At 42.5% G+C, this 144,179-nt stretch overlaps 2 protein-coding genes across 6 annotated transcripts; one reads left to right on the plus strand and one right to left on the minus strand.

Moving 5' to 3' along the window:
- Window positions 1–12,595: 12,595 nt before the first annotated feature.
- Window positions 12,596–84,236, minus strand: SPAG9 (sperm associated antigen 9). 4 transcript variants are annotated; one of them, XM_040081976.2, is made up of 30 exons: window positions 83,852–84,236; window positions 78,200–78,320; window positions 67,376–67,446; window positions 57,696–57,790; window positions 52,430–52,583; window positions 47,690–47,900; window positions 47,106–47,205; window positions 46,427–46,548; window positions 43,292–43,349; window positions 42,597–42,749; window positions 42,447–42,498; window positions 41,892–42,022; window positions 40,687–40,743; window positions 39,648–39,821; window positions 38,860–38,989; window positions 38,522–38,614; window positions 38,071–38,238; window positions 37,239–37,410; window positions 35,918–36,145; window positions 35,029–35,224; window positions 34,478–34,600; window positions 33,853–33,933; window positions 33,318–33,385; window positions 31,983–32,131; window positions 30,768–30,939; window positions 29,683–29,796; window positions 27,976–28,014; window positions 26,935–27,111; window positions 26,413–26,550; window positions 12,596–16,263 (listed from the first exon to the last, which is right to left on the minus strand). In XM_040081976.2, exons 1-30 carry the CDS (start codon window positions 84,155–84,157, stop codon window positions 16,148–16,150), a joined length of 3,969 nt encoding a protein of 1,322 aa, XP_039937910.1. In that variant the 5' UTR covers window positions 84,158–84,236; the 3' UTR covers window positions 12,596–16,147. The 4 variants fall into 4 exon arrangements, with proteins under 4 accessions (XP_039937910.1, XP_039937912.1, XP_039937915.1 ...); XM_040081978.2 differs by lacking the exon at window positions 27,976–28,014; XM_040081981.2 differs by lacking the exons at window positions 57,696–57,790; window positions 67,376–67,446; window positions 78,200–78,320; window positions 83,852–84,236 and adding an exon at window positions 56,863–57,320.
- A 29,022-nt stretch (window positions 84,237–113,258) lies between these two features.
- On the plus strand, window positions 113,259–118,385 carry LOC120760903 (nucleoside diphosphate kinase A-like). Of its 2 annotated transcripts, none has more exons than XM_040081663.2 (5): window positions 113,259–113,674; window positions 114,155–114,287; window positions 114,809–114,910; window positions 115,568–115,680; window positions 116,014–118,385. In XM_040081663.2, the coding sequence occupies exons 2-5, from the start codon at window positions 114,159–114,161 to the stop codon at window positions 116,129–116,131; spliced, it is 462 nt and encodes a 153-aa protein (XP_039937597.1). In that variant the 5' UTR covers window positions 113,259–113,674; window positions 114,155–114,158; the 3' UTR covers window positions 116,132–118,385. The 2 variants fall into 2 exon arrangements, with proteins under 2 accessions (XP_039937597.1, XP_039937598.1); XM_040081664.2 differs by having other exon boundaries at window positions 113,364–113,645.
- The last annotated feature ends 25,794 nt before the right edge of the window (window positions 118,386–144,179 follow it).

The raw sequence follows: 144,179 nt of genomic DNA on the forward strand, positions 1-144,179 counted from the left end.
CTCAAAGCCTCCACTATCCACAGGCAGGGGGGGGGGTGTGTGTGTGTGTGTGTGTGTGTGTGAATGCTACACACCACCAGCCCACTGGTTCCAGCTAATTAGCAGAAGTACCCTGGTATTTCATTTGGTCAGCCTGTCAGTCAAGGAGAATCCCATGGTCCTGCCTCATGGTGATCGCAGGAGTGCAGCCATCCACTGTCTGCTATTAAAATCTACATCCATAAAGGCCCACGGAAGCATCCAGCTGGTAACAACTCACACCAAAACCCTGGGCAGTAGGGGGGATACAGCAGAAAAACAGCACTAAATAAACCTGATCTTAGCACCAAGGTTGATACAAAAAGCCATAAAAACCTACAACAATAAAAAAGAAAAAATGCATTGCAGAAACAAATACTGATACTGACATGAAGGTGGTTGGTTTGGAAAAGGCTGCCTAAAATTCTCTCCTGTGAAGCTTCTCACATGTCCTGTCCTAGCAGGATTGTGGCTTGCACACACCAGCACGTCATCTTGTATTCATAGCCCTAAAATGTTCCTGTCAGTTGTACACTCCACAAATGCCAAGCAAGATCTGAGATACTGATTCCCCCTGCCCACCCCTGTTGCTGTTTCATCTGCCTGTTCCATCCATCTTATCCCCAGCTCCACCTCAGCATATGTTGCAGGAGGAAAAATATGATTCAGTTCAGAAGATTCACCTTGAGGTAACCAGATGTCTTGCACCACCTTGGACATATTTCCCATGTCTCGATTAGCAGAGGGAAAGTGGCAGCACTGATGGTGGAGGGCTGGAAGCCCCTGCTTCATTGCAGAGCAGAATGGATTCACATTGACATAGAGAAGCATTCTCTCTAGGATTATATCCTTCAAAGGCTCTTGAAAAGCTGCTATGGTTTTGAAGAGGACTAGGTTCCTGGTGTTCTTCACCTGCTCACATCCTGATTGCCTGTACATAGGATTAAGCTATGACTTTGTTTTGCTTCAGGACTGCAGGCTTGTTTTATTATGGTCAGATGAGTGTGGTTACATGTTCCTACCCCAAATCCAGGTTGTGAGTCAGTGCTCTCATTTCTGGATGCTGGCTGCGGGATGTGGTGGTGGCAGTGACACCCCTACTGGGGCAATGCAGGCACAGGAGCTGCACACACAAGTCAGGATTCGCTGAGTGCCTACAGCACAGACGTCCACCAAGACCCTGTGACAACAGCATTTCCAGATTTCTGCTTTACAGGAAATGCTTTCTTATTCCATAAAATAACAGGACAGAACACCCCAGCCTGTCAGTCAGGACCCAGACTCACAGCCCAGAAGTTCACACAGGGCAGCAGGTCTGGTTTCATTCTCTCCAAAACTCCTTCACTCCTCTGCTAAAACCTTAAATCCCTCTGATGGCCTTTAGGTGAACTCTTGGCCTGCAGAGAGGGAAGGGATTATGCAGAGGGGATATGTTGGAGTCCAGGGCATTCCTTTGGCTGCCCTGGAGGGTCAGAGACCTGGACAGGGGGGTCTGGGACCCCGGCCCAGAGCTCAGAGGGACACTGGCTTTGATCTCAGTCCATGGGAGAGTCTTCCTGCACTGCGGGAGGGGTTGCAGGCCACAAGAGTGTGAAGGATAGTAGTTTAGCTTATCACAGGGTGAAAAAACAGTAAATTTTGGCTTCTAGCATTGAAGTGAATGGGGGCAAGATGGAGGATTTGGGGCATTGTCTCCTGCTTCTTCCTTCTTCTTCCCTCACTCCATTTCAGCTGTGACGGTGGCACAAAGTAGTTCACAGAGATTGGGTCAAGGTAGGGATGACCTGTTTAGTATAAGTGATAGACATTGGCAAGTAATGATAAATAAAGAATACGTAGCAATTAGTATAAAAGATAACGACAGCCCTGCGCGGGAGGAGTCAGAGTCGGAGTCGAGGAGTCGGCAGATGCCCGAGCAGCTGCAAACATCTTTTGTGGGGCACTGAGAAAATTGTAAGATAAGAACAATAAACAAAGCATGCAACCTTGAAAAATCCGAACCTGAAGACTCCATCTCTTACTTCCAGTTGGCACAGAGCTTTGCAGAGGGCAAAAGACTCTAAAACCACCTGAATGTCGGGGAAAGCCCACAACAGGGATAGAGTGATGCTGTTAAACCAGTGGGCAGCATCTTGGAGAAGCAGCACTGATGGAAGGAAGCCAGACACTTGCTGGGTCACTGCTCCAGAGGTGGGTTTCCCTATGGATCCCCATGCTGTGTCCACTCTCCAGGGAACTGTGCTTGGCTATTTCTGTCCCCTTGTCAGCAGCAAGGAACCCCAGCATATTCCTTTCCCAGCCCTGCTGTTGCCCCCAGGGCCAGGTTTCCTCCCCTTGTCCCATCCAGCTCACTGGGTCCCTGCCAAAGGCCCTGGTGCCAAAGGAGGGGTGACACAACTCCTGTCTCCCTGAATGGAGCTGAGAGGGACAGGGGAGGGACTCGGAGTTATCTGACTGTGCACCTGTCACCCTGCTGCTCCCTCGCCTCTGGATGATCCCACTGTTCTGGGAGGACCACCTTGGTGTGGGATGCAGCAGGGATGTGTCTTACCTTGCTGAGACTTCACCAAACTCACACCTCAGTGCTGCAAACCACGAAACAAGACCCCTAAACCAACACAACACCCCATTTCTGTATCCTCAGCTGTGTTTGGAAACAGCTGAGACAGACCCACCATGGGCTGGGTTTCCAGCAGGAGTGGCCATGCCTGGAGAGCAGGTGCTGTCCTGGGATGGGGCTTTGATTAGGGGTTCAGCTGCCAAACACCGGCTGCAGCCCTGGCAAGGCGTCAGCTGCTGGACAACCAAAGCTGTGCCTGTCCCCCCACACCAGTAGGTTCCGTCTCCTTGAGGCATCTCTTTATGCTGCCTGCAGACAAAAATATTTCCCGAGCTGCTGCCCACCTGGTGCTGGAGACAAGTTTAGGAAACAGCAATAAGAAACTGAAAATAAAAGGCTAAAAAGAGAGATATACATGGCTCATACCAGAAGTGAGAGTGCTAAAAATAGTGGTGATACGATCCATCAGTCCTATTGGTCATAATTAAGCACTTGAGTGTCTTTGGGCATCAAGCAAGTGCCTCTCCAGCAATAGGAAACTCACAGGGGTTTCACAGGAGAGACAGCATGTCCTGGGCTCCCAGCATACCCTGGAATCCCAGCTGGACACTGCCAAAAATAGAAAATGTATGGACATTCTCAGTGCTCTGAGGGTTTGGTGCCAGGCACTGGTGGGGCATTCCCCCTCTGCTCTGCATTAGGCTCTACCACACTCCTTTAACCCCCAGCCAGGGAGTTGTGGGGTTTTCCAGGGGATGAAACAATTGCTCTTGCCAGGAGAGTAAAGGGCAGGGAGGAGCAGAAAGGCGTAGTCACCCCTTGGGGCACAAGCCCACTGCTGTATCCCCAGTAGTTCTCAGGAGCTGCTGGGACATGGATACACCACCAAGACGCAGGAGCAACTTGCATGAGGCTCAGGCACATCAACATTTTCTTCATGGTGGTTTTGGAAGGAGAAGCCACAGCTTTGAGCCATATTCCAGTCTGGAGATGATCAGCGCTTGCTGGGCTGCCCCATCCTAGGCAGCTGCATTTTCCATGGGGTGTTCCCAGCCCCTGAGTGATTGGTTTGATTGCAATCCAAGCTTTTATCCAAACCCTAGTTGGTGCTCAATTGATTTGAAATGATCAAGGCAATACACCTGGATGTGCCCTTTCCTCATTGATGAAGCCTCAGCTCCACCCCTCCCAACACACCCATGTTGCGCAGAGCATGGCAGTGTCCCCCTGGGCAGCAGGGACTGCCTGCTCCTGGGTTGCCCCATTTCCCAGGAAAAAGGTGTTTTTATGCCAGTAAACTTCACCAGGGTGTCGCTGTGTCCCTCACGCCTGGCAGGCGTGCAGGCTAGCTCAGTTCTGCACTGCCACAGCGTGGATTAGTTGGGGTTACAGGCAGGGCAAGTAACCTCCTCCCGGTGGGTTTTTGGTTCCCCACACCAGCGAGTGGACCTGATAGCACAACGACTGCGGCAACGGAAAAAGGGTTGACTCTCTTGAGCAGGATAGAAGGTAGTTTATTAAGGGGAGTCCGGCAAGGAGCTCCGCCTCAGACCACTGCTGCCCAGAGAGAGCCCAGATCAAAGCCTGACGGCCACTTATAAATGGGGGAGGATCCAGGGGTGGTGACAATGGGTCAGCCAATCAGGGAACACGGGGGTGTAACAGGGGGTGTCAACTTCAAAACCATTAACAAATCACAAGAGGGGAGGAGGGGATTCCCCAGGCACCAGCCTATCACTCGACGCCTCTCCTGGATCTTTCCAGAATCCAGGGAAGGGTCTTAAAGTGACAGACAGGGCGACCAAGAGGAGAGAGGGGGGATTGACAGGGACAGGTGCAGGGGAGAAATGACTGGCATATAACGACTGGTTATATAACCAACTCATAAGGGGGAAAACTATTAGAGAACACAGGGGGGTACAGTGGACTGAACCATTACAAAAATAACTTATAAATCTTACAAAAATAACTTAATAACTTAATAAAAGAACTCTCACACCACTACACCAGGGGATGAGCAAGAATGGCCTGTCAGGTTTGGTTCCCTGCTGCTGTGCCCACCCCAACACCTGTGGGTCTAGCGTCTATCTGAGTGCCCATGCCAGTGATGCCATGGTCAGCTAAAAGGTTCCTCTCAAGTTAATTTATGCTGCTCTTTAGATTCTGTATAGAATATCATGCATGAGATTGTTAACTCCTCCAGAAGCAGGATTATTTAACTGAGCTGCTGTTCCCTGGAAACTTTTGACTCCAGCATTATGACAGTGCAATACAGGAGAAATTCAATACCACTATGGCCCTTGGCTAATCTGTTTTCTCTTCTGGGACCAGGAAAGCTTAGACTGGAATAAGGAAATTTAAAACCAGTTCAGCTCTAAGAATGAGGGGTAGTTAAACCCAGCATGAAATAGGCAAGGATTTTGAAAACAAACATATGGCTCAATCAAACATGATCCTAAAAGAAGTTAAAGCATCTACAACCCCAGTGCTGCTCCTGCTCACTGGGTACAGTGTGTGAACAGGCTGAAGGACACAGCAGCCAGCACGGGCTGAGACTTAAGAGAACTTCATGGCACAGACTTGACCAGCAGGAGCACAGCACTGGGACTGGGAAGAGGAGACTGGTGTCCACTGTGTGGCCATGGCCTCCCCCAAGGGTGCCCCAAGCACCTGCAGCTGCACAGCTAGACTAGGTTTGAGTCAGAAGAGCTTGAAAGACATAATTTTATTTTCTCTCATTCTCCCTGTTTTTGGCTTCAGATTCTTGGATGGCTCCTGCCTACTCCCCAGATATGTGACAAGGAGTAGGTCTGAGATAGTAACAATATTAAAATGAGTCAAAGCACAGATTAGCTGAAAGTTCACACAAATGTAGGATGAAAACCTCTCAGCAAAAAATAAGAGTCAGGTAGGCAGAAGATCCTCAGGAATAAAACAGGGAAGCAAAGGAGTACTGCAGGCTCAGTGGAGTCCCCAGTGTCACATGGTTTAGGACACCTCACATGGACAGTCACACTTCAGACACACCCTGCTCAGCACTCCCCAGGCTGAACCAAGGAGGCAAAATCTAGAATGGAATGGGAATGATCCCAAAATACAGGCTATAAGGAGATAGAGGAGATAGCCAGCAAATAAAAAAACCTCCAATGTATTATTAAAGGCCAATAAGATCTTGCACCCTCCACAACCATAAAACTTGCAGAAACAAAGATGCCGGATACTGACACCGTTTAAAGGGAGGGCACAGTATTGTCTCACCATATGGTGATGTGGCACTGGCCAAGACCCTTGATTACACTACACACACACACCTAGCAATGTGTCATTTTTTGTTTATGCCTATCTTTCCTCTGGGGACATCCGCTGGCTTCCTGTAGGGTACAACTTCATGGGATGAGGGGCTTTCCCCAGAACAGAATTTATATCAAGAGATGATCAACTGGCTTGTTCCAATCACAAAGTATTTTTATGTTTTTAACCAGAAGCTATACAAATCAAGGAAATGTGGATTTATGGCCTATAAAAGGTTTAGCTTAAGCTATGACCTATAGTCTTACATAATTTACTACTGGCCTTAGAGAGGACTCCAATTCCAGCACCCAAGTGAATTCTTTTTGGAGCATTTCTTGCTTTGGGCTCTTTCAAATCACAGTTGGGCAGTCAGTCAGATATTGGAGCTTGGAGGGTGGCTAGGCACTTGCCCCAAGGCACAGGAGAGACAGTGCCAACCTTCAGTTTCTCATGAGGACTGTGGCTGTGCCAAGTTGGAAAATCCCACCCCAATCTTGGCCCTTGGTGTTTGCCCTAGAAACAAGTTGTTTGCTGGTGAGACTACTCCTTTCTCAGCCCTCTCCATCTCTTTAGGTGCCAGCAAGTCAACACCTTTGAAGAGATGAATTGAACAGAGGGTCATACCCACGTTTTGGCTTGCAGATGATCTGTCCCAGGGCTTGGCAATGTTTCTGCTGTGATGCCAGAGCTTGTAGGAGTGACTCTGGAGCTTCTCTCCACCACAACCCACTCTGATACCATTACTGCCTTGGAGGCTTCCCTGAAGGTTCGGCCTTGCCATTCTTTCATGAAGGAGCAATGTAGAATCATGCAATATGCTGAGTTGGAAGGAACCCACAAGGATCATCAAAGACCAGCTCCTGGTCCTGCACAGAACACCCCAACAATCCCATTCTTGTGCCTGAGAGTATTGTCCAAATGCTTCTGGAGCTCTGGCAGCTTTGGGGCTGTGACCGCTGCCCTGAAGTAAGTTCATAGCCTGGAGAACATCTCTGGGCGATCCATGTCTGGAGAGGAAGGAAGGTTCTGCAGCATCAGTGATTTATTTAGTTTGTGATGAGAAGTGGCGAGTGCTGCACAAGCAGGGTGTGAGATATACCTAAAAAATGGAATCTCTATAAACAAGAAAAGAAATTGCAGCAGCTGTGGAGCAAAGCTCCTGTGTCTCTTGTCCAAACACCAAAGCTTTGCTGGAGGAAGGTGTGCTGCACACTGTGCCTTGTGGCCAGTATTTGGGTGTAGAACAGCTAGAGGAACAAACATCACCAGCCCGGAAGAACCTCCAGACTCGTGCCAGTCTGATCGGCAGCTCCCCTGAACCATGACTTTCTCAGCTGGCTTTTTTGCTCTGATTTTTTCTTTTGGGGATCAGTCTGAGAACAGACCTACATTTTAGCATGGCTGGACACCAGCCCAAAGCACCACCGAGCAGTAAGAAGCACAGTCTAGCTTGGCATCATGTAACCCAGCTGCTCAAGGCAGAGAAAGCCCAGCAAACTCTGCTTGAACCATAAGAGGAACATGGAAACTGCCGCTTCATCGGCAGATAAAGCCCTGCCAGTGCTGTCTCCTTCTGAAAATTCTCCTTGGAACCTACTCTCATTTCCTTCACCTTCTTATGTCTGATTTCAGATCACACCTCACACTGCTTGCAAAACCCAGGTCACAAAACAAGAACAGTTAAACACCCAAGTGATGCTGCTGTCAGCCCAGAACACCACTGGTGGATCAGCAGAGTTTTGTTAAAGTCTCTTCATCCCTCCAAAATGTCTCCTCCATGTTTCCTTTTAGAGGTTTCTGACCTATTTGTGTGATTTCCAGGCCAAGTGAAGTGATAAAACCCCTCTCTTGCCCCTTTATCTGCTGTCAGCTGAGAGGGGCTCCTGTGCCTCTAGCCCTTCTGATGGATCAGGCCATTTTGAGAACAGGCCATTTGCAGACATTTCAGAGATTCTGACCAACAGAGCCCTGAGCTTCCTGCAAACCAGGATGGCAGCAGACCTTGGACTGGAAGGGTGTGAAGAGCTGCAACTTCCCAGGATGAGCAGCGCCACAGGGATCATGGTGTAAACTCTACTTCACCCTGTGCCCAGAGTTGCACACCCACCTCTCTGGTTACAGTTTGCTGCAGTTCAGCCACAGCTTTGGCCCAGAGATGACATTTAGGGCTTTATTGCAGATGCAGGTTGCTAAGGTGAAATGACCTTCTGAGCACGCTGGAAAGTTTAGAGAATGATTAAAAATGCTTGCAAAAGCCAGTCATTGACTTACTGCGCCCAGCTGATGGCAAGTCATTATCTAAAAAAGCAGCAAAGCTGTTTCCTCACCCCCTTTGCATGAAACCTTTATTCTGTCCTGGTGTTCTCTAGTGCTGGCACTGCCAATCAGATGATACTGGGATGTTCCTGGTGCCTTCCTGCCCTCTGGAAATGTCCTTCCTCATCTTCTCATCCCACATGTGGAAATCTGCACAGCCCGGAGTAGGGCAAGGATGGCTATCTTGTATCTGGTGCTGAGTTTGCAATGCCAACGTGGGGGGGCCAGTCCTGCACTCCCCCAACCTCTGAGCATGGCCTGGCTGAGCATCCATCCTTCCTCCCTCCCTTCCTTCTCGGGGAAGGAAACACAAGCACATCTGCAAAGGGCAGAAGAGCTTTTTTAGCTCCCAAGCACCCACACAGTGTTTGTTTGCAAGTGAGTAAACCAGACTCTAATGGGTTTGTGGATGCTGCACAATTCAACGTCTCACTTATCTCAGGGATTTTCATTACCTTTTGGGCAATTTTGACAAGGATTCAATTTTTCCCTACTCACACACACCCCCTGCTGTTCTCTCTTTGAACACATCAATTAGCAGCCAAAAGTCCTCAGCACCTTTTCTCCCCTGGATTCAGCCTTTAACAAAATTTCCATGTGTAGCTACCCACCCCAAACCAGATCTGGCCTGAAAAGAAATGCTTCACACCTCATCTATGTGCTACTCGTCCCACAGATATCTCTGTGCCATCCCAGGATCAGAATCCAAGTACCCCAAGCAGAAGACAGACCCATGTGTGGCACCTGTATCTCTGCAACAGCATCTGCCAGGAGCACTTGTGCAGTGGCAGAAGTGTAAAATTTTCTATCATTCTCATCCAGAGTATTCCAGAGGTATTCCAGCTGCCTTTGCAAACCAGTGAGCTCTCTGATTTCCTGATTTTTAGTCCTGTTGGGACACAGACAGCTGGACCATTTTTCATCAGTCCAGTTGTTTCCACAAGGTAGAAGCTGATTCATCCAGCCTGGAGACACAGCAGGTCCCAGGGTGACCTGCGGGACTCATCCCCACACTCCCAGTCCCTCCTCCAGGTGCTTCTTTCAGCCAGGACAGCAGGACGTGTGCTCTGACCCAGGGCAGCATCAGCATCAGCTCTCCTTTTTCCTTGAACTCAAAGCAAACATCAGCCAAATTTTATTTTAAAGGGAGACCCCGAGATCTGTGTCTGCAGACCAGGCTTTGGGAAAGTCCAAGGATGACACTGGGAAGAAGCTCTGCTATCAACACTGTGAAAAGTGCATATTATATGGCTCTACACAAGATATTTACTATATGTATTATGATGTATTGATTGTTAATGTTCCATTAATATTTTGATAGTACAGTAAATGTAGTTTTGTAGTTAAAATGTAGTTTTTATATACCAGCCACAGGAAAACGTAAATCTTTCAGAGAAAAAGAATTTATTACTTCCTTATCAGAAGAGACCAACTTCTCCTGCCTTGCTCAGCCCTGAAGTTGCCATAGAAATTAAGGGAAAAAAGTGACACTAACCAGACAGAATTCCTTGTGTGAATGGAATTTATGCATCATGTATGAAATGTGTCAATATTCAACAGGCTATTGCTTTTAAAGAGATAATCCTTTGTTAACGGGGGTCCTCCTTCAGAGCTTTTTGCCTGGGAAGGCACCCAGACATCTGTTACTTTGTTTTTATTGTCTCATATTGTCCTAACCCTGATTGTTCAATTTTTTATTACACTAATTTCTATTTTTATAACCATTTTATTACTATTAAACTTTTAAAGTTTTAAAACAAGTGATTGGCGTTTTTCACAACTACTACAAAGTGCCTAGCTTGGTGGCAGCTCCATCCCTGCCAGCTCTGAGACAGGGCAGGGCCTCAGGGACATCAAGATATTGATCCCATCTCAGCCCCATGTGCCGAAAGGTGGAAATGAAAAACAGATGTAAAGTCTGGGAAGGTTTCCAACATGACTTTTTGGGTTTTTTCCCTTTTTCTCTTCATTCAAGCTCCAAATCTGAGACAGCCTACAGCCCTGGACACAGCAACATTCAGGAGCAGGAGAGGACAGCACCCCCCAACATGCCCCAAATCCCTGGGCACTGGTGTTGGGCAAGGGAAGATCTGGGGTAGATGCACGGAGCATCAGCCCCCTCAGCCCTGCAGCCATACCTGCTGCTGGCTCATGGATTTAAAACTGCTGTTCTCAGACAGAGAAGGAGTGAAGGGGGCCTTTAACATCCCACCTGCAAACTGGAACAGAACTTCCTTGAAGGCTGGAGAAGCAGCAGGAAGCAGAGTGCTGGGGAGCAGCTGCTCAGCCCTTGCCATGCCAAGAAACCTCATCTCCCCAACTCTGCCTGGCTCCATCCCAGTGCCCAGCAGGACCTTTGTCTAATAAAGGAAAATCTTTCCCTTTCCCAAGTGTTAGGTGAATTGTACTAGAGGTCCCAGCTCCAGAGCAGAGACAAATCCCAACTGGAGCACTCACAGAGGTGAGGGCAGGGGAGCATCTCCTGAACCCCAGTGACCAAGTGCTTGTGTTCCTCTGTCGTTCCGTAGACACAACAGCTTCACCTGGGAGAGCTGCTTCAGGAAGGCCAGGAAAAAGGAATGCTCCAGCAGAATGTGTTTTCTCTTGGGCTCCATGTTGTTTGAATTGTAAGAGCATCATCTTCTGTCAAAACTTGGACTGCTCCTGCTCCTGGCAAGAAGCTCAAGCAGAGGGTAATAAGCACCAACCCACATCTCTTCCCATCAGCTCCCTTCCTACCATCATCCTTAAGTGTTTTAAAAAGCAGGAAACTATTAGCACCCAAAATAGTTTTTTTTTTTTAAAGAAGTATAACCACACAATCACACCAAGTCCCGCAGGCCCTGCCAGGAGCTGCACTGGTCCCTGGCCACAGACCCCTCACAGCTTGTTCAACAGAGAATTAAGGGGAACTTGTAAATCAGAGATCACCAGGATGTTCAATACCAGCTCCAGACTGTAATGCTCAGACAGGACACTGAAAATGGGAAGTGAAGGCAAAAAAAAAAGCCAGAATTTTGGTTTACTATTTTATTCCATTGTAGAAAAAGGGACTCTCCCTCAGTAAGTCTGAGGTTTAATTTCCAGCAAAAAAAGTATTTGTCAATAAAAGCATTCACATTGAAAAAGTTTAACAGCGTGTGTACTCTGCCCTGAACACCTCTTTGTGTAGGAGACTGATTAAAACGGAGAGAACTTTTTAGAAATCTGCCTCAGATTTCTGAAGTACAGTGAGTACTTTTCCCATGAGCCCATGCCCAGTGCGGACAGGTTTGTTGTTTCCAATGGCTTCAAACTTCAGTCTCCAAACACCACTTGTAACACCTTAGCTCAGTTCACAACTCTATTCTCACATCTCTCTCAACACCAGATCTGAAAAGTTCAATTAATTACAACACAGATCTGAGGGGCTCCAGGGCTGTTGGAAGAGCTGAAACAATTCCCGGAGTAAAGGTTTATGATGTTTCTTCCCTTTAAATACAGACACACTCTCCTTTAGCACAGTGTAGTCTGTGATCTGCCTGAGAATGGACATGGCCCCAGAACCATCACTGTGTGGAGAGGGAAATGCATCAGGACATCTGGAGAAGAAAAAATCTTTCAGGAAAACTCCACTAACTGAGCAAAAATTATGGTGGGTTTGTTAAGCACCAGGTTTATAAAGCTTCAAGGTGGTACAACAGGTGTAACAGGACATTTGGTGGTTCTCAGCCATAGATGATTCCAGTGTTTGCACAGGCATTTGTGCAAACAAATCTGAAGCATTTTTGTTCTGTAAGTTTAAAACAATTTAATGTGGGCCCTTCACCAGTGCCCAAGGGCAGCAGTAACACCTGCAGTGACACTGCAGGTGGGCAGGGGAGCTTTGTGTCCCAGCACAGCTTTCTGCACCCTCTTTCTGCACCAAGAGGGGCTCCCCCAGGCCCTGGGAATAGCCATGGGTTCTTAGGCACATACTGATTAGGACACACACCTGGGACAAATGTGCTTAGAAAGGGGCAGGTGAGCTGGGAAACATGAAACCCTGGCTCTGGCCAAGTGTTCTGTTTCTGCAGTCACCATGTCCTCATTCTTCTGCCTTAAATACACGTAATTTCCTTTGCTGTGCAGGAAGTAACCAGCGAGCATTTGAGCTGTGATGAAGCTGTGTTAAAACAATTTCAAAAATAAATCTCAGTGTCAGCATCTACTTCACCCAAGCTGCATTAAGCAGACCTCCTTCAGATCTGTATCTTCAGAGAGGCACAGATGATCACAGCTTTTATTCACAGCTTTTGTCTGGGCCCACTATGAGAGAGCAGGATAACACCAGTCTTGGACTGCCTCAAACACATAATTGTGTCCCCTGATAGCACCGAAACTCTGCAAAATTAACATGAGATTACAAATAACACACTCACCCAATGTATGTTTCATATACATATTTATATATATTTCATATACAAAGTTACATTCTGAACCTCATGGATTCAATAATAGAAATAAATACTGAAATAACTACACTGCTATATGAGCTCTTCTGCTCACAAAAAAGAAGCCTCAAGTTTTAACAGACAGCAAGTTTAATGCTGTAGAATCCATCTCAGATTACAGAGGCAAGTAAAATTCACCGTAAGTGTCCAACAGACAAAACTTTCAAAAATTACAGACCATAAAATGTTTAAAATATGTTTAAAAGACTGAGAAATGTGCATGAACAAAATTAATAAAGGAAACTTAATCTTGTTAGAGGGTGGGAGAGACATTGAGTGTATAGAAAAATGCTTTGAGGTGCAATATAGGTTGTTACAATATGGCATAACCCTTTTAGAAAAGAACACTTAATTTCCCTAAAGAAGAACTGTATTTGAGTTTACCGTGTCTTGTTTTACAGAGCAGGCCTTCACAAGGCCCACCTCAACAGGGCCATTTATAGAGTGCCAAGTCAGGTTTAATCCTTTGGTAACTTTTATAATACTCACATGGAAATAAATATTCAGTTACACAGCATTTTTTAAAGACACACATTCTTTAGAACAGTTAGTATAATAAAACAGATTTAACATTTGTTTGTTACTAAGGCAGCCTATGATAAAGTGTCTACGCTCTGTCACCTCGATCCTATCCAGCACAGGAAAACTTTCCCAAGGAATGGACTATGCAGCCTCACCCTCATCATGCAAACACCCCAACCCAGGAAAGTCATGTGCTGCATATTTTGTGCTCGAAATGTTTCCAAACTATTAACAAGCTGTACTATCATGAGATTAGCTCCTATTTATATGACGCTTTAATCGTGAGTGTAATGCATAAACATATTCTTGAGACAGAGTTGAGCATGTATTGTCATCCCAGTGCCTGGGGTTTGCATGCTTTTTTCACCTTTCAAAGTGACCTTAAAGGGAGTTTATACAGCCCAGCACACTGTGATGTCGACAGGGATGCAGTTAATCTACTGTACCTTAGGACAGGGGATAAAGTTTTAAAATGAGAAATACAGAGAAGTGCACATGCCTTTATCTACACCCATAGTGCTAAACAGTTCAACTACTGTCTGCTTTAAAACCCATCCACGTTTGGACAGAAGCAATCAATCATTCTCTGAAATATTTGGAAGGACTGGCCCTCTGAAGTGACTAAAATGGCATGGTGGGCCAGCTCCATTTGGCAAAATACCCGGTACACACTTGCCAGGTTGCATGGCTCCAGCTGGAGCAGTAATGCCAGTCAGAGAAAACAGCTCATCTCTAATAACAAATTAAATCCTACAGAGAATCAAGGAACAGAATTGTGCGCTTTTTTCTTCTGAGAATATGAGAATGTGACAATTACCAGTGAGTAAAAAACTTTGGAGACTGTTTTCCAAAGGAAAAAAAAAAAAATCAAGAAAGTGGCCAGAAAAGCAATGAAACTGCACCACTCCCAGTGAAGATTCTGCACGACAGTAAAAGTTTAGACAGCATTTTTCTTAAGACATCCAATCCCATTAGTTAATTCAGATGTGCTTCATGTTCAGCATACATGCCTATAATTTTAAAATAGGCCTAAGAGTGGTGACTCAGGTTATTTTTGTACAATTGGTATTTGTATAATGTTTAGAAAGCTTCCAGATTTTATATTTAAGCCAAAGTACTTTAAAAGTGACATTCAAGATGAATATGGAAAGCAAATTATGAATGACATGCTCTCATTGCTTTTGGCATTCTGAAGAGAAAAATACTCCCAATGTATTAAACATCTTTAATAAGGATTTTTACTACATAGTTCATAGGTACTACATATTTACGAGTGAAACAGCTGCATATAAAATATGTTGCTTAAAAAGTATTTATACATATAAATCTAACCAATAGACCTGAATGGAGATTTTCTGGTTTATCAGCTATGATATGCATTTGAAAAAGCTGCCTAAATATTTATTTACACAATAGACCTCAACTAAATGTGTTCATTTAAAAAATTAAGAAAATATATAAACACATGTTTGCCTGATAGACCAGAACTACTCCTATTACATAAAAATGTTTAGGCCGTTTTAAAAAAGTGTTTCTATATTTACTCCGCTGAAACTGTTCAGTTCTCTCACATAATCAAAGTTACTAAATTTCTCTGCTAATCTGAACAGCTCCAGCCATTTGAGGGTAAATGTTGGATGTTTATTAAAACCCCTCAAAACTTTTACTTTCCAGAGACTAAATTAAAGAGCAAATCTGGGGTTTTAAATCTTCTGAAGTACAGAAATTGTGAAGTGTTTAAGTTAGGTCTGATACTAATGCAGAAATTTCAATGTAAAAGGAAGACAGTCTTAAACTCACATTTATGGTTAAAAAATAGATGGTGAGTAGACAGAATGTCAGCCTAATATTAGTCTCCCGACTTTCAGTAATTTTCTCTGTCTTTGTGTTACCTAATAATATTGTTGCTAATTTTTTTTTTTTTTTTAATAATTTGGGGTGTGGAGCTACAAAAAAATTACATTTTGTACCTAATTATCTGGAACTACAGATAATGATCTTTTATGATCTCACTTAAGCAGAATTTTTTTTCCTGTACACTCTCAGTCTTCTCTCATGCTCTAATTGAGGTCTCCAACCTTCACAAACATAGTGCCTTATGAGTTTGACCAGCTAGGCAGAGAGGATCATTCTAAATGCTTAGGACATAAGGAATTCAGACAAGAAAAGAACAAAACATATCCCCCTGTCTGAGAATTTTACAGTTATTTTCCAATTTATATCAACCTAAGAATACCCTTTGAAAACAGAGTTGTTCCATATCAGGGAGATGGAAAAACATGATGCCAAAATTGCTCATTACTGAGAACAGCAGTTCTCAAACTTTAAGGTTCAAAGTTTATTTAAATATCTTAATTTTGATTCCTATACAGCCTCCTCTTTCCCCCCACAAATTCTGAAGAATGTAACAAATTAAACCGTGGACACTGTATGAGCAAAATTTTCCAAGTTTGAAAACAAAAGCTGAAATAACAGTTTGCTTTAGCCCTCACTGAGTATTTGGATGAGTCCTAATAATTCATCTTCTAATCTGTCCATTTTTTTCATACTCTAGGAATAACTTTGCTGTTTTACCCAATGCATTATACAGGGAAAAGAAGCTCAGTTGGAACAAAGATGAACTCAAGTGAGACTACCGAAGAACTGAACACATGAGATTGTGGTACAGTAAAACTGTCTCAGCTGCTCACTGTGGTGTGCACACCAGCTGGAGAAACATCTGATTTCCTCACACTGTTCCAATTAACATGGGTGCAGTAAAACAGCACAAGCTAATTCTGTACAGCTAAAGGTATGACAGATTTGCAATATAAAGTTAAACAGCAAAGAAATGCTTCAACATCATGTAGTGAAACAGGTTCACAAAAAAAAAAAAAAAACATGCATAAGCTTTTTTTTTTTTCTCTTTTTCAGTCCCCCCCCCCCCCCCACCCCCACCCCTTAAGGTCTCCAGCTGCATCTTACAGGCTCACTCACTGCCACACATGACTTGCCACACTATCAAGTGACTCCTCTCAGCTTTGGCTATAGAAGGTTCAAGTGGTAGAGCTTCTCCCACAAGTTCAGATTCTCCTCCTTCATCACCTGGAAAAAAACAGCATTGTTTGAGGCAGCCAATAATCAGAACAGCATCAACACCACATGCAGCAAGACTAGAAAAACACTAAAAAGACAGTGTTGCCATATGCTGATATAAAAACATTAAAATCTGTGAATGTAAACAGAGTGTGTTGCATAGTCATTTCAGAGCTCGGCGTTCTGCTGGCCATATTCTTTACTTCTAACCCAAAAAATAAGGGCAGTTTTGTAAGCATCCATATTCTACGTGTTTCATTACTTATAACTCTTTAATGTAGAGAGGCCTAATCTACAAACTACCAGGCAGACACAGAAAGTTTTGCCACTAGAAAGTGCTCTGGGACAAACCCAAACATATAAATGCCCTCGGACAAGTGCGGTAATTGAGCACATGCAAGACAACACAACATTCATGTCTATGGTCAAACTTCTCCTTCCTCCTGTTCCAGTTATTCCAGCTTGTCATAACTCTGCCCACAATGGCAAAGACAGCCTTGAGCATATTCTCCACTACTGCTCTTGTAATATATGATATGAAATAATTTGTGCTTGTCAAATAAAGATTCCAAAAATTGTAAAAGCAACCGCAGAGAAAAAGACTGATTTGCAATTGTGAAATGGCGGCAAAGAAGGACCTGATTTGCAGTAGAAAAGAGTGACTTCGAATGGAGATGCAGATGCCCCCAGTGATGAGTACCCGATATGCATCTATGATAAGGACAATCTGCATCATCAAGGGCTTGTGCCCCAACACCAGGTTCCCATAAACTGAGATAAGCATACATATCTCTTCCTAGAATCTGTTTTGTCAAGCTAACAGCAAAGTAAAGAAACTACATGAATATGCAAAGCAAGCAAGAGCGACAGAAAGAATGAAAAAAAACTCTGCCTTAATGGAAAAACTGTATAAAACTGCTCTGGCAGATGCAGAATTTGTGAACAGAGGGGATTTCGGAGCGATAGAGTCCGAATCCGTGTTCACCCAGCGCCAATCCCAGGCTCAATGCTGTTTCTTTTGATTGTGGCTTTCCAAGACCGATTTTGGTCATGCAACAAAATCTATTTTAATTATTAATTTGGCTACATCATTTATAACACTCTTCAAAAAGAGCAGTTTTGTAGCTGCACCTGAACTCTGGGTGACAGTAGCTGACTGGGACCAAAGGTGACACTGAACTGCACATGGACAGCCAGGACCATCAATCCAGGAGGCCACTTTAATCAGAGGAAACAGGAACTGACCTACACCTTCAGAAAGGTTCCAAATCAAATTTTGGTCAGTATTCTGGTTAGACTCCTTTGGAGGGCTGAAGGAGCTAAACACAGTAGCCCCAAATTGCTCTTGACCAGTTTTCTGGGCTGATGTGGCACTGGCTGGGCTTAGGCAGCACTGGCACTAAGCTCATGGCTTTGCCATTGTGCCACAGAGACAGCAAAATGAGCATTTGGGATGTGGCTGTTCCAGATGCCCTAGAGTGACACTTCAGCCCTTACTGCACTGTGGCACAGAACTGCTTCCAGCCCTGCCTCTGACAGAAATCCAACATGTCACCCCCGGGAACCTGTTTGGCACTGATTAGTGGGATGACAGGATTTGAGATGGCCTTCCTGGGTTTTCCTTTGTAATGGTTTATGGGGGTTGTTTTGCTGTTTGGTTGGTTTTGAAAGACTACAGACAGATTTAGGCAAAAGGTCAAAAGCAGGTCTAAGAGTTGTGACATCTTTTTATGCACTTTTTGTTAAGGTTTCAAGCTGCAGATTATAAGTACAGAATCACAACAGTTCTCACTTTATTTCCTCAAAGAGTTAAATTAAAAAAGAAGATACATGTTTACACAAGAACTCTTTTATGGGCTAGATCATGCAAAAGTGCTATCCAAGAAAAGCAGTGATCAAATACAATGGGCATGCAGGGATAAGTGATCTACTGTATTCGTTCCTACTCAAAAATGAGTAAACTATACACTGAGCATTCTTCATGTAACACAACTTGTTTTCAGTCAGTCTGTATATTTAAGTAACTAAGGACATGTTTTTCAGCAGTTTGACACAGAAGATTAACCTGCCAAAGAAAGACTGAAAGCATAAACAGGCAGGTGGTACAAGACTCCAAAGCAGAGTTTCAAATACACCCTCTTATACAGTCATCCCAAAGATCACGGTTTATTGGGAGGAGGAGAAGCCGAAGGTGTGTGTCAGAATAAAAATGTTGTGTTCCTCTGAGGAATGGTTTTTCCCCTCAGAGTCCCCCTGAAACCTGTGCTATGTAGTTCAACCCTTTTTCCCTATCATACCTACTCCTGACCCTATTGGCTCAGGGCCAATATCTTTCCTTGGCCAAAAACTAGATATACCCCTGTTTCTTCCTGGTTCTCTCTCTCTCTCCTCGGCCTCCTGGAACATCACATCGAGAATAAAGCTTGGACGGAAGCTGGGGGTGAGAGCCACTCTTTTGAAATCTCTATTCTGTCTCTCTGAAATATATTTCCCTAAAACCCCTGAATAACTGAGCTAGCGAGAGCCGGGGGGTGGCTAGAGGGAAGTATAATTTCAGTTGGCCCCCAACGTCGGTTTGTTATGAAATATTAATAAGCCCACGCATGAAGAGGGACTCCCTATTTAAGGGGTTAATAATCTCTTTGGGAGGCACAACTACCTGGCCCCTATCGGCTGTTTTCGAGCAGCTCGGGGTGGCAGGACAAGGTCGGGAGTTCGCTTTTACTACAAAAGTGAATCGACCTTAGACAGAAAACCCTGACGTTGCAACACGTGCTGCGGGGTTCGCTAGAAGATCCCTATAGCTTAATAGTGAGAGGGCTTTAGGACCCTGCGCCGGAGTGTGTTGCGTAACGCGGTTTGAAATTTTTTCTCTGCGGAACGGCTGAGTTCTGTGTACTGGGGAGAACCGCGCGTTTTTGGGGTGGGCTAGCTACGGGAGGGTCCCGGGACAGAAGCCGGCACCGGGACACCCCCCTGCCCGTGTCCCCGCAGTCGGGAGAAGCGGCCAGAGAGAGCCGCCCCGAGCCGCGGGCAGCCCGCCTTGCCCCTGATACCTCGGGAGCGAGCGGGACGCAGCGGCGTCTTTGGTTTTTCACGTCAGGGGTTAAGATTTTTCGAACAGTTTGCTTTTAAAACATCAGAAACATGGGCATACATTTATCGAGAAATCAAAAGAGTGCTTTTAAACAACTTAAAAACATTACAACAGATCTAAAATTTCCAAATAAGCTCTTAATCAAATTTATTTCCTGGCTGTCAGCTGAGATTCCAGACAGTACTCTACAAGATATAAATTCTGTTTCATTTTGGGATGATGTGGGAAAATTAATAACTTTAAAAGTTGAAAATGGGGAAAACAAAATTTCTTCATTTATTCCAATATTCTTACAAGTACGCAAGAAACTGTTAGAAGCAGAAAACAGCAGACAGCCATGCAAAACCTCTCAGCAATACCCTGTTTCCGAGAAGCAGGGATTCCCTGATTCCATACTGGATTCTGCTCCTCAAACCCACCCATCGTCCTTATACCCTCCTCTCCCACCTGTTTTCCCTCAGCAAGATGCAATTTTTTCCTCTCGGAGCTCTAGCCACGTGGATGAGACCCTCGGGGGTTCGCACCATGCGGTCAGCCCTGATGGCAGACGGCGTTGCATTCCTCCTTCCCACTATCCCTTCTTCCCCCCACTTCCCGCCCCGACCCCATATCTCTCACCCAATCCCCCACCCCACCCTTCTCCCCAGTGCCTCCCCCTCCCTCCCAGCGGCCGCGCGAAGGGGGAGAGGGGAGGGTCCCTTGCAATCACTACTCCCAGCGCGGATGGGGAGATGGATAATGCAGCCCGCAGCAGCGGAGTCGGGGGGGGTGGCCCCCCTGTTACAAGGGCTAAGGGGCAGCCTAGCCTGGGGCCCCAGGGGAGGAGGGAGGAACTGCCTGTTGCTGGACCCCAGGGGAGGAGGGAGGAACTGCCTGTTGCTGGACCCCAGGGGAGGAGGGAGGAACTGCCTGTTGCTGGATCCCAGGGAGGGGGTGGGACAACACCCTCGAGTTGCCTCGGCAATACAGAAGCGGCAGGATTTTTAGCAACTCATAATAACGATCAGCAGGGCATTCCATCTGTGGCCCCTGTAGTATATGTAGGTAAAAGACACGTGCGTAGAGAGTATTTGCCTTTTTCGTACCAAGATAAAAAAGAGCTGTGTAAAATGCAGAAACAATTTGGGAGATCCAGTGAAATATTTAAGGGCATGATGAAAGCTACCTTCAATTCAAATGAGATGGTACCCAGTGACATTAAAGATTTATTCAGATGCCTATTAACTCCCTCAGAGTATGACCTATGGGAAGGATTATGGAAAAAAAGCTTTGAAAACAGTATTGCAGGAAATTCAGCAAACTCCTGATGCTCAGGACAGCGATCACAATGACATCACACATGATCATTTGTGTGGTGAAGGTGATTTATCTAGTGCGAATGAGCAAATTCGGTTGTTATCCAAGTCAGTTTTAGATAAGATCTGTAATGCTGCAGAAAAGACTTTTTATCAGATTCCATCACCTGAGATAAAGACCAGTTATGTTAACATTAAACAGTTTCCTTCAGAGAATTTCTTGCAGTTTGTGGACCGTCTGAGAAGTCAAGTGGAAAGACAAGTGCAAGACCCAGTGGTACAGGCAGAATTGATTAAGGAGATGGCTCAGAGGAATGCTAATGAGACCTGTCGTAGAATCATTCTTAGCCTTCCCCTTGACCCATCACCTAGTCTCGCACAGATGATAGAAGCCTGTACCACGAGAGCAGAACTTTTCAGTGCACCTGAAAGGAATCCGGGACTGACACACCCAAAGCCTGTGGCAGCTGCAGCACCAGGAGCAAGGAGGCAACCGATGTCATCAGACCAGCTGCAGCACATCATCTGCCACCACTGCAAAAGGCCAGGACACTTCGCCAAGGCCTGCCCAGAAAACCAGAAACGCAAGTCAAAAAATCAAAAAAACTGAATTCACAGCGCGGCCCAGATTTTATCTCCTTGACGCGCCAAGAAAGAAATTTACAAGGCCATACCGTGACAAATGTCTCTCTCTTAACAAAAAAGGGGGAGGGCAGGTCGCAGGGTGTGGGGGTACAGAAAAATAAAAATGTCAAATGTTCAACTAACAAGGTATGGCAGCCTCGAGGCCGATATAGGCTCGTGACTACCAAAGGTTTTCATTTCAGATCTACTGATTGGACAGTAATTACAGTGGACCTGCAAAACATTTCACAGGACATGAAGGTTAACCACATGGAACCGAACAGTGAGTATTTTGTTATTGGGGACACAGCACACACACCCTTTGAGGTTGAGGTAGCTCCCATGACCATTAAGGGAAAGATAACAGGCCTCATGCTGTTGGCACGCTGCATGCACCCACCGTTCTACCTGGTAGAGGGGCAAGTCCTTGCCCAGGCCATTCCTGTTCCGGCTGAGGTCCTAGCGGATGGAAGATCACCGGAAGTCTACTGGGCAGAGGTGGTGGGGGAGAACAAACCTTCTCTGGCATGTAACTTAGCCCATGGGTCAGACCGCCTCCATGTGGAGGGGGTGCTCGACTCCGGCGCAGACATTACCGTTATACCTGAGAGCATGTGGCCATCACATTGGGAGTTGCAACCTGTGGCAGGCAAACTTCAGGGCATAGGAGGAATCACAATGGCAAAAATCTCAAAAAACATAGTGCAAATTGAGGGACCTGATGGGAAATTGGCAAATGTCCATCCATTCGTTGCTGATTATAAGGCTCCCTTATGGGGGAGAGACACCATGTCACAGTGGGGAGTCCAACTGGTCATTCCTAAGACACCCCAGGATTTTTAGAAATAGCCACTGTGGAGCGCCCTACCCACAAACTAAAGTGGTTGGACAATAAGCCAAGATGGGTAGCACAGTGGCCATTGAGTAAAGAGAAGCTCAAGGCGCTTGAGGAGCTTGTGGAGGAGCAGGTGGCTCAAGGTCACCTAGAAGAGACAACAAGCCCCTGGAATTTCCCAGTCTTTGTAATAAAGAAACCGGGAAAGGACAGGTGGAGGTTGCTTCATGACCTCCGAGAAATAAACAAAATTATAGAGGACATGGGACCACTCCAACCAGGGATGCCCTCTCCAACAATGCTCCCTCGAGATTGGCAATTGGCTGTTTTAGATATCAAAGATTGTTTCTTCCAAATTCCTCTACACCCAGAAGATGCCCCACGGTTTGCATTCTCGGTTCCTACCATTAATCGAGAAGCCCCAATGAAGAGATATCACTGGAAAGTACTTCCCCAAGGTCTGAAATCTAGTCCTTTCATATGCCAACAGTACGTAGCCTCACTACTGTCACCAGTACGTGCCAAGAGAAAGGATGCCATCATCCTTCACTACATGGATGATCTCCTCGTGTGTGCCCCCAATGACTCTATACTCCAACACACGCTTGACCTAGTGGTTAAGGTTTTAACCTCTGCTGGATTTCAATTGCAGGAAGATAAAGTTCAAAGGATGCCACCTTGGAAGTACCTGGGTCTACAAATAGCTGCAAAGACCATTGTTCCACAGAAATTGGAAATTGAGTGTAATCCCAAAACCTTAGCAGATCTCCACTCCTTGTGTGGGTCTTTGAATTGGGTAAGACCTTGGCTAGGCCTCACAAATGAAGATTTAGACCCTCTCTTCAATTTATTGAAGGGGGAGAGGGAGCTGGTTTCTCCCAGGGTACTGACCCCAGAGGCAAAGACAGCAATCGAAAAAGTACAGAAGGCCTTATCAGAGAGGCAGGCTCATCGATGTGAGCCAAACATACCTTTCCAATTCATTGTTCTAGGAAAACTGCCACATTTGCATGGTTTGATTTTTCAATGGATCGAAGGGCAGAGAGATTCACTCTTGATCATAGAGTGGGTCTTCCTCTCTCACCAAAGATCCAAGACCATCACTGAGCCACAAGAATTGATAGCTCAACTGATTCGGAAGGCAAGGGTGAGATTGTGTGAGCTGGCTGGTTGTGACTTTACATGTATTCACCTTCCGGTCAAACTTTCTAAGGAGGGAAGGAACTCTCCCAAGAGATTGACCAAAGAGATGTTTGAGCATTTGCTCCAGAGCAATGCCAGTCTCCAATTGTCTCTGGACAGCTACAGGGGACAAATATCAGTCCATGCCCCATCTCACAAGTTGCTCAATGAGGAATTCCACCTCATTCCTCGTGAGAAGAGGAGTCGGAGACCACTCAAGGCTCTCACAGTGTTCACGGACGCATCTGGGGCTTCCCACAAGTCGGTGATGACTTGGAGAAATCCTCAGACTCAGCGTTGGGAAGCTGATGTGGAGTTTGTGGAGGGATCCCCCCAAGTGGCTGAACTAGCTGCAGTGGTAAGAGCCTTTGAGAAGTTCTCGGAACCAATTAATTTGGTAACAGACTCTGCTTACGTGGCGGGGGTAGTGTCCAGAGCGGAGCAGGCTGTGCTCAAAGAAATTGACAATGAGCATCTCTTCAGATTGCTTTCAAAGCTAATTTATTTAATTTCTCATCGAGAACATCCGTTCTATGTGATGCATGTAAGATCACACACGGATTTGCCAGGTGAAATTGCAGAGGGGAATCGTCAGGCAGATTCCCTTGCTGCACCTGTTGAAAAAGCACGTCTCCCTGATATCTTCCAACAGGCAAAGCTGAGTCACCAACAATACCATCAGAATGTGCCAGGCCTGATCCGTCAGTTCCAGCTAACACGGAGCCAGGCTCGAGCCATTGTGGCCACCTGTCCCAACTGCCAGGTCCAAGCGATGCCATCGATGGGTATGGGAGTTAACCCCCGGGGCCTTGGCAGTTGTGAGGTATGGCAGACAGACATCACACACATTCCTAGTTTTGGACACCTCAAATATGTTCATGTAAGCATTGACACACATTCAGGTGCAGTGTATGCCTCTGCCCATGCAGGGGAAAAGACTGAACATGCCAAGAAACACCTAGTGCAAGCTTTTTCAGTGTTGGGGATTCCAAAAGAAATCAAAACTGATAACGGCCCAGTGTACACATCCAAGGGGTTCCTAGAGTTTCTCCAGCAGTGGGGAGTGGAACATAAGACTGGCATCCCTCACTCCCCCACAGGTCAAGCTGTGGTTGAGAGAGCACATCAGACACTCAAACAGGTCCTGGCTAGACAGAGTAGTACAACTGTGTGGATGTCTCCACATGAGAAACTCTGCAAAGCCATGTTTACCATCAATTTTCTGAACTGTTCATTTGAAAACATGAGTCCACCAGTGGTACGCCATTTTAACAGTGGCAATCAGTTCAAATTGTCTCAGCGTCCACCAGTCATGATTAGGGATCCAGAAACTTGGGAAACCAAAGGTCCCTATGAGCTCGTGACCTGGGGTCGTGGCTATGCGTGCGTGGCCACTCCCTCAGGCCCGCGGTGGATTCCCCAGAAGTGGGTGAAACCTTTTGTCCCTAAAAATCCAGCTCCAGCAGAAGGGGATAAGAGGCAAGTAGCCGTTGCATCCAAAAGAAGACGCCGCCGGATGGAAGAAAAAGAATCTTCCTAGATGTGGACTCCTTCCAGCAGAAACAGAAACTTTTAACATGTTTTAAAAATGTTTGTTTTTCTTTTTAGAGAAAGCCTACCTCACACTCAACCCTGTGATGAACCCCATACAAGTTGTCATCTTGTTGTTGCTGAACAGTCTGGCAACTGCATGGATCATCCCTCAGCCATGTCAAAATGTCTGGGTGACCCTGGCACAGACACTTCCGCAGGAAAACATATGTTTGTCCACTGCATCAACAGAGAATCCTATGTCCACCTGTCTGGTAGGAATTCCATTATGGGCAGGAATTCTGTCTCGGCTTTTAGGAGGGCCATGTACCATAGGGCGGTTGTCCGTATTGACACCCAACCAAACTTTAATTGGTGAATGGACTCATAAAAACAAATCGGCAAACAAAATTCAAAAGAGAAGTGCTGACCAATTGGATCCAAATTGTAATTCAGAAATTTTTCATTGGGCCAAGTCAAAAAGAGTCGCTGTGTCCCTGTTCCTTCCATGGGTCGCAGCAGCTAAAGCTCTAGGTGAATTGGGCCATCTAGAGTGCTGGGTAGTCAAACAGGCAAATTTAACGTCCACCGCCATCAGCTCTCTCCTAGAAGATGAGGAAATTACCAGACAGGCCACTCTCCAGAACCGTGCTGCTATAGATTATCTCTTGTTACTTCATGGACATGAATGCCAGGAATTTGAAGGACTGTGTTGCCTAAACCTGACCTCGAAGGCTCCAAACATCCATGCTGCCATTCGAAGCATGAACAGCTTGATCGGACAAGTGAAGCAAGAATCTGAGGACTGGATCAAAGAACTGTGCAAAGGCTGGGGACTTACAGGGTGGTGGACTTCTATAGTTAAAACAATTTTGTTATTTCTTGTTATTCTTTTCCTTGTAACAATAGCGTTCGGGATACTACGCTGTTTGATTTTCAAGGCTATCAATAGTCTCATACCTTCTACCTCAGAAGTCAACCACATAGAGTTGGCAAACCTAAAGCAGGATGGCTCCCCCACCAATTGTAATTGGTGGGAAAACCCACATTCCGTGTAACCTAATGTTCTTCTTCTAATGATCTTAAACAAAAAAGGGGGAGATGTTGTGTTCCTCTGAGGAATGGTTTTTCCCCTCAGAGTCCCCCTGAAACCTGTGCTATGTAGTTCAACCCTTTTTCCCTATCATACCTACTCCTGACCCTATTGGCTCAGGGCCAATATCTTTCCTTGGCCAAAAACTAGATATACCCCTGTTTCTTCCTGGTTCTCTCTCTCTCTCCTCGGCCTCCTGGAACATCACATCGAGAATAAAGCTTGGACGGAAGCTGGGGGTGAGAGCCACTCTTTTGAAATCTCTATTCTGTCTCTCTGAAATATATTTCCCTAAAACCCCTGAATAACTGAGCTAGCGAGAGCCGGGGGGTGGCTAGAGGGAAGTATAATTTCATAAAAATACATCTATCCCTGCAGTGTATCGTAAAGAACTGTATATTCTGACCACAGAAATGCACGCATTGCAATTACAGCAGCAATTATTATGTGGCTGATACCTTTCAGTTTGAAGTATGACTCATTTAAAGCTCAGATTTCTTACCCATTCTGAAGTCAATGTATCCTTCTCCACCGCTTATCACCAACATTGATTTTAAGGGACACTGGTTGAAGTACTCTTGGGCTTGTTTATCAGCTGCTAGATCTGTTCCACCACTACTCTGAGGGCAAACAACCTGACCTGGGTGAAAAATAGAACACTTTTTGATGTCTTATCTCAGAGTAAAACCTTCTATGCTTGGTCATTAGGTGACAATGCCTAAAGCAATTGAGTGCCTTCTTAAGTGCTCACTTAGAACAGCACTTTTTTCACAGAAAAAAGCAAAGTCCTTGCTGTGATCAAGCCCATTTCCTCCCATTATATAGGGCTGCACTCAGCAATCACACAAGTCTTATAATTAAAATCCAATGCATTGTTTCTGAAAGTATGAATTAATACTCTTGCTATCTTCGCCTAAACAATGTGTTAAAAACAAAAACCAAAACAAACAAAAAAACCACAAAACCCCCCCCCCAAACAAAACAAAAAAACCCAACCCTTTTGAAGATGGTAACAAAACCTCACCTGGTACTGCAACAAAGAATTTCACAGCATCCCGGTGGCCGTGGAAGCAGAGCTGTGCATGTGCCATGGAACAGTAGGGGATGAATGTCCCTGGAGTCACTTTGTCACTGTGCTCATCTCCATACACACGGATCACACTCCCTGGACGGTTTCCAGAGCCTGCTGCTGATTTATTGGCTGTAAAAGAAGAGGAATTGTTTTCTACTTCAAAACACAAATTGCTGAAGTGGTTATTTGTTAAGAAACCTTATGGATACCGTCTAAAAGCTAAAGCAAACTTATATAAAAATGAAACAGGAGGGCAGCAATGCCAATTCAAGACAGAGCTGGAAAGAAAAAGATTGCATGCTTCGTTATTTTAAGTACATCAGAAAATGGATCAGGATTCTTATTAGTCTAGCATAAACACCAGATTTCAATATCCTACTTTTGTGAAAAAATAATTTGTGGCAGGACTGTATCTTTCATAGAAAATAAGTACCTCTAATGTGTTACAGTATGAGCAAATTCCACATACTTAAGCATGTAATTAAAGACAGTTTCATTCCACCTAATCATAATGTATGCGCTTGCCAGCAAAAATTCTCTAGAAACAGCCACCTGTGGGCATGAAAGAGCTACCCTATTATCATTCTACATCTAGATTTTACTAGAAGTTTTAAAATACATTAAACCAGAGAAGTACTCATGCTAGACATACAAGCCATCTCCATTCCAAAGACTATCAAAGTAGTGAAAGAAACAGTGATTTGTAACAAGATAGCAAATTATGTGGATTAATGACAAAGTTATAAGATGTGGTATCACACTGGCTGGAAGAAAAACAGTCTATATGAGAGGTCAGCTGCAACACAGATGATATGCTAAACTGCTGAGCAGATTGGTGGCCATTTAGCAAACATAAAACTGCTGCAATGCAGTAACTGAAAGTGGAAAAACATTTAGGAACATACAAAGGGTAAATCTATGAGGAGTGGGAAACGGCCTCAAAGTGGCTATTAGAAGCCTGAAAATAGGTTTTGGTTCAGGATCTGCACTTACCCCGCAGCCCCAGTAAACGTCCCTGGTGGAGGATTACAGCTAGTGAGAAAGGAGGAAAGGGGAAATGGATAGGTATGACAGTAGAGGAGAAGGATTAATGAGAACCCACCATTCATATTTTGGTTTTTGATAAGGTAGAGCTTAAAATTTTAGCTCCTAAAAAACCCAATAGTTATTTAATTACAGAAGATTCAATCAAAAGTCACAAAGAACAGCATCTTATTATAGAAGTTCCAGTACAAAATAGTCTGCAAAAGCACTGTCACATATTTTTAAGTTTATTATTGATTAGCAACGTTTCCCCTTTCTCTCTTTTCTTGGCAAGAGGCTCCAGAATAATACAGAATTACTCATGTTTTCAAGTACCCTTTTGGAACATCATCTGCTGCCCTGCTACTGAGACCCAGGGGATTGAGAGATGCCACTGCTCATCCAAGGATGTGGCTGCTTTTAAAAACCATTAATATTTCTCACCAGGGTTCTCAGCCCCACTGTCAAGCTACCTTCAAAAGGCTGTTCTGACCCACAACCAACCAACAGAACTGAAATTAAACTGAACAGCTTTAACAGGGATTTCTTCACGTTTGCTCCTGGTTTAAAACAAACTCCTCTGGAAACGTTAAATTAAGCTTGTCCAAATGAAGAGCTGTAGTTTTTGAAAGTGATTTAAAGTGTCTCAAAATCCATGACAGGAAGTCTGTCCTTCCTTAGTACACTCATGCAAGGCAAAAAAAACCAAAACAGTCACTGAATGGATGGACAATGCAATGGAAGAATATGAGAAACAATGCATGTGTTTGCTATTCAACAAAGAAGATACAAAATGAAGAGTTTTCACTATTAAATCACCCTAAAACTTCACCCGTCAGACTGTACTATTTTCTAGGTAACAACAGTACAATTAGGACTATCAAAGGTCTGCATTTTATTTTCTGAAACTTCTGTACACCTGTTACATTAGTCTCAGACACAAGTGTTGAGACTTTTTTTTATTGTTTAAATGCAATCAATTTACACAGAGATTTTTCCCAAGCTTTATCTGTTTAAGGTCTGGTTTGCCTTTGAGCTGTACTTTTCTCCTCAGATTCAACTGCCCTCAGTTAGTTTCAGCCTATGACAAGAGTTTGGGGTCTGCTTTAAGCAAAACCCAAGATTTACATGATTGGAATTTGACCAGGATGTTAGTGCCCTGTTTGAAGAACATGTCTTTTAAAGCAGTCTGTGTTACTTCTGTTCCAGTCCTTTATACCCACTTTGTGATGAATTCTCAAGAACTAAAGCCAATCAAATTCTATTAGCAACAACACCAACGTGCTCAAATCAAAAATCTACTTTGTGATCATATGGCAATCAAAAATAACATTAATTAGAAACCTAATGATGTTCCATACAACCAATAAACCACTATGAATGCTGCTAGTGCTCAGAACACCTCTAAGGCTTTGAAGAGTCCCTTTGATTCAAGCCAGCTCTGCTCAAATGGCAGTACAGGAGATTCTGGAGATGTGTTATTTTCCTAGAGTAACTGTAACCACATATACAGATTTAGGTGCTAAACATCACAAGGCCTGATCTGTTACAAACCTTAAAGAGTCAGACCTGGCAGTGAAGCTTTCTATTCATTAGCAAGCATATGAATTGTGTTCCATACTCTTTTTTAATGCCTATAGCATATTGCACAGTGCTATTTGTTGATATTTTACTTACTTTCTGTTAATGGAATGGAGATGATGACACCATTTCCTGTTCCTACCCATAAACGATTACAAGACACCATAAGTGCTGTGATTCTCACAAATGAGAATCCCAGTTTACCAGTACCTAAAAATAAAAGATGCTTTTCATCAAAAATTATGAGCAAGAATAACTTTAGTTCTACAACACAGAATCTTAAATCCAATTCCCAAATTACAAAGACAAGTAATTCCCTCCCACTTCTGAGAGAAAAAAAGTAGAGGAGCACATTTAAGTTGTAAAGATACCTAGAAGGCTACAACACTGTAAGTAAATTGAGAACTTATACTGCAATAGTCTAACATTAGCTATGAGAAAGCAAAAAAGAACAACAGCTCCTTAATGCTGCACAGTAAAATCTTTTGGGGCTTACCAGCTTTTAAAACAAACAAAAAGTGAGTTTACAGAGATAAGATAGTGGTTTGTCATCCATTAAAATTAATTTCTCATTCATTAGCATGATGAGGGGAACAGAAGGCTGACCAGCCATGTGCAATGCACAGCAGTGACTTGTGAAGGATTTCCCAGAGCCTAATTACCTGTATTTGTTGTGTAATGTAGGTGGTGAAACTGCTCTTGCATAGATATTAATGAAAAAAATCAGAAAGCTTACTAGGTTCAACTACAATAAAAATTTGCTATTTTGAGGGGGGGTTTTTTTGAAAAAAAAAAGGCAAATTTTCCAGGCAGGTAATGGATTCTTCCCATTTTTAGCTATAAAAAACGTATCAGCATAGAAAAAGAGAAAGATTGTCGCTATTGGTGCCTGCCAAACTCAACCACCATTTTCCTCACTAGTTTTGACTTTGTAAGAATGCTTTACACACCAGGTAATGTCAACAGACTATAACAGATGACTGCAACAAATGACCCATCACCCCCATCATGCTTCACAGACTGACTTAGCTCCTACTTCCAGATTCAAGTTTGTACAAACTGATTTTAACCAGCCTTTCCACCCACCCTTATCCCAAATCTGCAGTGAGAACTGCCTGATCCCTAGCAGGAAAAGGAAGCTGCAGACAGCAAGAACACACCAGTTCTTCCTGGGAACTTACCAAGCATTTTGCTTACATAGGGCTCAATGTCCACGTCCTGCAGGTGCTGGTAGGTATGTGCATGGTAAAGGCGCAGGGTGGAGTCCAGGCGGATGGACACCCACACCCCGTCCCCCACCCACGCCAGCTGCCTCACTTGGCTCTCTCTCCTTGGGTGGGCATCAAAGGACTTCTATGAAACATTTGGGTTCAAATCCAAAGGTAAAAGAAAGGGAAGAGTAAGAAAGGTTTCTCTTGTTATTCTCACACAGTCAGAATTGGCAATCTTAAATCAAGCACAACCCTCTGATTTGCAAGATCACAGACAGTGTTTAGCTCAGTCACAAACAGCATGTGATGCTCTAAAATTGCTGATTCCTTTCCCTCACTGTGATCTCAAAGCTGTAATTTCCTACTCTGTCCTGATTTACACATCTCATCCCAGCCTGCTCCAGCTTCTGTCTCCTTTGAACCTTGAGCCTTTTTGGTCCGAAATCCTGCTGCTACAGCACAACGTACATGTGCCCAAAAAGTGTCTTTCTTCCTCATTCCATCATGACTGACTTTCATAAACAAGCCTGTGCAAAATATACACTATCCACCAGCAAAATAATCCATTTCACTTTTATACGAACTTCATTTCAGTTTTCCCATATATATTTAATCTTCTTCACAAAAACAATTTATTATTGCTTGATTGATATTTTCAGAAGAGCTGAGCAGTCACCCTCAAAGGCCTGGCCCATGTCTCAGGCCAATTAGCAGGAGCTGAAGCATTTATACTGCTCAAGGCTTGCAGAAACCTTGGCCACTTTCTGCTCTTGAGATGACAGACTAAACATTGCAGATAAAACACCAGCTCACACACCTTGCATAAACTACTCTCTAACTGGAAGGAAAGTTCATTCCAAATTAACACAAACCTCTGCATCTGGGTGGAGATTAAAATAAAGCACATAGTGTAAGCTGGGAGCTGGCCATATAAACTCTGCACAAGGACACTTCCCAGTTTCTGGCCAGCTAAAAGTGGAAAACTAAATCTCCCAAAAACTGGTTTCAATAAGTGAAAACTGTCTCATCATAACTCTAAGTCTTCCAAAACAATTATTCTGTAAAACAAACTTGCTAGGTAGTCTGTTTCCATACTGATGAAAACAGATGTTTCTGGAGTTACTCTGGAGTCTGAACTGCAGCATTAAAACACATTTAATTATTTTAATCACCATTGGAACTTACCTCTATTTTCATGGCCTTTGGTTGAACAACATAGATTTTGTTCCTGTATCCACACCAGACCTTGTCATGTACCACTGTCATGCACCGGATTGAGTGGTGCGGCCGGCCAAGGTCCAAGAGGTGATAGTTTGTCAAATCCCACTGACCATCTGCAAAAACAGGAGGAAAACAAAAAGGAAAACTCATAGGCATCTGTGTTCAGTTTAAGGAAAAATTAGATGTATAAGCAACTATCTTAAAAGTCTCATTATTATAAAGCACTGTAATATTCTGGGTAAGTCAGTACAAGTTTATGGCTAGGCTCTTTGTTAAAAACCAGCAACTAACATCCCAAATGTTACCTTTTTTTAAAAAACAGAGTTGTACAATGATTCAGGTTAAAAATCCAGCACAACATTTTTAAAGCAGCAGATTACCTAGTGCTACAGGCTCTGCTTGACTAGGACTAGTACCTGCAAAAACAAACAGCTTTTCACACAGCACTAGGCACCTGCTGCTTGTCTGAACATAGAAGTGTTGGCCAGTGCAGATTTTTTTAAAATACGCTGCAAGATCTTAAAAAAGGCACCTGAAATCTACTAAAAGCATACTAAATTTAGTCGTTCTTCACCAAGAAAAATTCTTCTGTAGACTAACTACTAAGAACTAAGTCCACAGATCATCAATGACATTCACTAGAGAGGTTTGGCTATTGTAAGCCACTGCAATGAGCTTTAAAAAAATAAACAAAACAAAACCACTAAAAACAACTTAATCCCAGATGCATCTTTTCAACTTTTTGCATTAGTGTTGTGCAACTTTTTAAATTCTTTTAAATGCTGAGCATCACAAGGGAAAGTAGAAATTAACAGGGTGGAAACACAAGCAATAGATAAGTTACAGTTGCTCATAGTAAGATCTTCCCCTCTAGGTACTATTTGCGGAGGATGAACAATGGAGCTGGTTCAGGAGCAGTTTGGGCAGAAAGAAGGGATGCTTACAAAAATGGTCTCTTTGCCCAGAGACCATTTTTAGCACTAATAAAACAGAAGGCATGACTATAATGAAAAAGCAAGAGCGATAATGATCAAAGTGGACTTTCAGATGGCTCTTCCCTATTTAGTTCAGAACTATCCCATTCTCCATTTCACAGTAAGAAAATACTCCATTAATGCACCACAATAGTGCAAAAACAGTACTTGAATCTTCAACTGAAATAACAAGAAATATTTCTCATAACTACCCAAAAAAAAGTAATTGGGGAATACATTATCAAAGCATTACTTGTAAATGGCATATTTCTTTCCTGACTACTGTTAAAAATTCCCGAGTTTCCAGATGCAATAGAATCCTTACCAACTCCTCGGTGAAAGATTGCGAGTGTCCCATCTGCCAGTGCAACCAAGACTATTCCTTTGACATGTCTGGGGAAAAAGGAGGCACAACAACACACTGTTAGACTGCTCTACTCAGAAGGCAGGTTAAAAGCTAGGTATAAACATTTAACATTTCAGGATATTTTTTACAGTCACATTAGCCCCAGTGTTTTGATTTCTACAATATACCTCAAGAGAAGGGATATAACAAGGGGTCAAAATCCAGTTCAGAGTGCTTGAAATGTATCTGGCTACCATGTCTGAAGAAAACAACAAAAACAGCAACCTATAACTGTTTTGTGTAGCTACAGCTCATCTTTTGGACTACGTATTTCAACAGGTACAAGATTCCTTTTATTTTCTTTATTCCCCAGTTTTCCACTCTCCCTCAAAGAGCATGCAGGCAGTTATGGCAACTGGGATTCCCAATATCTGAGGAGGAAATATAAAACTACTTTGGAAAGTACTTTAAGAGAAATTCATTATTATTTACATCACATTCTTTTAGGACTTACACAATACTGAGAATAGAATCTTTAAGTTTAATGGCATGAACACATTTCCTCCACTGGGCCACTGATGAATGAACATACAGGCTGCAAAGACAAATCAGGAGGGATTAAAAGCACTACCACACAAAAACAGCACAAGCAAAGCTCTTATAAATGGAAATCCACAATCAAAGGAAAAATAAGTTTTCATCTTCCACTGGAAACTATGTATTCACTGAAAGGAAGAACTACATGAGCAGCAGAATGGCTTTTTCAGAGGCGTAAAGCATTACAAACTCCCTTGCACATCCATCTGCAGTAAAAATTACAATATATTTTTCTAGCACACTAAAATATTGAAAAATTATAGAATTAACAGACCATAACAATTTCTTTGACTACACAGAAACCACAGAACTTCTCTGCAGATGAAGAGTTATCTAACAAAAAAGGACTTACTAATCACCTACAATACTTCCTTTGAATTCTATAATGCCTAAAAATGCAGCAAAGCATTCAAGGTTTTGGCTCTCTTGAGACCATCCTGTGCTTAATCTTGACTTGAGATGGTTATCAGGGCTGTAAGGCAGAAGAAGCAAGCTTAAAGCAATTATTATAAACAAATGTAACAAGACTAGCACTTCCTTACCATCCATTCTGTGCTCCAAGCCACATGGTCGGCAAAAGGCTACTCATTTTCTGTGCTTCTTCCCTCACTAGATCTTGCTCATTTGGCAGAACTACAACATCCTTATATAACTCAGACTCAGTACTAGAAAAAAACACCAGTTAAAATGCATTTAATGGAGTGCACAGACTACTCAAGCTATAACCCAGGTATTTACTTCACTACTGAGAGTTCCTACACTGGCTTCTGAAGTATGTGAGGTGTTTAAAAACACAGTAACCACTCATGAAAGTATACAATACAGATGGAAACCTCAATAACAATGGAATTTCTTCAAGTGGACATTTATTTTTACAAGGAAAACTCGGTTCCATTCAAGCCTATCAGTATTATCATCTCTGGGGAATGGCAGAAGAGAGTCACAAAGCACAGTCCTGTACCAAGACTACTTATATAAACCTCAACACACTTGAAAAAAAAGTAGTCATTTTGTCTCCATGGTATGTTTCTACAAACATTATATTTCTTTTTTTAAATATGTTTTCAAAGGTATGAGGACTGAGACTAGATACTTAGGCTGATACACTGGAGATGCCTCTGCTGTATGCTGCACTCCCAAGGGATCTGTAAAGACATGCTCTGTGTAGATTCCTGTTTGTGCAATATCAGCTGTGTCTTCTCCTGTCCCTGCATTGACTTCCGTAGCTTCTGTTGCCTCCTCTGCTGTTGGAATGTTCTCATCTACTGAATTATTTTCAGTAGATATATCTATGAAACAAACAAATTTGAAAAACTTTTTAACAACTGCAATAGAATTTGCTATTGTTTAAAACAGCCAGAACTTGATACTTAAAACTGTAGTGAATAGCTGTTACAGCCAGACAGTTACAATTTCCACATGAGAATCAAAAACATCACATCAGAAATGCCCAAGTTTTAGCAGGTTGCACTGTATAAACAAATGTCAAATGCATGTTTGTATCAACCCAGTGACTGATGGTTCAGACTGGCCATTAAATAATTAACTAGGACAGCAGTGAACAAGGTAAACCATCACATAACCATTAACAATTGTATCAATACAGCTCTGCAGGGCATATGACAAAAAACAGTACGAATGTTTATGAAATAATGTTTCACTTAAATCTCTATTAAGACTTGATAAAATACAAGGCATTTATTTTAGTCACTCTTTGGCAATATCTGTATTTCAAATATTGCATTAAAATTGCTCTCTAGAGCAGGCACAGGAATTCTCTCAAAAGTACTTGCAAGAAGCACTTGCCTATTACCATTTCAAGTCACCTCCACCACATTTTCAGCTACAATTTACACATTTACAGAGAGTTCATGTTATCACAGCGTACATGCTTGTTAACCTCAGTAGTTGCACCGTTTATTTCCAGCTGCATCTCAAGGTGTTTGGCCAGCCCTGAAACACCTGTAGTATTTATCACATACCCAACTGTTCCTCTGCCACACGTGAGGTCCCATTGGTGTCATGGGCACCAGGAGCCCCCATGAGACCCTCAGCAGTGCAGCCCACCACAGTGATGCCCCCCAGCAGGCTGTCGGTCTCGGCAGAGCTGTTGCTGGTCATACTGCCACACAGGGAAGATTTGTCCACTTGGCTGGAATCTGCTTCCTGGGACCCTTCTTCCCCTGCAGGGTAGTCTGTTTCTCTTGCCCCTGAAAGAGATTAAACTCAGAATAATATAATGTCCTGAGCTGGAAGGGACCCACAAAGATCTACTCCAACTCTGGGCCCCGCACAGACACCAAACAACGCCACCCTTTGTCTCAGAGCATTGACAAAACATTCCTAGAGCTCTAGCAGCCTTGGTGCCATGACCACTGCCCTGAGGAGCCCTTTCCATGCCCCACCACTCCCTGGAGAAAAATCGTTTCCTGATATCCAGCCAAAACCATCCCTGATACAACTTTAGGCCATTCCCTTGGGCCTTGTCACTGGGTGTTTTTCACAGGGATAAACCTGAATCATTTCTCTATCTAATAACTAAGCTTCAAACTGAATGAGCTTGCCGGCAACTGAGATTTAACATGCAGACAGCTCCTTCCCACAAGATAATTTTAACATGACCAGCAAATGTGGAAGATACTGTCACAAAGCTCACAAAACAAAAGCAAGATCGACTTAGCGGCACTACAATATCATTCACTGTATTTCAATCTGCAGTTTTCCAAATAGCTTATTTCTATTTTCATTTTATCTTCCTCTAAAATTAAATTTCGTAACAGTGCATGTACGCAAGGGCCTATATCTCTATGAAGAATTAGGGTGCAACAGATCCTTTCTTTTGGAAGAAAAACCATTTTTATCATGTTCAATCCTCTTATACTTTCAAGACTTAAAATACACTCAAATGTAACAAGGATTCCCTCTGCAGGGAGCTCCAAGACTTGCTGCTTATCTCGAAGAGGCTGAGGAGTTCAAAAAAGCAATTAACATATTATTCTTTTTGTGATCGCAATTCCATGAAATATTGAAACTGCTGCACAGTTTATAGTACATCAAACAAAATAGTTCCCCTTGGCTCCTGACATCTGTCTGAATTTCAGTTAATTTTGGTCAACAGCCAACTAAAGAGCGAAACAGTAGGGCAGAAAGCAATAGTTTAATGTACAATCAAACATTTTCTTATTGCCGTGTTACAGTATCTTTTTATCACTAAGTAACAAATCTTTGAGTGTTCATTGTATAAGAGAAGCTGAACAAGAAACAGTTAAAAAAGCAGGAGCTGAACCAGCCCAAGTGTTTTACCTGGTACACTGGCAATACAAAGCACATGAGAATTGCAAACAATGAAACTGTCCAGAATATTCCCTGGTTGATTTGCATCAATAATGATAACTTTTGTAGCAGAATGTGTGCTAGTACAGATCCAAACTAGACTGGATAATTCTTCCTGATGCTTCAGTTCCTTCTGCTGATCCTGAGGGAGAACAAAGGCAGAAATGAACAACAGAAAGGGGGACAAGAAAAGACCTTTGATCTTTTATGGTCTTACATCTTCACATATAGAAATATACATTAATATGTGGGAAGTTAAATATCTTCAATGCCATTGCAAAACTACACAGTTACTTGTTCTCTATGAATCTGAAGTATAAAGCTCCCTCATATTTCATAGTTCTATTTAAAATATATAAAATATTATAATTACCCTGCATAATTATACAGTTAGACCAGTATAAAATAAAAACATTATTGACATGACAACTGCCATACTCAGTATCACCACAAGTTAATGGGATATCCCAAAGCACTTCAAAATTAAGACTGTTTTTATGCCCTTAATATGAATTCCATTCATGGCAGTTAAAACATAAATGGTTCTGTCACAAATAGTTTTTAAACAAGGCAGCACTGATAAGCAGTACATCATTTTGATATAAAATTAATTTCAGCAAGGGACAAAACAAAGTATTTAATAGTTGGAGTCAATAACTCAAACATCCTGGGCTAATGACTAACCAAGAAAAACCTATTTGTTACCAATGAACAGATTAGAAAGTTCTTTATTACTCTACAGTTACACAGTAAAGTACAGTTTACACAGTAAAAAATTAAATGTGCCTTGCAGTGACCTTACCTTGAGCTCCTGGTCTAGTTTATCTAAGCTACTCTGGGATCCTGTTTGCTGCTTGTTGCTATCTGCATCCACACCAGTCACATCATTGTAGAATACACTGGCACCAACCACAGACCCTCCATCTCGTGTCTTCCCTCCTGACAGGTTCACCCCTACAGCACACCACAGCTTGGGAGAAAAAGAAATGTTTTACTTGAATCTCAAACTAAAAAAAGAGACACAAGCATTGTTAAATATGCTAAGTGATAGCAACATTATTATATATCTGAAGTCCAATTTAAGTTATTAATTACAATTAAAGTAATGCATATTTTACTGAGACTTAAATTCCTCTTCACCATGTTTTAAAAAGAAACAACTTAATTTGAAAAAGAATGTAACTGAGTCCAAAACAAAAACATTCAAGCTATAGTCTGCCCAAGTCTCTCTATCATCACTGGAGATATTCTACCTTCATAGATGTATCCTTCTCATCCAAAGGCCTCAGGTAAACAGGTACAGGCAAGTTCTTCATCTTATTTTCACCCTGTCCACCATTTGCCACCTAGGAAAAAACAAACAAACAGGAAAATTTTACCTTTAAAAGAGGTTTACAATCTTTGGAATAAGTTGCTCAGAATTCATTAAGAGTTAAACAATTAAGAGTTTTGCATTATTGTTTTCTTTAGAAAGATTCTTTACTGCTAAATTCAACAACAAAAAAAAAGCTGGAATCACTCAAACGCAAGCTGTGAAATCATACCCTATTCAAATATGAGGCTGTTGTTATTACACCTGAAAACATCATACCTGTTTGTACTTCTGAGGTAGACTCCAGCCAAAAGCCTGCACTCTGCCATCCTCTTTCTGGACATGAGCTTTCACCTGGCGGTACTGCTCCCTCTTCTGCTCCCGGCGTGAGGCTAAACTGGCTTCAGTTCTGGGCAAGAATCAGGATTGAAGAACTTCTTACTTATGCTCTTTAGAATCTCTTGTGTAATGGGAATTGCTGTTAAACTCAATAACCAAGATCAATGTGGAAGCACTGGGTTACCAAGGATATCCCTAGTTTCTTTCACCTATCAGAATGCCAGGTTTCCTGTGGGCTATTTTTAAGGGATTGGTGAAAAACAGGCAAAACCAGAAAGTCTATTGCCAGCATCCTTAAAAGAAATGAACTTGGGTTGGGAATCTCTAGTAGGAGCTTTACAAGTTATAACTCACAAGGATATATTGCCAAAACAAAGCACAGGAGAAAAAAAGTAATTACAGATTCTTGTTAGCCTGACTCTTAAGTGAACCTTAAGTACCTGTACAGTTATTGCTCAGCTACAACATTTGCATATAAAAGCGTACCAAATGTTGCCTCCTGTGCTTAAACACACTTTTTTGAAAGACAGTGGTATTCAACAAGTAGAATATTTCAGCCAGGTGCTCTAAGTATTTACTCACTGCTGCACATTTCACTCTGTACTATCTTGAGTCCTTATGAACACTCACTTCAGGAGAACATTACTAGCATGCTAGTAATCTCAGAGAACTAAAAGAGTAAACACTTGCCAGAGCATATCTACTAGTGTAAAACCAAAATGCCTTACTCTTCACTGAGGAATTCAAAGGCTTTAGATTTGTCACTGGGTAATTGAGATAAGGTGCTGCTTCTTTTCTTGACTGATGGAGTAATGTGCGAGGTTGGAGCATTATATTTAACATTGACAGGAGGTTCTGGTTTCTTTGCTGTATTGCTGGATGAACTGAAGAGCCTACTAAAACTAGAAGAAGAGAAAAAGAAAAGTGTCAAGATTTGTCAGATGCATCTAAATTTGACTGTGCGGGCAAAACACAGCATATGCCAGCCTGCTCAAAACAGGTAAAGTAAAAAATTGGAGCCCAACATAGCAGCAGCCACCACACACTCAGCAACACTCTCAAAGCACAAAGACTCATGTCTGTAAGAAAAATTCTTAAAGGATTATTATCCCATTTATCAAATTCAATGAGAACTTCACCTTGAATTAACATCTACAGGGAACCAACAAAATTAGGATGTGAACAACACACCTGGAAGACAGTTCCATGAAGGACCTTAGTTCATGCAGAGAGAATTTTAAAAACCCCACTATTTTCTATGCAACAAGATAAAACAGTTATCAGCAAATCACAACATCAAAAGGATTATTTAACAAATATCTTGTGAAAAATACTGGCTTAGATTTAAAGAGTTTGAAGTCAGCAAGGAGAATATAACAACCAATAAGCTGTACTTCACAGAGGGAAAAGAAGCTGAAATAAATTCAATCCACACATGCTATTCAGGTTTGTACTTTTCATCATAAAGATGAATCCAGAAAAAACGTTCATAACAAGAATCCTGCTGCATATGCAGCTAAGAAAAAATTCCAGCACTTTGGCATTTAACTTCACAAAGTGCACAGCCACTCACTACATGCTGCAGCTTACAATACATTTTGTCTTCCAGACCAGTCTTACCCAGTTGGTATGCTGGACAACAAGAGGAGAAGGTTAAGATATCTTAATCAGACAAAAAATAATTAGCTAACATACGCAAATGTGCCCGCAAATTGTTTGTTTTTTTTTTCCTTTATTTCTGCCAGTGAATTGTGTTTCTATACTTACAACTGCCAAATGCTTGATCTTTTCTTCTCTTGCATGGCTGGATTTTCTCTGGATGCTCTACAAGAAATGAATTCCAAGTTTACAAAGTCAGTAGTAACTACAAAAGGAAAAGGAATGGAGCAGTGTGTAACTCTTATTTTTTATAGAAGGATAATATCTTGAAAATAACAAAGCATGCTTTTTTCAGACTGCTACTTCTTTACTTATCAGAGGAGAATATTGAAATTCCCATTAGAGGAAATAAAGTTATGTAATAAACCTCATCCATATTTCTTTGCATCCCAAACAAACTGGTAACTTTCCAGACAGAAGAGATAATTCTGCATAATACCTTGTAACAAAAAAAACTTTAAGAAAGCAGCAAACCATTTTAAATTATTCTGCCCCTATCTAATATTTTAACCATTGCTTTTTGTTTTAAAGCTTAATAATCTTCAATACATCAGTAAATAATTGATAAAGTGAGTGTTCCCATAGCCATAGATAAGAGATAGGAGAGGACTTCTACAGCTACAGAAGAAAATAGCTACAGAATAAATCCATGGCTGTTGGGAATGTGCGTTTTCCTCCCAAAAGGTCACAGGCATGAGGACAATGGGAACAATTACATATCACTGCTGCCTATGGCCAGCAGGCAGCACCACAGCCTCTGATACCTGTGGTCAGGGACCAGGATGAGCTGGGCTGAGGTCTGAGGCAGAAGACTTAGGTTTTTAAACCATACCTTCCAAACAACTGAATATTCAGGATGCAAAGGAGACCAAATCACCATCTTTATTGCTCATATTTAACACACCTTGCACAACTTTCAACTGTTTCATCCTGAACAACCCAAGACCTTCCAAAGGAATTATGCTCAGTCTGAAGACTACATTATACCTATACTGACATCACAAAGTATGTGTACATATAGAGTAAATTTACTGCCCACCTGATTAATGTTATTTACAATTACCAACTTCTGTAATTGTTCCAAAATAAGCATCCTTGAAAGAATGTGTGTATTTCACATCATATGAAGTAACACATCGTCACTGAGGTCTCACCAAGAACCATTCTGACAAACTATACACCCACAACTTAAAAACAGTGTTCCTCATGGGCATGAGGAAAACAAACAGAAGGCAGTGAACCTGCTGACCAGATCACTCAGCAGCTAAAAATCACACGGAGGTCTGTCAAGTATTCTGTAAGAGCCCTTTCACCTTATCATCTCAGTCCATCGGACAGCCTCCTGCAGCTCCATCAGCCTCTCCTTGTACTGGTTCCTCTCCATCAGCACCCGGGCCATTTCCACACGTGTGAAGCGTTTCCGCTGCGCCGTAGGGACATCGCTCTGGCCACACAACGAAACAAACGTGGCAGGGACAAAGGAGCACCACAGGGCCCTGCAGAGCCACCCTATGCCTCCTGGTAACAGCCAAGCTAGGGCACAATTCCAGATTTCAAACAGTTTGGGGCTTTGGAAATCTGAGTTTTACCTTCCTCTCCTCCCATCCTTTGTATCCAATATATTATGAATGAAAACAGCTCTTCAAAAAAAAAGAGTATGATAATAGAGGGCAGAGAGGAAAGCAAGCAAACCAATCACTGTCAATTTAAGTTCACTTGTGCTCTTTAGATCTTCTGTCATTTCTATACAGGGAAGAACTTTACCACTACTTATTAAGCAGTAAGTTTTAGTAGTACTCACTGAACATATAGACTTCTAATGTCTCATTGAATTATACACACATAACCACACACACATATACACCTACATCATCATCCTCTTTAGCTTTTTGTCTTGCTTCCTCTGCTTCTGCACGAGCTCTAAATATAAAATAAAAACCGTTATTATATAATTGTATAAAATACCACAGTAGAGTTGTTCTTCTTTTTCTTTTTTACAACCACAGAATTAAACTTACTTTCTCAGCTCTTCTTCCAGTTCTTTATTCTTCTCTTCAAGCTTTTGTTTTGCTTGTTTTACAGCCTCTAATTCACCTTGTAGTACATCCTTTTCACAGGTCAATTCATCAACCTTTGCTATTAAATCATTCTTCACTACATTAAGTGCATTTCTACACAAACATTGAAAACACATGGTTATAAGGATGACCATGGTCTCGCAGTTCAGCTTCAGCCTGGTTTTATTTTTGAAGACCTACACATTTGTTACACAGAGCTGCTGTAACGCAACACAGCTTTCTTAGAGATCAAACCATGTGTCCCCAAATTCCCCCAAATCTCCAACATTCAAGCACATTCACATTCTCTCTATTAGAAGAAAGTACTGATAAATCAGTTTGCTTAGAATAAATTCCTCAACAGTGCCCCAGTGGATTTGCCTCTGCATTTAAAGCTGTGTTTCTGACAGGGAGATGATCTCATCAGGACGCAGCACTGCATTTCTTGGAGCCTCACAAGGATAAAAGCATATTTTGCTCCTTAATTTCTAGAAGAAGACCAACTCAGACAAATACCCCTACAAATTCAAAATACTCACATCCCCACTACTCTTAGAACTGAAATCACATTTGTATAGTCTCAATTCTGTATCAGGATATTGAAGATATAATGAAATAACTGGAAGCAGTATTTTTACATAAACATTCTCACTTACTTTGTCTCCAGCAGCTGAGTGTTTTCCAAAATAAGGTTTTCAACCTCACGTCCCATCCCTTTCCAAAGGAAACAAACACATGAAATTAGAATATAAAATGGTTGTTTTCACAAAACTTATGCTTTGCCATTGCCTAAAGTCAACTGAATTTTAAGTATGACAAACTTGTCAGAAGAACTGTGAGCTATCTTAAGTTTCAGGTCCAACCTACCTTCTACAATCAACTTTCCCCCACCACCCCCCCGACTGACATCAATTAAAGCCCAAAGACAACCCTGACTAAGTACAAGCCAGTGCTGCTACTCTGTATATTTAGAGATGTTAAGGTACTAAGTCCAAAACCAAACACAGCATATGTTGCAGAAGTATTAGACCACAAAAAGTTAAGTTTAAAATGCTCAACTGTCTTTTACGTCATGTTAGATACCAAAGTGTATCAATTACAGACACAAGACATGCTGAATAAAATTCAGATTGTGAAAGCCCTGCAGATTTGCCCAGAGCAAATGATACCTTACCAAAGAAATTATGGTCTTTAAAGCCCATGCATTCCATGTAGAGCAAAAACAAGAACAAGAAACATTTCATGTGAGGTGTAGTATGAACGAGGAGCAATAAAAGATTTAGACTTAGGAAGTAAGAGCAAATTAAAACAAAGCCATCACCAAAAATCTGAAGTGGGATGTGATGTGATTAGAAGCAGGATTTATACAGAAGACTGATGTTGAAGAATTTAAGTTTGTCACAACCATTTCCGTCTGTTAAACCTCTTATAAAAATCAGTAACTTAATAAAAGTCTCCCATTTTCTGTGAAATAATTTAAAAGCAGAGCCCTTGGAAGAAATTCTAAGCCATTCAGTATTTTCCAATGAAAACATGGGAAAACGTGAACATAATTTTTCAAGTAACTCCTTCAGTGTTACTTAAATTTCTGGGAATTAATTTCTCACCCTTTTTGAAAATTACCTTATGTAATTTTTTAAAATATAAAAAAGGTAATTTCAGGAGAGAATAATTATTTTGCATCTTGCACAGCAAAATAATTACCACACAGGTAACAGCAGAAATTATGTTAATTCAAGATTAACATAATGAATGAAAAAGGTATCTTAATGGTGGAGGCCTTTTAAAATACTTTAGGATCACAATCCTCCAAGCAACTTTGGCAGCAGAAGACTTTAAAGATATCTGGATAACAAAGAAAAAGGTATCTATAAATAAACATGCAAGTCAAAGTTCCCTCTTTTGACATTTCCCTTTCTGGGTTTTGGATTAAAAGTAAATGACATTTACTGAAGTAGCTTAGATCAGCCATGGTTAATTTATCAGTATCTGGAGAAATCCCCTATACTACAAACATTAAGCGATTTTATTCAAGTTGCTATTGCTTTTAAAACATTTTTAGTATTCACAGATGAAAGTATGTAGGAAAACGCCCCAACAGGTTTCAGGATCTATTATATTGCAAGAACAAAAACTAGAAAGCCAGAGTGCAACAGCAAAAACAAAAAAAGTTACCAAGCAGTGAAAAAATACAGAGAACATATTTCATGAGAGCAGCAGCCAAGAACATCTAACTGGTGAAGTAACAGATTTCAAGGAGTTTTTGAAAAAGAAGCATACACACCAGAATATTCCCCTGGGTATGCAGCCCAAGAGAAAACAGATTGGAGAATCCCAATTAACTATTTTTACACAAGTTTAATGCTCACTTCGATCAGGTCCAAATGCTTCAAACACACAGGCTATCCTGGATGCAGGTGTGGCTTTTCAGGTTTTGGGCTCATCCTGGTTTTAGGGACAAATCTGGGAGAAAATCCCTGAATAGGATCTCTCCAGGAAGCAAACTCAAATGGCCCCCTCAAAGTTAAATGACAATTCTAAAATAAAATTGTCAGACCAACACATTCTGCATAACAAACGCAGGTATAACCCTAGGCTTAGTTTGCACACACTGGTGTTTCCAGCAATAGATTTACAAAAATTTAGTAATGAACTCGCTGACAAACCTTTAATAAGTTATACTAAAAAGTATATTATTTTTTTGCCCATGAAAAACAAAGCATTATAATCAAGACATTGTGAGAACAGTTTGACTTCTTTTATCAATTTATCACAGTTAAGGGATGGATGTTGCTCCATGTTAATACTTCTCCAGTATCTGTATTTTTGCATGCAGAATGTGTGATTAGTTTTTCCTGTGGATGGAGTATGTTGCAGTAAGGGTGTGGAGAGCCTCTCTGCTCAGAGCAACAGCAAAGAAAAAACCATCTCGGACTGGAGATAGACCCGTTACTCCTAGAGAGTAACACCTGCAGAATGTCCCCTGTTCGATGTAAAATAAGTTTCTACACTGAACAACCAGAATCCAGATTGCATACAGGAGTTTTTAACAGTAAATCCTAACAATCTGCATTTTTGCAGGGTCAGAGGACAGAAGCAAATGAGCTTCTGTCCTTGATTGCTTGTACACAACCCATTTTGAAAGCATCTGAAATTGACATCTGCATTTTACACATTCCACAGTACCAGCTTTCATTATTTTAAAATGAGGCTTGAACAATTATATAGCAAAAATTATCTTGCAATATTGTTTTCTAGAAAGATTATTCTTCTGATGAACTTTTTAATCTTGGTCAACTCAAAACTCATGTTTTTTCAGTCAGTATAGAATTTACAGTAAGCTGCTTAGGGGAAGAAACGTGGGTTTCCCCTCCCCTATCAATTAACAGTTTGATTCTCAAATTACCACCATTTCATTTGCTGCAATTCTCTTTCAAGTTAAAATCCCTAAGGAGGTGATAAAGCTGAGCTACTACAGATCAGGCACGACCTGAATAAAACTACCTAAAACTAGTTCAAGACAATAATACTTCCCTGAGATAAAAATCCTTATACACGAGAACATACTGGGAGAAATGGAGAATAGTGTAGGAAGTACCCCAAAAGATTAAGATCATTATACAGAGAGGAAGAACAAACACTTTCTTCTGATTTTACATTCCAATGACTACCTTAGGATGATACTCAATTTTAATGCAAATGAAGCCTAACAATAGGTCCAGCAAGAATAATTAAGCATTTCCTAAAAAGGAAAACTGCTGTACACAGCATCTTTAAATAACCTTTCTTACCCAGTAAATCTGCACCTTCATCCACATCTCCAATTAGGCCAGAACCAGCAGATGACAGCTCTTCAAAGAGTGACTCTGTGTTACGGTCAAATGCTTTGTTCTTGATGCCTTTAGTGGGAGTGCTGGGCAGAGAATTAGACAAGACATGAAAAAGCAGGGAGATAACACCTCCATAACAAAGCTTTCTCTGTATTTTTTACCAGTAGTTCATTTGTTCCCTCAAACAAATCCCACAAGCTTTCAGCTGACCTACAAATTCTAGATTATATTTTCAAATGCTTCTTTGCCATCAAGATCCCAATCTTGAAGCAGTTACTGATACTGAGTTGGACAGGATTTTAATAAATTAAAGCATATCAAGTTTTGGCCTATAGAAATTCAGTTGTGTCAGGACTTAGCCCAAATGCCTGAAAAACAGACAGTTCAGCTAAACTGGAAGTCATTTAATACAACAAGAATGCAAAAGAACTAAATAGTAGGAGGTCAAAATATTCCTCTGGTCAGAGAAGGGGCTCCTTTCACACAAAGCTCTTACACCCTTAAGATTCACCATGCAGGGTGATTTTATCCTTCTCATCACAAAAATGAAACAAAGACAAGAAAAGAAAAATTCCCATACATAGCATCTTTAAATAACCTAAATTTTGTCTTCTTCCTCAAATCGCAACACACAACTTACCTGGAACCCTTATATCCACTAAGATTTTTATCCATATCCAATTCTGGAGTTGACTCAATGATTGCCTGAACTTCAGATTTTTCTTCATTTTCATTTCCCCCTGGGGCAAAGCAAGTGGTACAAGCCCATAAACAAAATCATCATGACATATTAACTACATGTAGTAGTTCTTAATCAGTCACCAACTTAGGATTCTTCTGTTCAGAGACTTATCAAGGTAATTAAAGGAAAAGACCCACAGATTTTGATATTCTTGTGCAGGCACTGGAATTTCTAGGTCCCTCCTGAATTTAACATAAGTCATCCGACAGCAATTATTTCCTACTATTTCTGCAACTGAAACCAGGATGTCCAACACTTCATGACTTTTTGTGCCTTTTCTACTGCCTAAGAAATATCATAAACAATTGATGAAAAAACTGAAGAAAAAATAAACAATAGACTTATCTCTGACCAATACTCTGTACCCCTTAAAATATTCAACAAAAACCTCATTCTCATTTGTGGCACAACAAAAGACAATTAGTAAGCGATCAAATATGATGTCCATAGTAACCCTACATTAAGAAATTAAAGCAGCTCACCAGTGCACACATTTCTTGTCTCTTGAGCTACCTGTACTTCAGTATTCTTGCTTACATCCAGCTTCACATTTGACATCTCTGCGTCCTTTGCAAGCCCTTCAACATTTTCCTTTTGAGGGGTTTCAGCAGGCAGCACAGGAACATCTGAAGCAGCTGTGGATGCTGGAGTAGTACATTTGGAGCCTGCTTGGCTAACATCAGAGAGCTCATCCTAGAATTGCCACCATTACCAGTAAAAATTAACAAAGTGTTATTAGAACAGTTGGGCATATAAACTAAGGAACAGACAACAAAATCACTGTATTTTACTGAAATTATGCAAATGCAAAGACAGATGAATAAAAATATTTTAAGCCAATACAGTCATCTTTAGCCTATGGCTGTTTCACCCTTGTTAAGGCAGAAGTGAAATACATAAAAAATGTCTTTATTTTTAATAGTAATGTTTGATCTCAGCAGATAATTTTAGCCACTACTTCTCCGTGAAGTCTTCCAGAAAACAAGAGCATTCTCATTCTAAGAGTCCTTCTAGCTGCACAATGAACTGCTTAATCTTCCCAAAGCTGTTATAAAACTAATGGTTCAGAATATTCATGGTACCTTAAAAAGCAGCCACTGAAGCACTGATGGAAACATGGATTAACTGATATAAAACTGTAGCAATTCATAGAATCAATCACAGAATGGTTTGGGAGGAACATTAAAATTTGCTCCAACCCCCTGCTGTGAGCAGGGACACTTTCCACTAGACCAGGTTGCTCCAAGCCCTGTCCAACCTGGCCTTGAACATTTCCATATTTGCAAGCACTTCACCCAGGTTTTATGTGCTTTCCAATCTGAACTGTGAGTGCTGGCTGACACTGGGAAAGAGACATGGAACTGCGGTGGTAATACTTGTCCAGTTAGATTTCAGATCAACCAAGGAATATCAGTAAACAGCTGCTCCTCAGAAGCTGATTCCTGTCAATAATTTACAGTGATACTGCGTCAAGACCCACAGTTATGGCATTAATTATGGACTTAATCCAGCTGCTAGACCCCAGATTGGGACCATCACTCAGAGCTGCATCAGGCACTGGGTGGGAGAGCAGAGTGGATTGTGTATGACACAACCAGAGGCCACTACCTGAATATACCAACAGCCCTTTTTCAGCTATTCTCTTACCTTCTTCATTCACATTTTACCTCCCAGTCATGCCCAGACCCGCATCAGATGTCTATCTATGACTCAAGCAGCACATGACAGTGAACAACAGCTCACTGCAGAAAGGAAAACAAGTCTGCCTGTTTAGGCCAATAGTTTCTAGAACACACCATTACAGGAAACTTGTTGGGGAAAATAAAGATGAAACTTGAGGCTGCTGTGTGCAAAATGAAGGCAGGATGGTAACTTCTTATCTAAAGTTCTTGTAGGGTTTGTTTGGGAATCAGAGGTGAAAGCAAGGCTCCTGGACAAGTCTGTGACATTTTTTTTAAAGAGAATATGACTGAACTAGTCAGGAACAAAACAGGTATAGGTTTTGCAAAGCACAAATTCACTGCATACATTTTTGAGGAGGAAATGAAACTGAATTTTAAGGTCATTAAAAAAAAACACGGAAGAGACCTGCATGTAGATATACACTGTCTCACTTGTACTTAGCATAAGATTACTATGGATTGTAATTTAAGAGACTTCTCCTTTTGGAGCCTACTAAGACAGAATTTTTATTTGTGTGGGTACAGGGAGCAAACCACACATTTATGTGTAACGGCATAAATGTAAACCTTGCCTGATAGTAACATCTCCACATTGAATCTGCAAGCCCTAGAAACAAAAATACAGCACTGATTGCCTACAATTACTGACAGTTCTCATTGTTTTATAGTAAATTGCAGAATAACCAATTATTAATATTTGATTTTTCTGTCAAAAGTATTCAGAAATACAAACATCTCTAAAGGAATAAAAGAAAAGAAAAAAACACACTGCAATTTACTCAATTGCCTTTGAATGGGTGAAGTTGAGGCACTGGATAATGGTTCATATTTGAGCATGCAGATACAGAAGGCAGGGAAGTGGTGCTCCTTACCAAGGACATCCAGAACTCACACAAATGAGGAATAAACCTCAGCAGAGCTGCTGGCTCTGTTTAAACATTTCTACATCTTTGTATTCCAAAAGCATCCACTAACTGATGCAGCACAAACTGATCACTGACTTTCACACACAACGCTCAAGGAAAATAGCTTGATAGCATAGGAAAAAACAGGGAATAAAATGGTCCTTTCCCTAAGGGAATTTCAAATCACTCCATCTATTTTATATTTCTGACGTTATTATCTATGGTATTTTTTTAGCTTACTCTTGGAAACCATACAGGTTTAAACTATTACAAATATTTGTTCTAGAACAAGAAAAGCAAAAACAATTTCACTAAGGGACACTAAATTAATCAGAATATCTCAAAGCCTAAACATCTGAAAGTCAGTGCTGTGTTGACCTAGCAAAATTGACTTTTTTGATCATGTTGCCAAAAGACTTTACCAGGAAAAAAGAAAAAATATTTTAAAAAATCCATAATCAAATCTGAAGAAGTAACTCATCTGCAGTGCTGTGCATGAATGAGTAGAAAGAATGACTTGTACATTAATTGTGCATCATCTTACAATGATATCCAGCAATGTCACTATTGCACAAGCTACAGAATACCCAGATTTCTTCACTTCTGCCATCTCTGCTTTGTGATACTTTTGGAGGGGAAACACATTAATGAAAGGTTCAGGCATGAAATGGAAAATAGATGCTAGAAAGCAGCAGAATCTTGTTTGTGCCTTGTACTGGATGTTAAAAAATATTCAGAAGGAAAGTATTAGAGAAAAAAGTTTCAAATGCTGGTTTTTGACTTCAATGTATCACATTATTCAACAGCTTCACTTCAGAAGTACTTTACATTCACAGCTACAAAGTAAAGATGTTCCTTTGGACTCAAGGAACTTATTCTGAATAAACAGATTTGACTAACTACAGTTTGTGCTATTTTGTGAATTCTCATTTAGCAGGGTATTATTTTTAGAAGAATTATACCAAGAAGCCTATTTTGACAATATGGATTATCCAATTTTCTGAGGTGAAAGATGGAATCAGAAGCTTCCCTTTCCACCTGATCTCCATCTACTCTTAGTCATACTTGTATTTATTGAACGTAAGTTATATTTCAGTCAGCCTTCCTAAAATCTACCAATTTCCTGATGTTAATAGCATAAGACAAAGGAATTGGACATATTCAAGATTCAACCTCCTGACCAGCACCCTTTTTAAGTGACAAATTTTTAGAAGCAAACTCACATTGTCATTTTGATATCTTAACTACTACTTACTCTTCCCATTATCTCCTTATGACCTCCATGATAAATAAATGGATTCCTATTACCTCCAAATAGTTTTTGTAGTTCTGATCAGTTAATATTCCCCTGCTAGGCAGGTAATAAGTTCACTTAAGAGGAAACTCCTCTCAGTTGTATGCCTTTCCAGAAATAACAATACATCCACAGGCTTCCAAAAAAAACCTCATCAAGAAATATATATTGGGAAGATTTACACATTCTGGAGTTCTTCACCCTGCAGAGCCTCCTCCTGCTGTGCTGTGAGTGCACCCTAGACTGCCAGACTCATCACACCCCAACACCACTCCCCCATTCCTCCACTCCTGTTTTATTCTACCCTCTCAGATGGAAACATAGAACAATTGCAGGAATCGTAGCCAAGCTACAAGTTAAGGGAAATCATTATCACAGGACTAATTAAGGAAAGTTAAGCATTCTCAGCTCTGTGGTCTACCTGCACCATACACCTGGTAGCATGCAGAGGCTGCACGAAGAGCACTGCCCATGTTGTAGCCAAAGCTTTCCTTGTAAAGTAGGATTAATAAAGCTAATTAGACTGTTCCCACTACCTAGTAACACATCTAGTGTGGAAAAACAAGATGAAACCTTTGGAAAGGGTCCGCAGTCAGAAAGAAAGACCTACTGATGAGAATAAGAGGAGAACGAAACCTATATTATCACTCATTTGGAAAATGCCCCTGTAGAGAGCAGTTACCCTGGGGAAGAAGAGAACCCTGGAAAAATGCCATAGAAAACCCCATTTTCAGTGTCATAAACAAATGGTTTATTCATATGCTCTCTATACAAATTGTTACTAGAAAGTTCTTGGTTTCTCTGTGTTCATAGGTTGATTTTTGGTGCAAGGATTTTAATATTCTTAATCGTTGTCCCCCAATGGACATTTTCCTCAGACCCCACCTTAGCTCCCTACCCACAGTAGGGTATGTAAGTACCTCTGTGTGACCCTAGACCCCCACCTTCAGCATTTTGCTTTTTGGCCCCTTGTTTACTGCCTTGATTTGGTTTGGACCAATACAGTGGGACACCTATTGTCTGTTATTTTGGTATTATTAAATTTACTTTTTGCACAACGGGATCAAAGCTGTCTCTCTCACCATTGGGCTGAGTCCCAAGGAACTCAAAGGGGTATCTTAGTCTGGGCTCAGACTCCAGGGAGTTTCATGCCTCCAAAGCTTTTGCTCCTTGTACTAAGAAAGTTCCCTCAGAACTCACTGGAGTAAGCAACCCACTTGGCTTATACCTACTCTCTTTCAATTTAGTGGGGTTTTTTTGCCTTTTTTTCCATCGTCCCAAAGATCTACCATCTGTTATGGGAGTTTTTCCTGCCAAACAAGGCTGCCAGGCTGTGCTCACCTTGAGGCTGGTGTGGGACCGTGGCTGGCTCAGCTCATGGAACTTCCAGTGCTCTGCCGCAGGTGTGTCTGCCACTTCCCTCTGAGCCTCGGGCGTGAGGAGAGCATCTCCTGCAGGTAATGGGAAGATGCCCAGGGATATTGGACGATCCTTCCTGTTGGAAAGACAGGCAGGGCTCATCAACCATCTCAGATGTCCCATGGTTTATTTTCCTGCAGGCTGCTGAAATCAGCAGGGAAGCAGTGAAATTCCAGGTTCAAACACCCAGACACTCCATTAAATGCGCAGTGCAGCACACCCAGACTGTGCCACAGCACCCAACAATCCCTCATTTCAAAATTGCCAAGTCAATTTCAGGGTTTTAAATAGCAGTCACTGATTTACATTACAGCTAACCTGTAGCAAACAAAAGTTTTACAGAAATGAAACACCAACAGAAGTATAAGACAGAAGTATTTCCTTACTTCAGATCAAAATAGTTTTCAGCAGCCACTATTAAAAATACCACTTTGCACCTTTTTTCTCCAAGATATAACCACATAATTTCTACAACAGCAAATAGCTAAATCATCAACTGAAGCATTTGCAAAATTGTAAATAGTAAGCCTCAAGCAACTCTTCTCAAATCATTGGGGATTTTATTCCTGAAGATCACAGAAACTACATGGATTTATGTAAGAGAAAGAACTGGGTCAGGGAATTACCAATGTTACAAACTGGCTCAGCTAAAAATTGTGTAGTTTTACCCAAGATCAGTTCAACACGCTACTTCGTAACCTAAGTTCACGCTGCACAAAAGCTTGTGCCACCAAAGCAAATTGTTTCACCCCCAAATTTTCACTACTTCACTCTTTCTACTTTCCTATGGCAAATAGCATCTGGAAATTCCAAAGGTTTATGCAGTAGTAACACTCAAAAGAAACGAAAAAAACCCCAGGTCTGTAGTGTGCTCAGTGCACAAAAAGATTCATTCTTCCTGCTAGCCAGAGACAAAACCATTGTGTGCAATGGCATTCACAGGATGCTGTGGCCAGCACTGAAAAGGAAAAATATCAGCCAGGCCTAGAACTGAGATAAGCAAAGTGTTTGTTCAGGCAGAACAATGTAATGCATAAAAAAATGACTGTAGTCAACTAGCACAGCTTTAAGTACAGTAGATGCAGAAGATAAAGGTGTGCACAAGTGATGGCATAGTTTTAGCATTATAAAAAGTCAAGTCACAACCACATGTGCTTGCTTTCACAAGGCCCTTCATAAACTAAACATAACCCAGGCAGAATTAGTATCTGCATACAAAACACATGCAAATATATGGTAGGCAATGCTGAAAAGCAAAAGCTAAGCATTTCTGGACATATTTTTGATTTTGTTTGTTTACTTTGAAGAAAAGTTAATGAAGAAGGGATTTTATTTGCCCAATTAATCAGTAAACTCTCTTTGGTATATTTTACATTTCCAAATCACAATGTTCTAATAGTAAACAATTCTAATTGACATGAACCTTCCCAGTCCAGGTGTAGAAGAGGGTTCTTGTCACAAAAACCTTTGCACCTAATTTTCACATTGGAGCTATCTTGGCATTTCAGAAATTTTATTCCAAATTAAGTCATTAATTGTGAAGTAGTTTAGCACAACAAAGTAGGCAGCAAAGTGAGTAAAACAAAATCAGTCTGGGTTACAAAATTCAAACATCAGATAATGTTCCAGCATCTGCAACTGCTGGAATGAGAAACCCCGCAGTGGATTCCAAGGAGTCCACTATTGTAACAGGTTCTGCTTTGCTTTAGATTTCCCACTACTCTCAGGCGTGTGGGGAACAAAAGACAGGCACAGAAGCTGAGATCATGTCAAAAGAGGGTCTGAGACCATTTCATTAGATAAGAAGTGAAGGAACAAAAGGAGGAAGAAAAGCTGCCCTTCAGTGGCTGACAGTGATGCCTTGGGAAGGCTAACCTGAAACAGACTGGACAGAGCTAGAAAATAAGGTTATATTCAATATAGTATATATTGAATAAATAATATTTATATTCAATAAAGTATATATTCATTAAAGATATTTTATTGAAGGGCCTTTAAGGGTATTACCTTGGGCAGGACAAGAGCCTGACCAGGGCTACACCCAAGGTGGAATTAGAATGGTCACAGAATGCTCTCAAAATGGATGACCGGTCACAAGGTCTTACACTTTTATAAGTTTTGGTTCATTTGCATATTGGGGTTTAATTGTCCAATTACAGCTTCAGGTTGTGATGTCTCATTCTGCTTGTTTCTCTCTTCAGTCCACCATCGTTTATGCTTTTGGGTCTGAAAGTTGTACTCACCCTTGGTATTCAGCAGGAAAAGGATTTGTTTTGTCTACCTATGCTCTGAAGGGAGCTTACTAGCTCCACTAAATACAACGCTCAGAGCTACACCCCTGGGCAGCACAGAATCTGAAAAACATGAAAGCTAACACTCAAGGCATCAATAGAGCTGCATTGTGAAGGGCCTGGCCTTAGGCAGAAGGTCCAGCACAATTCCTTATTGTAGGACATGCCACAAAGCTGATCTGCTTTGCAATCCTCAAAAGAGAGAATATTAAATGGGTACCAAAATAGTTCACACCTGGCACAGGTTTTTTTTTCCAGATTAGTTTGAAAGGAATTTTCTAATAAACGTATTTTGATGTGGTAGAACAGAGCTTGGGTGCTTTGCAAATCTGTACAGTAAATGAAGTTTGCAAAAGAGGCTGATTTTGGAGATTAAGCTTATTATATGAGTGTCTGCACTAAAGAAATGATCCAATTAGACTGAAGCAATTTCAATTTATTTCACTGGTTGTTGAGCAGAAGCAAAGAACATCTTCTGCTTCCCCAGTGCCCAAAAGAATATTTGAAAATGCCATAGTGAGCAGAATGGAAACACACTTTAAAAGCCTAAACTAAAAAACATCATCTGGAGTGATGCACTGAGGCATTTACAGGAACTTAGGAAACTTTTAGATGGTCAGTTCTAAAATCTAACTAGTGTTAAAAAATAGAAACAATTCTTCTACAATTAGATTCCTTCATCCTGTTTTTTATCTCTTTTTTTAAATGAATAAAGACTAAGAAGTGAATTCTAATTAATGTAATTCCTAAATTAAAAGGGCAGGAAAAAGCATAGCTTCCCAAAACCCCTCAAATCCATTAAATACTCTAGGGGAGCAAAAGCACATTACAAAAAAACCAAAACAAGACAAGACAAAACAAAACAAATCTATTTCTTAAACCATCTGACTATTTAAAACTTTAAAATACCTTAAAAGTTACTGAAGATGAAGTTCTGGTTTGGTTCGGTTTTAGAGTTGGAAAATATTTGTTCTGGGTGTGGGTTTCCTCCCCTTTTAAACAAATATAGCCTTACTAACTAGATCAATCTATAGTTTCACTTGAAATTTATTTTATTTCTTCATATTTAATATTCATTCAAGTTTTTTATCAGATACTGATATAAATTGGTATTTCTTTCATCTACTGATTGCCTTTAACCTATGGAATAACATTTCTGTCCTCACAGACCCAAGTTAAAAATATACTGCCACAGGAATTCTACATGCACCCAGTATTAAGGAAGGAGTCACATAGCAGTTCAGAAAACACCCATTTCCAGAATTTTTCCCATTTAAAATAAAATTTACTATTACATTTATAACCACAGGTAAAACATGTCAAGTTTTCAGGCCAGAAAGCTGCATTTTAAAACTTCTCCAGCTGTTTTCAATCTATAATTATAGTATTAAAACATGTCAAGACTACTTTTGGCCACAATATTCTAATGCATTTCTGTCTGCTACTGCTTCAGGCACGTAGGACAAACAGAACATAACCTGAGGTGGGGGGTGGGGGTGACACACAGCTGGCAACTTGCCATGTAAGTACAGAAACAGAGGAGAGGGTAACATTTGTCTGAACAATAGTGAAAAGGCTTTAAGAGCGCTAATGCCTAAATCATGATAGATTTTTCCCCCACCAACCAATAATCAGATTTTCTGAAAATAACATGATCAACTAATTACTGTGGTTTTAACATCAATTAATTGACCTTACATAAGCCTTTTGATTAAAACAGGTGCAGTTTAATAGTACAAAGCTACAGACAGCATATTTATGCTACACAAGATCAGCCAAGTACCTGACAATACACTGAATGTGAGCTTTATCCCTGACATTAACATTGCAGCTTTTGCAGCAGAGTACAATAAATGGATGTTAAGACCTTTGCACAGAAAAGAGATACATAAACTGATCTTAAATAAAAGGCAATGAAAAAAAATTGATTGTAGCTCTGTATGTAGACACATTTTCAACAAAACATGACATTTATACATCATTTACTTCTCTAATTTGTCCCTGTTTGAAAAAGCAGGAGAGCAGAGAGAACACATGAAAATGGGGTTCAGTGGGTCAGAGTACCTGAGGATCCTTGGGAGGTTCTGCGTCAGAGCTGGCACCCCAGTGGAAATGGAAAAGTGCACGAGCAGCAGAACAGAGAGCGACACCAGGACAGCTGAGTTAATGACCACCGCCCCGCCAACGAAGCCAAACACAAACAGCAGCATGCAGCCCGGATTCATGGCGCTGCGCTGGCATGGTGGAATGCCGGCTCCAAGAAGGCTACGCAGGGGCCAAGAGGGGATCTTTGTAGGCAAAGTCTGTCATTCAGCCGCCACCACAAAACAATGCCATCAGCAGCAGCAGCGTTCCACTCTCCTGCAGCAGCTCCGAAGCAATGACATCACCAGCCTCCTCCCCCTCGCCGCTCCTCACAGCATCGATGCAGTAGCGCAGAGGCACAGCCAGCCCAAGAGTGCTTCTCCCTCCTTCCACGCAGGGTTCATAGGCTCCAAAGCTCCCAAATCTGCATAATCTATTCCCAGCAAGCCCTGAGGACAAGTGGGTACCATGCACACACCTCCACTGCCACACACACAAAGACGCAGCCAGACGGTGGCCATGCGGGGACAGCCACTGACATTTTCCCTGCCTGTCCCAGCAAAAACACTCCAAAAAGCTGAAATTGTTTAAGGCTAATTAATGTACAAAATATATCTCAATGCTTAGCAGCACAACAGCAAAAGCTTCTTTCTCTGGATTTCTACGCTGTTCTCTTACCACATTCCAATCATACAACAAATCTTTCCGATTCAGCCAAACTGTTGTTGTAGGATTAAAGAACAAAGTCTTGCAAACACAAATGAATGGAATTTTTTTCTCATTTCAGGATGAGAGACCAATAAATAGCTTACCTAATTCTACTGTGTGTTGTGGATTCTAGCTGCTCGCTCCCCGTTAGCTGATGAAGTTTGGTTCTTTCCAAGTGCTCCATATAATTGTGTATCATCTGTTTAAAAGGACAGAAACAGCAAGAAATATTTAGTAATGTTTACTTGTATTACATACAGCTGCATAGTTCTTGACCAATATATTCTCCCCGTGTAATGCTAAATAGTAAAAGCATTTAGAGACATTAAAGAAATAAAGAAAGAAGCAAAATTATACAGTGTGTAAAACCACAAACCAGAAGAGAAGTCCATAATAAGTGAAAAATATTGTAGAACATGCTTGTACATTCATACACAGGAAACACCCTAAGGGTAAAGAAAGTGCATGCAATATTTCAAATATGAGTTTGGAAAAGAAGTACCATGCTCAAATCCATTTTGGAGTCTGAGACCTCTATGTCCAGCAGATATTAGCATTTTTTACATGATACATAATAGGCACTATAGGCCTAATTGCAAAGTACTGTGAAGGTCTGGCAATATGCTCCTCAAATATTAAACACTCTGAATCCACAGGCTAATAATCAGATTATTTCTGTAGGCAGAAATATGAAATCCTGATTTCTTCTCCTTTTGTCTACTAAAATACAAATAAATTTCAGCTTTCTGTATTTTCTACAAGGGAAGTTTGGTTTTAAATTATCTAGGCTGACATCTCATTAAAAGGACAGAATGACTGTGGATTTTTAGCACTCAAGATGAGCTCTGCTTGCTCTCTCTTTCTCACAAGAGACAAGCATAGGCCAACATGGTACTCCTGCAGTCATAACTTATTTAATGAGCCCTGACTCCCATGGCCAAAAGATGCTGCTCTCAGCACGTAACTGATCCAGGACATGCATGGGGAGAAGGACTAGGTATTACTGCATCATTCCAAGGGCTTCATTTGGACATACATCTCTGAACTTAAAATGGGGAAAGCCTGAGGAGAAGCCTATGTGCAATCTCATATTTTTAGCACTTCCAACATTCACGTTGGAATAGCGTTCTAGGAACAATAAAGGAAGAAAAATCACAGGTGTACTGCAGAGGAATTTAATGTACTTTGTTTTCCTGAGACATATTCAGGTCACATCTTAACAGCCTCCTCTAGAAGGAAAAAAAAACACCAAAAAAAGCCCCACACCTCACAACTATTCTTTAAAACTGTAATTTCTTCTGCTATTCTACAAATGGTACATAAACACTTCAGAATGGTGATATTACCAGGCATTTGTACAACCAGTTTATATAATCTTTTCTTTTGGGAGCAGCTGCACACATGAGTACTGAACTCAGCTGGACCTGGAAACCTACATTTATGTGTTACTCTCAAGACAGACAGGTTTGACGTATCTGAGTTTGACCTTCAGATGCCACCAACTTCAGCTAGTGCCAGCTTCTCCCCAAATGCTTCTTGCCAGCACTAGCTACCTAGGAATAAATATTCTTAGCTTCAGATTTTTCTGATCAAACAAACTGGCTTAAGATATCCCGACTGATGAATATTCTACAAATCAGTAACTTATGTGCTGGTTACATACAGATGTTGGTTTTCCCAGCATTCACCTGAACTAAGAAAAATAATTCAGACAAGAACAAAATATCATGCTGTTGGGAATGGGGTTTTCTTTCCTTGTTACTTGTGGAATTTTTTCCCATTGAGCTGCTAAGAAGCACTGATGGCTGGGTGCTTGAGACGGGTCAGTCGGCGGGGGGGGGGTCTCATCGGCCTTCGGAAGAGGACGGCGGAGCTGCTGCTTGGGGAAGGGAAGTCACTGCTGCTGCAGGAGCCCAGCTTGGTCACCGTTTTCTCGGGTGTCCGGGGATCCTGAGCCTGCCCTTCTTTGCCCTGCTGGGAGACGGGTCGCTGTCCCGGGCCCCGGCTGCTTCCTCGGCACTGCTCCGAGTTTCTTCGCTACTCTGCAGCCCGCACCCCCTGCCTGCCGAGACCTCCCACCACTGCAGCCACAGCTCCGGAGTTTCTGGTACATCTCTTCCATCCATAATCACGTGCTCCCCAAGCCTGCCCACAGCACCCCTTGCAGCCGCGTGGGGAATCATCACACCTGCCCTGCCTGCTGGGAACCTGGTGGCTGTGACCGTAACTACACCACAGGGGAAAGTGCCTGCGGTCAGGGAAGCTGTTGCTGGGTTCCTGGTTCTCTTTATTATTAATGCTATAGTTATTGTTTGTTTGCCTTGTTATACATAGTAGTAAGAAACTGTTATTCCTATCCTCATATCTTTGCCTGAGAGCCCTTTAATTTCAAAATTATAATAATTTGGAGGGAGAGGAGTTGCATTCTCCATTCCAAGGGAGGCTCCTGCCCTCCCTAGCTGACACCGGTCTTTCAAACAGAGACACATGCTATTTTTAGAGAAACATTATACAATGTATTTGGACTGCTGTCAAAAGCTTACAGCATTTATCCTCCAAGAAAACGCAGTGTTTCACCAGACCATCCCATTTGTTTTCTGATTTTTAATGCTTGCTCACACACAGAGGCAAACAAAAGGACTGAAAGCTCCACCTTCAGCTATCCACGTTTCTATCCCTTTTAACCAAATAGCCAGAACTAGATGTTCCAATTGTTCCTTTGGATAGTTTTACACAAATTTATTATAATGTAGATAGTTTAGAAATTCTGGAGGGGTGGGGAGAACCCCAAGAGTGCATAACTTTGAAATGCACGTTACATCATTCTGTATCCTGCTCATGTATTCCCTCATCACGGGAGGAAGATATTGCTGACCTGCCTACAAACACTCCCATTTGCAGCACACCTATCGGTTTCTCAAAGTAAAATTTTAAATAGAACAGCTGTTGTGTTTTCAGCCAGTGAACAGAAGATGAGTGTCTAGTACCTCTCCAGGGAACTGCTAACATGGAAAAAAATAATAGGGTCAGTAAAACCCACACAACTTTAAATGTTTTGCACAGAACATGGTTTTAACCTACTCTCTTCCCTCCTCTCAGTCTGTCTTGTTTACTGAAATGTCTCATCACACTTATCACCCACAATGGCTGGAGGGCAGGTCAATTTAAAGGACTGTTCAGCCTATACTGTTCGGCAGCTGAAAATGGTGCTGTAATAAAATAAGCAAATCTGTAGATCACATACTTCAGCACAATGCCTATAAGCTATAGGAACCCAAAAATAAAATGTAAAACAATGTGCAGTGCTGCACGGCAACATAAGATTCATAGAATCATAAGGTTCTATGTGCATGTGCAGCATTGCACAGCAATTTCTCCACAGATCCAGGCTATACGTGCCTGTGGGGTCCAAAAAATCAGAACAGTGGTACCACCATGTGAAGTCCACTCTCTGCTTCAATCCAGGGTCCCAAGGATAAAAGTTGACAATACTGGAATAGTGTCCACAACAAAAAGAGTTCCTCACCCTCTCTCCCTACAGCTGGTGCTGTAGAGTCATAAGAAATGGTGTGTGAATATCCCAATTCTCATGAACTTAATTTGAAGGTTAAAGTAATAAATACTGAAGCTTCTTGGGAAGTAAGCCCACTCTTAACTGCTCATGTGCAATAAAACTTTGAAGACTCACTCCAAAACTGGGATTTCAACCAGATGACATTCATAAATCTTTTGAATCTAAACGACCCACAAGCCTTGGCATATCCATGAAGATCCAAAAAAATGTAAGGAATTAATGCACTAGAATTCTGAGAGCTCAAAATTTGATTAGAAGTTCTGCTGTTTCAAGATTATTCAGCTGTTGAAATAAAAAGATTTTAATCTTACTGAGAATTTAAAAATAGACTTATATGGATTGAATTGCTCTCCACTCAGCACAATTTTTACTGAAATCATGCTGGAGGACAGATGATGAATAATTAACTATCTCTACCCATCTTCTCTTCAATACGAGCTGCAGTCAATATTTAATAATCCATAACCTTCCACTACGGACAATTCACTCTGCAACCCAAGAAGTCCACAAGTATTTTGAATACAACCAGTTGTTCCAAGGAACACACATCATAAACACAGAGCACTTCAGCATGGCTGTAATTAAACACATTGCTCAATTACGATTAGCTGAGGGGATTAAAGATATACTCAGAACTTGGAAGACTACCCTGGTTAACAGCATTTCACAGTTCAGGTGCTAACGATTTTAAAGCACACGTGCAAACCAACTACCACATGCTTTTGAACACATTACAGCACGAACGTAAAATCAATTCCCTTTGAATGCAATGACTTTCCACTCCATAAAAATACTCAGATTGGTCTCCTCATATGGCACAAGTTTTACAACTGCAGAAGTGTTAAAGGTTTTTCTACATCTTAAACTTCAGCACTCAGTAAAAGACAATGAACATCCCGGCACGCATTTCAATTTCTACCCTTACAAATACAACCACTCCCAGTGTATACAAGCCTGGTACTTGTCACAAACAAATATGGATATGCCATGTCGGGGATGTTGTTACCTACACCTTTGCCTTAACCAGGTTAGAGAGCACCTCTTTTTTACATTCCTTGCTCTTTTGCTCCTCTTTCATTTTTGTGTCACTGCTTTAGCTCCCCTGAACAGGTTTTAGTAATGCTTTGGCTGTCAGATGAGGCTCAGTGCTACAGCCCTCACTGCTTATCCTGCAGATCCAATCAGGCTGGGCACAAGTAGCTCATCCCTTTGGGAATGCGCACCCAACTGTGCGTATATAGATGCGTCCCACATAATCTAGATTTATTGAGGTAACATATTTCTAGAATCTCCTTAACTCAGCATCAAAGTCCTAAACATACTTCCATGTAAGTACCTTTCTTCCTTTCAAGATTTGTGGTGAGTTTCTCACCAAAGTAAAAGCACTGTTCCCACTGGAGAGCTTGATGCATCTTTATTCACACACAAGATGGTGCTGATGGCAGACAGATTAATATGTAAAGATGTTAAATCCAGGTTTTATAGAACAAGCTGTTAATGCCCAGCATAAGGTTTTAGAAAAACCGTTTGCTTGAACTGCTATCCAAAGTCTAATCTCACAATGTGACAGCTGCCCATGCTTAGCTATAATTGTAAACAGACACCTCCACTAGGCTTCTCTTCCTGCCCAGGGAGTTGCTGGGGATATGTTTATGCTAAAGAACCTGACAAAGTCCATTCCCAATGCCAGAGCCAGGCTCACTTCTGTCACATTGTATCAGTGCAGAACATTGAGAAATTTCCATGGCCCAATTATGCTTCATTAAACTAAGCCCATATTCCATGTGTCAGGGAAAGATATTGAACCACCTCAGCTTGGTGTTTCCCAAAGGAGAAAATTAATAACTTCCTTAAACAGAGAGAAAAAAATTTTATTTTGGAAATCTGTGCAGAGAGAGGCCACAGGTGCTAGCTAGTCAATTCTCCAGCAGATCTCAAGTATTGCTTTGCATCAGTTTCCCAAGTAATAAACATAAAAGCCTTAGCCAAGCCCTTTAAAAGCCACTGCCATAGTTATGACGTTATGGCCTTTAGCTCTGCAGAAAAAGGAAAGTAAGATCCTCTACCTCCTACTTAGCAGTCAAAATCACTCTGAATAGTTTGCTCTGAAAGAGGCACCAACAACAGCGCACCATCTCAGCAGCAAAGGCAAAAAAGCCTTCACAAGTACAAAGAGCAGACAGGCCTTTTATCCAGGCACAAAAACAAGCCAGATTCTATCAAACAGAACAGTATTTAAGATACAAGAGGCAACTGACAGAATTCCTTTGTAAGTCAAAGAGCAAAGACTTGAAGACTTGTGTTTGACCACTGTCAACCACTCTGCTCTCCAGCACTTGGCTGTATGATTGCTTCCTGCATCTGGTCCTTAAGAGTCAGAGAAAGATGGAAACAAGACCTTACATAGAAGGTCCACCTCAGGAACTCCAGCACATTGCCTTGTCACTCATCTCATCTAAGTGTTAGAGCACAGTACAATCAGCACAAGATCAAAACCCACTACAAGCACAGGATAGACAAGGAACCAGAACACAGAAGTCAGAATATGTTCAGGCCGTTTCATCCATTATGTTCTGACCAAACATTTTATCCTCTTCATTACCTGCTACACCCCACCTTCCAATCTGCCATCTCAACTGCTCAGGTTCTTACACACTAATCCATTTTAAATCAAGGCAGTTAGCCCAAGTACAGTCTTAATGGGAAGGAGGCTTAATGGGATAGCCTGCACCCAAACCAACCAGCCCCACCTCCCTCTTCAGAGAGCAGCAAGACAGATGCTGATTTAACAGAAGGGTAATGGAGGGTAAAGCCTGTCCCCAGAGCTCTTTCCAGCCAGAGCAGCCCAGCTATCTCTGCAGCTGCAGACACCTCACTGCTGAGTAGACTGGTGCTGGAATTGCAATGCAGACCCTGTCTGTGGCAGGCTGAGCTCCAATGAGAACTCCCAGTTCTCACCACAACACACACACTGCAGAGAGGGATTGATTCAGCTCTCTGCTTCACGCCCCTAGTAGAACCCCCCTCAAGGTGACTCAGTTTCAGTAGGTCTTGGTCCGTTGGGACAGAAAAAGGGTGACATTCCTTGGGGTACTGAGCCAGCACCTCTGCTGTGCAGTGAACTCCAGCAAAGGCAGCCACAGACAGGTAGGGAGGGCTGAAGGGTGGGTATTGTGAAGGACATGGATACAGAACCTCAGGCCAGGAGTTGTAAGAGAAAGACATCCAACTCTGAAATATTCATCAGTGAAATAAAGAATGAGGGAGAGTGGGAGGTGGAAGGAAACAAATAACGAAGACAGAAGAGAGAAAACTTGCTAGAAATTAAGACTGCACAAAATGCAGTCACATCTTTAACATGACATCTGTCAAAGTAAGCATCATAGAGCTACATTTAAAAAAATTAAAATCTTTCTAAATGATTTGTTCATTATTTAGTCAATTGAAAGAAAAACAACTGCCATTTCAGTAAGTACCGAAGATGGATTACTTGTAAAAAGAACTGTGAACTCAGAAGGAAAGAAGTATCCCTTCCTTGTAGAACATGGAAGAAAAAAGTTTAAGAACCAAGTATTTAATAGAAATATTTGATCCAATAAAACTGATAAACCTAAATGCTGAAAGGAAGTTGGCTATCTGCCAAAATACCTTGCATTAAAAGAAAAAAGTTACTACACAGACCTAAAGTGTTAGAATTTATTGGAAAAAGGGGAAGCAGGAAGTCACAAAGGGAATGGGGAGTCGGGCATTAGTATCAGACAGTCCTTTACAATTCCCAGGGATTTCCATCCCTGAGTCTCAAACATGCACCAGATACAGCATTAAAATGCTGAGATGCTCTAATCTTTAAGGAGGTGCATCTTTGCAAGATTCACTACAACCTGGAAAACAAAGAATCAAGGAAGTAATCATATTGAAAGGGAGGAGTACAAAAAACAGGAGATCTGATTTTGGGAGAACAGAGATATGGATATGCCATGGTACCCTACCAATTATTTCTTTATGAAGAAAGGATAGTCACCCCAGTAATAGTAAAGCCCAAGGAAAAATCTCTCCCCTACATCAAAGAAAGTGAAATTAGGATGTAAAAGCATTTAATAAATTGGAATCCGTTGGGGGTTAGGTTTGTTCTTTTCTGTCTTAAAGAATTTTTCCCCATAGGTTACTAGGAAATAAAGTGCTGGTACTTAGAGGGTACTTGACTAACACAAAAGACGTGACCGAGGGAGAGGGAAGATCACAAGAAGTTTGGGGGAGGGAAAAGGACAGGGCTAGGACTTAGTGGGCTCTTCCTGCTTTCGGCATCGGAGAGGGAGAGCACGGTCAGACTGCTGCTTGCTGTGGGAGGAGTCCAGTCAACAGGAAGTCCAGTCCTGAGAATTCTACCATCATCCATGATTTGCTCGCGTGCCCAGGAATTCAGAGCCCCCTTCGCCTGCCCTGCTGGAGCTGGGCCAGCCCTGTCCAGCCGCTGCAGCTTCTTCAGTACTGCTCACTTTGCTGGGACACCCCTCTTGCCTGCCAGGACATTTCCCCTTTGCCTGCTGGGGACGCCCGCCAGTCCAGCCACCAGCCCCAGAGTTTTCCACCGTTCCAGCTTAGTGCTCTCGGGGTCCCAAGAGATCAGACTGCCTCGGGCTTTGTGAAACAAAGCTTCTCGAGGTTCCTGGTTCTGTTTATTATTAATGCTGTCGTTGTTGTTTGTTTGCCTTATTATACTTACTAGTAAAGGACTGTTATTCCTTTTGTCATAGCTCTGCCTGAAAGGCCTCTTTAATCTTCTAAATTATAATAATTTGGAGGAAGGGATTGGAATTCCTCAATCCTAGAGAGGCCCCGCCCCTCCCTAGCAGATACCTGTCTTTCAAACCAAGACAGAATCAAATCAGCAGAGGCTGTTGTTCATTTTGCAGCAAAACTTATGTAAAAAGATATTCAGAACATGTCATAGGCATTTCATTGAATTAATGGTGTCCAACAGAGCTAATCTTGAACTCCATGAAACAGGATTCAATAAAAATCTGCCAGTTCTATTGTGACAGAACCCTCAGGTTCTAATGACAATAACCAGACTGCTGCAAGCACCCAACACTCTGAAGTACTTCCAGATCAAAAGGATCTCAAACCTCAGAGGCAGCATTAAGATTTGTTACTTCTCATTTTACTTAGATTTCCAGTTTTCAACAGATGTGCCATTCTAAAGCGACTATCTAGTAACAAATGTGATTTTTAAAGTGCTATGATTTCAGTAAATATATGAATATTTTTAAGAGCTTCAGAAATCTTGTCCCACAAGTGCTACAGACTGGTCATGGCTCCAAGTCACTTTTCAGCTGTGAGTATAAAACACTTCAGGTTGCTGAAAGTGCTTAAGGTAAACAAATCTGACACGTGTATCTGCTTCCCCTTTCCCTACATAGGTCTCTTGGACTGGGAGCAGTCAGTATGGCTCTCTTTGGTGGCAAGGATCTAAAACCAGATCTCTGACCCTCCAAAGGCAAAACAGGAGAGTAAGGAGAACTGTGCTCAAGTGGGACTCCACACTAATCAGAATAATTCAAAGGACCTAATGACTTCCTCGCTAAAACATGTATATGACCTAGGCAGTAAAACATCCCTGTATAGGAAAGACAACCTGCTACTGAAGACTGAAGCACTGCAAGTCCTGCTTTTATGCTTTGGACCCAATTTAAACAGTGTGGCTCTTATTTAAATTAACACATTCAAACTTGTCCATCTTCATCAGCAAATCCCAGTTGCAACAGCTATCAATAAAGTATGGCAGGGAACTCTTTTAATCACAAATCCCAGCAGGCCAGGTTTTGAAGGGACTTGTTCCTTCAATGGTACAAATAAAATCAACACAAAAAAAATGATGGATAGAGTATGAAAATGTAATTTCATTTCTATTTCTTTGAAGCTTATTAGTGTGTTTTGAAAATTTGCCTTTGAAATATGGAAGAACAAATTCCTTTTTAAAACTTCTCAATATCTAATAAAGCTATAAAAATGACAGATGTGTAACCAAACATTGAGAAACAGACACTTAGATGTGAATGAGGAAAACTACATCACCAAACGAAGCCTGGTTACAACTCAGAGTACAAGCCAAAATATTCAATAATTTTCCCCATTGTTCACAACAAAAAGTTTTCCACAGATCTACATTTTTACAGATATCCCAAAAATCATCTTGGTGTAACAACCTACCTCTGTATGTCTTGAATGAAGTGCATTGTATTCCTTCTTGAGTTCAGCCTCCCGCTCCTCAAGTCTGCTAACTGGAAGAAGAAGAAGAAAAAAATTAAAACTAAATTCACAGTTCTATTAAGTGAGACTGACTTGCCTGGGACTAAGCAAGCACATCAGAGTATTTCTAGTAGTGAATAGTACAAAGCAGGATAAAAACTATGTCAGTGTTTGTGTTTTTAAACTCTTATCACTGAGCTTTCTAAGTACATCAACAGTAGCACAATCTCGCAATTTGCATCCCCCTAAAGAGCCCAAGTCCTATTTTCCCCTGCTGATTGCTAGGCCAGTGAGAGGGGATTTTTCTGTTCAAGGTCAGTTTACTGCTCACCCCAATCCAGATTGTTTCACACATAAACCACAGGAAGAGGCAGAGGCCACATCACCCAATCCCAGATGAAGCCATGGGCTTCAGCTAAGGTCCTACATCCATTCCCTAAAACACATCCACACAATTTCCAGAGGTGTTTAACCAGGATAAACATAGACAAGGTGTTTGTTAAAACAGATTCAAGCCCTATGTGGTACAAAATTAGGGTTTCTGCTGGCACTCACTCACACTTCACTGAGAATTAAGGCAATAAAGACAGAAAACATGCGAATACTTCTGTAGGTATTCCATGAAATTAAAAATACATCTAGCAGATTTAGGAGAACTTTTGACAGAAAGTTCTTATTAGAGGGAGGTGAAACAAACTGAGCAGTTCAGCTCACCTGTGCTGTGTTCCAGCTCAGATAAAACCAAGCTGAAACAAACTCTGATATCCCCATGCAATTAATTACCAGAAAAACTAAGAGAACTCAGAACCTTCTATAAACAACTTATTGTGTCATTCAAACACAAGACATTTTTGCTGCTTAGATGGGAATTCCATCTTTTTATTTAGATATTTATCACAATATTTATGTGACATAAGTGTGTGTATCAAATTGTGTAACTGAGCTTATTCTACTTGCCATATTTAAATATCCCTGGGAAAGTTCAAATTTTTAGTTCCATGTTTCCAGAGAGTCATTGCCAGACACACATTATCTGAAGACAAATGCCAAGATCTCTGCAATTTGCGGATTTTCATGTTGCCAACTGGGTCTCCTGGAAATTAATTCTCAATATGCCATTTCTTTTCGATCTATATATCTGCATTTTGGCACAGTATTTTATCATAAGTATGTTTTAATGGAAAAAAGTCTTTGCCTGAGTCAGATGCCAGAACCAAAATACATAACTGTCTACTCACTCAAATATGTCTAAACATTCTGAACTCCTGAACAAATCTTGCTCTTATAAGAACATTAAGTTCCTTGACACAACCTTTTGCAGTCCACCTATAAATATCTGGTCAAAATATTATATCAAATATTATTTATAACATTGCCAGATCAAATGCTTCCATGTCTGCCCTGTTATTGAATGGAACAAAAGCTCTTTGGATCAAAAAGCAGCAGGGGAGGCACAAGTATCTATAACACAACATAGAGCAAAATGTATTTTTACACCACAATGCATATATCTAAAAATACATATTTATGTGATGCAGAACACTACTGAATGGAAAAGTTCTGTTTATTATTTTGAGGCATAAAGTGTTTTAAGTCTCCTTGTACACTTGAAGTGTGGTTTTATGGAAGCATTTGGTAAGAGACTGCAGAAACAAGAGTCAGAACTTACAATTAACAAAGCTATGATGTAACAGACCGTATTTTATCCACTATCTTTGCCTGACTGACATCCTAGTCATGAGTTATGAGATGCTAAACAGTTGCCCATCAGAGATACTCAGCAGCTCCCACGTGAGCACATCGTGCCCAGGCTGTGTACCACAGCTCCCAGAGGATCTCCCTTGTAACCTTTCCACCTGCTTTGGGAAAACTGGAGATCAGAAAGTGCAAACTACGTGACTGATGGGCCTCATGTTTGCTGAAACCATCTCCCTCTCCAACAAACAGTGTCCAAGGAGCCTCTCTGCTGCTTCACACTGGGTGGTGAAGTCACGGCTCAATTCGGCCTCTCATGGAGCTCCCACACAAAGCAGGGTGATGCACCCAACATTGTTCAGTGACTTCACATCCAGACAGTGCAGCCAACTCCAAGGATGAATTCTGCAAGTAGATTCTGGAAAAGTACTCAACAGTACATTTAATGAAGATTAACATCCACACCAGGTGTTACCCAACACCCTTCTTTGCAGCTGCCCAAAACCAGCCTTCAGGAAATCCACAAAAGCATTTCCCACTGTTACGGATACAACACACATTTGCACAGGGGTTGAGGTTCCATAAAGAAGCACACCACTTTCTTCTCCATCTGCGAAGAAAGAAATGCTTTAAAATATTTCGAAACTTTAATGGCCCAGTTATAATAAATAGTTCCTTCAATCAAGTCATTGAAGACAAGCGTACATAGCCAGTAATGATGCATAGTCAAGGGGGATCTCTCCATTAGATCTCACCACTAGGTCTTTTTCATTAGGTACAATGGTTAAAACAATTAAGGGCCCAGAAGATGATATAACGGATATTAAGCACTTTCTTCTGGAAGTAATTTCCAGCTGTACAATACATTACACTCCTAGAGCTGGAAGCTTCAGCCAGAAGAGGATGTACAATAAGTTATTATGCCCTCAACAGACACCACATCAACAGTCCTCAGAACTGTTTTACCAATACCAGCAGGACAAGACGCAGCACCAGAAACCTATTCTACCCAAAATATGCCTCCCCATCAAGATAAGATCTTGCCAAAACAACCAACAGAATACACTTTCTTTTTCCAATTAAACACTGCGCAAGAAATCAGATATTTCCCCAAGAATCAAAGATCTGACTTGAACACAGAATCAGAAGAATTTTGACAAAGACCACCAGATTCTCACCCCCAAAAACTTGGAGAACTTAAGTCACTATAAAAGGAACATTCCCCATCAGCAGCAATGGGAAACTAAATAGGAGGGCAAAATGCCTTTCACTGACATCCAGAAACATATTCTAAACTGAATTGTCGCCAGTTCCATTTTAATACATCAATATACAAAGGAGTGGAGGTCTGGCCCTTCTTTGTGTATTGATTGTATTAAATTTGTTACCGTAACACCCCAAGAGGAATGGAGATGTGTGCTGCCACTGCCTGCCACATGCCAGGCCTATCAAGTGCCAACCAGACATAATTCCTATCAGTTTAACTTAACTAACAATACAGAGTTCCTCTGCTATTTCAGTCTCAGACTTTTTTCCACTAAGATGTAAAATTCTTATGGGTGGATGATAAAATTAGTTTGATTATACAGATCCTAAAAGCAAAAGTATCCATTGTCTCTGTTGCAATGTATCTTAACAAAACCATTACAAGCCTTGTTACATTAAGGAAGATCTTACATTGCAAGATTATATTGTTTAAGGTAATATATGTGCAAAATAAAACATGCAACAAAAAAGTTGCACTAGTCACTCTTAGAAGCTTATGTGGAAAAAATATCAAGGTCTTCAACCATCATGTGTATGAACACAAATGCAAATATTCTAGTGCTTTTAGGGTGATGAGAAGGCATCCCCCTGAAACATCACCACAAGCCTTAAACCCAAGGCCTAGCATGAACTTCTGCAGCACTGTCAATGTTCTAACACCTTTAATGACCTTGAGGTACCAATCTGGATCAAAATTCTCACACAGAAAATCAATTAAGCCTTAAAAATGGGAGATCAAATATAATAGTAAACTAGAGAAACTGGAGTTTCTGTCTCCTGAGAGCATTATGAGGAATTAGGCAGCCAAGCTGCCCACCCTGCCTGTTCGAAAGTCAGAGCTTACCTCCCAAGTCTGATGGCTTTTACCAAGTTTGGAACCCTTCATCTGTATGTTGTCCTCTGCCTCAAACTCCTGATAAGCCTGAGGGGGAGAAAGAGAAACAGACCTGCTAGAATGGCAAATCCAACCAGTGTGATGCCTTCAAGAGGAATTACAAGTTCCTCCTACACAAGCCAGGATAGAGATCCAGCCCATTATGAGCCTTTCCTGGCACCAGGACTGTCTGAAGACTCTCTTTGGACAGTTTTATCCGGCTCTATTCTTTAATGCAGGTCCCACACCAAAGTTAAGATGTGGATCCAGAAGGACCTTATGACCTCCTAAGTAGTTGCCAAAAAGCACAGACATCACTTGTGGACTGAAAAGAGGACTGAGCTATCAAACAAGTGTTTACCCTGGCAGTAGTAAGACGTGCAAATCAAACCAGCACAGAAAACTGATTTGTAAAACAAGTGAAAAATTCAACCCCTTGACAAGATTATCTTCAAGTAGCTCTTACACTGTGAACAGGTCTAGATCTCAGTTTAATAAGCAGGGCACTTGAAATATGACAGTTTAGCTGTCAAGAATGCTCTGCTGATAGCAAATATCAACACATGCAGCAGCAATGGTCTTATCCCTGACACTTCTGGACTGTTCAAGTTTGCACTGTCTCAGGCACACAAAATCCCTGCAATTTGTTACCAAAAACATAACAAAACTTAAAAAACCCCCAAAACAACAAGAACCCCCCCACCTCTTTAAACATTCTGCCACAACATTTAATATAAAGACAACTGCATGCCAGGTCATCCCTCATATAGAATGAAAACTCAAACAAGAATATATAGAAGAAATTTCTACACACAATCAAGTAAAAAAATCCAACTTCTTGCCTGCTCTCTTCACAAAGAAGTGTTTCAGTAAGAAATCTTTGATTGGCTGCTTTGCAAAGAGTGGGATGCTCCATTTATACACTTGGCTATTGAAGCAAGTCCCTGTCTGAGAAAATCTACATGAAGTCAGTGTGGACACAGAAGCTTTAGCAGACTGGATTTGTTTTAAAAGCCAGTGAAAACTCAGGAATGTAAGATTCTAAGAGACATTTAAAGTAATTTTCTTAATTACTGCAATATTTTGAGCAAACAGAATCACTATAACAACCAAACTCTAGCACAAACTACAATACCCTCTTAATTTAAAAAACACACTTGAGCAGTTAATTATACCACCAGTCGATTTTCAAGCTCTCTCACCATTTTTGCTAAGGTATATTAACAGCTAAGCTTAAAGCAGGCCAATCACTGCTCAAATTTCCTGCTCCATTTTATTTTAGCCTTGAGTCCTGTAGTTTGGCTCCGTGCTTGCTCTGGAGCCAGCTGTACCCCCTGCTCCATCTAGTGGGCTGCTGGCTCCCAAAACCACACAGACAGCAGGTCTTTGGGCAGCCAGGAAAGGCACTGGGAAATGCACAGACAGGAGGAAAGCCTCCCTTTCTAGCACATCCCGATACTCACACTTCTTACAGAAGGATTTTTCAGGTGTGGTGACTGATACATGAAGCTCAGTGTAGCAAAGGGCAGGGGGAATCTGCTTGGTAAACAAACCTGAGATAATGATGGTCATCATCAGAGATGAGGAACATCCACACTGAGAACACCCTAGCAAACAGTTCAGTTCCACATCTGCTAATCAAGAAATACAAGAACTCAGGCCATTCTGTTCCTCCTTTGCTGGAAATCAGATTAGTTTCTGCTGCTGTCAGTGAAAATGAAGTAGGAACAATCCAGACTCCCATTGAACAAACCAGAACTTTTCAACTTCCTTCCAGGATCTATTAAAAAGCTTCTTGTATTCCTTGAGATAAACACCAGTTGAACCATCCCTAGAAGTAGTGTTTACTGACAGAGCTGTTTCACACCAGTTTAGTTATTCATATCACCATTTGTTCAGATACACAAACCAAATCTCAAAACAGTTTTCTGGGAAGTTTCTGTTTGTGTTAAACTTCACAGATGAAAGTTCACATTAGAGTCTCCCTGTTGATCCACATGAACTGCATGACATCCCATGTGCAGAGATATCTCAGATATTGGATGTCTTCAAATTATCCATGAGTGGCTGTCTGCCTGGGTGTACATAACAGCAATGCTGGTGTCCTGAGAGCTCAGAGGAAAATCAAATAACAAATAACATTTGCAGAACATCTGCAACAAAACCTGGTCTTGCATTTTCTCTCAAAGCCATTTTCTTCAATGGAAGCAATAGTTCTGTTTAGCTTCTGAGAAAAACAAATGTTTTTAGGTCAGCTTCCAAAGCCTTTGTCTTATATCCCAAATAAAACCTTGAGCAAGCAATAGCTGCACAGTGTCACCTGACACGGGATCCATCATTGCAAGAGTTGTGTCACAACATTTATAGCCTCCAAAACCCAAGAGCTTTTTCTAGGATTATACTTGTTTGGGGTTTGTTAGTGTTGTTAGAGGTTTCTTTTACAAATGTAATCTATCTCATGCACAAGCTCGGGTTTGGTAAACTCATATATGTAGATATATCTGTCGTCTTGTCAAATGCAGTTTGTTATTTTGGTTGTACCTTTAGCACCAGGCAGGTATAGAAAAGGAGCCAATCTTTCAACTCCCAGAGCCTACCACTTCCATCAGAAAGCACTTAAGTCATGCAGACATTGTGATTTCAGATTCTCTAATAAGTTACCTCCAAGAATGATTCCTTCAGAAAGCTTATGCCAAGCTGTTCCATTCCTGTAGTAAGTCAAAATACAGTAGTCATTTTTTACTCCCAAAAATTTAATTAACTTATAGCCTGTAATACATAAGAAAATTGACATTCCCAGAAAGAGAGGCAAGGAAGGAAACTAAAACAAACCTCTGCAGCCCCTTCCCCAGAAACTCAGTGGAACATCTCATAAGCTCTGAGAAGATCTTATCCCTTCCTGTAATTGGAGGACTGAGCAGTATCAGTATCTCAGCAGTATCACGTGCCTTCATGGAGCACTGCTGGACAAATGACCTGTGTATTGCTATTACAAGTTTTTAACAGCCCTCTATTTTCCAGGTCCAGGGCTGACATTTCAAATATTTTAATGATGCAAGCAAATTACAAGTAGAACTAGGCGGTCTTACAGTAGCAAAGACTTGAAATAATGTGGAAGTCAGGTATTTTCAAGTTCTTTTAAGAAATATTTAAGATTACATCAAAGATGGCATTGGCCTCAGATACACCACTGCAGAGCAGAAGAATGTTTTTTACTGAACATGTGGCATTATCATGTTTACAGGTGCCCTATGCTGCTGAGAAGGAAAGTGACATGAACTCCTGATAAGTCATAAACCCAAAAACAGACATTTGCCAACACTCAGTAAAAGTTAACTATAGATCCACAGCAAGAACTTCTAAAAACTCTGCCTCCACCAACACCATTCCTAAACAAATACCCAGGAACTTTGTGCTATTTAACTTGCTTGACTTTCCACATGGCACAGACCCCAAGAGCACAGGCACTGCCCTTCCCCCCTGCCTCTCTGTCCAGGTACTGCTGAGAACCAGGGACACACAAGGGACAGGGGCAACCCAGGGAAAGTTACAGCCAAGAGCAACAGTGCAAAACAAGATGAAAACCTGGATCACAAGCCAAAGAGCTTCATCAGCGTTGCACATTCCTGCACTCAAATAGAAACCATAAATCCTTTATGCCTCTGCTCTCCTTTAAGCAGCTGTAAAGTTTAATGAATTATCCCAGGGTGCCATTTATGCACCATTTTTTGGCAGCAAACTTGACTTAGGCAATCACCACAGCCCACCAACTACCAGGACTGAGGGCTACACATCATGCAGGAGTGGTAACTCCAGTGCATCTGCTCCCACCACTCAGGATTTTCATCATCTGCTGGGCATTCATCATCACAGTCCTCCCAGTAGTGTCTTGCAGTCGTCAGGGACTCTTTCCACCTCCTCCTAAGAGCACTTCAAGGTGGTTCACTCATCTGGCAGCAACTGTTTCAATTTCTCATTGGGGGGGTAGGGGAAGAAGTCAGTGAACAACAGGAACGTAGCAACTGGTTGATACAAAATAACTTCCTGATTTCACTTCTGTAATTTCAAAAGGCAGCTTTATTCTGAACTACCTGGTTGGATACATGGCTATGGATGCAATCCCACACGGTAAATTTAAGCGCAAAGAAATACCTTTTTCTTTTCATTTAGTATGACAATCACCTAGATTGTACAAACAAGCACTTAAAATCCAGGACATAACAACCATAACTTCTTGAGCAAATTTAACTGGCACACAGGTTTAAGCACATACAATAAAGCTGAACTCAACCATGTAATGTAAGGGTTGCCTCAGCTGACAAGTCTTCAATGCCCAGCGTTCAAGAGAATGAGTCTAAACTTTTTAACAGACAAAACTTGTTCTCACAGGCTTTGCTTATCTGAGGAAAAACACACAGAGCGTAGGCAGCCTACCAAAAGCAAAAAAAGTCTTGTAAAGTTTGACACAGAACCATGTTTTACCTGTTTTTCATTCTAATCTACTACTGATGTCAAGAACTGATGTTGTGATCTCACTCTGCACTCCAGACTAAGGTTTTATTTGCTTACTTGCACTGCGCCAGACATTTGCAACTCCCATTACCAGCGATAACACTGCCAGTTTTGAATGTTGATGTGGTAACACAGTTGACAATACCACAGCCTAATTTAGATGCACAGACTGTACTATAGGAAGTAGAAGACAAAAAGAAATATAGCTAAAAGACTTGGAGCTGAATTAAAATGACATATTGGTGACTAGGATCATACAACATGCCAGTTGCCTGGTCTACAAAACCAAACAAGGTAACGCAGTAAGGTTAAGCCGCTTCACAAATATAGACATTTGTACAGTTTTCATACTTTAGAAATTTAGAGCACTAAAAAAAAAGTTTACTTGCATAATATTCATTAGATGTTCAACAAATGTGTTTATGTCCCCTTTGATCTTGCTCTGCATCAGCAGCAGGTCAAATCTTTCCAGAAGCCTTTCACCTTGTCCCAGACAGCTTATCAAAACCAAGTACAGGCAAACTCAGTGCTTAACCCAACCCTATTGTTCCTCCAAATATACAATTTTGCGATGACAGAAGGTTTTTCCCCAATAAAAAGGTTTTTTTTTTCTCCACTAAGATTCTGGAACTGTCTAAAAGTCGTTCTATCACTAGAGCTTTATGCAGTTATGATTAACTTCTTTTAGCAACATTACTTCTTACAAAAAAGTAGTTCAAGCAACCTTCAGTGCTTCTACTGGAACAACTGAGTTTCTTGGGCAAATACTTCCACACCAACAGATTCACAGAGCAACATAAAATGGTGTTATCAATACACAGTAAATGTAATTTCTATTAGAGAAATGTATGTTGCCATGTACATTGCCAGAAATCCAAATGATTTTTCTTTTTCATGGAACCACTTTGTCCTTTGGACTGCGTTAACAGAATAAAGCCATGGCCTATAGGACATGACGCAATTTTGAGCCTTAACCTTGATGTCAGAAAGCAGGATCTCCCAAGAACAAGCTATTTGGGCTGTGTGTTTAGAGCACAGGCTTTCTAGAAACAGTGTCTTAGTTACCAAAACAGACCACCTAACTCCTGCTACAATAGTTTTTTTTCACCTCTTGTGACACTCTTAAATACACACACAACCCCATTTCACAAGAATCACAGGGTTTCTGGTACAAGTCACTACAATTATCCATTTTAGCCTGACTTCAACTACAAAGAGACAATCCTAGGAAATAATCACCATAGAGAGGTCTTTGCTAGGAAAAATTGCTTGAAGTGCTCCTTCATCCCCGCCTGTACAGAATCTGAGAATATCTGAACACTGGATAATGAAGCAGATGATGCCTCTAAGATTTGCTATCACCATTCTGAACTGTCCAAATTTCAGTAAAATTCTGCCCTAGATGCCACCTACATTTAACTTAAACTCTCAGACTAATGCTTCTACCCTGCTTTAGACTCAGTCATGCCACTGAAAATTAAACTTTAGAGAAAAAGTGTTAGGGCTTCAACCGGAAAAGAGCTGTATGTAACTTGCTGTGTTAAGGGCAGGAAATGTGGCTGAGCAGAAAATATGGAAGAAAGAATAGTGAAAAGGGGCTATTTTGACAACTGGCACTGCTTTTGGAAACTGGTCCTCTCTCAGCCTCATCACAGTCTCACTGTACATCCCTGCAGGGTCCAGCAATAAAAGCTATACATTAACTGATGAACACACAAGTCTCACATCAACAGAAGGTGGCTTAGAAGCTCAAAGTATAAAAGCAGAAAAACTGATGATATAGTTTCATTCAATGACTGTGTCTGGATAAGAAGTAACCCAGCAAAATGTCTAAACTACAATACATGTAACTTCAAGCATTTCAAGATAGCTGATCCCTCTCATCTTTTTCCAAAATTTCCAGAAGTTTTTTTAAATTACACAGAACATCTCTAAAAAAGGAAGTGTTCTCCCTAAACTTCTTTCTATAAAAAGTAAATGTCTCATAGAACTAAATGATTCAACAAAAATTATATAAAAGTTAATGAGAATCACCATCAACACTCTTCTCATCCCAGCTGTGCTTCTAAACCTGAAGATTACCTTTATTTTACCACAGACAACTGTTTAAGAGGAAGAAAATAGCTTATTTTATCATCACCAACAAGGAAATAATCTAACCATCTCCTGAAAAAGTTGCTATATGCAAAAACAACAGTCTAAAAGGCAAGCAATACAAGCAGGATACCAGAAGAACCAGATTACAAGTCACAAGTTTGTATCTGACTTGTTTGCCTTATTTCTAATGAAAACAGACTTGCACAAGAGTTAAATCCAGTTATCTGTCTAAACACAGGAATCAGAGGGCACAGATATTTAGCACATGTATCATCACATTACAGAACAAAAATTAAAATGCACTAATATCACTTACAGGGAGTCCACCATGTTTTACTTACTTTGATCAGCATAGTTTTTTGCTTTTAGTTCAAGTTGTCGAGTTTGTGACTCTAACGCTTCCACTCTGGTCTGTAAGTCCTTTTTCTCCTGTTCTTGAGAATCTTCAAACTCAATGAATTTCTAAACAACAACAAAATAGTTAAGTTAGATCAAACAATTAACTACAGGTTTTACAACAGGTAGGAAGCAACACAACAGCCCTTCACAGCCAGGAAGGCACAAGGTGATTTCCAAAACAACCGAATAGAGCCACAGGCCAAATTTAAACATAAAGAATTATTTCAGTCAAGGTCCATCAGCCAAGCACCCAGCCTAGGTTATACTGTGTAATAACTTACAACTAAGTGCCAGCTACTCCAGAGAACCTGCTTGGGATTAACAGAAATATGAATTATTTCATTATTGCCTAACTTCATGTACAACAACTGCCAATAGCTCATGTGAACACAGGGAGTCTTGGTATCCTTAGTTTGAATGATTATCAGTGAAGCTATTTTCACCCATATGCCACAAAGGTACAGACACTGCAACGGACACACCAGCAGTAGTGCCAACTAAAATTATTCCATATCTTTTCCATTCCCACTCAATTCTGCTATAAGTTCTCATAATCTTCATCAAATCCTTAATAACCATCTACAATCTGTCAACTGCACAGAAAACTCTGCTGATCACCATCACCTTTTGTTTCCTTGGTTTACCAACTTTGTGACTCTCCATATTCTGGAGTTCACTGAGAATGCATCAGCGTTTACATTCCCTAGCATAAAAATTACCAACGACCATAACAGCAGCTTTAAAAGCTCAATTTTTTTTGCTATTTATCTTACCCCAAAAAACCCAAGAAATTCAGCATGTATTGCTAGCACAAAGACTACTTCTAAAAGCCAGAGATGTTTTAGGTCATGCAGTACTCTATGCTCTGCATTGGAAAGAGAAGACAAGGCCACCAACAGAAGTTATGCAGAAGGCTCACAGAACAGGGAGGAGAAGCAGACCAGAAAACTCTGCAGGAAAAAATCCCAAACACCCATGACAGTTAAAGAGGCAAAGGCAGCTGAGGACCACATGGGAAAAAAGAGACAGTGAAGGCAGCAACTTTAAAACAGTAATCTGATTTGAGTATTTTTTCCTATGTATTGTTAGGAAAAAGAAAATTTAGTGGGAAAAATATTTCAAATGATCACAAATCAACTGTTAATGAATTATAACTACATTTTAGCCATTGTGTTTTAGAGCTTTTAAAAAAGGAGAAATGCATAACCTTATGAAAAGGGCTTCAATTGAACAGGGTCATCAGAAGAAGTTCTGACTAAAAAGTACTTCAGATGTAGAAATGCTTCAAAACCGACAAAGTGAAACAAGAGCTCCTTTCACACAAGCTCTGCATAGCTATCACAGGACCGGGCATGGTGTTCATATGACTGTGCTTGAAGCTAAATCACGACACAATTGAGGAACAGCTGACATAGCCCAAGTAGCTCTGCCATTGAAAATCCCTCTTCAAACACAGATGTACAGAAATCTTTCTACCCACTCCACACAAAGTTTGGGAATATTAATTAGTCAATATAATTTGAAAACCTCAATGTTTAAGCTTATTTCATGTCTTCTTTGTAGTAACTGGTTCAAGATTTCTGCCCCTTTAACATTCAAGTCATGTCTGGTCTATTCTTGGCAGACTCCCTTTTCAAAAAGGGCTTCAAAGTTTGACACAAATTTGGCACTGGGGCTAAAGACCAACACAGTTTGTTACACTAAACATAGGAAAACATGAAAAAATTATAAAACTGTAACATCTTTGTTTAGTCGTTTCTCTGATAATTTCCCAAAAATATGCCATAGCTCACTAAAGGCCAGGGACAATTATACTTGTGAATCATGAACAGTCATTCAGAGCCATTAATGTCTTTGTTACTTACAAAACTACAGATAGATAAAATTTTGCATTTCCTCTCAAGTTCTTCAACACAAGTGGTAAAACTGGTTTTGCCTAGAACACTCTTGTTACCTTCCACTAGTTTCCCTTCATTTTGTTAAAGTTCAAATCTCCATTACTACACATTAAAGCATTTCTGTAATTATAGCTGAGTATTTTTCCCTCCTCTGCTGTAAACTATACCTGATCAGATCTTGGGATTGGGAACTTTGGACTTTGAATATTTTTACTTGGTTTCATTTCTCCTTCTGGTGATAGTCTTATCACAGACACAGCCCCAGCAGTTTGATCATCACATCCTGACTAAGCCTGCACAACTATGACAGAAGAACTAGTTAGAATTAGTTAGATAGTTTGGTAACTCCCATTTAATCCATCCCATTTTCTTCAGGCAGGATCAAGTATGTCATTTCAGACCTTTGTCCAACCCGTCCTTAAAGACCTCATATAAAAAGTGTGAAAAAGTCCCCCACAAACTAAACTCAAGAATCCTTATGCAAACAATTTTAAACCTACTTGAAACTTTGCAGAGATCTGTGGAATAAAGAACTCAGACTACACAACAGCCCAGCACATTTGGAGCCCTCTGCACACAACCACTGATGCACTTTGTAGCACATTCATCAGCCAAATGAAATCTCTTCCTATATTTATGTCATCTTCTGTCTCTTTACATCTTGACTTGTTTTCCTGTCACAGGACCCAGGTGCAATGCTGAGCATATCTGATGTCAGGGTCCCACCCACTTGGCAATCTTTATTAGTCTATGACATGTCCTTCAGCAATGTGTATTGCAACAATGACAGATTCTGGGCCAGTGGCAAGTTCTTGGAGAAAGGAAGAAAAGAAGTCACCTAAAAACCCAGTCCAGATGGACTTGGGGCACAGAAAAACACATGAACATGAGCACAACCTGATAGCTGTAAAATAGAGTGGAAGTTTTGGTAAAATGCATCTCGGTTTTCTTCTCTCAAATGAAAAATACTTAAACTCTTATGGCACAGTGTTGACTCAACATACAATCCTAAGGAAGAAAGTTACCGCTGAAAACAGTAAGAAAAAGCAGACATTAAGTTCATACTATGACTTAAACCAATTTCAGTGGTGGTAAATCCTTTTTAATGGTTGCCAAAGATCTCAAAAACAGCTTAATCCCACCAACAGCAGAAAATCTACAATATATTCTAATTTGGCATGGATAAAAGGAGTTGATGTTATCCCCTTTCCAAGCGCACACAAAACACATGGCAGCTACAAGTGCAGGTCTGAAACAGCACATTGCTGCAGAAGTAACTCTTATCAGGGTATAAAATAGCAGAAGCACAAATGCTGTTTCCTCTCCCGCTTCTTTGGGGCAGGAATTGCTAACTCCTAGTCACCAAGTGGGAAAGTAAGAACTGGACGCACAACAGCAGAGCATCTGGTTCCTACATTCCTTCAGTGATATCAAAAAACCTGCCATGTTAAAAGTCAGACAAATGATTTTGCAGCAACTACAAAGATCAAGACCAAACCCAGAGCTTTGCGAAGTAGGCCCAGAACTTCTGTCAAGGTGGCCTTAAAAGAATTATTCCAGAAATCCACAGGCAACAACTTTTAAGGTATTTATAACACTTTTTAAGCATAAGAAATAAAGAAGGCAAATTACAAAAATAGGGTAAGGAGACACCTACCCAAATAGTAAATTATTTAATGTTTCTTAGGATACTACAGCAAATAAATTTCCTACAACAACAAGCAGAAAATAAAAGAAGGAGTGTTAATTGCCCAGAGAAGCTGTGGCTGCCTCATCCCTAGAAGTGCTCAGGGGTAGGTTGGACAGGACTTGGAGCAACCTGGTCTAGTGGACAGTGTCCCTGCCCATGGCAGGGGTTGGAGTGACATGAACTTTAAGGTCCCTTCCAACCCAAACCACTGTGTGACTCTATGAACAGATGATAATAAACATGGAACTCAGCAGCTCAAAATTCTCCATTTTGCCACCAGATGACACAAGCAAACTCCAGAACAAAAGAAATGTGCTAAGCCAGCAACTTTTTGTCCAAGGAAAATAGTGTTAAATTTCTGTTCCCTCCTTTTATTTCAACCATAATGCACCCATCAGGTTATCTCAGCATCAAAAAAAAAAAAAAATCAACAACCATGCCTGACTAACACATGTGCCTCTTCTGAAGAAACCAGGCTGTACCTAACACTTTCACACCTGTACAGAACAATGACCTCAGCATATCACAAAAATGACCTTTGTGCTTATCATGAAAATAGTCTTTGGTCTAACTGTACTTTGGAAAGCATCACCCAGCTGTCTTGCAGCATGAGCACTGGTTCTTCAACTCTATAAAGCCTGTCCTGTCATGTTAACTTATCATGACACACAGAAGTGGAGATGGCAGCGAAGGACACTACCAATACGGGCACATACAGTTCCTGTAAAGCGACAACAACATAATTAACCCCATGGTCTGTTTCACCACATTGGTACGGTTTCTGTCCTGCTGCCCAAGGCCTGTTTTTTTAAATCTGGTAAACGCTGCCTGTGCTTCAAGCTTTATGGATTTTCTCATTAATTAGTTCAGAAAGTATCTATCAATCCCTTCCTATTACTCTCAATAGAAAGATATTTTCTAAAAGACACTTTTACATCTACTTGTGTTGGACATAGTGTGGCAACTCCCGTCCCCTGACTGGAGTCCATAAGGCATCATAAAACCACCCTGTGTTTGATAAGGAGGATGAATGATCTATCAGTCCAAGAGCTGGGGAGACACTATTCATACCACAGCACTTCATAACAAACTGAGTCCTGGAATAATCTGCAGACAACATTCTGCACTCACTTATAACAGAAACAAAAAAAGTATGTGTACAGGGCTATTTTTTTTTTTTTTTTAATTAAGCCTTCACTGTCAATATTGTGTTCACCCTCAGTGCAGTTGCTCTGATTTTTGGAAAATTTAGAAGACAACCACAACCAGAGAGATTAGCACAGGACAAGGAGTCTGGAAATAGACTTGTAAGATGGCTTGTTCTATTACAGATAATGCTGCCAATCCAATTTCCTTCAGGAGTCTGGCAAGACAATGAGCTTCAGGAAGTTACCCTGCACAGCTGATTCCTATTGTATTACTTTATAATATTACATTAGATAATGCCTCACAAGCTAATTTATGCTGAAGGGATTCTTGGTACAAAAACAAATAAAAACATCCCAAATCAGAGTCAATGCCACTGGAGAGTCCACCTGTTGCTGCCTGTAGCTTTATGCACCAACTTTGAAGGGCTTCAGCCTAGACACTGTGTATTTCCATGGTTTTTGCAATGCATTGTCACTATTTTTGCAAAAATGGACAACCCGCCTCCCTCGCGGGGAGCATCCCGCGGGGCCGTGATAGCGCAGCCAGCGCACAGTTGCATGTTTGCTCCACTCCCCTCCCGCGGCCCCACCGGCAGCGCAGCGCATCGCATCGCAGGGGTTACCGGGGATCCCTCCGGGACGAGCGGCTCAGGGGACAGCGGGCACACGGAGCCGCACGAACGGGTCCCGCAGTGGCCATGCCGCACGGACGGGGAGGAACTCCCCGCCGTCCTCATCCTCCTGTCGAGCCGCGGTTCTCGCTCCCGGCGCCGCCCGCTCTGCCCTGGGTAGGCCCAGCGCGGGAGGTGCGGCAACCCGCCTGGAGCCGCACTGGTCCCGGCCCAGCGCCGCGCTCACCTCCTCGGCCTGTTTCCGCAGCGCCTTCTCCCGCTCGTACTGCGTGAGCAGCTGCTCGTTGTCGTCCCGCAGCAGCTCCAGCTCCACGCTGGTCTCCTGGCTGTGCGCGCACACCGAGTCCAGGTTCTCCAACACGGCCACCACCAGCGGCATCAGCTCGGCCACCACCTCCTCGTCGTAGCGCCCGATGAGCCGCTCGAACTCGCGGTAGATGGAGCCCGCCAGCCCCGACACCCGCTCCGACATCATGGCAGGGCCGGGCCCGCCGGGGTCCTCCTGGTACACCACGCCGTCCGCCAGTTCCATGGCGGCGGCGGGGGTATGCGTGGGGCCTGGCGGGACCCGGCAAGTCCTGTTCGGAGCGGCTCCCTGCTGCGGCGGCGGTGGAGCGTCAGCGAGGCCGGGCGGGGATCGGCGCGCGTCTCTGACCTCACCCGCCGCGCCGGGCGGGGCCTCCCGGGACGGCAGTGTAGGGCGGAGCTACGAACGTGAAATCAGCGCAGGGGGCAGTGGTCTGCCTGGTTATGTCATCGATGGGCAGGGTTTGTGTGACGTCACGGAGGTGGTTGCTCGGGAAGGTGGTGTTGCGATTTGGGGGAATGCGTTCGGCGGGAGCTGGGGGGCACGGGGAAGGGCCGGGCTGTCGGAGACACGTCAGGGGTCACAGAATCACCGAATCGTCAAAATTGGAAGAGACCTGTAAAAGGCAACAAGGCTGGGGAAGGGTCTGGAGCATACTTCTTGTGAGGAGGGGCTGAGGCAGCTGGGGGGAGCTCAGCCTGGAGAAAAGGAAGCTCTGGGGAAATCTTATCCCTCTCTATAACTCCTCCTGTCAGGAGGATGCAGTCTAGTGAGGGTTGGGCTCTGCTCCCAGGGAGCAAGGGACAGGACGCAAAGACACAACCCTAAGCTGCTCCAGGGGAGGTTCGGGTTGGACATTAGGAAGAAATTCTCCACAGAACGAGTGATTGGGTATTGGAATGGGCTGCCCGGGGAGGTGTCACCATCATGGAGGTGTTTAGCAAAAGACTGGATGTGGCACTCAGTGCCACAGTCTTGTTGACAAGGTTGGACTGGATGATCTCAAAGGTCCTTCCCAACCCACAGTTCATTCTGTGGTTCTGTCACCCGCTGACTGTGAAAAATGCATATTATATGGCTCTACGCAAGATATTTACTATATGTATTATGTTGTATTAATTGTTAATGTTGTATTAATAGTTGGATAGTATGGTAAATGTAGTTTTGTAGTTAAAATGTGGGGGGTTTTTTTATGTACTAACCACAGGAAAACGTAAATCTTTCAGAGAAAAAAAAAAAAAAAAAGAAAATAATTTACTACTTCCTTATCAGAAGAGACCAACTCCTCCTGCCTCTCTTGGCCTTGAGGATGCCATAGAGATTAAAGAAGAAAAAAGTGGTATTAACCAGAGACAATTCTTTGTTTGAATGGATTTTATGCATTATGTATGAAATGTATGAATATTCAACAGGCTATTGCTTTTAAGAGGTAATCCTTTGTTAACAGAGTCCTTCTCCGGAGCATTTTGCTTTGGGGAAGCACCCAGATGTCTGAAACTTTGTTTTTTTATTGTCTCGTATTGTCCTAACTCTAATTGTTCAATTTTTTTACTCTAATTCTATTTTTATAACCATCTTATTTACTATTAAACTTCAAACTTTAAAAACAAGTGATTGGCGTTTTTCACACTGACCATGCACCTGGCACTGCCACTGTAACTCCTAAACCACTAAACCACATCACCCACATCACCAGTGCCACGTTCAGTGTGGTGATTCCACCACCCCCTGGGGCAGCCTCTTCCAACTCCTGACCACACAAACAGTAAAAATATATATTTTTCTAATATTTAATTAAATATTTTCTAGTATTTAATCTGGATCTCCCCTATCTCAGCTTAAGGCCATTTTCTTTGGTCCTCTCTCTGCAGGCACAGCAGAAGAGCCCCATCCCCACCTCAATACACGCTCCTGTCAGTAGTTCTAGAGAGCTGTGAGGTCACCCCTGAGCCTCCTCTTCTTGAGACTAAACAAACCCAGCCTCATAAGACATGTTTTGCAAGCCTTTGTTCCTCTTCTCTGGACACCCTCCAGAGTGTCAAGGACCCTCAATGTCCTTTTTGAAATGAGCAGCCCAAAACTGAACACAGCAGTGCCAACAACAGAGGGACAATCAGTTCCCTGGTGCTGCTGGCCATGCTATTCCTGATACAGCCCAGGTCATCAGAGTGAACATCGAAGTGCTGTTGGTGGAGGCTCTGGGGACCCCTGACAGCAGAAAGTTTGGTCCCTTTAGTCCCTTAGTGTGGGACCAGGGTGGGAAGCTCTGATTGCATTGTGGGGTGGGTATATCCCATAGGCCCTTCTGTGAATTGCAGATGTGAGGCAATGCAGTCTGACAGCTCCCAGGATATTTGTTTATCACACCCACAGAGGCATAAATAGACCCAGTGATTCACTGAGGGGTGACTGAAGGAGTTAGGATCTTAGCACCTGGATTTTGTGACCCCTCAGCTCTGTGTTGGCTGGTGTCTGGCAGCAAAAAGGCCTTTCCTTTCTAATAAGGTCTCCAGATAATAGCAGAAATACTGTTTTCTTAGCAATAATACAGCTTAGAAGGCATTTTGCACTTGCTGAGAGAGATGGATTTTCCTAGGATTTGGAACAGGTAGGTGCATTCTGGATCATGTGTTCTGTCACAGGAATAATGGGTGCTGTTACAGACATTTATGGTAAACTTGAAAATACCTACTGAGACTGAAAATTTTCCAAGTTGTTTCACATCCTTCATTTTATCATGGGGTTATTTAAGTTGGAAAAACCTTTTAAGACCATCAAGTCCATCCATTAACCCAGCACTGCCAAGGCCACCACTAAACCATCTCCACATCTACCATAAACCAAGTGCCACACCTGCAGATTTTTCAGATGCCTCCAGGGATGATAACTCCATCATTGCCGTGGGCAGCCTCTGCCAGGGCTTGACAGCACTTTCAGTGAAGACATTTTTCCTAATATCCACTCTATACCTCCTCTGGTGCAACTTCTGTCATACAACTCAAACTTGGGGAAATCAGTATTTTTCATTAGGTACATGTACACATGTACAGATGAGGAACCCGGTGGCCCAGCAGCAGTCCAGGAATAAAGAAATTAAAATATGCTTTAAAAAAGGCAGAAAGCTTGAGAAAGGGTGGAATTTTATCTGTGGTGATTGCATTCACCTCCAGTGGAGAGCAGCAGAGCTTTAATTTTCTCTCATTTGGGCTGGTTCTAAGGCAGGAACTGTGCTTTAAATGCAGGCTCTGCCTTGTCTCTTCATGTACTGAGCCAGTGAGTCTGCGCAGGAATGACAAAGAAGAAAAGACTCCAGCCCTGTATATTGGATTTATTGTGAGTCTTGTTTGGACATCTTCCCAAGCTAATATTTAACATGGTACAGCCAGGGCACATGTGGTTGAAATACAATTTATAAACATAGTAAAAAGAAACTAAAGCTGTTTGGCTTTTAATTATTACCAAAAAATGACATAATTCCAGCTAAAAAATAATTTTTAAAAGATACAATGAGTACTCTCATACATTTTCTCAAGTGAAATTTTCACTTAAATCTCTATGAAGGGATTATTTTTTCATGTTTCTCTTTAGCAGTTGCACACTTCCCTATTTTGACAGGTGTCCATCCACCAAGGAAGGCAGGAACCTCACTTGGAATGGAAAATGTGATCCCCTTCCCTCTGAATTATTATAACTTTGAAATTAAGGGGCTTTCAGGCAAAGATATGGGAAACAGAATAACATTTCTTTACTAATATATATGTATGTGTGTACGTGTATGTGTACATGTATATAAGTATAGGTATAGGTATAGGTATAGGTATAGGTATAGGTATAGGTATAGGTATAGGTATAGGTATAGGTATATGCATATGCATATGCATATGTATATGTATATGTATATCAAGGCAAATGAACAGCAGCAACGCAAAACAGAACCACAAACCCAGTGACGGCCTTCTCTCGGCTCCAGGCACTCTCCCCTTTGGTGTAGTTTTGGTCATAGCCAGCAGGGGCGCTGGTGGCTCCAAGCTGGGCAGGGGAAGTGCTATGATGCCACCGTGGCTGCAGGGGGCGCTGTGGTGCGAGCTCAGCTATGTCTCCGCGCACGGGTGATGGCAGACAGGTGGGCGGTAGAGGTAGAAAAGGGGCTTCCTTTGAAAACCCACAGGTGTAGCCAGTCCCGGTGCCCTTCCAGATGGTGAAGTGTACTGTAGCAGGAGCTTCAGAAGCAGAAAGCTGGAACAGCAGAGGTGAGCAGACCCAAGGTGACAAAGTGTAGCGGAGACTCCAGGGCCAGGCAAATGCCAGAAGTCCGGGTGTCCAGTTAAAATGTAGCAAGAATCCTTGGAGCAGAGGTAGAGAACAGTGGGGGCTGGGCGGGGAATCGCCCCCCTGGGTAACTCGCCTGTGATGGCTGATCCCAGGGTTGGGCTGCACGGGGCAGGGGGGCAGCCCCAGCAAAAGACAGCATGCTCCTAGGCCCAGCGTGGTACGCAGTGGCTCTGGGCTCCCAAGCAGCAGAGAAGCAAGTTCCAGTACACAGTGCTAAAGGGAAAGAAAAAAAACGGGCAAAACCCACATGGCAACAGTCTCTCTCCACAGCAGTATCACACTGCATGGCCACCGAATTGAAATCACCCCACCAGAAGGATGCAACTCTCTGGACTGCAACTCTCACAGGAATTTCTGGGCTGGCTCTCACCCATCACAATACACTTTGAGATAGGGAATGGGGAGTGGGGCGGCAGGGTGGCAGCAACCGTCCCAGACACAAAACAAAACCAAAAATAGATCTGTGAGAAAAAAAAAACATCCCCAAGACATTCCACCCCTATCTCATGCCATTTGATCAATACCTAAATTAATATATTTCAAATGCAAACACATGTATCTATAACATGCATGCATTGCTGTAATTATATACATAATTATATACATATATACATCTAGATCTAGATACAGGCATAGTGTGATGGACAATTTACCCGAAAACAATGTCCCCTTGAGGTATGCATTGTGTGTCTCCATCCTTTTGCATCATCCACCAGGTACAACCTGGTCCCTGAGCAAAGACAACCCCACAGACTGGTTTGTCTTTGTTCAAGGCAGAATTAATCTAAATGGTTTTTCCCAGCATACCTCTCATGCGTACCACTGGAACCTTATCTCCCTATGTTGTTTGTAAGGGTTCAGATTGGACAGGGCCTGCTCGGTTAGGTGTTAACTAACCGTGTGGCTTTGCTAAATGCAGCTCCCAATTTTCAGAATTCCTCCCTGCCCTGTGCCTTCAAGGCGGTTGTAAGCAGTCTGTTGCACTATTCAACTTTCCCAGCTGCTGGTGCATGGCAAGGAATATGGCACACCCACTCAATGTCATGTTTCCTAGCCCAGGTGTTCATAAGGCTGTTTTTGAAATGAGTTCCATTGTTGGACTCAATCCTCTCAGGGGTACCGTGCCTCCAAAGGACTTACTTTTAAAGGCCCAGGATGGTGTTCCAGGCAGTAGCATGAGACACAGGGTAGGTCTCCAGCCATCCTGTGGTGGCTTCTGCCATTGTGAGCACATAGTGCTTGCCTTGGCAGGTCTGAGATGTAATCAATCTGCCAGGCCTCCCCATACTTACATTTGGACCACTGCCCACCATACCAACATGGCTTCACTTGCTTGGGCCTGTTTGATCACAGTGCACATCTCACAATAATGGATAACCTGCGAGATGCTGTCCGTGGTTAGATCCATCCCTTGGTCTCATGCCCACTTATAGGTGGCATCTCTGCCCTGATGGCCTGAGGCATCATGGGTGCATCAAGCTAGGAACAGCTCTCCCTTACGTTGCCAGTCCAAATCTATCTATGACACCTCTGTCTTTGCAGTCAGATCTACCTGTTCATTGTTTTGGTGCTCCTCATTAGCCCTACTCTTGGGGACATGGGCATCTGCTGGAATTCTGGAAACTTAGATTTTAAGGGTTTAGTATGTAGTAATGTATATGGGACAATGTGGAGGATTTAGGGTGTTGTCTAAGTCCTTCTTCTTCACCTTCTTCTTGGTTTGGTGTGTTTTTTTTCTAATTGGGTGAAAAAGTCCCACATTGCAGACCTTGTGTGGTCAATGATTGGGTCAAAAGTATAAATAATATAGGTGTCACCTTATTATTGGGTGATTAGTGCTTAAATAGCCTTGGAAAGAGTTAGGGGCATCCATTTTACCTCCATTTTCTAACTTGCTAGTTAGAGCTCACAACTTGTGAGGCTGTAATATAGATAAGAATTAATAAACACTGAATCTGTTATAAATGGGCCAGGAGACCAGCTCCTTTTTAAAGGCCTTTTTTAAGGACAGCTATGGGTAGGGAACTTGAGGGGTTGTGCACACCGCGTGCTGCTTCCAATGGACTACGTGGAGAAGGAGATGATTCAGTTTTGCTAGCTGGCAGAACTGGGGCTTCTGTCCTCACAAGAGTCCCTAGAAAAATAATTGTACCTTGAGTCTAAGTGGGGTGTCCTTTTTGTCAAGAACTGCTAAGGTTATGGCGATGACACAGGGCTGGCTCCAATCGATGATCCGAGGTTCTGCACAGTTTTTTCGGGCTAGAGTTGTTACTTGCAGTCCTCAGTTATCTGGTGGCTCATCGTCCCTGGGGGTCTTTTGCGCCCAGTGTATCTTAATTTGCATATGGATATGTCCTTGGGCGCAGAGTCTCCTGGGAGTAGAGGCGGTGACGCTCGATGGAAAGGGAGTGCTGGCATAGAGTAGGGAGTAGGGGTACAAACAAACAAGTTTTTGCTTATGAACTATTAAACTTAGAACAGTAACTTTTAACAGTAACTAAGAACTCATATCTTAGGAATTTATTTCTTACAAGTCTAAACAAGAATCTGTGACTCCCATTCATTAAGTCCAGCTCTAACACAAAGAAAAGAAGATAAAAACCTCGCATTTTAATGGTACTTCCAGTGTGAGGAGAAACACCTCTTAAATGAGTTAGAACCGAGGCCTCCCTGAAGAAACAGAGTTAACAAATGCAGCGGAAAGCTGTAAGGAAGAAAAAATCCCCCGGGGAAAAGAAAACAAGAAACCAGGAGCTCAGATGTCCCTAGAGGCTGGTGGAAGGTTAGAACCAGAACTCGTATCTGCTGGATGGCCACGAACAGGGGAACCGAGGAGATAAGCTGACGTCTGCAGTCAGGTACAATTATTTTCATATTCCTCTTCAGGGCCAATGCGGTATGATAACGGTAAATATCCAGATAGCAGAGGGACGCAGTGGACTTGACCAGAATCGATGATAAAAGATGCAGACCCAGGAGCTCTTTTTAACTCTTTTCTCTGGGACTGTGAATCTAGGACTGCAGGACGCTGCTGTGCTTAGAAATAGAGTGGCGGCAAAACATGCAGATGATCACAGCGAGAATCAGTCTGCACAGGAGAAAGCGTAAAAAGCTGAGGAAGGAGGGGCTGCCCCCACTTCTCTCATCCCGGCAACATCAGCAGCTCTTAAAACATCGCTGACCACAGCTCAGCCAGAGATGGGGACGATCCCATTTGGGGGGGATGCTCCGGCCCTGCGGAAGGGCTTCCTAAAGAAAAGGAACCCCCTGGGTTGCAGGGGTCCGGCCTGGGACTTGTCAGTCATCTGTGCACGGCAACCATCAACTGCACAAACTGAGCATGTGCATAGCTGTCCGTACAACAAAATGGAGGTGCCCTGCATTCTTTTTCCGTACAATAAATTGGCGGCCCCATGTCTACCATCATAAACAATGCCTACATACTTCCGCCACCGCCATTTTGGGATCAGCAAGATGTTCAGCCTCCTGCTGCAGTGCCTCCTTTGGCTGCTTTTGTTGTTGCACCTCTAATGCTTGTAATATACAACAACCGCTAACTTGCCGCTTAATTCATAATGACAAAACAATCAAAGTTACAAGCTTCTTGGATTCAAGAGTGGTGATAACAGTGATTTCTCATCTGTTCTAGCCAAAGGACTGGACTTTAGTGACATTTTTTAATCCCTCAAGTAAATTTTTGTTACTGCTATTTTAGTTATAGATTGTTCAAATTTTCAGTAACTTTTTGTGATAATAGTCAGAATAAGTTAAATCTTGTTGTATCTATAACCATTAAAGATATTATTAGTTCTGTAATGGTTTAATTTAGTACAAATTCAGCATTAAGATTAAGCAAATTGAGCTTCAGTATTCTTAGATATGAGTAATGTTAAGTTACATTCTATGGATTTGAAATCCTGTTAAGGCTGAGTTCTATTGAGTTAATTTTGTTAAGGTTTATTTTTGTCAAAAATTAATTTCTACCAAGTTTAAGTGTTCTTTAAGTTATATTTTAGCATTCTGCTAATGTTCTGGAAAAAAAGAGAGAGAGTCAGAGACTTGCTCTTTTTGTATGTTTCTTTATTATCAAGCTTGGCCTTGGGGGAGAGCTTGCTTGCTCTCTTGGCAACGCGGAGGAGGAGGTACACACAGCTTCGCTTCACAGCAAAGCTGGGGACTCCCACCCCCCTCACGGGCTTTTTCCCCTTGCCGGGGAGTCCGTTTCGCTTCGCTGATCAGGGGTCATCCAGCGATGGGGGACTCCTTCTCAGGTCACGGCGACTAAATAAAACTGCTTCGGCGGACCCCCGTACCTTTTGCACTAGTCTAAAGTGCGACTTCAGTCCTGGATTTTACTTTGGTTTCCTGCTTTTTAGAGTCTCTTGTTCTTGAGTTGTTCCCAGAATTCCAGTGTTCTTTTTATTTGCATATTCAGACACTATCCGGCGAATGGGAGCAGAGATACAGGTAATAAGGTGAATTCTTAATTAACAAACAAGTAAATAAGGTGATAAATCAATATTAAAACAGGAATAAGGCAAATTCTTTATACAGAACTAGCATTAACAATCTTAATGAAATTACTTAACAATTAAGTAACTAAAACATAGATTATTCGAATAGAACTTATTTATAACAACTCCCCCCTCTATTTCTTTGATCGAGCTTTAGCTCGCATCAATTTGTTACCTCTTCTTCTTGAAAATAAATTTTTCTACATTTTTGGAACTTTTCATATATTTCTTTGGCATTTTCATGTTCAGGTCCTTGACTCTCTATCACCATCATTTTGGTTTGTTTTTGACTGGTTGCTTTAGGGATCTGGATACTGGCTTGGACTGTGGAGGTAATAGTTCGAATTAGATATGGGATTAGACAGGGTAAAAACATTAACCCGGTGATTGAGCAAATTATCATAAACCCAGCTTTCTTCCACCAATCCCCTTTGAATGACCAAAAACTATTCCACCAGTTGGTGTCCATTAGAGGAGTCCACTCTTGATTTCCCACATAGGCTAGCTTTCTGATTTCTTTTGAGATGTTTTTAATTACTGCGCTTTTATCATCAATTTCTAAACAACATTCAGACGAATTAAATTTACCACAGATTCCTCCTTCATCTGCTAAAAGGTAGTCTACAGCCAGACGTATTTGGTATATTACAGCTCTTGTTTGTGTTAGTTGGTCACTGATGTGGTCTAATGCTAGAGCTGTTCGGTTAGATACCATTTCTAGGACAGCCTGGAGCCTGATGATTCTATTTAACATGTAGATTGGAGTGCGATACCCCCAGGACCCGTCCTGTGCCCATGTAGCTGGTCCATAGGTTTTAATGATTTCTTCTGGGGTCCATATTTTTCCTTTCCATTTTTGGTCTCCACCAATTGTTAGAGTATCTCTTTTCTTTCGTTCGACTTTTCCCAGATTGTCATATACTGGGACTCCTAGGTGTGCTCCTAATCTCTTGGGTAATAGGAAGAAAGCTGGCTTTATGATCCCTATTGTACAGCTTCCCGACCAATCCCCAGGTAATTTTGTATAAGCAGTATCCCCACAGATCCAGAACAGGTGATTTGGAGCTTCCCAGTAATCTTCCCTAGTTTCAAAAGGCTGTTGCCAAAACCGAGACAGTTCTTTTATTCCCCAAAAAGGATTTATAGCTTTGTCAATACATTCATATAATTCATACCTTCTCATTATAGATACATTTTTCTGTGTTCTCAGTTGACCAATACTTGTTAGGCCCTTTGGGAACCCATTTAGCACTTGAGTTTATCACTATTATATACCTTTTACACATTAATTTTCCTACACGGGTTTGATACCTGGTTCCTGTCCTCATGATACATTCTTCCCCAATGATTTTAGATTTGAGATCCCACTTCTCTCTTCCTCTTGTTCTTAGACTTCGTGTATTCTGTTCAGTTTGCTTCCATTTTAGAATTTCTAGAGGGCTTAAACTAATTCCCTCCCAAGGCCATATTTCAGACATTTGTGTACCTCCACATATCCAGCACTCGGTTAAATTTAATTCTCGACTGATCCTTTCTACTAAGTCAATGAACAGGTTTTTTCCTGATGGGATGTCTAGGCCTTTTTCAAATTTTGTTGTCAACACTTTTTCTTTTATTATATCTCTCAATCCTTTTTGATCTGCTTCAAAGCATAACCAAGTATCTCCTATAGGACATTCCCCAAATAGGCGCTGTGCATAACTAGCTGTGTTTTTTGTGGTCCAATAAACTTTTCCATCCTCTTGGCAAGTATTCAACTGGGAGTGGTCAAAGCAGTTTGGGTTCACGTTAGTATGGACCCTGAATAAGGATCTGAGATCCTCTCCATCGTACACTGGATGGTAGCAGTTAGTACAGGCTTTTGTTTCATAGGTGTGCTTTATGAACATCATCAGTACGATCCCTCCCAAGAGTCCGGTATGGGCCATCCTTCCTGGATCTCTTGCTCCACCCGGCCTTGCCTCTTGGAGTGGAGAGGTCTCCTAAAGAACCCACTTACATGCTTCCACTTCCCTTCCCTATTAATTTAGTTGCCCTTAGAGAATGTTCTGTAGGAGATTTACCTTTGTTTTCAAAAAAAAACCTTATACTCTTTTAATTTATCTATTACTTGAATTTGTTCAAACTGCTACTTATAAAACTTAACAACTTTTAAAATTAACATATAAGAAAACTTAAACTTATTTAAATCCCTACTTATAAAACTTAAACAATATTTAAAATTAATACAAAAAAACCTTAACCCTTTTTAATATATCTATTACTTAAACTTATTTAAATTGCTACTTAGAAAACTTACAATCTAAAAATTATCATATAAAAAACCTTAAACTTCTTAAGTTCTTACTTATAAAACTTAAACTATATGTAAAATTAATACAAAAAAAACTTATACCTTTTTTAATATATCTATTACTTAAACTTATCTAAATTGCTAATTACAAAAAAATATTAATTTAGGTTTACATAAATTAACTCTTATTGTGCCCCCCCCCCCTTTTTTTGAGTCCGTTGATTATGGGAGAAGCAACTGAAAAAAGGTTTTCACAGTCTCTGTTATCTCTTATTTCTTTTTAAAGGTTAATTTCAAGTCTTTCGGGTGTGGTGTTACTGTCCACTCGGTTTCATCCGGTGAGGGTGCTGAACTCGGGTTCTCTCCAGGAGGGGGTACTGGCCCTTTAACTCTGGTGATGTGGGTCCATCCTTTTTCTTTAGTGCGCACTGCTGTGTGAGTTGTTAACAGTACTTGGTAGGGACCTTCAAACTTCGGGGTCAGTGGGGTATTAGTCCACGTTTTGATCAATACCCAATCTCCAGGATTGATATTATGCACGTTTGCATCCAAAGGGGAAGTTTGAGGAAGATAGCCTTTCTTTCTGAGATTTTCTAGGGTTTGTCCAATGGTTTTTAGATATTTTCTAGTGACTTCCTCTCCTTCCAGGTAGTCTTTAGAACTATAAGGAGATAACAAAAAGGGAAGCCCAAATAACATTTCATATGGTGACACTCCTATATCTGCTCGTGGCTGTGTTCTGATTCGTAATAATGCTAGGGGTAAGCATTTAAGCCAATTTAGTTGAGTTTCTGCTATTAGTTTAGTCAGTACATTTTTAATGGTCTTGTTCATCCTTTCTACTCTGCCTGAGCTTTGGGGATGCCATGGGGTGTGTAACCTCCATTTTATCCCTAAGGCTTGTGTTACCTGTTGTAGAATTTGTGCTGTGAAATGTGGCCCTCTATCTGAATCAATATTATTTATCAGCCCATACCGAGGGAGGATATCTTCTAATATTATTTTTGTTACTACTTCTGCTGTTTCCCTTTTTGTAGGGAATGCCTCTACCCAATGGGTAAGGTGATCTATGATCACTAGCAAGTGTTTGTAACCTTGAACAGGGGGCATCTCAGTAAAATCAATTTGCACATTCTGGAAGGGCCTTAAGGCTAACTCCCTCCCTCCAGGCTCAGTCTTCCTCATAACTTTTTGATTTATTTTCTGACATATTATACATCCTTGAGTAACTGCTTTTGCTAATTTGTGTACTCCAATACATAGGTTTTCCCTTAGGAAATGGTCACATAACCCCTGGGTTCCCCAGTGGGTTAAATTATGTATTTCTGTAAGTATTTTTCGGGCTAGGGCTTTATTTAAGAATTTCCGTCCGTCAGCTGTTAACCACACTCCATGTTCCCCCTGGTGTAATCCTAATTCTTTTATTGCTTTCTGCTCTTTTTCACTAAACACCTGCTCTATCCCTTCTTCTTTTCTTGGTATTTTCTCCAATTTGAGGATTTTTACTGGTTCTCCTGGTTCTAAAGCTGCTTCTCTGGCTGTTTTATCAGCTAACTGGTTTCCCCTTATTTCTGGCATATTTCCCTTTTGATGCCCTTTTATGTGAACTACTGCAATTTCTACTGGTTTTTGTAAAGATTTTAACACTGACTTTATTAATTCTGTGTGTATTAAGTCTTTCCCTTTTGAATTTAAATATCCCCGTCCTTCCCAAATCTTCCCAAACGTGTGCACGATACCAAAGGCATATCTAGAGTCTGTGTAAATGGTCCCTCGGTCATCTTTAAGTAAGTCTAGCCCTCTCTTTAGTGCATATATTTCACAGCACTGCGCTGACCAATTACTTGGTAACTTTCCCTTTTCTAAGACTTCCATTTTCTCTCCCTCAATCACAGAGTATCCGGATGTTCTTTTCCCTTCCACCACTCGGGATGACCCATCTGTGAACAATACTCTCCCATATGGAAGGGGTGTGTCTTCTAAATCTTCTCTCACTTTTGTCTGCATATCAATGAGTTCTAGGCAATGGTGTTCTATCTCTTCAGTGGGCTCGCCAGAGAGAAATTGGGCTGGATTTAAGCTTTTTGATGTTGTTAGTTCTAGGTTATCTGTATTTATTAGTATAATTTCATATTTTAGGATTCTAGAATCTGTGAGCCACTTTGGAGCTCTTTGGCTTAAAATTCTTTTCAAATCATGTGGAGTATGTATCTTTATCTTTCCCTGTAATGTTAACTTTTGAGCCTCTTCTATCAGAATAGCTGCAGCTGCAGCTGCGACTGCTTGGAGGCAAGTTGGCCATCTCCTGGCCACTGGATCTAACAGTTTTGATAGAAATGCCACAGGTTTTCGGTATCCTCCCCATTCTTGGGTTAAAACTCCATATGCTATCCCTTCCTTGGTGTTTACAAACAAATCAAACTCCTTTTTAAGATCTGGTAAGCTTAAAACTGGTGCTGAGGATAATTTCTCTTTTAGATCTTGTAGCTGCTTCTCATCACTCTCTGTCCAATTCATTGGTTCCTGGTCTATTAATTTATCATAAAGAAATTTGACCCCTTGAGTGTACTTATCTATCCAGTGCTTGCAGTATCCGAACAGGCCTAGAAGTTTCCTTATGTCTCTCTTAGTTTTTGGAGGTGATATAGATACTATTCCTGAAATTCTTGCAGGGCTTAACCTTTTACTCCCCTTTTTTAATTATGTGTTCTAAAAAAGTGACCTCAGTTTCCACAAACTGTAGTTAACTTTGAGATACTTTTAACCCCTTTTCTCCAAAAAAAGTTTAGAAGTTGTATACTTACATTTTTAACTTCTTTCTCCATTTCCTTTCTTCTCGATTTGGGTCTCCAACCCAACCCCGGGTCAGCTATCGGTAATTTATGATCTCCAGGTGGCCCTAACCTATTTTCCCTTTCCCAGATTCTAATACTTGCTGTTCTGATCATTCGTATTTCTTCAGGGGAGAACAAGATGGTTAATATAAAATTTAACTCTCCCCATGTATAAACATTGGGTCCAAGGAATTGGTCTAACTCTGTGGCAATACCTATGGGATCTTCAAGTAAATTTCCTCGCTCTTTCTTAAATCGTCTTACCTCAGAGGCTGTTAATGGGGCATTTATAAATCCTACTCCTCCAATCACTCCTCCCATAGGCACTTCCCTGAGGGGAAAAAGTCTTTCTGGCTTTAAGGCTTTTGACCTGGTGTTACAATAGGGTCCCTCACTCTCATTATTAACTGATAACACTGTCTGGGTCAGGGATTCCTGGGGGTTTCCAGGAGGATGGGATGACTCACAGGGAGTCTGTAGGCGTTCTGGTTATCTCCCAATTAGGGGGTGGCAGGGGAATTGCTGTAGGATGATGGGGAAGTAGTAAAATCTGTAGGAGGAGAAGCAGAGGATGGTACTGTGGGAGGAAGGGGGACTAGGGAAGAGGTTGTGTTTTGGGAAACTGAAGGGGTTATAACTGGGGCTAAAAGAACCTTGACTTTGATTTGGGCTTGAGGAAGGTTTAATTGGGGTTGTGAAGGAGATGGAGGGAGGAGGCTAATAACAACTCAGGAAGGACGGTATTGGAAGGAGGTGACAAAGGGGCTGTTGGGAGAGTAGGGAGAGAAGGTACTAAGGATTGAGGAGGTGAGGTGTTAAGGAGGGGTGATGATGGAACTACTGGGGGAAGAGGAAGGGAGGGTTCTGAAGGAGTTTGAGTTTGACTTGGGGAAGTTAGCTGGGGAACTGGGACAGGATTTTGAGGGACTTGGGGCACTTATGGATAAATTGGAGGGGGTAAATGGTCTAGAGGGTCCCATCTTTTATTAGCTTCTTTTCTTTCTTCTTTCTCTTCCTTTCTTTCACACCTTTCTTTTTCTTTTAATTTGCAGACTTTTATATTCTCTCTGCTTGTGGCTCTCTTTTGCCAACAAGCAGCATTGGCTAACTGGTTTACATCTGGATCTTCCTGAGTTCTTAGGTACTGATTTAACTGATAGCACATCCACTCATCATATGGCCACTCTCCTGGTAATTTTAATTTTGGCCAGACTTCTGTGCAATAAAACACCATTTTAACCTGATCTAGTTCTTTCATGGTCTCTAAAGAATCCCATTTAGCTAAAAGTTGTTCTAAAGGACTACCAGGTGGAATACTCTTCACTTTGTTATTTTCCTTTTGGGATTTCTTCTACTTACTAGCACACTGTCCCATTTTCTTTAGACTGAAAATTAAAATTTCAAAGGTGCCCTTTACTGACAGGCAACACAGGTTTTTAAGGAAAAAAAAAAAAAATCTTTGGCTTTTCTCACTCTACTTCAAATCTCTTGACTTAATTCCTGAACACTTCAACATAAAACTTCTAAACTTTATGCTTTTCTACTCTTTCCTACACTTTTGCTTTCATTTCGGGAACAAACTCTCTCTCTTTCTACTCACTTTCCCCAACCTTTTTCACTTTCTTGGATGCTCACACTTTACTCACACCAGGGGCTCAGATTCTCTTCTGACCCCTTTGAGGTGAGTCCTAATGACCTCACCTCCTATGTACCCCCGCGCCTTGCCTCACCCCTGAGACTCTGGACACGCTTTGCAGCGCACTACGGAGTCCCTAGTACCAGCATCCCCTTCCGGGCCTCAGGGCCTTCCCGCGCCTTAGCCCCCGCCAGGCCGGACACCTTCAGTCTGAACCCCGGACTAGACTGCCCTGTCACCAGTACCGTTCCCCTCTTCACTTTTTGAAATGGAGGTAAGAGGTCAAGACTCCGCACGGGTTACCTGGGGGGGTATCCCTTCCTTGTTTCCAAGGATCAACCCGAGCAGGGCCTGACCCCTTTGCCTTCCACCAGGACTGGCTTGACTACTTCTCCCCAGTGAAGCAGCCTCGGCAAGAGGGATGACTGCATGTGTGCAGGATGCCTGCCTTGCCTCCAAGTTGACTCCCTACCCTGGTGTCCTCGGTCTATGGGTTTACAGCCTCCTCCCTGAGACTGCGGCAGCACACCCTCTCCGGTGCATCTGGCTCAGTCCTGGGAAGCAGGGACTCTCATGAGCTCTTGGCACCTGCAGTGTCTGGGGACACCCCGTCAAACCTGGTACGGTTTACCCGCCCCTCCAGGGATTCTAACCCCTCCTAGGCTACTCTAGCCCTTATGGGGGGGGACCTGCCCCTCATGCGTGCCACTCACACTCTGCTTTCCCCTGCATGCCCAGGGGAGGGGCCTTTCTGCCTCTAAGGAGACGCTTCACTCACTAGTTTCTTTCGCTTCCCCCTTTTCCCGGCCGGCCGCCTCACGGGGGTCCGAAACCGCGGTACCGAGGGGTCCACACTCACTTTGGAGGTCCGAGCTGCCGGCCCCCGCCTCACTCACACTCCCACTCGCATGTCTCCTTTACCCGCCGCCAGAATGCTTACCCTCTGGCGCTCCTTGTCGTTGCTGGTCCCAGGCTGCTCCCGCTTGGCCAGCTGTCCTGGAGGTCTGAAGGGCGAGCAGCTGTCCCATCTTCGGTCCCTCTTCAGGCGTGGCCAGATCCCGGACAAGTCTCCCAAAAATTGTTATGGAAAAAAAAGAGAGAGCCAGAGAGACTTGCTCCTTTTTAATGTTTTTATTATCAAGCTTGGCTCTTGGGGAGCTTGCTTGCTCCCTTGGCAACGCGGAGGAGGAGGTACACACAGCTTTGCTTCACAGTGAAGCTGGGGACTCCCACATCCCCCGTGGGCTTTTTTCCCCTTGCCAGGGAGTCCTCTTCGCTTCGTTGATCAGGGGTCATCCAGCGATGGGGGACTCCTCCTCAGGTCACGGCGACTAAATAAAGCTGCTTCAGCAGACCCCCACACCCCTTGCACTAGTCTAAAGTGCGACTTCAGTCCTGGATTCTACTTTGGTTCTCTGCTTTTAAAAGTCTTTCATTCTTGAGTAGTTCCCAGAATTCCAGTGTTCTTTTTAATTGCATATTCAGACGCTATCCGAGGAACGGGAGCAGAGATACAGGTAACAAGGTGAATTCTTAATTAACAAACAAGTAAATAAGATGAATAATCACTATTAAAACAGGAATAAGGCAAATTCTTTAAACAGAACTAGCATTAACAATCCTAATGGAATTACTTAACAATTAAGTAACTAAAACATAGATTATCTGAATAGAACTTATTTATAACACTAAGATTAATTTCTGTATGTTTCAGTTAGGTTAAGTATTGCTCAGTTAAATTATGTTATTTTAAGTTCTGCTAAGTTTGGACCCTGTTAAGTATAAGTCAAATCTAAGCTTGAGTTTTATTTATAAAGTTTAAATGAAAATAGATTTATATTCTATTAATGTAAAAGTTTTTACATATAGGTTTTATTAAGTTAATGCAATTTAAGATTTGTTTGCCAAAATTAATTCCTATTGAGTTTAAGTATTGTTTAATTTAAAGATTATCTTTGGTGATGGCAGGGAGCCAGGGGGCTCTGGCTAGCTGGCACCCCAGCCATGCTGGTCAGGAGGGGCCATCCTTAGACTGCGAGTAGTGCAAGTAATGGTAGAGAGCAGAGCTGCTTTCTGCTCTCTTGGTCCTGAATATCCTCAGTGTCTAGGTTCAAAGCAAGAGTCAGAGAAGGTTCTCTCACAAAGGTCTTTATTTTTCAGAGGGGGGTACAAGAGAGAGCGAACAGGGTCTTGCGTCTAACTTTTAAACTGGGAGGCAGCAGGGGTGGGGCAGGTAGGTGATTGACCGTAGGTTAACACAGGGCAGGGTCAGGAGAGGTGGACAAAGGGACAGGGGAGGGGAAAACCCGGAGTAAAACCAAAATAACCTAAACACCAGGGGGATAACAGGAACAAATCATCAAAACTTATCAAAAACCCACCACCACAATTAGGTTTTGTTAAAATATGCTTATCTAATTTGCAAAGTTTAGTTATTTTTTCTTAGAAATAGGATGGCTTCTACTGAAACACCTGTGATGAAACATCTTAATTTAATGAAACCGGGTAGAAACATCAATTAATGTAGAGGTTTTACTATTTATTCTTTTTTCTGTGGGAGGGAGAGATTAGGAGAAAAAGGAAAACAGGCTTAAGCTTAAAAATGAACAAAAAATAGTTTTATTAACACACACTAAAAGAGTGAAAAAAATAGAGAAAAAAAAAGTAAACTAAAACAGAATGACACTTTAAAACACTCTTCTCTCCCCTTACAAACTATTAACTTTCTTATTAAACAACATAGACACAACTTGTGATTTTTAGTCAGTTTCACTATTTAGACATAATCACAAATTACTTTAGGAGAAGAGTCTCTCTAAGGTTTTTCATGAAGATGCTTGCTACAAGACAAAATAGTACAGTGGCTCTTAAATGGTACACATCTGCTGCGGCCCGGAATTTTTGCAGACTGTGATGCTCTATCAGCAAGGCCTCTCAGTGTATCTGAGGTACTATTTACAAATACTTCTTCTAGTCTAAAATCATCTTTGTCTTAAAGGCTGAGACCTCCTTTTAACTCAGGAGCGGGAGGCTTTAGAGTTCTCAATTAAATGTCAATTACATCAGTCCTTAATTTTGATTAGAATAGCATTCTCCCCACTGACACTAAGATGCTACAAAGAACAGTCCATTTCTCCATAGTTTACCCTAGAGAAGTCCGGTTAAAAATGTCTACTACTTCAATCCTATTCTAATATTATTAGTTCTTTCACTTCCAATCCACTGACTTCATTCAGTGTCTGTTCTATGTACTCTCAGTTTTCTTTCTTCTTTCTCTCAAGGAAGAGTTGTGCTTTAGAAGCTCCATGTTGCTAAGAAAGTGTTAAATCTGCCCAGGCCTGCAAGGGCCACAACCAGACCCCGGGCTTCAGGGGCTGAAGAAAATGCAAAGCTGTGCTGATGGAGGAAACTGGTAGATGTCCTTTTTTCCACCCCTCGGTCTCATCCAGGGCAGCTCAGTTTAGAGTTGTTACGAAGCTGCAGGCTTTCTTTCTCTGCTCCCAGCAGCGATTAAGCTGGGCCACGGCTTAACCTCTTCTACCGCTGTCCTGAGCACATGGTCAGCACTGCCGAATTGCAGCCACCCCTCTCCCCTGCTGGCAAGCGTGGGAAAGGGTTCAGCCGGCCCAGGCCGCTCCGTGTGGGGTCAGCAGCCCTCAGAGGCCCGGCTGGGCCTGGCCTGACCGCCCAGAGGGGCAGCAAAGCCCGACCCGGGCCTGCCCACTGCCTACAAGGTTACCTCATGGCTGATTCTAAAGCAAGAGAGTGATCTGCTGAAGACTGGAGTTTTAAATGTCCTTTCCAAAGTCGCATTGACATCCTTATTGGTCAAACTAGCTGCCAATATCTTGTCTAGCTTTCTGATGGGTCTCTGTCCTCCCCCTGCCAAAACCACTCTGCAGTCCTGGCAGGGAAAAACATTTCACATTTCTCTATAACCAGAAAACAAAACTGTGCCAACCAATGATACTGTGGATGAAAGAAGATACAATTTGTTGGATCCTTGATTTCCTGAAAGGTTTTTTTTATTCATTATAATCTCTGTTGTTTTATCTTCCATAGATCACACAGAAGAGTTAGTGACTGTTGGAGAGGATGAAACAGGAAAACCTTACAAATATGATTGCTTGGCAAAAGATTCTAACAGCATGAAACCTATGAGTGAAATAGAAATGAAAGTAAATGTTGAGATGTAGGAAGCCAAGCCAGAAGACAGCAATTGAGTTAGTTGAAGGCAAGATCACTGTTGATTGAGCAATATCCCTAACAGACAAAAGGATGCCAAGGGTCCAAGGGGGAGGGGCCCTGCCAAGGTGGCAGGGAAAAGGAATCTAGAAACTAGCTTTTAGGGTATGGAATGTGACACAGTATGGTAACGTAGTAGTTCCTATAGGCTGTATGTAAATTCTGTAGCATTTGTGTCTTGTACTGGTTGGTTAGTGTAGACTAGAATATTCAACACAGAAGGAGATATAAAGTATTGTAACAAGAACTGATGCCTCTTTGCTCTGGCAGGCTTTCAGCTCTGGCTGGCAGCTTAAGCAAAGCTCTTGTACCAACAAACCATGCAATAAACCACGTTTCAAGAGCTGCCCTGGACTCCAGAGATCTCTCATCGCTGTCCTCACTCTCTCTCACACGTGAAAATTTTAATTGTGGTTGTTATTGGTTGTAAGCTGTTTTAGTGTTTTTTTCTGTATTTTATCTCAAAGTCATAAGTACATAATAGTTTAGAAAAATGCTGTCTTAACTTCTTAAGATGATTAGTGCTGATATATTGATTATATGATGTGAATTTGTTAATTTTCTGTATTAATCATTGACTTCTTATATACTTTAACATCTTTTTCTAATTATCTAAAAGACACATGTCATTTCAAGATCTTTCTTATATTTCCTAGCTGCTTAAGCATCTCATTACTGCTATTGTTAAAAATTTTGTTTTAAAAATGTATTAAGGGATACCACTCTAATATAAAGCCAGGGTCCTGGCCATGCCTTGACTTTAACTAGATGGGGTGTTTTTTAAATAAACACAGATGTTTTCTGCATCAAAACACTGTACAAGTCACTTTGACATGATAATTTGACCTTATGACAGTTGGACTGACTTTTGGAGTGAAACTGAGTACCTTGTCCAGGAAAGGATATCCAGGTCCTCACTGGAAAGAGGTTTGTCATCTGTTGTAGGCTCTGGGATGAAGGTACAGTATTTTAGTATTTCAGATTAATATCCAACTTCACATGTGTTATCGTTAACAGTCATTAATTATGCTTGTCATCTGAAATACTCTTAGTTGCTGTATCTGAATTTTTTCCTGATTATTTTGAGTTTTTAACAAGAATTATGCATCTTCTCATCTAGGTACACTTCCTCTATTAACCTGGGGCAAAGGGCTTGCTTGTGTTTCTGCAGATATAGAATGCAGGTGGATTCCAGCAAAGAACATGAAGCCATAGCAAGCACAGAAACACTCTAACAACTCCAAGAACAGAGAAGCAAGCACACAGATGTGTACTGCACAAAGACTGTAGCTGATGGCAGACATCCTTTGTCCCATGTGCAAGAATTGTGAACCTTGGGTTTTGTGTCTATGTAAAAGTTTTGGGGATCGGTAGTATTGTAGAATTCCTTTGTTAGATGATAGTTTAAGGAAAATATGGGATTTAGTCAAATGCTATACTTACGCTTTTTTACGTGTTTGCTTTTAGTAATCAGCTTGCTTTTAGTAGCACAAATTTGCTAGTTAGACAACCTAAAACAAATATCTGGAAGACTTTAGCCAATGCATCAGATTTAGATATCATATGTTTTTCCTATAAACTCCAGAAAAGACATCTTCCATCTGTTTAGTTAGCATGCCATTAGATGTATGGAGCTGGTGGGTTACTAACTTTCCTAAGGCATCTTTTGAACCTGAAGAATTGGACATCTCTGATTCTGTAAACATGATTTTTTCGTGCCAAATTTAACTATACAAGAAAAGATGAGTCTTTAGTCGAAGATATTTCTCCCTACCACTCTAAGGAGTGGCAATATGCAAAGTCAAGTGGTCTAAACAAGAGGGGCAGACGCTGGAGTTCTGGAAACTTAGATTTTAAGGGTTTAGTACATAGTCATGTATATGGGACAATGTGGAGAATTTAGGGTGTTGCCTAAGTCCTTCTTCTTCACCTTCTTCTTGGTTTGGCGTGTTTTTTTCCTAATTGGGTGAAAAAGTCCCACATTGCAGACCTTGTGTGGTCAATGATTGGGTCAAAAGTATAAATAATATAGGTGTCACCTTATTATTGGGTGATTAGTGCTTAAATAGCCTTGGAAAGAGTTAGGGGCATCCATTTTACCTCCATTTTCTAACTTGCTAGTTAGAGCTCACAACTTGTGAGGTTGTAATATAGATAAGAATTAATAAACACTGTGTCTAAACAAGAAACTGTGACTCCCATGTATGAAGCCCAGCTCTAACACAAAGAAAAGAAGATAAAAACCTCACAGACATCCACAGATGATCCACAGCAGATTTTCACAGGTAGCATCTCTACCCGAGTGGCAATATCTTGCCATTCATCAGCAGCCCAGACTGGTCTTCCTCTACACTGCCAGTTGGCCTTTTTCCACTTTTTTGGCCAACCCCACATAGCACTGGCTGCCATCCATAAATCCATGTATAGGTACATAGCCTTGGCCATTTCTCTCTTTCAGCAACGTCCAGGGCCAGCTGGACAGCTTTGAGTTCAGCAAATTGGGTCAATCCACCTTCTCTTCCCGTAGTTTCTGCAGCCTGTCATGTGGGACTCTGTACAGCTGCTTTCAGTTTTTCGTTTGTCCCTACAATGCGACAGGAACTGTCGGTGAAAAGAGCATAGCATGTTTCTTCTTGTGGCAGTTAGTTGTCCAGTGGAGCTTCTTCAGTATGGGTCACTTGTTCCTTCTCCTCTTCATCAGTCAGACCAAAATTTTCACATCTGGGCCAATTTGTAATTATTTCCAAGATCCCGGGGCGATTCAAGTTTCTAATATGGCACACTGTGTGATGAGGGTAATCTATTTGCTCCATGTGGCATCAGTTGAGTTGTGAGTAGAGGGAACCTTTCCTTTAAACATCCACCCCAGCACCAGCAGTCAGGGTGCCAGGAGGTGCTGTGCTTCCATGCTGATCACTTCCAAGGCAGCTTGGACTCCTTCATAGGCTGTCAGGATTTCCTTTTTTGTGGGAGTGTAGTTGGCTTCAGACCATCTGTAACTGCAGCTCCAGAATCCCAGTGGTCAATCCTGAGTCTCCCCAGGCACCTTCTGCCACAGGCTCCAGGACAGATCATTGTTCCCAGCTGCAGAGTAAAGCACATTCTTCACCTCTGGTCCTGTCCTGACTGGGCCAAGTGCTGCTCCATGAGCAATTTTGTGCTTCATCTGGGTGAAGGCTTGTTGCTGTTCAGGGCCGCAGTGGAAATCATTCTTGTGGGTAACCAGGTAGAGAGGGCTTACAATCTGGCTGTACTCAGGGATGTGCATTCTCCAAAAGCCTATGGCACCTAGGAAAGCTTGTGTTCCTTCTCACTGGTTGGTGGAGATAGGTCACTGTGATGTTATCGATGACCTCAGTGGGTATCTGGCGCCATCCATCTTGCCACTTCACTCCCAGGAACTGGGTCTCTTGAGCAGATCCCTTGACTTTTCTTGATGGCAAAGCTGGCTTCCAGGAGAATCTGGATTATTTTCTCTCCTTTCTCAAACACTTTTGCTGCCATGTTTCCCCACACAATGATGTCATCCATGTACTGTAGATGTTGCGGTGCCTTACCCTTTTCCAGTGCAGCCTGGATCAGTCCATGGCAGATGGTGGGGCTGTGTTTCCACCCCTGGGGAAATTGGTTTCAGGTGTACTGTATGCCCCTCCAGGTGAAAGCAAACTGAGGCCTGCATTCTGCTGCCAGAGGAATGGATAAAAATGCATTGGCAATGTCAATAGTGGCATACCACTTTGCTGCCTTGGACTCTAGCTCATACTGGAGTTCCCACATGTCCAGCACTACAGCAGTGTGGAGTTTCTCTCCACAGGGGTGGAGTCACTTAATTCAAGCCATGATACTCCACAGTCAATCTCCATTCCCTGTCAGACTTGCACACAGGCCAAATGGGGCTGTTGAAAGGTGAAATGAGCCTTACTGACCACCCCTTGGCTCTCCAACTCTCAGATCATCTTGTGTAAGGAGAAATAAAATATATTGATTTAATTTACAGGATGGCATGAAGACAAGTCAAAGGTTAAAACCAAGCTGTCTTTGGTTGCAATATGTAACCAAAAATGTATATTTGCCATCTGTTGAAACTGGCTGGGGAGGTGTTTTTCTTTATGTCTTGTAAAACCCATTCCTCAAAACTCCAGGGGAGAGGGGGTGTGTGCCTTATGTGAATGGGCCAGCTGTTAAAACCAGGTGAAACAGTGTTCCTTATCACTTCAACAGACCTATCCTCACTCCAGGGAGATATCTTCTGTTAATGGGCCATTAAGGCTCACCACATGACTGATAAAATTACACCACCCAGTTGGAGGAGCTGAGCATTCCTACCTGGATAAAAGCTGCAATTCAGAAGTGTAGGACAGCCTGATTTTCCATTGGATTTCCCAGAGGAGGACCAGACCCATCTCGCCACCACTGTACCCTTCTACAGGATCACCTCTACTCCAACAGAACCACATCTTTACTTCAGGAGGTTTTATTTGGACTGCTTCCAACACCCTGACCAACAGGGTGTCAGGTTGTATTCTGACTCTGTCAGGGTTTCTAAGATTTGTTTGTTTGCTTGGGTTTTTCTTGTACTGCTAGATTTGTATTTTTAACATTCCTAGTAAAGAGCTGTTATTTTTATTCCCATATCTTTGCCTTAAAGCCCCTAATTGCAAAATTGTAATAATTTGGAGTGAGGGGTGCGGGGTTTAACATTCTCCATTCCAAGGGAAGCTCCATCTTTCCCTGGCAGACCCCCATATTTTCCACATCAAGCTACAAGCAAAAGAACATCTAAACTCAAAGGAATGTTTGAATAATGCATAATGGTCTATGAATATGCAACAGGCTGATAGGATAGAAAAAGTATTTAAAGGATTGTCCTAGGGTGACTTTATGATGCTTGTATACCCTATTGTTTGTTCTGTTTGTGCTGTATATTGAGTTCTGTGCCTTTAAGACTGCTTCTGGAAGGAAAAGGGGAGCAAGAAGAAGCGCCAGCGTTTGTTTCGAGAAAACTGCCTGACTAGTCCACGTCTGTCTCCAGACTGGGTGTTCGGCTGAGGCTTGGAGAGACTGCAGGACAGAGATCTTTTTGCTTCTAGTTAGTTTTAGCTAGCTAGAGCAGAGAAGTTCTGTGGACTTGGGGTTTTTTTCCTTTTTTTCTTGGGACTGTTTAAACCTGCTCTGGACTGAAAAAACCCAGGGGGCGCTGAGGGGCTTGCACCTGCAGCCCACCGAGGCCTGGACCTTGGCATTTTCCAGCAGCACCAGAGAGACTGGGACTGATAAGAGACTGAGAAAGAGCCGAGCTACACCTACGGCAAGAACTTTCTCAATTTGCCATCTCACCCCAGAATGAGAGGTTTTATTGTTTTGTATTACTCATTCTTTGTACTTGTGTGCACTTTGTTTATTAAGTAAAATAGTTTTTTCCACTTTTCTCCGAAGAAGTTCTTTACCAGACCAGTTGGGGGTAGGGGCTGTTTGGGTTTGCTCCCTGTAGGGACCTCATTCAGGGGTTTTCTCCCAAATTTACCCTAAACCAGGACAAGGATGTTTCCAAGATAGTAAGTGTGCTCTTGGCTGAATGCCAAGCACCCTGTGGTATCCTTTTTATTTCTTTTTTTTTTTTTCTTTTTTTTTTTTTTTAATCCTTTGCTTTATTTCTGTCTCTTATTGTCTTTTTATTGAACTTTTAAAATTTAACCAAGAAAGTGAATCTCATTTTTCACAGTCCAAAACTGCCAGCAGTGCACTGCTGAGGTGACAATTGGGACATGTTGTTCCTCCACCTTTAGGAGTCCAGCTGCAGAAGGTCTGGGCAAAGTGTTCAATTGCCTAATGCCTTCTGTCTCTACAGCAGCTATTCCAAAAGCCCACATGAGTCCTTTAGGGTCTTTGATATACCTGCTCCAGAGGAAATCTATGCCCAGATTACAAGGGGCCTCTGGGCCAGTCACAATAGGACATTTTTTCTACTCCTTCCCAGTCAAGCTCACTTCAGCTTCCAACAGGGTCAAATGCTGCAATCCCCCTGTCACCCCAGCACTAGAAACAGGTTCTGTTGGGAGTTAAGTTTCTTTTGTTTTGTTTCTTCTTACCTATAGAATTTTTCCCATAAGTTGCTAAGAAACACTAACTACTAGGTCCCTATGGGTGCTTAAAAAAACAAAGTGGCCAAGCTCAGGGGGAAGGAGTGCATCTAGTTGCAGCCCTCTCATTCTGGAGAGTTTCTGTCTGAGGGTCAGAGCTACCTGCTGCCTGGTGAAAGGAATTCACTGCCACTGGCACACCTCAGCCTGGAGTTTTCTGCTTCTTCTTCTGTGGCGTGAGCCTCTGCTCATGAGACCAGCCACTGAGCCAAAACCTTATTAATACCTACCTCACTAAAAGAGGGACCTATCACAATCTGCTCGTGTGCCTGGGAATCCTGAGTTTGCCTTTTCCTGCCCTGCTGGGAGCAGGGCTGCCACTGCCCCACCCCTGCCACTTCTTCGACACTGCTCTGGGTTTCTCTATGCTGTACCCCCGCACCCCTGTACCCTGCTGGGACATCCCGTAGTTCCAGCTACTGCTGCAGAGCTTCTGATACATCTCTTCCACCAGCCCAGGATTTTTTGCTCATTCCTGCTCTTCCAGCTTGGTGCTCCTCAAAGTCCTGCAGGGGCACCGGGACTGACTGTCCCAGGGTTTTGAGAAGCAAAGCTTCTCTTCCGTCCCTTTGCTGTCTTGGCTGAGAAGGCTGCCACGGGTTTCCTTGTTCTTAATGCTGTAGTTGTTGTTTGATTGCCTTGTTATACATACTACTAAAGAACTGTTATTCCTATCCACATATCTTTGCCCGAGAGCCCTTTTAATTTCAAATTTATAAAAATTTGGAGGGGGGTGGTTACATCCTCCATTCCAAGGGAGGCTCCTGCCTTCCATTGCAGCCACCTCTCTTTCAAAAGGAGACACATGCACACCAGTATTGAACAAAGCTTCATATTTCCGTGGTTCTGATGTGCCAGGCCATTGGATTCACAGGGTCCAAAAGACACAATTCTCCTATGCCTCTACCTTTGGCTAGAGGCAGCCACCCTGCCCCCAAGTAAATTGATTTTCAGTTTACCAGGGAAGAAAATCAGCGCTAAGATCACCTTGGGATTAGAAAGTTTAACTGGGACTTTACCCAGAGGAAGAAATTTTTGTAAAAACTTAATTCTATAGTGGTTTATACCTTAAAGCACAACGTAAATCAAGATAAAGACTGATGAATGACAGCAGCACTCAGCTAAGTGAAAGGTAGGATATCCTGGAGCAACAAAATATGTCAGAGCGAGGACTCTGGTTACAAGGAGCAAGACGGTCACAGAACAAAATATCAGTTTTGATGAGAACCCCAAATATTCAGGGTGGTGCAGACAGAGGCTGTGAGCTGAGACCCATATAAATCTGGGGCCAAACCAGTGTTGGGGAGGATGAAGCCAGAAAGCCCTATAAATATGATTGCTTAGATTCTGAGAATGTGAAGTCTGTAAGTGAGATAGAATTGAAAGTAAGTTTTGATGTTTGAGATGTCCTAGCTACTGGATGTCTGGGAAAACAGTTATGTGACCAGCTGAAGGTCACCTGCAGCCAGACCCAGGTCAAATGGAATGTTCTGTCACACCCCCCAATGTATGGTTCATCCCATACCTGTAACCCTCCCCTGAAGTATCATGTATCTGTAACCCCATTGGCACAAGTCCTGTTCAGCCCACCTTGAGACCCCTTATCAGGGGGCTTCACCGGTGGGTTGGTCTCTTTGCTCTCTCCTCTCTTTGCCTGGCACCCTTTCCCGAGGACTTTCCTCTCTTGGAATTTCCTCTCCCTACCTCTCCCTTCCCCCACTTTCCTAGGCCTTGCCACGAGCTGCACCTGGCAGCTCAGAGCAAGGCCTCATATCCTTTACAATAAACCTTATCTTCTAAAACCCAGCTTCAGAGATCTCTCTTCTACATTTATTCACACCATCCTGGAGTCCACAGCAGAGAAGTTATTTCTACAAACCAGCAAAGCTGGAGCTATGTTAAATTCTCCTGAAGTCTGGAGACATTCACAATCAGTCCTGTCTCAGGCCTATTTTTAAAATCTCTTCTGGTTTTAAGTAATGTGGAAATGGTTTGAGCTCAGCAATTACACTTAGTTCACTCACTGAGAACTTTGAAGGTGTTAACTTCTCTCCCATGATCAGTCCATTTTTTGGAAATTATTTGTCTATACTCTCTACATCTTCATATTTTAGATAAACATGTAATTTCCAATGTAATTAAGTGATCTTGGTAAAATTTGCATCCAGCAAAAGCTCCTTTATACAGTAACAACTTGCTCTGCTAATCATGGATAAATCTCAAAAGTGACAAAGTTGACCCTTATTTAATGAGGTGTAAAGACTTGGCGAAGATCCCAGAATAGACCTATGGTGAAGATGGAAATCATGCTTGCCCACCTTAGGGCAAGTCCTAAGATTTAATCATTAAATGATATATATTTAACAAGGCTGTAAATAGATGTCTCACTGCTGCTTTAAATTTAATATTTTTATAAATATGCTGTTCCTAGAGACTTTTCTTCTATTTTTATATGTTATTTTGCCATAGTGAAGATTACAGTGAAGATTAGAGTTTGTTCTAGTAGTATAAAATGTCTTAAATGTTTATCAAAGCAAGAGAATAAATTGGATCGGCATTATCAGGAGAATACTCAGAAACTCTAATTCCAAAATAACCTCAAGGAGGACTTGCTAGAATGTATGATGCTGTGATTTTTAAAATATCATCTATTATATCAGAGATCTTGGAAAGTATGATGGAAAAAGACTGTGAATACAAGAAAGCAGGTTGGTTGAATAGATGCTTAGGTCAGATCTGGAGTCTCCCACCAGAACTAAAAGTTCCACATGGATGTGTGATGAATTGTGGTGAAGAGAAGGGATCCTAGGAAAGGAAATCCATGTTATCAAAGAGCTGAACTTTTCCCTGTCAAGCAGCAAAGTCCTGCCCAGAGGGAAGCAAAATCTTCATTATTTTGCTTTCAAGAAAAACCAGGGAGTGGAGCCCAGGAAGTTCATATCAGTTTGGAAACAAAAACAGGACAAGCATGGATTTCCATCCAGATGCTTTATCCTCTATTCTCTCAAAGGCAATAGAATACTCAAGGCAAAGCAGCTCAGTGGTAAATGTTTGAAGGGTCTTTTGACTCAAAGAGCTAATATAGTATAACCAGGAAAAAAAAAAACCAAAAAACAAAAAAAACCACAAAAACAAAAACAAAAAAAACCCCAAAACAACAACAACAACAAAAACAAAAAAAACCCACCAACAAAATTAATGACCTCCTTTAAAGAGGAAATACAAGCAGAACAGTACGATAACGAGATTTTTATTAAAATAATGTTATGTGCCTTTTATTAAATAAAAATCGGGATCTAGCAGGCAAGACTGAAATGCTGAAGGGCTGAGCCCAGCACCCCCGCTCTAAGGGAAGAGGCACTGGGTGGGTGCCAATGTTACCCGGGCGGGGAATCTGAGACAGGGATCGATCCCGAATCCCCCCCGCGGGAACTGGGCTGGAGGCGGCAACGGCGCTCTCTGCGTGCGGTAGGCCGCGCTGTCGCCGTGGCAACCGCTGTGCAGGGGGAGCACAACTAAACCGGGCGGGGACCTGCGGTGACATGGCTTGACAGAGCCAGCGGCGCAGGACACGGGCTGCCAGAGCCACCAGGGAGCCAGCGGCTGTGAGACACCCGGGGAGCAGAGGGGACTACGGGCTGCGAGACCCACCGAGGCCACCAGCGGGGGACACAGTTTGCCACAGCCACCGGGCCACCAGCGGGGGACAAGGCTTCAAGGTTTGCCAGAGCCACCGGGTCACCAGCGGGTAAGCCGGATTGCGGGGCAGCAGGAAGGGTCCCCCTGTCCCTGGACAGTGTCACCGCACCCCCTCGGAACCTCGCAGCCCCTGTGTCCCTTCACCTGCCCGCTCACGTGTGTGCAGACATGCCTTTGCAGCGGCGCGGGGCTCGCGGCCCCTCTGGTCCTGCTGGTTTTCCAGGTGAAAACTCTGAGTATGGATTAATTTATCAGTTTATTGCACAGCACTAGAAGACGGATCCGTGGTGATAATTACCTTCCTTTCCATTCAGAGCTTTTCTGATTTCAGTATTCACTGATTATTCCTACTCTTGGCACCCTTCCACTGCTTCAAACTCACTCCTGCAGCACTTGGGAAAACCTATGTGTGGTCACTGGTTTGTCCAAACATTGGAGACTGTGGATTACTGACCCTCAGATGCACCCAATCTAATTACCCTGATAGCAGACTCAGTACTGGAACAAATTTTATTCTCTCCCTCCTTAGGACCATGGCAACCATTGACGAGCGCACCTTCATCGCCATCAAGCCCGATGGGGTCCAGAGGGGGCTGGTGGGGGAGATCATCAAACGCTTCGAGAAGAAAGGATTCAAACTGGTAGCCATGAAATTAATACATGTAAGCTCTCAACTGCTGTGTCTGCTTTTTTACATCAGCTATAGCCTTCAAATAGAGCAGCATGCTATAACAACAAATGTGGCCTCTGTAACATTTAAACTGAAATTTCGATAAGGACTTGGGATGTTTTTGGAAAAGTTCCAATTCCCAGCTCTGGCTAAATGCTTTAGACATGCTAAGCACGCTAATTTTAGTAACTTGATGCCCTTAGTCTGAAGAGAATATTCTTTCAGGTGCATCCTATGCCTAAAAAATATCTTTGAGTATCTTTCACAAATCCAAGGTCACATAAGCTGCCTGTATTGGCAACAGAAACTTTTCTAAGTTTAGTTATGGCTAAAGTGAACAGTTCAAATTCGTATCAACAGAAAGTGCTCCTAGGAAGGTGCTAGAAATACTGAATGTTTAAGTGCGTGCAAATTTCAGGATTACCAGCTCTCTGTGGTTAATCTCTGTGATTTCACTATGCTCTTAAGTTCTTACTGTAAGCTTTTTTCTGTCTATCTGGTTTTTTAACCCAGGCCTCTGAGGACCTTCTGAGGGAACATTACATCGACCTCAAGGACAGGCCATTCTATGATGGCCTGGTGCAGTACATGCACTCAGGACCTGTCGTAGCCATGGTGAGTTCCTGGCAAGGAAAACCACACTGCTTGATTGTCTTACCTGCAATGAGATTGTGTCACCTGTTGTATTCTAGTTTGTTTTTAAAAGTATTTAAAATCCTTTAAAATGTGGATTCAAATACTGTGATTAAGGAGATGTGCTGTTAACTCTTTTTCTTTAATCTTTTCTCATAGTCTTTCTCTCCCTTGAGTCAGTTTGTTGAGGAAGAGGGCATGGGTAGAAGGGAATCAAAACCAGGACCTTGAGAAACAGTAAATCTGCACAAAAGCCCCACTCTGATATGCCATGTAGTAAGCCAGCTTATAAAGGATGGTGGAATATTTTAACTCTATTTCTCTTTTTCTCCTTAATAACGTATTTGTAAAATAGTTGAGGTCTAGCTCTCCCATGAGCAGACAGCTCTTTGAGACTGACATACTGAGATGGAAAATTGTTCTCTCCCCACCCTGGGTAAGGGGGGGGATTGTACAGAATGGGACCATGTGAGCAGATGCTTCAAGAATCTGACAGAAGAATTGTAGATAAAATGTGTCTCACTGTGACAAATACTCAGATGGTGATTGTGTCATGATGGATAGCCCCGTGTTCTTGTGGACATGATTTATCTGCTGGTAAAATTTAATAATCTGAATGGGATTTTTTTTTTCTTTAAGGTGTGGGAAGGTCTTAATGTGATTAAGACTGGAAGAATGATGCTGGGGGAGACCAATCCATTCGATTCCAAGCCTGGCACTATTCGTGGGGACTTCTGCATCCAAGTTGGAAGGTAAATTTAAAAACTTTTGGTATCATCCAAAGGCACTAAATGCCAAGTATTATGTCATGATATCTCTAGAAAATGTGCTCCATCCTTCTCTGTCTTACACATGGAGCTGCCATTCCCTGTGCCCTTATCATATTAGGATCTAAGGATGGGGATCAAATCATGGTTGTCCCCATTTACAAAAATGAGGACCAAACCTAGCACTGCCTATGCTGTGTCTTTTCCTACTTTACTGTTACTTAAAATTCCTGTTCATAATGGGAATTACTTCAAAACAAGAAGCTTACTTTACTTTAAGAATTCTGTTACTCTTTTATTCACCTTTTCTTTTCCTAGGAACATCATTCATGGTAGTGATTCCACGGAAAGTGCTGAGACAGAGATCAATTTATGGTTCACTCCTGAAGAACTGGTTGATTACAGAAGCTGTGCTCATGAGTGGATCTATGATTAACACCCAGCCTGGATCTTCTGATATCCCCATGTCCATGAGCTGTTACATGTGGTTGTGGGTTGGAGACAGAAATTATGACTCGAGTCCTTCTGATCATAAGAAAAACAGCCTGTTTTATTGTTCAGAACCTTCTTATATAGAGTTCAAAACTCCCAGATCTAGACAGCTGATTGGTCTGGGTCTTAACACCACCCAGCTCCCTGGCCAAGGATACATCTGCATGTAGGTTTCAAAGGCATAGGTTGAGATCTCTGAGTTCAAATCCCTTCTATCATTGCTCACCCAGGGACTTGTTTTATTTCTAGGATGGTCGAGTTTGGGGGGCAGCTTCAGACAGCTGCACGGTGACAATGCACTCTGAGAATGAGTATCCTTTTGGTTATATTAAAAAATGTAAAAGTGTTCTTTGTTATCTTCTACAGGCGCCTTGCAGTTAGGATGACAAAGACAACATGATGACACAGATAATAAATCTAGTTTGAATAAAACTTTCTACTCAACTCGACAAGTCTAGTTCCCTTAGCTAGTGATATATCTCATGTATCATTGGAGTTGTGACATTCACATTTGGGAGGTATTAAAGGGAATTACTAGAAATACAAGTTTTTTAAGAGGCATGTTGCAGGCTCATACTTGGAAGTTGCAATTTTTTCAACTTAACACTATAAATAATAACAATTCAACTTAAAACAATTTCAATTAAAAAACCCACATCCTTTTGCCACTGATGTCTCTGAAATGTTTGAGTCTTGGAGTCTGAGTAAGAGCGGTGGGCAGATTGCCTTACCATTGACAATCTTCTGCTTCTAGCAAGCTGTTGGCTTGCTAGGTTATGTTGTGAATTGATTGAAAAACATGAGAAAAACATGAGAAAAACATGAGAACATGAGGGCATCAAGACTTTTGAGGGGGTACACATCCACCCTACACTTTCTCCCCTTTTATAACTGCCTATATGCCCTTACCATCACCCAGGGTCTGCTATCATGACCAATCTCCCTTTTCAAAATCAGTACTTGAAAAGCCTCTTCCAGATGAGGCCTTCATGTTGTGTTATGGGGAAAGAGCTTCAGCTTCTGAAAAGCCAAATCAGGTAGTCAAAGTAACTTGCTTTCATTTTTAGCACAGAAACACCTGGGCTTGATGGCATACCTCTCCCACCAGTGAAGGGCACAGCTTGGCCAGAGCTGAGACCTAGATTGGGCGGACTTCCCTATCATATCCTTAAAAGAAGTCTTTCAGTAATGACTCATGGAACAGCTGGCTTTGTTATCTATTCTTAACTCAACAAACCCATTATATATAAACAACTTCCAACTAAACTACAACTATGCACACACTGTAACTTCTTTTGAAGCACCATTTACTTCTTTGTCACAAACAAACTAATTCGAACATACCAAGGAAACATCTCTCTGTCTCAGCTAGGTAAAATATTTACAGTTTTAGATGACCGAGAACAAACCCTAATTTGGATTCTGAAATCCCCTAACTGAAATAGTAGGATTTTTGGAAGAGGAAAGTAAATACCTTTGTTCAAAATGACCCTATAATATTGGCTTTTGCATTTGTGTATTAGTCTTTATATGTGGTTATTGATTTTAAGTGTAGCATAATTTATAATCCCTTTTAGCTGCTTGCTAATATAACCTAATTTCTCATTTTAAGTATGCACCATATAGCTCATGGAAATAGTAGTGTGCTTACTATATTATGTTGATGTATACACCTTATAGCTTATAGAACTAATAATGTGATGAATGTATTGTACTGTAGGCCTTAGCAAAATATAAAATGTTAAAATACTTCTATGTAACTGAGAGAACTGTATAAAGCGATTAAATTGTTTCCCACATCTGCTGACTGACCTCTCCAACTGATAAGAGTGGCATAAACCAGAACACCAAGGAGAATTACAGAAGAATTTTGTTAACTACTCGTTATCAGGGAAGTCTGAAACAACAGGATGAAGCCACAAGAAGGAATAAAATATATTGACCTGATCTGCAGGATGTCATGTAGATAAGTCAGAGTGGAAAACCCAAAGAAAGAAAAATTTCTACAACATCAAAAGCTACCAAGAATATTTGAATAATGCACGAAACTTATGAATATGTATGTACCTTAGTAAAGCATATACAGTATATAGATAACACTGTCTTAATGTATCGGTGTGTTCATATGCTGATAGTCAGGAACACCCCAGCACTGGACATTGTCCTTTTTTGCTTCCTTATTAAACTTTTGAAAAATATTCCAAGATTGAATTTTCATTTTTCTCAATTTGGAGGTTCCACTGAGATAGCAACCTCAAGTCTCTGTGGCTCTGGGGGGGCCTGGGTGGGAGGTACCCCTTTTAATTAAAGTGGCTTGCCTGGGCTTTCTCCGCTGCTATGGGACTGCAGGTTTCACCCTCAGCAGGAAATAAAAAAGGACAAAAAGAGAAAGGGAAGTAAAACTCCCTAAGAAATTATAACTCCTAATTTGTGCACAAAGAACCTAGATGGATGAGAATATTGCAAAAAGGGTATAATGAAAACTTGGAACTGTGCATTTGTGTATGAGACATAGATGGGACAATCCTCAATCTGCAAAGCAATGTTTGGAGTACTTCTAACTGTGTTTCAACCTCCTTGCAAGGGGACCAGTCAATGAAGGTATGAAGTGAGTGCTGGAGACTAAGTGGAAGCCTGGAATAGGGAAATAGTGGAGGTTTAGTTACTTTGGGGGATTTCAGAAAATAAAGAGGGGAGATATTGCCTATAATTCGACTGCAGGAATCCTTGTTCCCGGTAGTGCTGCAGTTCAACCCAAGTCAGATGGCCTACAGGAATCTTGGCTATACTGAGGGTTAGAATAGTTAGAAGCTGGTGCAGGGTCTGCAACAAGGCAGGGCGTAAAAAACCTGAAAGCCTGATATATCCTTGAGGCTTTGAATGGTTGGGTGGATCCAAAGAAATGGATTAAGCCTGCTTGATAGCAGGGAAAAATGGAATCCCTGTTAGTAAGACTTGGAGGTTCTTCTCAAGCGCTGTTACATAACCGGGGTTGTTTTATAAGTGGGGGGCTGGCAAAAGAAAAATATGGGTTTAGGAAATTTTAGCATGATTTAAGACTATTAGCAGGTTGGTAGGTCATTGTGCAATGAATAAGCATCCATAAAGGAATATTAGTAACTGATTCAACAACAAGTCCATGTGGTAATGCATCAATTTGGTTTATATTGTGTTTTATCAGATTTGTAATCTGTATCATGTGATTTTTCCTTAATTATCTGTATCATAATTCTCTTCCACTGCCACTTCTCCTTGATTGGATGGTGTCTTGTCCCTGCCTCTGGGCCCTGCCCCCTGGGGAAAAAGCCCCTGGATGGGTGGGGCTGAGGTGTCTTTGGCACCGGCGAGCTATTGGGAAGATCTCTAACCAAGCAGGGCAGGACTGGAAATAGAGCAATATTTTCCCCCTGGACAAAGAGCAGGCTCTTTCTTTTTGCCATTGGCGGTCATGTAGTCTTGTGGAGAAATACCACAAGTCCATTTTATTATTGTGCAAATGCATGTAGGGTTTATGTGTATGTCCCTTGCCTAGCATAACTGGCAAGTAAGTATAACTGCTGAGTGAATGAGATGCACTATTAGTACAAAGTGAGTGGGGAGCCCAGATCCGCAGTTCTGTTCTCTGGGCGACAGGAGCAGCTGAGGAAGGGCAAAGCATCTGTAGTTTCACAATAAACATTTTGTGTTGTTTGTATGAATGTGATTTTGTGTTTGAGTTTTGGACGTGGGTGTGAGCCTTTGGTATTGTGTTTAAGCGCAGAATAAGGACTTTACAATTAGAAATTGTAAAGCAGGCATGTTTTATTTCCAGCTGGGACACACGGGGTGATATCTCCTCCAAACCATGTGTCCCTGGTCAAGACAAGGTCCAGGTTTAAATACATGTTGATCCCACTAACCCACACCTCCCCACCTGCCCATTCCCTGCCTTCTCCCACTTCGTATTCTAATTAACTGTCACGCCTCCTGGTGGTCATGAGCTAGGGTCTTGGGAGGAAGGCTGATGTCTTCCTCAGGTTGATCTTCGCTTCTGGGCAGGCGTGGTGGAAATTTGGCTGTTTTTCAGGTCACTTTGCTCTTGCCAAAGAAGAGGAGCTTGATTTTGCTGGATTCAAGCCACAAAGTTCTGCTTTATTGATTTTTGACAAATACCTAGGTCCCACTTTTCTGAGTCGCAATATTATACATCTTACCTATATGACTTCTACTTAGTAACTACCTAATAACTAAGCTTAATAGCTAATCTATGTGTTCTTAGTACAAGCTGTTTCTTTACTTTTACAAAATCACCAAAAGCTGCTTCTAAAATGTGGGAATACACCTTGGAAGCAGGACTCAAAGTAGTGCTGAACTCATTACAGAAGTAGATGAGCTGGAAGGCCACAACCCCTGGCAAGTCATGGTAAGGCCCTGAAGAAGGAAGAGATCAAGGTGTACGTATGTATGTTTGTGTGCAAGTCCATAGCTAGGCAATGTTACTAAGAAACAGATATAGTTGTTATGCTTGCAAGGTATATAAACCAGCAGTGTGTTCAATAAAATCGGCTTCATGATGCAAACCATGGGGATCCCGTCTCTTCAATTGCCTGACAATTGGTGCCCTGTGTGAGGTTAGCGATGTCTGCCTAGCTGAGGAGCTGTTGGAGAGGCCTGCAGGACTAAGTGCCCCTGAAAGGAAGGGGGAAGCTGGCCAGTGACGACAAAATCCCTCTGGAAAGGAGGTGAGCTGCAGGAGACAATGGAGCAGGGGATGTCTGCTCAAGGAAAGAAACATTTTTGAACTTATGACCAAGCTGTTACAACAGCATGGCAAATCCTTGCCTTCACACAACTTGAAAGCTCTATTGAGATGGACAGAGATTTAGCTACCAGAAGTTACCGAGTCCACCATCTTTACAACAGATTTGTGGGACAAGGTGGGAGTAAAACTGTGGGATTGTGCAATGGAGGGGAACAAAATGGTTGCAGAAATGCTCCCCCCCAGGTGAAAAATTTTTGAGGTCCTGAAAACCCAAGAAAAGTCCCATGCCAAAGATAAAGGGGATGCCTCCTGCCTTCCCTTTGAAGTGGAGCCTCAGAGTTCTTCACCATCTGGAAAGACTGCGTCCCTCTCTATGCAGTCCACAGCCCCCCCTCAAAGAAGTGAGAGGGAGAGGGGCCCCTCATGATCTGCAGGGGCATTCACTCCTGGCTACTGCTCAAATGACAGAGACAGTGACGAAGAGTGACCCTGGACCTGCCAATGCTAAAAAAGAAGCAGATCTTTGCCCCCCTGCATGGCGCCTGCCTGGAGCCGTGGCTGTGACTGCTGCTTGTGCTGCTGCAGGGGGTGTGGCCCCCCTGCCAGCATGGCTGTAGCCTGCATGGCATGCTGAAGCTATATCACATCAAAATACCAACTAACACTATGTACTGACTGAAACTCTGTTAAAATTTAACCTGTGATTTATGATTTTTAACACGATTGTCACTGGAAAATTCAAAGGTGTTTGTGTGGATGTGGTGTTTTCCTACATATCAGGAACATAGCAAGACTGCATGATTCACTTGGAGTAATTAGCTAAATAATAAATTTAACTCTTTTTTGTTTGCATTTAAGACAGATTTTGAACCTTATTTGTAGTAATCATTTGAGACTTATCTATAATTAGTACATGAAACTCCACTATTAGCTTTAACTAATTAGCTTTTTACTCCATAGTTTTAACAAGGTCCTAAGTAGTTACCTGCTTGTTTAGACAAACATCAATCACCTCAAAGGCAATGATGCCCAGAAAAAAGAAAAATTATCTAATTGTCAATCAGCCCTCGTGACCAAGACGAGAACAGAACTAGGACTGCCAAGATATAACTGTAAAGACTTTGAAGGTTTGTGTTACATGAACCTACCTAACCACATTTAATTATTCATGCTAGCATACAGGCCCTTCGATCTTGAGTGTTACTCTATCAAGATTATGGTTGTCTCAAAGTCCTTTGCCTTCTGAAAAGCCCTGAGCCTCAGGTCTCAGGCCCCCTTGTCCAGGTCTCAGACTTCCCTGCCCAGGTCTCTGACCTTCCAGGGCAACCAAAGGAATGCCCTGGACTCCAACACTTTGAGAGAATGTTCCCAAATTAAAGACTCTAAATTATAGTGATTTGATTAAACAAATACTTAGGAGATAAGGGCTTACTGGTTAACTTAAGCATTCAGTTAAAACAAGAATTTATGTTTTAGCCATATTGCTGCTTATGATGACTTGTTTGCCATGTGTTTTATAATGTGTTCAGAGACTGATTGATAAGACCACAGAAAAGATCTTAATGGTGGAAAGAGAAGGGGGAAATAGGGGAATACACCTTGGAAGCAGGACTCAAAGAACTGCTGAACTTATTACAGAATAAGATGAGCTAGAAGGCTAGAAGCCCTGGCAAGCTGAGGCATGATATTCCTCTAGTTTTCCATCTTCATTGTAAATTTCTTCTTCCAGGAAGGAATACACAGCTGAGTCTGAAGCAGAAATACTAGTGGAACTTGAACCTGGTGATGTATGTATTGGAAATGCTGTTGGGATCAGTTTAGAGCCTGAGATGCAGAGCTCTTTTGTATGACCAGTACATTCAATGAGGCCAGGCACACACTTAGTATCTACATGGGCATCATTTCTACTCTGAAAATGCTGAAAGCCTTTGTCCTTTGGCACTAGGAGTTGCTTTTCTAGAACCCTTATATGAGGAAATTGTTCAACCCAATCTGCACCTTCTGCCTGCAGGTTCTCTGTTAGGTCATTTTTCCTTCAAACAGCATTTCATCAATCTCCCAAAATAACTGATGCACTCCCTGTGTGTTGGCTTTATCAAATTCATCATCCTTCCAGGAGTAAGTGGAACTTCTTTCAGTAGACAAACTAGTAGTATAGCTGTTTATTCCAGACCAAGAATTATTCAGCTCCGCAGGTGTTGTACAACCACAGGATGAAAGTGATGACAGTGTCTCACAAGTATAATTGTCAATGGCTTCTTGCACATTTCTTGCAAAAACTGATGGAAGAGACACTCCAGTTTTTCCAGAGAGACACTGATTGTGGGAACCTCTGAAGAGTCCCTTCGCAGGGCTCTGTGGGATGCCGGCCACCTCATCACCCTCAGCTGCCGCCTCCTCCCTGATGTCAGGCAGGATGATGATCAGCCCTTTGGCTGCCACCCCTTGTCCATGGATTCAAGCCACAAAGTTCTGCTTTATTGATTTTTGACAAATACCTAGGTCCTGCTTTGCTGAGTTTCAATATTATACATCTTACCTATATGACTTCTACCTAGTGATTACCTAATTAGTAAGCTTAATAGCTAATCTACGTGTTCTTAGTACAAGCTGTTTCTTTACTTTCACAAAATCACCAAAAGCTGCTTCTAAAGTCCTGTAATTTTATATTTATAAACATCCTCCATATCAGTGTGAGTGTAAAAACTGTCATAAAAGGTGGTATTGCACTGGTACTCACAAAAGTGCCTGGTGCCAGGAGTGTAGTAGGACAGAATTAAGAGACAGATATCAGGCATTAAATTTCCTAATTTCTGTAGGACATGAGGTAGTAAATAGCCCCAGGCTAGGAAAAGCCTGAAGGGAAGCAGAGGCTGAGTCACAGGAGGCAGAAATAATCAAAGTAGTGTATGGAAGACAGTATTTGTTTCCCAGGATTTGGGCTGTATCCAAGCAAAATTGGGAAAATGTTGTAATGCACCCCTGACCCATGGGTGAGCATTTCTGTATAAGTTCCTGTATAAGTTTCGGTTTACCTGAAAAATATAAGGAAATCAAACTAGAAAGTTTGGTGTCTTTCTCCTTGTAATTGGCTCAATGCCAAGAGAGAAGCACCTGTTGGATCTTGTCACTGTCCTTCAAAGTCTGTACCTTTCCTTATTGGCAATTTGCCAGTGGAAGCCACCTAGATTATTAAGTACTAAAGGGACTATACAAAAGAACTCAAAAGCTTTTTGGGACAGCCATAACGGTGCCAGGATGCTCTCTGTACTGCGTTTGACCTGCATTTTCTTTATCTGTTTATGTTTACTATTTTCTTTGTTATTAAACCTTTTATTTTACAAAGCATGTCCGGGGAAGTTGCCTCGCTACGTGATTTAAGCCATTTCTCTGAACAGGCTGGACCCTCAGAGGTACTAGAAACCACTATAGGAAAATACCTGTGACAAGTGTAGATTTAGATTCGTGTGGAAGGTAAGCAAGAAGAAAAATATAAAGGTTGTGTGGAGGAGTGTTGAGACAAATCTTTAACAATGGAACATAAAGCAAGCAAAGAAAAAGCCTTCAGAAGAAAGGGAGGTCGGAAAGCATCAATAAATATACCCTCTGGTAGCCCCCTGGGAATAAAGTTAGCATAGTGGGAGCATAACCCACAAAGAATAAAAATAAGATCAAAATGATATATTATTGCATGATAATATGGACTAAAGAGGAGATAAGATCAGATCATTTATTTTGGCCTATGAACGATTCCTTTGAGAAGGTAATGTGCCAATCTTTGAGTATTTATGTGAATGCTAAAGAAGCAATCAGCCAGGAAGAGAAAGGAAGAGAAAGATTATGCCGCCTGGGTTTTTTTTTTGGGGGGGGGGGGCAGTGCAGGGAGGGCAACAGGGAACCTCTCTATAAGAAGCGAACACTTATAGATTAAAAGAAACCAAACATTGGGACCCCTTAGATTGTCTCCTTCCTTCATGCCCCCCTGCACCTGGGGCACCCCCTCAATACCCTGATGGACCTAGCAAAAATACCCAAGGAAGGGCAGCTCAGTGAAAAGAATTGAAGACTGAGGACCAAGCAATATCACTATACTCCCTCTGGGAAGTCCCATTAGGAGGAGCACATAAGGGAATTGGGTTCATAACCGTTCCACTTAACTCCTCCAACATGAGGGCATTTAAAAAAAGAATTAAAAGGCTTACTAGAAGATCCTATTGGAGTAGCAGAACAAGTAGACCAGTATTTGGGGCTTAATATTTATACCTGAGACAAAATGCAACCTACACTAAACCTTTTGTTTACATACAAAGAGAGACAAATGAGTAGAAGGTGTGCAGATATGGGAGAGGGAACATGCAAATGGACCCCCGAGGGCAGAGAAGATGCCATCAAAGCATCCAATGTGGGACCAAAATAACCCCATGTCTTGGTTTTGAAAAGACAGGTGTCTGCTATGGAGAGGCAGGCCTCTCTAGGAAATGAGGAATTTGAATCCTTCCCTCTGTGTTATTATAATTTGGAAGATTAAAAATAAAACTTTTCAGTCAGAGCTATGGGGAAAAGGAATAACAGTCCTTTACTAGTAAATATAACAGGACAGACAAAAAACAACAGCAATTATAACAATAGTAGAACAGAACTAAGAACCCCGAGGGCAAACGGTGGAAGCTCCGGCACTGATGGCTGGAAGCCGGGCGCGGTGGACTGTCCTCCGCAGGCAGGAGGTGTCCTCGGCAGGCAGAGGTGGCAGTGCTAGAGAAGCCGCAGCGGCGGGACCCAGGCTCACCCAAAATCCAGCAGGACAGCGAAGAAAACTCCGAATTCCTGGATACTCCAACAGATGGTAGAATTCCCAGGACTAGACTCCTTCGTTAACCGTGGACTCCAGCAGCTAGCAGCCCCTGATCTCTGCTCCCCGGAAAAACAGAGACTCCCGACCCCCCACCCTCAGCTCTCTCTCCCTGAGCTTTTTTTTCCCTCCCTCAAACTAAGTGATCAGCTTCTCTTTGTCCAGGTTAAGTACTCAGCATTTAATCTCCTAGCAACTTGGGGGGGGGGGGGGTGGAATTGTACAGGAGACTTAACCCTCAACATTATCCACCCCAAATTTTTTCCCACACTAACATATTATGTTGAATTTAAACCTTTAAATGATATACATATATATACATGTGAATATAAATACAGACACAGTCACAGTGTTCACCAAAAAACAAGGTCCCCTTGAGGTATGCAGCGGGTCTCACCATCCTTTTGCATCACCCACCATGTGCAGCCAGATCCTTGAGCAAAAACAACCCCAGGAGCGGGATTGTCTTTGCTGGAGGCAGAATTAATCCAAACAGTTTTTCCCAGCATTCCTCTCATGTGTACTACTGGAACTTTATCTCCATCTCTTGTTGCCAGGGGCTCAGATTGGGCGGGGCCTGCTCGGTTGGTAGAACCTCGAGTGTTCACTAACCAGGTGGTTTTTGCTAAATTATTCTCCCAGTTCTTGAAAGTCCCCCCATCCAGTGCCTTCAAAGTGGTTTTAAGCAGGCCATTGCATCGTTCAACCTTCCCGGCTGCTGGCGCATGATAAGGAATATGGTACACTCACTCAATGCTATGTTCTCTAGCCCAGGTGTTTATAAGGCTGTTCTTGAAATGAGTCTCATTGTCTGACTCAATCCTCTCAGGGGTACCATGTCTCTACAGGATTTGCTTTTCAAGGCCCAGGATGGTGTTCCGGGCAGTAGCATGGGGCACAGGGTAGGTCTCCAGCCATCCAGTGGTGGCTTCCACCATGGTCAGCACATAGCGCTTGCCTTGGCGGGTTTGGGGAAGGGTGATGTAGTCAATCTGCCAGGCTTCCCCGTACTTATACTTGGACCATCGTCCGCCATACCACAGGGGCTTCACCCGCTTGGCCTGCTTGATGGCAGCACACGTCTCACAGTCATGGATAACCTGAGAAATACTGTCCATAGTTAGATCCACCTCTCGGTCTTGTGCCCACTTATAGGTGGCATCTCTACCCTGGTGACCTGAGGCATTATGGGCCCATTGAGCTAGGAACAACTCTCCCTTGTGTTGCCAATCTAAGTCTATCTTTGACACCTCTACCTTTGCAGCTTGATCTACCTGTTAGTTGTTTTGGTGCTCTTCATTAGCCCGACTCTTGGGGACATGGGCATCTACATGGCGGACTTTTACAGGTAGCTTCTCTACCCGAGTGGCAATGTCCTTCCACTCATCTGCAGCCCAGATTGGCTTTCCCCTACGCTGCCAATTGGCTTTTTTTCCACTTGTCCAGCCAACCCCACAGAGCATTGGCCACCATCCACGAATCAGTGTAGAGGTAGAGCTTTGGCCACTTCTCTCTTTCAGCAATGTCCAGGGCCAGTTGAACAGCTTTGAGTTCAGCAAGTTGGCTTGACCCACCTTCTTCTTCAGTGGCTTGTGCAACCTGTCGTGTGGGGCTCTATACAGCAGCTTTCCACTTCTGGTTCATCCCTACGATACGGCAGGAACCGTCAGTGAAAAGAGCATAGCGTGTTTCTTCTGCTGGCAGTTGGTTGTATGGTGGACCCTCTTCAGCACGTGTCACTTGTTCCTGCTCCTCTTCATCTGTGAGACCAAAGTTCTCACCCTCCGGCTAGTTTGTAATTATCTCTAAAATCCCAGGGCAATTTTGGTTTCCAACGCGGGCGAGCTGAGTGATGAGGGCAATCTATTTGCTCCATGTGGCGTCGGTGGCATGATGGGTGGAGGGAACTTTTCCTTTAAACATCCACCCCAGCACTGGTAGTCGGGGTGCTAGCAGGAGTTGTGCTTCTGTGCCAATCACCTCTGAGGCGGCTTGAACTCCTTCACAGGCGGCTAAGATTTCCTTCTCTGTTGGGGTGTAATTGGCTTCGGACCTTCTGTAGCTTTGGCTCCAGAATCTCAGTGGTCGGCCTCGAGTCTCCCCAGGCACCTTCTGCCAAAGGCTCTAGGACAGGCCATTGTTCCCGGCTGCTGAGTAGAGCACGTTCTTCACGTCTGGTCCCGTCCTCACTGGGCCAAGGGCCACTGCATGAGCAATCTCCTGCTTGATCTGGGCAAAGGTTTGTTGCTGTTCAGGGCCCCAGTGGAAATCGTTTTTCTTGCAGGTGACTAGGTAGAGAGGGCTCACAATCTGGCTGTACTCAGGAATGTGCATCTTCCAGAATCTTATAGCACCTAGGAAAGCTTGTGTCTCCTTTTTGCTGGTTGGTGGTCAATGATGACTTCAGTGGGAATCTGCCACCATCCATCTTGCCACTTTACTCTCAGGAACTGGATCTCTCGGGCAGGTCCCTTGACCTTGCTCTGCTTGATGGCAAAACCAGCTTTCAGGAGAATCTGGATGATCTTCTCTCCTTTCTCAAACACTTCCATTGCCATGTTCCCCCACACAATGATGTCATCGATATACTGTAGGTGCTCCGGAGCTTCACCCTTTTCCAGTGCAGCCTGGATCAGTCCATGGCAGATGGTGGGGCTGTGTTTCTACCCCTGGGGCAGTCGGTTCCAGGTGTACTGCACGCCCTTCCAGGTGAAAGCAAACTGAGGCCTGCATTCTGCAGCCAGAGGAATGGAGAAAAATGCATTAGCAATGTCAATTGTGGCATACTATTTTGCTGCCTTGGATTCCAGCTCATACTGGAGTTCCAGCATGTCTGGCACAGCAGAGCTCAATGGTGGAGTCACTTCGTTCAAGGCACGATAGTCCACAGTCAATCTCCATTCTCCGTCAGGCTTGCGCACAGGCCAGATGGGGCTGTTGAAGGGTGAGTGGGTTTTGCTGACCACCCCTTGGCTCTCCAGCTCCCGAATCATCTTGTGGATGGGGATCACGGCATCCCGATTTGTCCGATACTGTCGGCGGTGCACCGTCGAAGTGGCAACTGGAACTCGTTGCTCTTCTACCTTTAGAAGTCCTACTGCAGATGGGTTCTCCGACAGTCCAGGCAAGCTATTCAATTTCTTAATGCCCTCTGCCTCCACAGCTGCTATTCCAAAAGCCTACCTGAGTCCTTTAGAGTCTTTGTAATAAACATTCCGGAGGAAGTCTATGCCCAAAATACACGGGGCCCCTGAGCCAGTCACAACTGGATGTTTCTGCCACTCTTTCCCGGTCAGGCTCACCTCGGCTTCTAACAGAGTCAATTTCTGTGAGCCCCCCGTCACCCCAGCAATGGAAATAGGTTCTGTCCCCACATATTCTGATGGTATCAGGGTACACTGAGAACCAGTATCAACTAAAGCTTCATATTTCTGTGGCTCTGATGTGCCAGGCCATTGGATCCACACTGTCCAATAGACCCAGTTTTCCCGTGCCTCTCCCTGGCTAGAGGCAGGGCCCCTCTAGCACGGGTCATTATTCCCCTCCTGGGCATACATGGTAGAGGTTCCTTCACGGGGATCTGACATATCATCCTCACTTCTATAATACCTGGCAGCCTGGTCATGCGATGTCGAGGCTACCTTCATCTTAGTGGAACCCCCTCGGTTAGTGTTTCTCTCCTTGAGCTCACGCACCCGTGCTGCCAGGGCAGAAGTGGGTTTCCCATCCCACCTTCCCATGTCTTCCCCATGGTCACGCAGAAAGTACCACAGGTCAGCTCGTGGGGTGTACCCTCTCTCTCTAGCTGGGGGCTGTTGAGCTCTGACTCTGGGGCCTGTAACTCGCACCGGTGCCACATGGGAACTGTTCCTCCTCATCATCTCCTCCATCTTCTCTGTCACCTCCTCCATCTTCTCCCTTATCTCCTCTCTGAGTTCCTTAGCCACAGCAGAGACCTGAGCCTGCACTGGGCCACTGATTATACTCTCGTAATTTCTAAGCTTGTTGGCTACAGAACCCACTGTCTCTCGGTTGTTATCAGGATGAATTGTTGCAATGTATGTGGCGTATTGAGATGGTCCTAGAGTTGCCAGATTCCACAGCATTTGCCCTGTGCACCTGACTTTGTCGGGGTCATTATCATGCTGTCCACCCCTCCCAAAGAGTACCTCCAATACTGCCACTTCTCTCAGCTGTTGGATCCCTTCCTCAAGGGTCTTCCAGCGCATTCTATGATGGTGCTCCTGCATTCTGTCTCTGTGGACAAACCTCTCCCGTACCCTCATTAAAAGCTGCTCCCAAAGGGAAAGGGGCCCTGGCTCCCTTACGAATACCTGATTCACACTTGAGTCCTGGGTCAAGGGTCCCAAATTCCTTGCCTCACTACTATCTTGTTGCACGCCTGTACCTATAAGGTCCCAGACCCGAAGTAACCAGGCTGTATAAGCCTCACATCTCCGCCGTGCAAGATCTTTTTGCAGATTATGGAGACTTTCATATGTCAGGGACTCAGTGATGATCTCAACCTCTGACTCCCCCCCGGGTTATGAGGGCCCTCCTTTGTTATCCTTGTTGCCTGGGTGCTCTGATTTCACTTTATACTTCTTTGTTTCCACAGGGGCCACTGCTGCTGGCTGTGGCTGCCCCTGTGGTTCAGCTGGAACCTGGACGGTTGTAACGCCTGTGGGTTCTGCTGCTGCACCATCAGACTCTCCTTTGTCGGGGCAGGGGGAGGGTTTCCCAGCAGCTGGGGCTAATGAGGCTACTACAGGTAAAGGTACTCCCTCAGCATCTGGCCCATCTCACGGATCTCCTTCACCCAATCTGGGTGGTTTATTCCTGAGGCAGGCTGTGGGACAGTGTCAGGCTGTGGGACAGTGTCAGGCTGTGGGGCAGGGTCAGGCTGTGGGGCAGGGTCAGGCTGTGGGACGGGCTCAGGCTGTGGGGCAGTATCCTTATTCTCTAGGGTAGGTATCAGGGTGGTTATCCAGGTCAGTCTCCCCTTATCTCTAAATGCTAAACAGAACAGGCATACCAGCAACACCAGCCACTGTATGATGTCAGTAACATTCAGAGATTTGAACCCTTCAAAGACTGGTGGGGTAGGCCCAAAGAGCTGGGTGAAGGGTTGTGAAAAAATTTCCCCTGGTGTCATTTCTTCACAGTAGGTACCATTGTTAAAGTAACTCCAGAAACACACAGTTAGTGTATGATAGCCCTGAATCCATGTGCCTGCCTTCCAGAGGAAATTAAAAATCCACGATTTCCTCACTTCGTTAACCCATATAGCAAAATGGATGACAGCCACAGCAACCTTAGTTACAGGGCCCATGTTTAGAAAAGGGCCTGCAAATGGGAGAAATACGGTCACACCCACATGCCACCCGAACCAGGTTAAGCCAGACCACATGATACCCAGTACACAGCAATGTAGGCACTTAAGAACGGTTATTCCTTTTTCTCTTAATGCCCCACGTTGGGCACCAAATTCTGTCTTGGTTTTGAAAAGACAGGTGTCTGCTAAGGAGAGGCAGGCCTCTCTAGGAAATGAGGAATTTGAATCCTTCCCTCCGTGTTATTATAATTTGGAAGATTAAAAATAAAACTTTTCAGTCAGAGCTATGGGGAAAAGGAATAACAGTCCTTTACTAGTAAATATAACAGGACAGACAAAAAACAACAGCAATTATAACAATAGTAGAACAGAACTAAGAACCCCGAGGGCAAACGGTGGAAGCTCCGGCACTGATGGCTGGAAGCTGGGCGCGGTGGACTGTCCTCCGCAGGCAGGGGGTGTCCTCGGCAGGCAGAGGTGGCAGTGCTAGAGAAGCCGCAGCGGCGGGACCCAGGCTCACCCAAAATCCAGCAGGACAGCGAAGAAAACTCCGAATTCCTGGATACTCCAACAGATGGTAGAATTCCCAGGACTAGACTCCTTCGTTAACCGTGGACTCCAGCAGCCAGCAGCCCCTGATCTCTGCTCCTGGAAAAACAGAGACTCCCGACCCCCCACCCTCAGCTCTCTCTCCCTGAGCTTTTTTTTCCCCTCCCTCAAACTAAGTGATCAGCTTCTTTTTGTCCAGGTTAAGTACTCAGCATTTAGTCTCCTAGCAACTTGAGGGGGGGGGGAAATTCTACAGGAGACTTAACCCTCAACACTCCAGGGGAAGGCAAAATGCGGAGGAGTATAGAACATTAATTATCAAGGGAATTAGAGAAGCTGCTCCCCAAAGTCAGAATGCACATAAGGCATTTGCTGAACAACAAAAGAAGGATGAGACTCCAACTAAGTGGCTGGAGAGGTTGAAGAGAAATATAAGACAACACTAAGGAGTAGACCCTGATACAGAAGCTGGACAAATTTTGTTAAAAGTAAACTTTGTCACTCATGCTTGGTCATATATAAGAAGAAAAATAGAAAGTGAAGCGGCTCTCTTTCTCCCCTCGGAGCCTGTGCTCCATTTCAGCTAGCTTGAGAGAGAAACCACTTCAGGAGGAATCTTCCTTCCAGGGTCCTGAAAGCTACCCAGAGGCAAACCTTTTTTCTTTAGAGAGAACAGGCGTCTGTCGATGGCAAAAGGGAAGAGTCTGCTCTTGGCTCCAGGGGGGAAATCACGGCTTTATTCAGGGGTCCTGCCCCCACAGAGCCCTGAGCTCAGTCCATTCCCCATTCCTGTCCTGGTCCCAGAAAAAGAGTGAGGGATCCCAGGCAGTCCCAGGGCTTTTTCTCAGGGGGGATGGGCCTAGAGGCAGGCACAAACCACTACCCAATCAGAGACAAGGTGGGAGTGGAACAGAGTTGGGTTACATTCCAGTGGGGGGGGCATGGGCGGGGCAGAGGACCAGGGACAAACCACGTGATACAGTTTCCAAGGGAACAGGGTATACAGAAGCAACATTACAAAACCCAATATAAAAATGAAATTCAATATAAACCAAATGAATGCACTACAACAAGAAAGATTAGAAGTTTGGCAAAATAGAGGATTGAATGACCTGTTAAAAGAAGCCCAAAAAGTGGATGTATGGAGGGACGAGGGGAAAACAAGGGAAAAAGCTAAAATAATGGCAGCCGTTATTGCCCAGTGTCTTAAGTTACAATGTAAGATGTGCCCAAAGTATGTATTCTATCACCATCTACATGAGATGTTGAAACTAGGTTGGGCAGTGTTTCCCTTGCCTTCTCCCTCCAGACTATCTTCTGTTAAGGGCCCATCAATGCCCTGCTGCATGACTCCTAGATAACTCCCTCCAGGAGCTATCTCTGTTTAATTGGCAATCAAGGCCCCATTGCATGACTCCTAGAATGATATCAGCCCATTGTGAGATGCTCCACCCAGGGGGAGGAGCCAAGCATTCCCACCTGGATATAATCTGGGATTTGGGACAGCACAGGCGGCCTTACCTACTGGATTCCCAGAGGACAAGAGCTACCAGACCTTTCTGCGGGAACACTGCTTCAACAAGACCACTTCATCTGGACTGCTACCACCATGGTTTCAGGTTGTATTCCGACTCTGTCGGTGATCTTTTGTACTATTGCATGCATTTTATTTTATTTTATTTTACCTTTTATTTTTCTCTCCTATTAAATTGTTTTTTCTGACTTTGAGTCTCTCACTGGTTTTGCCTTCAAGCTAGCACAACCAAGAAAATCTCCGTACCAAGACTGATGCCTATAAGGAGGTGAGACCCTAGTTAAGCCTGAATAAGGGGGACTGGGAGGAGGTTAAGGTGAAAAAAACTCCCTGGGAAAGAAGCCCTAAAAAGGAAAAAGAAGAATTTAATAACTGGACCCCAATTTGCTATTATTGGAAAGAAATTGGACACTTAAAGTGCAACTGTCCATAAAGAGAAAAGGAATTTAAAGTATTCCGAGAGGTTTGAGAAACAGACAAACAAGGGAGTCATGGGTTCTCTCTCCTGGGGTCAAAATATCAGCAGGAGCCCTTGATAACTTTAAAAGTAGGTCCCCAGGAGGAGGAATTTGAATTTTTAGGAGATACTGGGGTGCTAGAAGCCACAAGAGGCTCCCAGAAGGCTCAAAGAACCACGCGTGGAGCACGTGGCCAAGGAACCTCATGCAGGCATGTGAGTCTTGAAATGTGGCCCATCCACGCAGAGAGACAGACCTGTCAGGCTTTGCATTCACTGTGGAGTCTCCAAAACACCGGACTCCACAGAGCGAGGCTGTGGTTTTCCTGTGGACTTAAAAAACCCATCGGAGTCCTGTGAAGAAGCCCCCCAAACGGCAGGCTGCTCCCAGAGAAGGTGACCACGTGCTCGTGGACAGCCGACCCTGGTAACCGAGACTGGAAGACTTTTCTGCACCAAAAGGATGCAGAAAGGGTGCAAAAGGCAAAGGCAAAGGTTCTCAGGCAAAAGGAGTGATTGGGAAAGGAATTTTCATCTGCATGCTGGATTTTTGGCATTACCAATTTGGGATCTTAGGAAAAATCTCTCAGAGGCGTTGTTCCTCAGGGAAAGGGTTTTTTCCTTTGGGGGAAAGTTTTCGCCTTCAGTGCAAATGTTCAGGGTGCTCTTAATAGCAAATTCAGTTTCAGCTGAGCAGCCCAGGGGGGAAAAAGTAACAGTTTCTCCTCCAGTTTTTTTTTTTTTCTCTCCGGCGAGGGTTTTTTTTTTCGATTTCCCAGTCACAGTTAAAGGGGAGACACGGAAACTTAAAATCTGAGCCAAAAATGGGTGCTAGGCTGTCTGTGTCTCAAAAAAGAGTCTATTACCCAATTTTAAGCGCTTTGGATGATGGGGTAACCCATTGTTCAAAGAAACAGTTGAAAAAATTAATTCAGTGGTTGTTTTCTCAGTTTCCACATGTATCATTAGAGCAAATAAGCTTCCCAGAATTTTGGGAGGCTGTTGCAAAGAAATTGGCTAAATCAGGCTCTCCTAAGGATAACGAAAATGCAAATTTTGCCTTTTAGAGCTTTAAAATTCGGTTAGCATTGCAAAAGCAAAAAGAAAAGAAAAACAAAACAAAAAAAAAAGGCAGTTCTTTGTGGGTTTTCTCCAGTTTCCTAAGTTTCTCCCTCTCCCGACCCCAAAATCCCTTCCCCAGGCTTAGGTATTCTGAGGAAAGCAGCCCACCAGACAGGGCAGGGAAGCTGCAGCTCCCCTGGCTTTCCCCAAATTCCTAAGTCCCCCTGCTCGACTAATTCTGGCCAGATTGCTCGAGAAACCCCTAAACTTTCCCCAAACCTCACTTTGTACTTTTGCAGACAGTTTGAGTGCTCAAACCCCCCATCTTAGTGATCCCCAAGCTGGTCTTAGTTCTGTGGGGAGATCACAAGATTGCGGAGACTCCTCTGTCCCCCATAATGTGCTTCTAAGCCAGGAGGAGCCTTTTTCTTTGTCTGTCCCTCCTTCCCACAATCCCTTTCGCAATCCCTTCCTCTCCCCAGTGCCTCTCCCTTCTTCCCTTCAGTGCCGCCCCCAGCACCGCCCTCTCCTCTGACTCCGCCCCCTACCCCTCAAACCTCCACCCTCCTACTCCGCCCATTGTGAGTCAAGCCTCCAGCCCCTCCCTGCTCCAGGCTCCCATGGTTTCCCCACCCACAATCCCAGTTCCCACGCCCCATAGGGGAGGTGGGGGGGGAGGAGCCGGGAACCCAGAAGCAGGAACTGATCCGATTTTTCTGCTACCCCTGTCACATATCGATGGTCAAAAAGAGGGGGTGTTGTCCATGGTGATTGGGACCCCTTCCCCCAGCAAGCGATTCAGGATTTATGCAAAGCTCAGATTGATTTTGGATCCGAAAATGAATACTTTTGCAACCTTTTAAAAGCAAATTTAGCAGGGAATCCTATAGTTTCCTTTGACCTCTGGCAGCTTTTTTCTTCCCTCCTTTCGTCCACACAGTTCAGGCTTTGGGACTCCATGTGGAAAAAAAGATCAAGAGATTTACTTAAGGAGCTTTGGCAAAATCCTGAAACGGCTGTTTAGTTTTTTTCCTCAACTTTCTTTTTCCACTCTTTTAGTGTGTGTTAATAAAACTATTTGTTCATTTCTAAGGTTGAGCCTGCTTTGTTTTTCTCCTAGTCTCTCTCCCACAGAAAAATAGAGAGTACTAAGACCAGAATTTAGTGAATGTGAAACCACTACATTAACTGGTGTTTCTGACAGGTTTTCGAAATTAAAACCATGACAACATCCCACATGCAGTCAGAAATATTTTGAACCAAAAAGCTGAGAAGTAGCTCACTGACTCTCGAATGTTGAAATATGAAGCAATTCTAACAGGTAAAGATGATCTAGAATTAGTTACAGATAAACACCTCAATCCTGCTCAGTTTTTCTATGGAGAGTCAGTAGAAGAATTAGTGCATGATTGCTTAGAAATCATAAACTATCAAACCAAACTAAGGGAAGATCTAACAGACCAACCCATTTCAGGGGGAGCATGATTATTCGTGGATGGATCCTCAAGAATAATTCAGGGGAAGCGGATGTCAGGATACACTGTAATAAATTAAGAACTAATAACCCTAGAAAATAAAAAAAAATACCTCACAGCTAGTCAGCCCAAGTGTGTGAGTTATATGCTTTAAAATAAGCCCTTGAAATATTAGCACTAGAAAGAGGGACTGTGTATACTGACTCCAAGTATGCCTTTGGACTGGTGCATACTTTTGGGAGGAAAGAGGACTGCAAAATTCAAAAGGGAAGGGACTAGTCCATGAAAGACTTATCTCTCAGGTTTTAGAGGCATTGCAATTGCCTAAGGAAATTACTGTTGTGCACATTCCAGGCCACCAAAAGGGAACCACCTTAGAAATACAGGGAAAAAAATTAGCAGACTTAGGGGCTAAAAGTGCAGCTGAGTCTGGAGATAAAATCATAATGATGGTTCTAACCCCCACAGAAGGAATTCAGGATACACCAATATTCAGTGACACAGAAGAGAGAAAATTCGTAGAAATAGGAGCGAAAAAAGATCATAAAGGGAAGTTATAAAATAAACCACTGGCAAGGAAAATATTAGAAAGCATGCATAATAAGACTCACTGGGGTACTCAGGCACTGAGTGATCAGTTTCTGAGAACCTGGGGTTGCAGGGGAGTTTTTGAAATAGCCAAGCAAATAACTGAAAAATGTGCAATATGTCAAAAAGTATACAGAAAAGCTTGCCAGAGAAACTAGCGCCAGCTAGCTCTCACTCCCTGGTCCATGCCAGGTGTGGCAGTCCCCATGTTCTGCTTTGACTTGAGTGATGGTATAGAGCAGGGCTGTCTCTGCTCTCAGTGGCAGCCAGTGATACAGCGTCTAGGATCAGGGCAAAGAACAGGGAGGAGCCTTTCATGTGCTTCTCAAAGGACTTTATTCCCCAAGGGGAGCGGTGATGAAAAAGACAAAAATCAGCAGTCTGCACAGTCTTTTAAACAGGGGAGGTACACAGGGAGAGTACAATTCTTCAACTAATCAGGGATACAGGGAGGAGATTAAGGAGGGAACTAATACAGGGAGGAGATTAAGGAGGGGCTCAAAATATGATAACCAATATGAAAGACAATGAGAGTGTAAAGGGTCACATGGACTAATGGGGCTTTGTGGAATAGGGGAATTCCCAGGAGGGGTTTAGACAGGGCGTTGGGACAACAAGGACTGCTTGGGAACTCTCTAGAACCAAGGGCAGGGAATAGGGAGGATAGACATTATGTAAATGAAGTAACAGGTAGATCTAGGGAGTGAATGACAACTGGGTGAGAGAGGAGAAAACTTAGTGTAAAACCATCCACCCGAGGAGAGAAATAGAAACAAATGATTCAAAAGGGTTTATAAAAATATGCACAAAGAAAAACACCACCACACGCTGGGGAAGGCGAGTATTGGCCTTATGACCCTTTCAGAGTATCCAAGTAGATTTCACTGAACTTCTCCATGTGCAGCAGTGGAAATTTTATTAGTAATAGCAGATGATTTAACCCGTTGGGTGGAAGCAGTACCGGTAGATAAAACTAATGCCAATGTGATATGCAGAACCTTCTTAGAACTAATCATTCCCCAGTATGGAATAATTAATAATATTGACTCAGACTGAAGAACTCATTTCACATCAAAAATATTAAAACAACTAGTTCAAGCTCTGGGTATAGAATAAAAATTACATGCTCCCTGGCACCCACAAAGTTCAGGGCAAGTGGAAAGTATGAACCAAACTCTAAAGAGAACTCTGACTAAATTATTCATTGAAACCCAATTGTCATGGCTCAAGTGTTTACCACTGGCCTTATTAAGAATCAGAACACAGCCCTGATCAGACTTAGGAGTCTCAGGAGTCTCACCTTATGAAATGATATTCGGTTTACTGTAATGTCGTGCCCTTTAGGAGTAGAGCTGAAGCCTAGACCCAATAAGCCTCTCCAGTGGAAAGGCCACTTGGGGAAGCTTAGGCAAAGCAGTCAAGCTCACACATCCACACACACCACCTGGCTAGCTCAGCAAAGAGAGGCAAGAAGGCCCTTGCACTAGATCAGTTCCAGCCAGGTTTATTTCCAGGAGCCAAAGGGGAATCCAGATCAAAAGGGGAGCACATGTGCCGGTCTCAAGGTTAAGTATGAGCTTCAGCAGCCAATGACTTTGAGGCATGGGGGCGGAGCAAAGGACAGGTAAGGTCAGTGTTCTATAGGGAAAATGGGGCTGGTCAGAGGGGTTCCAAAACCAATGGAGACACAGAGGAAAGGAGAAACCAAAGGGCTAAGGGCATCGGGGAAAGGGAGAAACTGGGGCAAACCATCGCGTGCAGAGCACCATTGGGAACTTCTCTCTCTCAGGCTGGGCAGGTGACTCTATGATCTGTCCTGCCAAGGCCAGACCCTAGGTATTATGTTGAGGGGCTGCAGGGACTCCACAGTTTACCTCTTCTGATTTTGCCAGATAGCATTGCCACTTATGAAGAAGGGGAGGACAGTGTCAAGAAATATGTCCTGTCTATAGCGCAAGATTTAGAAGAACTACAAGAAAAGGGAAAATTTCCTCAGTCTGCTACCCTAGATTTCAAAATTCGTAATGTTAATCCTAGAGACTGGGTGATGGTTTAATCATGGAAAGACCAACCTTTAACTCCTCAGTGGAAGGTTCTTTTCAGGTATGGCTGACTACCTAATCGGTTGTACAAACCACTGAATGAGGGTGGACCCATGCTAGCAGGATAAAAGGACCAGTAGAAGAACCCCATGACGAGAATAGTCACTTCCACAGGAGGACTAAAAATGAGTCTGAAACAAAATGCATGTGTTCAATGTAGCAAGTGAACTACGAGCAACAACACATCAATCCAAATGGAGAGGGAGTTCCTCGTGGTCAGCATCAATCCTTTTGTATTCCCAAAGGCCAGAGGCTTTCCAAACTCTGGGGCGGAAATATTTTCTTACCCCAGTTGGGAGGATCAGGTGTACCTACAGAAGATTAACAAACATGGGGTCCTTAGGTGATTCTAGTGCTTTTGCTTTGGCTTGTGACTGACAAAAGGAAAAACCCTCATCTCTCCCTGCTGAGACATCTCCCAGATTTATTCCTGGTCACATACCTTGCTTAAAATACCCTAGAACTCCAGATGGGTGCAATATCTTTGTGAAAACTGTGGCCAGCTCTGGATTGTAGCTTCTTCACACAGTGAGTGTGTTGCAAAGCTTGTCAAAAGTAAGAGAAAAGCTTAAACACAAATCAAAGACAGATACCAATTCTAGTGTTCGGTTAAAGAATTGAGTGGATACTCCCATGGTAATGGTTTTAATTTAATATTCCCGGGTGGAAACACTAATTAATGTAGGGGTTTTAGTGTTAATATTTTTATGAGAGGGAGAGATTAGGAGAAAAATAAACAAAGCAAGTTTAAGATTAAAAATGAAAAAAAAATTGTTTTCTTAACACACACTAAAAGAATAGAAAAAAAGAAAGTTGGGAAAAAAAACTAAAACAGAACGAAACTTCAAAAACACGCTTCTTTCCTCTTACAAACTATTAACTTTGTTATTGAACAACATAGAAAGACACAACTTAGGATTTTCAGTCAATTTCACTACTTAGACATAACTACACAATATTTTAGGAGAAGAGTCCTTCTAAGATCTTTTATGAAGAGTCCAGTCTTTTTTAATGTCACACACACATTTGCTGCCACCCAGAGTTTTCACAGACTGTGATGTTCTATCCGCAGAGCTTCTCAGTGTACCTGGGGTATTATTTACGAATACTTCTGATCTAAAATTATCTTTGTCTCAAAAGGCTGAGACCTCCTTTTTGACCCAGGAGCAGAGATTTCAAAGTTCCCAAATAAATCTCTATTACACCAGTCCTTAATTTTGATTAGAATAGCATTCTACCTAAATAAACCAGTTCATTTCTTCATAATTTACCTTAGAAAAGTCCGGCTAAAAATGTCCACTTCTTCAATCCTATTCCAATATTATTAGTTCTTTCACTTCTCATCTAACTGACTTCATGCAGTGTCTGTTCCATGTACCTTCTGGTTCTTCTTTCTTTCTTCTTTCTCTTGAGGAAGAATTGTGCTTTAAAAGTTCTGTGTTGCTAAGAAGGGGTTAAATTTGCCTGGGCTTGCAAAGGCCACGTGCACGCGCCGAGCTGCAGGGCTGAAGAAAAAAATGCGGGGCCATGCTGATAAAAGAAGCTGGTAAAGGTCCTTTTTTCCACCCCTCGGTCTCATCTAGGGCGGTCCAGCTCAAAGTTGTTATGGAGCTGCAGGCTTGCTTTCTCTGTTGCCAGCGGTGATTAAGCTGGGCCATGTTTTGGCCCCTTCTGCTGCAGTCTGAGCACATGGCCCTGCACTGCCTAACTGCACCTGCCCCTCTCCCCTGCCAGCAAGCAAGGGAAAGGGGCTCAGCCGGCCTAAGCCTTCCCCGTGCAGGCAGCGGCCCCCAGACCCCCGGCCAGGCCCGGCCCGGCCGCCCAAAAGGGCAGCAAGGCCTGACCTGAAGCCGCCCGCCACCTCCGATGTTACCTCATTGCTGATTCTAAAGCGAGAGACCGCACGGTCAGCATCAGATTAGTTTTAAATGTTCCTTCCAAAGTTGTCCCGACACCTCTCACTGGTCAACTCAGCTGCCAATATCCCAGACCGCCCCCTGATAGGTCCCTGTCCTCCTCCCCTCAACTGACGCTACGGTTAGGGCAGGGAAAAACATTTAACATTTCTCTATATCTAGAAAACAAAATTGTGACAACCTATGATATCCCCAATACTCATGACCTATTGGAAGCTGAGTAGGAGACTGTAGTAAATCAAGAACAGGGAGCATATTTTGAGTGTAGACAACAACCCCATACAGTGGGAGGTGGTAAGACCTTATTCTGCAAAAGGAATTAATAAGTGCTGGCTGACTAAGGAACAATAAAGAACCATAGCACAAGAAGAGCATGTGACATAGATAATCTTGTAGTTACATGACCAGGAAGCAAGACCAGATTAACCACTATGCTCGCCAACAAGTAGATCATACATACATCCTGTGGGCTGCAAACCCATCAGACAGGAAAGGTGGGGGTACACATTATACTGGGCTTCTGTTACTCTTACTAGTTTTTTCCCCCCTTGGGAATTTGGATAACTCATATCACAAATGCAACAGACTATGGAAAAATTCAAGGTTCTTATTTCAGCTTTCACACATTTCTCAGCCACCACTGTTATAACTCGTCCAAGGTAGACACCTGCCGAATGTGTGGGGTTGCAAAAATTCTAGGATCAAGAGAGACAAATGGGTTTGTTTCTCCATGGATCAAACCCAAGAAGAGAAAAAGGAAAAAAGAAAACATACAGAAACCCACCCCAGACCTAAGCCCACACAGAGGTTTTTATGCAAAACTAAAACAACTAGAAAATGAGATAGAAATCCCAAAGTTAGGAAAAAATTAGTTTGTAGATCTGGGGGAAGGAATCAGTAAAGAATTGAATGTCACCAATTGCTGGGGGAGCATTAGTGTCTGAAGAATGGCTGTGGAATGGTAGTAGCCTGGGCCCAGTTGAACTTCTCAAATGGAACCGGAGCAACATGAAAGGAGAACATTGATGAGAAGGGTGGATATTAAGTTCAGAAGTACTAGAAGAGGAGTGTTGCATTGCATTCCCACACCCAAGCAAATATTTCCACATAAGGCAAAGAGTTTCAGTTTTACCTCAGTACTTTTAAGGAAGAAGAACCAGAAAATTCTGTGCTTCCCTTATCATGATTGGCTCAGTGCCAGCACAGAGGCATCTGTTGGATCTTTGAAATGTATTTCAGAACCTGTAGCTGTTTTTATTGGGTGGCATGCCAAAAACCCCCTCCTCAATCATTGTATACTTAAGGACGAGTGCAAATTCTCTCAGTTCTTTTCGGGGTGTCCTAAGAGGTTGTGGTGGTTTCAAGCAGATTTTGGGAGAAACCCTCCCACGGGATCCCCCTCCCCTCCTCCAATCGGTTCGGGAAAAAGTATTCCTCAGAGAGAAGTGGAAAAAACCTGTTTATTAAACAGGCAAAGCACTCCCAGCACAATACCCAATGACAAGAGCTTCATGCCGCTTACAGAGGGATAACATACTTAAAGACAGTCTCCTCTTGAGGGTCGTCACTGTGCTCCACCGCTCCGTCTCCGCTGACATTGGGAGAAAAGGAGATGTGCAGGGCTGGTCTTGGTGGGGTGGGTCCCCTCTGGAGGACCCCGGTGCTTCCCCAGGTCCTTAGTGCGGAGAGGTTGGAACAGTTCTGAGGAGAGGGCAAAAAAAAAGCAAAAAGGAAGAAAAAAAGGAAAAAAAGGAAAAAAAAGAAAAAGGAAAAAAAAAGCAAAAAGTTTCAGCTATTCTACAGCGTCTAACTACGCTAGCACTAACTAACTAACTGCCGGGGAAAAAAACAACAGAGCTTCTTTCGTCTTGCCGTGTTCCAACTCCCCCGCTTCAAGGTCACTCCAATGAGCAGAGTTTTCCTGGGGAAAAACAAACTGCGCTTGCCCTACCCCCCTGCACCCAACAGACGATTGGGGATACACAGTCACCCCAGGACAGAGGTGCAAGTGGTTCCCTGCACTGTGCACAGCTTTGCTCTTTTGTTTTGTATAGTTTATTATTTTCTGCCATAATTAAAACATTTTTGCTTTTACAAAACACACCAAATCAGCCATCTCACTAATTATTATTAAGCCATTTCTGGGAGGTCGCTGGTCAACCCTCAGAACTTGATACACCTTTGTGGGGCTCATAACACGCTGGCACCACGCAGTATTGTATCAGAGGAGTGCCTCTGGCATATAAGAAAAGAGCTCACAAACAGTGTAGGACAAACCTCCTGTAAAAGATATAAAGTATATAATGGAACTTTCACATGGCGGATCCGTGAAAAACCAACTTAATATTGGGCTCACGAGAAGAAAAGAAGTGTAAATATGAAAAACAAATTGAACATCTCCTGTGTAATGACCCTGGGAAAAAACCATATTACTGGATCCCTCAAATATCTAAATTTTGGGAGCACATGAATAACCAAGAAGAGGAATACCGTAAGGCACCAGATGGCTTATTTTGGATATGTGGAAGAAGAGATTATCCAAAACTTACTTCCCTATGGAAAATGAGTTGCACTCTAAGAATTATATGATCAGGATTCTTCCTGTTACCAAGCCAAGACAGTGTTAATCTGGGAATACCAGTATACAAAGTCTTAAAGAGAAATAAGAGGGAACTACTTGGATAAATTGGGGGACACCAAAAGTGGGGCAATGAGGACTGGCCTCCTGAATGAATAATACAGACATATGGTCCAGCTACCTAGGCACAAGATGGGAGGGGTATCAAACCCCAATTTATATCCTAAATGCATCGCAAGACTCCACGCAGTTGTAAAAATCATAACCAATGAAACAGCTGGAGCCATGGAATTAATAGTCAGTTAACAAAGGCAAACAAGAGCTGCTGTATATCAAAATTGGTTAGTGCTGGATGATTTATTAGCAAAGAAGGAGGAGTTTGCGGAAAATTTAACACATCCAATTGTTGCTTACAAATTGATGATAACAGGGATGAAGTTTTGGCTGTAGCTAAAAACATCTGGAAAACAGCCCATGTATCAGTACAGAAATGGGAATCTATAATGAATAAAGGATTGTTAGAAAATTTATTTGGAATAATCTGGTGGAAAAAAGTGGGATTTGTAGTGCTATATGGAATAACGAGTCTGATTTTCCTTCCATATTTAATCCCATGCCTAATCTGATTAATTACCTATCTGGTTCAGAATATGCAAGTGATGGCAGTACCGACCAACTTGGAATGGGGAACCATAGGTAGAAAACAAAACATTATGGTGTTAAGGAGGGTAAAAGATGACACAAGCCTAGAAAAAGCATGTAGAATCTATGAAAGATATAGGTATGCCAAAAGTGCGGAGGATCAA

Source organism: Hirundo rustica, chromosome 18, assembly GCF_015227805.2.
Source record: "Hirundo rustica isolate bHirRus1 chromosome 18, bHirRus1.pri.v3, whole genome shotgun sequence".
Classification (NCBI taxonomy): Eukaryota; Metazoa; Chordata; class Aves; order Passeriformes; family Hirundinidae; genus Hirundo; species Hirundo rustica.

Bases quoted from the DNA above. Each gene is read 5' to 3' on its own strand.
- LOC120760903 (XM_040081663.2), top strand. From the start codon at position 114,159: ATGGCAACCATTGACGAGCGCACCTTCATCGCCATCAAGCCCGATGGG. The intron at 114,288-114,808 runs GTAAGCTCTCAA...TTTTTAACCCAG, and splicing joins TAGCCATGAAATTAATACAT to GCCTCTGAGGACCTTCTGAG. The intron at 114,911-115,567 runs GTGAGTTCCTGG...TTTTTCTTTAAG, and splicing joins CAGGACCTGTCGTAGCCATG to GTGTGGGAAGGTCTTAATGT.
- SPAG9 (XM_040081976.2), bottom strand. From the start codon at position 84,157: ATGGAACTGGCGGACGGCGTGGTGTACCAGGAGGACCCCGGCGGGCCC. The intron at 52,584-57,695 runs GTAAGCTATTTA...TCTTTCCAACAG, and splicing joins ACAACACACAGTAGAATTAG to GAAGGATCGTCCAATATCCC. The intron at 27,112-27,975 runs GTAAGTGCAGAT...CTTCTTTTACAG, and splicing joins ACGTTTACTGGGGCTGCGGG to CCAATAAATCAGCAGCAGGC.